The sequence below is a fragment of the Melanerpes formicivorus genome, unplaced genomic scaffold (genome assembly GCF_026170545.1).
Source record: "Melanerpes formicivorus ecotype bairdi unplaced genomic scaffold, bMelFor1.0.p_v2 SCAF_36, whole genome shotgun sequence".
Classification (NCBI taxonomy): domain Eukaryota; kingdom Metazoa; phylum Chordata; class Aves; order Piciformes; family Picidae; genus Melanerpes; species Melanerpes formicivorus.
Genome location: NW_027142388.1, coordinates 946095 through 1067990, shown reverse-complemented (window position 1 = coordinate 1067990; position 121896 = coordinate 946095). Strand labels below are relative to the sequence as shown.

At 50.7% G+C, this 121896-nt stretch overlaps 6 protein-coding genes across 12 annotated transcripts in view; 3 read left to right on the top strand and 3 right to left on the bottom strand.

The window, feature by feature from the left end:
* The first annotated feature begins 5304 nt into the window (after positions 1-5304).
* PIK3IP1 (phosphoinositide-3-kinase interacting protein 1) lies at positions 5305-12049 on the top strand. Of its 4 annotated transcripts, none has more exons than XM_068157185.1 (6): positions 5305-5537; positions 5689-5805; positions 5954-6073; positions 8060-8245; positions 8369-8447; positions 10476-12049. In XM_068157185.1, the coding sequence occupies exons 1-6, from the start codon at positions 5450-5452 to the stop codon at positions 10681-10683; spliced, it is 798 nt and encodes a 265-aa protein (XP_068013286.1). In that variant the 5' UTR covers positions 5305-5449; the 3' UTR covers positions 10684-12049. The 4 variants fall into 4 exon arrangements, with proteins under 4 accessions (XP_068013286.1, XP_068013287.1, XP_068013284.1 ...); XM_068157186.1 differs by having other exon boundaries at positions 5306-5537; positions 5957-6073; XM_068157183.1 differs by having other exon boundaries at positions 5308-5537; positions 8057-8245.
* Positions 12050-12790: 741 nt separating this feature from the next.
* LIMK2 (LIM domain kinase 2) lies at positions 12791-47813 on the bottom strand. 2 transcript variants are annotated; one of them, XM_068157181.1, is made up of 16 exons: positions 47665-47813; positions 45080-45179; positions 33304-33439; positions 31984-32093; positions 31599-31787; positions 31093-31198; positions 29619-29815; positions 28735-28921; positions 25715-25801; positions 23936-24067; positions 23628-23684; positions 23384-23449; positions 22267-22441; positions 20908-20963; positions 18945-19102; positions 12791-14756 (listed from the first exon to the last, which is right to left on the bottom strand). In XM_068157181.1, exons 1-16 carry the CDS (start codon positions 47678-47680, stop codon positions 14600-14602), a joined length of 1929 nt encoding a protein of 642 aa, XP_068013282.1. In that variant the 5' UTR covers positions 47681-47813; the 3' UTR covers positions 12791-14599. The 2 variants fall into 2 exon arrangements, with proteins under 2 accessions (XP_068013282.1, XP_068013283.1); XM_068157182.1 differs by lacking the exons at positions 45080-45179; positions 47665-47813 and adding an exon at positions 38328-38696.
* Positions 47814-48251: 438 nt separating this feature from the next.
* On the bottom strand, positions 48252-63183 carry RNF185 (ring finger protein 185). 3 transcript variants are annotated; one of them, XM_068157179.1, is made up of 8 exons: positions 63098-63183; positions 61074-61187; positions 57475-57700; positions 55486-55504; positions 54779-54891; positions 54192-54246; positions 52150-52267; positions 48252-50719 (listed from the first exon to the last, which is right to left on the bottom strand). In XM_068157179.1, exons 3-8 carry the CDS (start codon positions 57648-57650, stop codon positions 50622-50624), a joined length of 579 nt encoding a protein of 192 aa, XP_068013280.1. In that variant the 5' UTR covers positions 57651-57700; positions 61074-61187; positions 63098-63183; the 3' UTR covers positions 48252-50621. The 3 variants fall into 3 exon arrangements, with proteins under 3 accessions (XP_068013280.1, XP_068013281.1, XP_068013279.1); XM_068157180.1 differs by lacking the exon at positions 63098-63183 and adding an exon at positions 62662-62752; XM_068157178.1 differs by lacking the exon at positions 61074-61187.
* Positions 63184-69962: 6779 nt separating this feature from the next.
* On the top strand, positions 69963-73889 carry CUNH12orf43 (chromosome unknown C12orf43 homolog). The gene is made up of 6 exons (XM_068157177.1): positions 69963-70102; positions 70541-70586; positions 71406-71504; positions 71953-72023; positions 72337-72424; positions 72786-73889. The coding sequence occupies exons 1-6, from the start codon at positions 69970-69972 to the stop codon at positions 73135-73137; spliced, it is 789 nt and encodes a 262-aa protein (XP_068013278.1). The 5' UTR covers positions 69963-69969; the 3' UTR covers positions 73138-73889.
* Positions 73890-74986: 1097 nt separating this feature from the next.
* HNF1A (HNF1 homeobox A) lies at positions 74987-91210 on the bottom strand. The gene is made up of 10 exons (XM_068157174.1): positions 90276-91210; positions 83455-83654; positions 82537-82723; positions 81838-82076; positions 80987-81144; positions 78771-78972; positions 77304-77495; positions 76927-77048; positions 76504-76645; positions 74987-75913 (listed from the first exon to the last, which is right to left on the bottom strand). Exons 1-10 carry the CDS (start codon positions 90608-90610, stop codon positions 75786-75788), a joined length of 1905 nt encoding a protein of 634 aa, XP_068013275.1. The 5' UTR covers positions 90611-91210; the 3' UTR covers positions 74987-75785.
* A 7250-nt stretch (positions 91211-98460) lies between these two features.
* SPPL3 (signal peptide peptidase like 3) overlaps positions 98461-121896 on the top strand; it is a 63996-nt gene continuing 40560 nt past the window's right edge. The window contains exon 1 of the mRNA XM_068157176.1: positions 98461-98820. Coding sequence (XP_068013277.1) covers positions 98798-98820 — 23 coding nt within the window. The 5' untranslated portion in view covers positions 98461-98797. The remainder of the gene's footprint in view (positions 98821-121896) is intronic.

The following is a 121896-nucleotide window of genomic DNA, read 5'->3' as shown; positions in this document are numbered from 1 at the left end:
GTTCATGACCTTAATGCCTTCTGTCGGCATGGGATATGGGCTGCTCGCTGCTGCTGAATGGTTGTGCTGTTTGAATGTGGTGCATTTTCCACGGGAACTGGAAACTTTGCATATTTAAGTGCAACTCTGTAACCTCATGCTTTTCACACTGGAATCTAACTCTTGCTTTGATAACATTCCATGACTATTGAAGTTGGAACAGCAGAGTTTTGGGCTATCACTGCTGTATGACTGTGAAATCAGCTTCCACGGTGAGTGACAGATGTTCAGTAATCCAGTCCAATTCACTGGAAGTGCATGTGAACAGGCAGCAGAACAGAAATTTTTATTCCCTTTGACCCAAACCTCGAGATGTTTTGGTGCTGCCTTTTTCATGTTTCTGCTGTGCAGATACATTAATTCTTTTTAGGCTGGCACTTTCAAGAAGGAACGTTGGTTTCTCTGGCTGCTCAGCTTCGCTACTTACAGCTGTACACAACAGTGAATTAAACCCAAGAAAACTGCACAAGTATTTTTATACCTTCAACCAACCAACACAACACATCCTCCTGCTTTTCTTCCTGCATTAATGCTTACTTGTACTTTGCATCTAAGTCAGCACTACCCACATACAACTAGAGAACATCTGAAGACCTTTCATGCATATCCTTTTCCATGGTTCCTTCCTCTTCAACACCATTTCATAAGGTATGCACTGCACTGGACAGATTAAATAATCCTTTCTGCCTTTGTGACATGAGGAGTATTGCCCTGGGAAACTGAGGCAGAAGCTTGCCTAAGCTCGATCAACAAGCCAGTAAGACTTTAGAGTAAGTTTTTGACTCCAAGACCTACACGTTCGGCGAGTACATCACAGTATCTTTCCAAATAGCTTCCCTTCCTCCAGCCTTACAAATGCATGCTCTGTTTTTTGTCATTAGCAGCCTGCCTCTGATAGCAAAAAAAAACCACACCACCACCACCAAATGCCAGCCATTCCAAACTAACGGTGCAGCTGAGGGCTGAAACACCTTTGGACAGCTGTACCTTATTGCTAGGGGTATCGCCACAGTTCAGTGGTACCTTGCTAGGAGACAGGATCATTGGTTGGCAGGTAAAGCAGGAAGAGATCAGATACCAGTTTCAGAGTTCTCCAGCAGCAAACAGAGCTAAGGGCCATGAGCCAGGCTGAGTCCTTTACAACAGCCCCATGGGCCAGTGTGAGCCAGGCAGTTGGGCCCATGGAAAACACCGAGGGAACTGTGAAAAGGTTTGTGACAAAATGGACAGTGTTGCTGTTAGAGGGGACTCCGTGTGTGAAATTGCTTGTCAGTGACAGCCGAGAGTATTTAGTGCTAATCTCTTAATGCTAGAGAAGCCTAGCTGCAGTACTTCTCCCCCAGTAAACAATAGGACCCAGATTGGCCTCCTGAGGCCTCTATCCTTTTATTACAGCCCACACAGAAAGCTCATCTGAGAAGGCTCTTTGAGTTAGTCGAGCAAACTCTCTGAACCAGTCTGAACCAGTTCAAATATCACATATGGTTGTTTTGCTTCTGCAGACTTCCTTGTTAGTCCTTGGAGGCTGTGGCTGGCATTTACTTAGCAATAGTTCACGCTGTCAGATGGGAGGGGGAGGGGAAGCCTCTCCTTGAAGATGTCAGCAGGGGGATGCAACAGCGCAAGCAGATATTTGTCGCTCCACACTGCCTCCTTTGTAGTGACTGTCTCTGTCTCGGGTTTTGGTTATACTTGGCTCAGTTTCATCAGCTCAACATCTGATCCCTTTGAAGCAGCCCTGATGATTTACACTTCTATTAATATTGTTTCTAGGTTAGGAATAAAACTTGCTCCATCCTTGCTTACAGGTGAGACCCAGGGTTATTTTTGTGGTCCTGACAGAGGCAACAAAGGAGTGAAAAACCCTGCTTTTGTTGGAGTCGCGAGTACCTCGTCCTGCTCAGTAACATCTGATGCTTCCAGCTTAAGCTTTAAGCACAAATTGCTCCAATGCTCTTGTGCATGGTGAGTGAGGCCTCAGGGTGCACTAGCTTCATTTGCAGGCATCACAGTTTATGAAGGAAGAAAATAGATGATTTAGAAAAACTAGTGTTGAGGGGAAAAGATGGGAGAATTATTTTGGTTTGCCTAGAAAGAAGAAAGAGGAAGTTCTGGGAACATGACATGTGCCCTGTTACAAGGAGGGCAATGATCAGCTTTTTCCATTTCAAGCAATCCATGTTCATTTGGCTAGGAAAGAATGCTTAGATTGGAACATTGATTTTGCTTGCTCCACCCAGTATCTTACTTAGTCAGATGAATTGATAAAGCATGTCAGTTCTTTCATGGGAGGCCGGGTGAACATTTGCCTTGGAAGAGCCACAGAAGGAGGGTGGGTTCAGTGGCTCCTTGCAGGGTCCTTACAGATCTGCACATCTGTGGTTGCCTCCCTTTCCACAGCATGCTGTCCAGTAGGTTAGCTCCCTTTTATTTCTTCAAGAAAACTCTCCATACACTCTGATTTTTTTTCCACAGGTACAAAAGTAGAACAAGCAAGCAAGAAAGAGCAGTTGACAGACAGGAGAGAGAGAAAGCAGATGTGCATTATGGAGCCTGCATAAAGTAAACAGCGGGAAGGTACCAGCTAACAGCTGAAACTGGGTCACAGAGCTTAGGGAGGATGCTTAATGTCCCTCATCCCAAAACCCAGTGTTTTATTGTCCTGTGAAGGTTTTGTGGCTCTGTCTGGTACGCATGTACAGTGCACACACACTTAGACTTGTCTGTTATGTGAGGATGGAGTTGCAGAGCTACTGGCTTACCGATAGCTTGGATAGTTACTTTAAAAACAAGTCCTAGGAAGTAATGTCAGCTTGAAGCTCTAGAGGTGTAGCAAGAGAGCAAACCTATTCCCAAAGCACAGAAAGAGCAATTGAGTCTGCCTTTGACAGCTGCCACCTGGCATCCTGTTAAACTTTGTGAAACTGCCAGGCATAAATCCTTCCTCATCCTGGAGAAGGCTGCAGATAAAAGAGAAAAAAGATGCTTAAAAGTCAGTCGTAGAAAAGACTTTGATCTTTACCATTAATGTGAACGGTTTTGCTTTTCTCCCATTGTCCTTCTGTGGACTAGAAACTCAAATTGTTTGCTGGAGCTTGGCTGGGTGTAATGAGAACTGCAAATTTATCTTGTTACATAACAGGAGAGAGAGCTGGGAAGGTCCGAGATTTGTTTCCAGAGATTACCGCCCAGCCTGCAGTTCTTGGATCAGCATGTACAGGAGGAGCTGCCTTCTGTGCAAGATGGCATGGAAGCATTAGTTAGTCTCATGACTAAAATGAGCAAAAAGAAAGCAGTTGTACGGGTTGGCAGTCCTCTGCAAACTGTTTTGGGCAGGCTGTGCCTCTGGCTGCGTGCGTGTCCCTGCGGCTTCTGTCCCATACAATCTCTTAGGAAAAGCTACTACAGAGAAGGCCTGATCCAATAGCCCTTATTAACAGCTCTTGCTTACTGCAGTTAGCCTTGCCCTCAGAGGGAGTGACTGGAGAGCACGGGGAGTGCAGCAGCCGAGCGTCTGTGCAGACAATGAGCACAATGCCACAAAGCAGACATCTTAGCTGGTGATGTCCGTCAGCACTGGCACACAGCTGGGGGTTCTTGTACAGCCTGGCTGCAGTTTTGTGATCTGACATTATTAATCTGCTTTTGCAGCAGTGTCAGATCATAGCTAAAGCATGAATCACACACAAGTGCTGAGGCTAATGCTTTCATGTGCACTGGTAGTGCTGCTTAATTAGCCTGTTTTCCTCATTACCCCTCTCTCATGCTGGTACATCTGTGTTTTTTGTGGCTCTATTGTGGACCAGATGCAGGAGGAGACCTTGCTGCAAAGGGTTGAAGTGTACATGACCTGGTTAAAAAAAGGGCAAAAGCTGGGCTGGATCAGCATCTTAAGCTGGCTTGTCACACAAGTGCCTGTAGCAGCCTGACAGAGCACTGCCAGGATGGAAGCATCTGGGAGTGTGGAAGGGAAGGATCTCTGCTCCAACCAGCACTGCCCCAAGAGGCGTTTCATCAAATGCTGGATACAGCATGCAGCTTCCGGGCATAGAAATGCTCCTTATGTGTTCAATGGCTTCCATGTGGTTTCAAAGCACTTTAAAAGAAGGGAACTGCCCTGTCCTCTTCTGGGAAGGAAGGTTTGATTGTACTTCAGGTAACAGAAATGAAGGGAAAGCATGACAAAGTGAGGCAGGCACATTGGCCAAGGTCAGAAGGAGCTCTGTGGGGAAGCCAGAAATAGCACCTTGTGCTGCAGGCCTGTACCTTGGCTACAAACCCATTCTTTGGCCCAGGCCACTGCCAAACAGGGACAAGAACTCAGCTGCTTGTTTCACTGGTGTAAAACACAAACGTTGCTGGAGACTCCAGATGCTGGTGTGCAGCCACTGGCCATGCAGTGTCTGGATAGTGCTGTCTGCTCAGAAACGGAAGTGGTTGTTGCAGCCCTTTTGAGATGTCTGCAGAGAGGCTTTACCACTGTGACTGGACACCTGCAGGATAATGACTCCAAAGCATTTTCAGGCTGTTTACCTTGTTTCTCTGTAAGCAGGCACAGCTCTTAAGTGTTTATGGAGTCAAAGGAAAGCAATTAGCAAGAATGCAGGCTGGATGAGGCTCTGGCCAGCCTGATCTAGTGTGGGGTGTCCCTGCCCGTGGCAGGGGGGTTGGAACTAGATGATCCTTGTGGTCCCTTCCAACCCTGAATGAAACTATGAAACTATGAAACTATAAACGTTTGACATGGAGATGCACAACTTCCACGGCAGTAGATACCACTCGCCCATAGCCTCTCCCTAGAGCTGAGGGAACCCAAAGAGAGATCGGGGCAGGAGAATTCAGTCTCCCGTGGTAGTTCTCTAGGGGAAACGGCAATTTTAGATCCCTGAAGCCAAATGCTTTCTCTGCCAGTCAGAGGTTCAAACCTAGTTCCGTGTCGGGATTCTCCTCTTCTAGCCCAAGACTTTCCTGCGGCTGTAGGGGAGAGGTCTGGGACGCGGAGCTGTGCTTCGGGGACGTTTCCCTGTGTTTTTCTCGAGCCAAACGGCCCCCAAGCCGTACTTGCGGTACCGAGCACCTATCGCTGCGCTCGGTCCTGGGGCTCCGGAGTAGGAGACGCAGAGGAACAAGGGTAGATTCTGGCTGCCCCCAGCCCTGCCCCACTGCGGCCCCCGCTTCCCCTCCCGGGGCTCCCCGACGGGCCCGGGAGGCGCCCGGGGGCGGGCAGCGGCAGCGTTAGGACCCGGCGGCGGCGGCGCGGGAGGGGGAAGAGCGCAGCCCGGCGGTTGTTTACCGGGGAGGGAAGAGCCGGGGCAGGTCTCGCCACGGCGCCGAGCTGAGCTGCGCCGAGCTGAGCTGAGCTGCGCCGCGCGGCCGGGCTGGCGGCGGCTTCTCGCCCTCCGCTCCGAGGATGCTGCGCGGGGCCCCGCGGCGGGCGGCGGCGCTGGGCGCCGTGCTGCTGGGCTCGCTGCTGCTGGCGGCCGCCCGGGGCGCCGAGGGTGAGTGTGCCGCCCGGGGGGACCCGGCGCGCCTTTGTTGTGAGGGACAAAGGCCAAGCTGGAGGGGGCCATACGGGACCCCCTAGGGAGGGCGGGGGACGAGCTGGGGATGCCCGGCCCTCCCGCATGGCTCGGCCTCGTCTCTCCGCAGAGTGCCTCCGCGGCAACGGCTCGTCTTACCGCGGTGGCCGGCAAGTGGCCGCCGGCGGCGCCCCGTGCCTCAACTGGCTGGCGGTGCGGAGCGGCCCCGGTGCCCTGCTCCCGGCAGGTGGGTCCGGGGACCGGGGCGGGAGAGAGTGGCCAGGGGAGCCGGTGGCGGGGTGATACGGGGGGAACGGGGCGCTGAGGGCGCCGGGGCCACGCCAGTGCCCGCGCTGATGGCCCGCTGCCCGCGCTGATGGCCCGCTGCCCGCCAGCAGTTGCGGAGGACCACAACAGCTGCAGGAACCCGGACGGCGATGCCGCGCCCTGGTGCTACGTCCAAGGAGCCGCCGGGGTTCCCGAGCGGAGACCCTGCGACATCGCCCAGTGTCCAGGTAGGACCCCGAAGCCTTCCCCCCCACCCGCCCCCTTCTCCAGCCAACCGCGGGTCATTGCCCTCCGCAGCCTGCCTCCTGCCGCGGAGGCTTTGTCACCAGGGCGGGGGCCCCCTGCGCACAAACAACTGCGGGCTGTGGCAGCATCACTGCCCTCCCCCGGGAACGGCGCGTACCCGGGGCTCCCCTCCAGCCCTCGCCTGCGTGTGCACATCTGCCTCCCAGCTGTGCCGTGCTCCGCCCCTAGAGTTTTCCATTAGTGCCAGCAAAGGCTTGTGCAGAGCCCCATCGTGTCCCCCCATTTCACTAGTCACTGTAGGGCTCATTAGCTGTGTTGCAAAAGGCTGAGGTTTGGACGTCCAGCAACAGCAGAGATGTTGGTAAACCATTACAGGGGGTATGTTACTGCAGTCTAAACAAATGTCCTGCTGCCAAACAAGTGCTAGGGTGAATTTCGGTACGGGTGGGGGGAAAGAACTTGGACAAACCAAGAACCAAAGGGAGTATCCTAAGAAATGGAAAATCTCCAACGCTGGGTTCTTCCTGGATAGGGTGGGAAACAGCTTGCCGAGAGATCTGTAACTGAAGCCTGTTTCAGGGAGAGGAGATGCCAGTATTGACTGAAGCCAAAGTAACCACTTGGGGGTTTTGAACTGTTTACTTATTTCTGAGCCTCTCAAGATCTATGCACTCTGCCGTCCCTTGGGATTGCTATCCTTGCATGTAAACACTTTCCTCTATGCATGCACCCTCCCCTTTTCTTCACTTCGTTTATTTTCTGCCTGCTTTTCCCTAAAGATGAAGCAAAACAAATGCTTTGCTGCCAAGACCCTTACTCAAACAGGCATCAGCTTTGTCATCAGGAGAGCTCCCTGTCCTTTCAGCCAGTACACTATTTGCATGTTTAAGTTGTTTGCTGTTCTGGTTTTATGTTTTAAAGCGAGCACCTTGTTGTTGTGTGTGTGGTACAGCTTCTCTGGCTGACCCTATGTAAAGCCTCTGTGCAGCACAGGGACCCTGATTTCCTGTGTCAGACTACCCTCCTGTGCTTCCATTTCACATCTCACAGAGGACTCAAAATGGCTACAGATAGGAAATCCCCATGGGGTTATTGCCAGCTGTGGGATGAGATCCAAGTGGATAGAGTGTTGAGGTGTGGATGCATAGTGTGCACAGCATTTCCACAAAGCAGGGCTGTTTTGTTTAGGACAGGAAATAGATACCAGCATTCCACTGTCACATCTTTTACTATGCCATGAAAAGAGCTGCCTTGAAAAATCTTTCAATGCTGTTGATAGAAAATCCACAGCACTGGGGAGGAGTCCAGGCCATGAGCATGCACCTTGGGTTGGGCCCTGGCTGATGAGGATCTTGCTGTTCTTACACTAGTCAGTGGCTGTGCTGCTTTCAGTGTTGCTCTGACTTTAGCAAGTCCATCATGCTGAAAGAGTTTGTTACATGGCTGCTGAGAGGGGCTGGGTGAGAAGAATGTCCCCAGGTTGTTTTCACACCAGCTGGACTCTCCTTCCATCAGACTTTCCTGTGTCATGAAGATGATAGAAAGAGATAAATAGGCTCCTGGGAGATTTGGGGTGGGGATTCTCTTCATCTTGTGCATGTCTGTTGAGCACAGTTGAAGCTGCAGCCTGTAGATCGATCTGTGCACTAAGGAAAGTCATTGTGCATTCTCTGGACTCAGGCCCTGAAGCTGGCTTTCCTTCTGCTGCCTGACTTTGTCTCATCTGTGGTGGTGCCTTGCACTCTTTGTTAAATATGCTTAAGAAGGGAAACTGTGGGGAGGAGAATATTTCTGCTCTGCCTTGGTAGGAGTTCTGGTGACAGCTGAAGGAAACACGTGTTCCTCAGTGTACTTGGGAGGTGGTTCAGTGATGCCAGTCTAACTCTGTCCCACTGGCAAGGCACATCTTGTTCCAGAGTACTCATCAGTGCTTGGTGTTTTGCATGTCTCCTTTTCCCCCTCAGAAGATGCTACAGCTGCCACAGCCCCTGTCCCTACAGCAGGAGTTGGTACTTCTCAGGAGGACAGCCAGGTGTTTGAACCAGACGATACCTTGCCCTCTCAGAGCGAGGCAGCCGCGGTGCAGCCTGTCATTGGCATCAGTCAGAGAGTGCAGATGAACTCCAAAGAGAAGAAGGACCTGGGCACACTAGGTACAAACCCAGGGTCGTGTGATGGATCTCTAATTCAGACAGGGTGGATTTGTTTTGAAGCTCTCAAAGTAATAGTGTAACTCTGTCTGCTGCCTCTCATTTTGGGCTTCCCTTTCTTCACAGGCTATGTGCTGGGGCTGATCATGATGGTGATCATCATTGCCATTGGAACTGGCATTGTCCTGGGATACATCTATAAGAGGTCAGTGGCTATTCTCCTTTGTCCAACAGCTGCTGCAGAGTTAATCCCATCAGTGTGCTGCTCTGTGCCATCTAAAGTTTCAAACTGCCCTCTTTATTTTTGGTTCATGTGTGTACATATGCAGCTTGATATGGGATTCTCAGGGGCTTCCAGGGGAGGTGAATTTTTGTAAGAGCTGGAAAGGTGCTCTCACAGGAGGTCTCTCATGTGATCAGAAAAAGACCAATCCTAGCAGGCCACCCATTCCCCTGGGTTCTCTAGTCCAGCTAGTTTTAGAAGAAAACAGTTGGCAAACTCTTTGCTACTCGTGTGTTGTATCTCAGGAGGCTGAGTATCAAACAGCGGTTTCCTTTTGGTCACAGTTCGTTTCACCAGAGCTCTCATGTGCTGCCTGGATTCACACTGAAGTTATGCTTTGTCCAGCCACTTCACTCTGGTGGCCAGAATGCTTCTGTAGCTCAGCAGTGTTTGAGCTCTGTGGTAAGAGCAGGAAGCTTAGTTCCAAGAGACAGGGCAGGATTAACAAACAGCAGTGAGTGATTCTGCTGCAAGCAAAGGCCCAGCCTCTCTCCTCTGGGAGGGCTTGTTCTGTATTTTGGCTGTTTGACAGCAGTCTGACACATCCAAGCAGAAGGAGCCCTTTCCCAAGCTGGGACATGTCCTTATGTAAGTGTTGATAATAAATGCCGACGGAAGGGACCACAGAGGGAGGAGTGTTACATAAGGGGCAAAACACAGAGCGCTGCTTGTCGAGGAACCAGGCTTGAGGTGCCACTTCAGAGAGCACTGCCTCTTGTGCTGGCAGGAGCAGCAGCCACTGCTGCACGCCTGTAGGCAGCTTTGGAAAGCAGCCCAAATGCTTATGTGCTGACAGGAAACCCCAGCAGCTCTGCCTGGCTGGCATCTCAGGCCCCAGGGGGAGTCGGGGCTGCCTGTCCCACCTTGCTTCTCTTCTCCTGGGGAAGAAGCAACAGGCCAATGTAGAACTTTGTCCAAATGCTGCTTTGCTTCTTCAGTGCCAGAGAGCTCAGAGCAGGGTTCCAGGCTTACTGCTTGTTCTTGCCTCTCAAAACTGCATGTGCAAGCTGGCAGGTGTGGGTAGGTGTGGTGAGAAGCCTTTTGTGGGTTTAGTGCCTTTGGTATGGCTGGCTCTTCTGCAGCAAACATGCTATTGATGTGTTAAAGCAAGGCAGCTCTTTCTCAGTGCAGACTACAGTGGTGTTGCCTCCCTTAGCAACAGGCTGAAGGCTGAGATGGGTTTGAGGAGCTGGTTGTGGTACTGAGCTGTTAGCTGCAGAGGGCAGGGCCAGCTCTGAAGTTAAGCTTTAATACTTTCAGGAACAGCCTAACTTGCTGCACAGGTTGGTTTGCTGCAGCAGAAGGCAGAATCTGACACCACCTTCAGCATTTGTTTCTCTCAGCCAAAGCAGGTTAGAGGAGCTCTTCCCCACAGCACTGGGCTCTGCTCTGCCTCTCTGCTTCCTTGGGTCTGCCCCAGGCGGTGCTGTGGGACTGTGAGGGCATCAGGATGTGTTTGTCATCGACATGGTGTGAAGGAGAACCCTGGCTTTACAGCCCTCATTCAGCAGTAGCAAGGGCAGTGAGCATCAGCCTAAAACTGCCATTCCTGAGGGAGAGACAGGCCTCACTGGGCTGCTTGTTTGTTCCACATCATAGAATCACAGAATGGGCAGGGTTGGAAGGAACCTCCAAAGGTCATCTAGTCCAACCCCCCTGCAGTGAGCAGGGGGCATCCTCAACTGTATCAGGTTGCCCAGAGCTTCATTGACCCTCACCTTGAATATCTCCAGGGAAGGGGCCTCACCTACCTCCCTGGGCAACCTGTTCCAGTGTTTCACTGCCCCACTGCTCAGGTAGGGAACGTTCCTGGCTCTTTGTAGGTAGCTGAAACATACTTCCTAAAGAGCAGAGTCCTTTCTCTTCTGCTGCATTACCTCTGCTGAGACTCTGCCTGCAAGCAGTGGCGCTCAGCCATGCACACAGGTCCTGGTTCTGTTTCTGCCCTAGGGGGAAGGACCTGAAGGAGAAGCAGGAGCAGAAGGCGTACGAGCGCGAGATGCAGCGCATCACACTGCCCCTCTCTGCCTTCAGCAACCCTGCCTGCGAGCTGGTGGATGAGAGCACCATCGTGGTGCACACCAACCAGACGCCTGTGGAGGACATGCAGGATGGTGGTGGCCCTCTGATGGGGCAGGCAGGTACTCCTGGGGCCTGAGCAGCTCAGGCGGGAGTGACAGAGGCGGAGCAAAGCCTGCAGCCTCCTGCTGCTGGCGCGGGGTTTGCCGTGTTCATTTCTGTTTCGTTTTCTTTTTGATGAGAGCCAGGTGAAGGTGATGCAGGGGGACAGGACAAGGGCTGTTCATCACCATCTCTTCGAAGGGCACCATTCAGTGCATGAGCAGCTGGGGACTGGTGTGGTGGACCCTGCTGCTTCCTCCCACCTATCTCCGTGGTGTGCCAGGGAGCTGGGGGGGATGATGGGCCAGGCTCACCCCTGGCCACAGATCCCATAGCCTGGGGTGTGGTCTTGGCTTCCTCTTTTTCTGTTCCTATTTAATGGTGTGCACTGTTACTTAAGTTTCAGCCTGGAACCCCAATAGGGAGCAGGACTGCAGGGACTGATGGGAGCTTCATATCAGACTTAGCTAGGTAATTACACTCTGATTATAGTTCCTGCCTTTTTGCTTTAGTGGCTGAGAGCTGGAGACACTGTCCAGAGCCCTACTGCTGCATCAGGTTGGGTTTTTTTCCCAAGGAAGGGTTTGAAAGGTGGCTTTGGTCAGGAGCAGTATCAAAGTAGCCCCAGTGTCAAACTTGGAAAAGCTCTTCTCAAGCTCCTGACAAATCCAGGTCTTCCAGGGCTGAGGCCACATCTCCATGCCCCTCTGGTGCTGCTTGCACAGCCACAGTTGTAGGTGCCCAGGTGGTCTCTGCCTCCTGCTCACCAACACAGAGAGGAGACCGAAGGTCAGCAGTAGAGAGTTGTGAAGAAAACAAACTGCCCTCCAGTTCCCTGCAGCAGGTTGAGCACTGTGGACAGGGGACATCCTCTTCTGAATCCCCTGGACTTTCTACAGAGCCAGCTGTGGAGGTCACCCTGAGCATAAGGCAGCAGCTCTGAAGGGCAGGACAGGGCTGCCCCTGTCTGGGGCACGGCTCATGGCCCAGTCTCCTTCACATACGCTCAGCTAGTGCAGCAAGACTTCTTGCTTAGAGCCTGGCCCTGGCAGAGAGCTTTTGTAACAACTTCTATCAGCATTGCAGGGGGTTTAGAAGGGATGGTTGCTGCAGAGGCTCCCAAACAGCACCAAGGCAAGGCCAGTTCAGGGAAACATCCTTCCCCACCTGAGGGGATTCAAGCCATTCAAGTCAGTTTTCCAGCCATCTGCGTCATAGCTGTGGGCCTGACAGGGAGCAGCACTTGGCAGCAGGGGTTTTAGTGTTAATGTTTGATTCAGAAAAGGGAAATGTTTTATTTTTAAATGCCTTTGAATACCATTTCTTTGTAAAATGTTTTAAATACCTCATTCTGAGAAGGGGCAGATTGTGCTACCTTGTATTAAAGCTTAAGAGAAAAAGGACTGTGGTTCATCTGTACTTTCCTCCTGCCAGAGCAGCATCCATTTGCTTGTTGCAGATTTTGAACTGAGAAGGGAAGATGGCACCTCAGCTTGCCCAAAGGTAAATCCCTGTAAGGCAGTGTCTCCATGCACCAGCACTGACCAGGAGCACAGAGCTGTCTCCTTTGCTGTCACTAGCTTGAGTGGGCCTGGGCCTGTTCCTGGAAAGCAGCTGTGGGTGTGAGCTGTGCTGACTAAGCAGGCTGGTCTCTGGGAGTTCTCAGTTACAGCCCCTTCCTGCAGGTCACTCCTGCTTTGGTGCAGCACTCCAGCCCTCAGGGCCTGGCCTGACAGGGCAGAGCAGCATACAGGAGGCACTGAAGCAGCAGTTTTGTTCAGCTCTTGCCTTAAATACCCCTTCAACTACTTCAAAATAAGAGTTTTCCAACAAGAGGCTGTGCTTTTATTTGGGGGTTGGGAAAGAAAGATGGAGAGAGGCTTCAAGTTCTGCTGACTCTTGTCCACCCTTAAACCCACCAACCAACACATGGCAGCCTCATGCATTTCCAGCACTCCAGGTACCCGGACTGTCAAAGACTGGCACTGCCTCTGTAGCTCTGTAAAGGTGGCAGATCCCTTTGGCTGCCTCCAGAGAGTTCCAGATGCTACCGGGTCTGTGGTTTTGCTGCTGCCATTTGGTGACAGCAACAGATACCCAAGAACCTCCCAGCTTCCTGCTTCATTAACAGAGACAACCAGCTCTTGTTTTCATGGCATACACTTACTGCTCTTTAATTTAGTTAGAACATGGAGCTGTGCAAATCACAGTTCATAAACCCCACCCACATATCACCCAGGACTCTCCCCTTCAGGGGTCCCCTCATAAACCAGCCTAGGAAAGGGAAAGAAAAGGCAAGTCCTATGAATCCTGAATCCACTGGACCCAGTGTTGAGGCTCCTCCCCTGACTCACAGCACAGGGACACCCTAGTGTTTCTACAGCACCACTACACAGACTGAAAACATCCTCCCCCTACACACCCCTGGTGTCAGCTGCTGGCTGGCCCTCTTCTCTTACAGAACCATTTAAACTCAGGTAGGGGAAGGAAATCAAAGTAAGAGCAAAGACTAACCCTCATTCCCCAGCAGTCAGTGCCATGGGGAGCACACCAAAATCCAGTTAAACCAAGATGTTTGTGACTGAAGAGCAGGGCTGGAGCCAGCTTTTGTTTCGGTCTGCCAGCCACCTGAGCCACTGCAGTAGTAGCTTTCCTCCTTCTCCCACTGAGGGAGGAAGAAGGGAAGTGCTGGAAGAAATAAAGGCCCCCCCCACCTCCCGTGCCTCCAAGCTCTGCTTTTTCTCCCCAAAAGCAGGGAACAACCCTGAGGAAGGTTTCAGCTTGGAGAATCAGCTCAGGTGCTGCATCAGCAGCTGCAAGAAGGACCTTCAAAGGAAGCAACTTGCAGAGTCTGCAGGAAGGGATGAGGTAATGGCAGCTGAATGATTAGTTCTCTAGCTGCCACTCCTGGGAGGCTGGGACCTTCTCCAGCACTTTTCTGATCATGCCAAGTCCATCCTTTAAGTAGTAGCCTTGGGCATGTCCCCTTGTGCCATTGTCCACACAAAATCTGAGCCACTTCAGGCCCCCAGCATTGAGGAGCACTTTCTGCCACTTTGCCACTCATGTCCACAGGCTGAGAGCTCGAGCAGCACTCCTGGGCTGTCCCCAGCCAGTGCCTAGTGCAGTTCTACACATTCAGGTTCAGATAATTCCAGCTAGGTTAAGGTTCTTGGGCAGGCAAATTCACTGTGCAGGCTCAGGGGCTGGGGGTGCTCGAGGGGCTCATTTGATGCCTGCCTTGTTCACCAGCAGGTGGGACAAGCAGAGCTCTGTCTTAGTGTTTCTAGGCAGGCTTTTGGAGGTATTCAGACAGGAGGAAAAAAATCCACAGAACCAAACCAAACCAACAATTCCTACACGCCTCCCCACAGACAAGGTATGCCAGGAGAGCTGCTCGGCTCCTGGGGCTTTTCACTCCCTCCCCTGATGCACACTGGAGGCCAAAATCTCGGTGGGTTGTTGTGTTAAACGTGCACAGACACACACTGTCCTCTTGGGGCTTGTTGCTGGATGCCCAGTGGCCCCATTCACAGCAGGCAGTGGGAGAAGCAGTTCCAGAAGTGCTGGTCCTTGCCCAGGAGTCTTCTCTAGCAGTTCCCGCCCTGGCAAACAGGCCAGCGTGGCTTCACAGCTTGCAGCCAAGTTCTAAGGCACCACAGTAAAGAAGCCTGAAAAGGCCAGGTAAAACATTTCTCAAGCCAGAAAAATAGTGTTGAGCAGCTTTCCTAGGTGCAGCTGGCAAGAAGCAGCCCTTTTTGCTTCTGAAACATGCCAGAAATCCACAGTGAACCAGGATGTCCAAGAGGAGGGGTGCTGGGTGGGGAGAGAGAGGCAATGCAGCGGCACATAGCCTGGTGCCCCATTAATGCCCTGAAGTGGCTGAAGTGCATCTCCCTCCCCATCACTCATCTCAGCTCCAGTGGAGTGGTGCTGGCAGCAGGGTGAGCTGCCTAGGTCGTGCTCTCAGGCAGCTTGTCACGGGTCAGGCCGTACTGCACACTCACGTTGTGGTCCAGCTCCTCCAGCTCCGAGGGCAGGGGAATGGCAAGCTCTCCCAGGTACAGGGAGAGTGCTTCAAAGGAATCTTCCAGCTTGGAAAAGGGAGGCCTAGAAGCAACAGTGAGAGAACATGAGTGGGAAGGGGAAGCAGAAGAGCATCCTATTCTATTCTATCTGGAAAGCTGTGCCTCCAGATCTCTGTCCCTTGCACAGAGGTGTGAGCAGGGACGTGATCCCTCCCCATTCAGCCTCTAAGGCTGCAAAGTTCCCACCTGTCCAGGCTGCTCATTTTTACAGCTGGTGACCAGGGAGGTCTGGTTCTGTTGGAATCCACTTGGCATCAGCACTGTACTGAAGTTTCCCAAATTAAGTACTCACCTTCTGCAGCTGCTGCCAAGGCTTCCCCCTGCTTTCTGCACCTGAGCAGCTCTGAACAATCCTTCACCCCATCAGCCTCAGAAACTGTTTCAGAAACCTCCACCATTTGCAGTGGTGTCTCTCCCAGGCTGGTGAGCCCGAGTCTCTCCTGATGTGGAAGCCTCTGAGTATTCCCACAGAAGGCTGGCATACAGCCCTCTCTCACCTTCTGTGCAGAGCAATCCTTCCACTAAGAGGACACAGACATACCCTCCAGGCTTACACAGGAGGCAGTCTGCTGGCCCCGAATGGGGGCTCACAAAGGCCAGAGGTACCACCAAGGCTGGCCTGCCTCAGGCCAGCCATAAAAGCTGACCCTGAAAAGAAAAATGAAGGGGTCATTGTTGCAGGTGACTCCCTGCTGAGGGGAGCAGAGGCCCCAGTATGCAGACCAGACTCACTCCATAGAGAGCTCTGCTGTGTCCCCGGTGCCCGGGTAAAGGATGTCGGAGGTAAACTTCCCACCCTTGTGAGTCCTTCAGAGTATTACCCACTGCTGGTTTTTCAGCTGGGTAGTGATGATGCAGCAGTGAGAGGCTCAAAATCAATTAAAAGGGACTTCAGGACCTTGGGGCAACTGCTAAAAGGATCAGGAGCTCAAGTTGTGTTCTACTCCATCCCTCTGACATTGATGATGGACAGGGCAACATTTAGGAAGAGCCAAGAGGTCAATTCATGGCCCCAGGACTGGTGTCATCAACAGGGGTTTGGATTTTAGGATCACAGCTCAGTTTACAAAGCACCAGAGCTGCAAGCAACCAATGGGATGCACCTGTCCCAGAGGGGCAAAAGGATTCTAGGGCAGAAGCTGGCAGGGCTCATTGATAGGGCTTTAAACTAGATTTGAAGGGGGAAGGGGTTGCTCATTTCATGCTTGCCTGTGACAAACATTGGGGCAGCTCTCCAGAGGCAGAGGAATGGATGCTAGCAAAGGCTCTCAACTTGTTGCCCTGAGGCAAGCCAAGGACAAAGCACTGGGACACCCCAAGGCAATCAAGGGGGATTCACCTAAGAGGGTGGCATGGCCAGCACGGCTGAAGTGCCTCTACACAAATGCATGCAGCTTGGGCAACAAAGAGGATGAATTAAGGCCACTGCACTGCTAGGATGCTATGACATAGTGGCTACCACTGGAACTTGGTGGGATGATTTTCCATGACTGGAGTGTAGGGATATATGGGTATAAGCTCTTTAGGAAGGACAGGCAGGGGAGGAGGGCAGGAGGTGTTGCTCTCTATATCAGTGACTAGCTGGAATCAGTGGAGCTCCACCTGGGCAAGGATGATGAGCTGGTTGAGACCACATAGGTGAAGATTAAAGGGAAGCCAGGGGAAGGTGATGTTACTGGAGGGGTCTGCTACAGTCCCCCTGACCAGCAAAACCATGCAGATGAGGCACTGCACAGGCAAATAGAGGTGGCTTCATCTTCACAGGCCCTGGTCCCCATGGGGGATTTCAACCACCCTGACATCTGCTGGAGGGACAACACAGCTAGGTACCAGCAATCCAGGATGTTCCTGGACTGCATAGAAGACAACTTCCTCCCCCAAATGGTAGAGGAACCAATGAGAAAAGGTGCTATGCTGGACCTTGTTCTCCCCAATAGGGAAGGGCTGGTCACCAATGTGAGAGTCAGGGATAACCTTGGCTGCAGTGACCACGAAGCAATAGAATTTAAGATCCTCAGGGCAACTGGGAGGATGTATCTCAAGCTTTCAACTCTGGATTTTAGGCATGCAGACTTTGATCACTTCAGGGATCTGCTGGCCAAAGTGTCATGGGACAAAGCCCTAGAAGGAAGAGGGGCCCAGGACAGCTGGTCAGTATTCAAGGAGACCTCCTCTGTGTCCAGGAGCAAAGTATACCCACAAGGAGGAAAGCAAGAAAGCATGCTAGGAGACCTGCCTGGATGAGCAAGGAGCTCCTGGACATGCTGGCACACAAAAAGAAACTCTACAAGGAGTGGAAGAAAGGACAGCTGGAATGGGGAGCATGCAAGGAAGCTGCCTGAGCAGCAAGATACCTGGTTGGAAAAGCTAAAGCTCAGTTAGAATTAAATCTAGCCAGGGAGATCAAGGGGAACAGTAAAAATAATTCTACAGGTATATTAATGGTAAAAAGAAGACTAGGGAAGGTGTGGGCCCCCTCAGAAAGGAAACAGGTGAGGTGGTGACAAGTGACATGGAAAAGGCTGAGGTTCTCAATGACTTCAGTCTTCACTGGCAAGGGCTCCAGCCACACTCCCAGAATAATGGAAGATAATGGCAGGGACTGGAAGAAGGAACTGCCCACAGTGAGTGAAGATCAGGTTTGAGACCATCTGAAGAACCTGAAAGTGTTCAAGCCCATGGGACCTGATGGGACACACCCATGGGTGCTGAGGGAACTGGCAGACAAGGTTGCTAGGCTGCTCTCCATCATATTCCAAAAGTCATGGCAGTCTGGGGAGGTCCCCACTGACTGGGAAAGGGGAAACATAGCTCCCATTTTCAGGAAGGGAAAGAGGGATGACCCAGGGAACTATAGGCCAGACAGTCTCACCTCTGTGCCTGGTAAGATCATGGAGCAGATCCTCCTGGAGGTACTGCTGAGGCAGAAGAATAACAAAGAGGTGATTGGGCACAATCAGCACAGCTTCACCAAGGGCAAATCCTGCCTGACAAACCTGGTGGCCTTCTATGACAAGGTTACAACATTAATAGGTGAAGGCTGAGCAACTGACATCATTTACCTGGACCTGAGCAAAGCCTTTGACACTGTCCTGCACCACATCCTGATCTCCAGGCTGGAGCAGTATGGGTTTGATAGATGGACCATTCAGTGGATACAGAACTGGCTTGATGGCTGCACCCAAAGGGTGGCTGTCAATGGCTCCATGTCCCAGTGGAGGCCAGGGACAAGTGGAGTCCTTCAGGGATCAGTCCTGGGACCAGGCTTGTTTAACATCTTTGTTGGAGACATGGACAGTGGCATTGATTGCACCCTCAGCAAGTTTGCTGATGACACCAAGCTGTGTGGTGCAGCAGGCATGCTGGAGGGAAGGGAGGCCATCCAGAGGGACCTGGACAGGCTGCAGAGCTGGATCCATTACAGGTTCAACAAGATCAAGTGCAAGGTCCTGCTTCTGGATCAGGGCAATCCCAGGCACTGATACAGGCTGAGCAGAGACAGTCTTGAGAGCAGCCCTAAAGAAAAGGAACTGGGGGTGCTGGTGGATGAGAAGCTCAACATGAGCCAGCAGTGTGCACTTGCAGCCCAGAAAGCCAACCACGTCCTGGGCTGCATCAAGAGAAGTATAGCCAGCAGGTCGAGGGAGGTGATTCTCCCCCTCTGCTCCACTCTGGTGAGACCCCACCTGGAGTATTGTGTCCAGTTCTGGAGCCCCAATTACAGGAAGGATCTGGAGGTGCTGGCATGTGTCCAGAGAAGAGCCACGAGGATGAGCAGAGGGCTGGAGCACCTCTCCGATGAAGACAGACTGAGGGAGTTGGGGCTATTCAGTCTGGAGAAGAGAAGGCTCTGAGGAGACCTAACTGTGGCCTTCCAGTATCTGAAGGGGGCCTACAGGAAAGCTGGGGAGAGACTTTTGAGGGTGTCAGGGAGTGATAGGACTGGGGGGAATGGAGCAAAACTAGAAATGGGTAGATTCAGATTGGATGTTAGGAAGAAGTTCTTCCCCATGAGGGTGGTGAGACACTGGCACAGGTTGCCCAGGGAGGTGGTGGAAGCCTCATCCCTAGAGGTGTTTACAGCCAGGCTGGATGTGGCTCTGGGCAACCTGATCTAGTGTGAGGTGTCCCTGCCCATGGCAGGGGGGTTGGAACTGGCTGATCCTTGAGGTCCCTTCCAACCCTGACAATTCTATGATTCTAAACCCACCTGCTCTCTGGTTCCAGTCTGCAGCAAATAGCAGCCAGAGGGAAAAAGGCTGGAGGGCAGTCAGCAGGAACAAACTTCTCCCAGAAGAGTTTGACGTTAAGGCCAAAATCCAGCGTGCGCGGCAGGCAGTCAGGGTCGGCGTAGACCTGGCCGATTATCTGAGGAGAGATGAGAACAGCAACACTTCCACAGTGCTAACAAACAAGGAACAAGCTTCCACCAGCCAGGTGGAAGTGCTTCAAAGTGCTAGGGCGAAAGGGAAGGGGCAGAAACACTGCTCCTGCCTTCCAACAGCACCAGCTGCACAAGGTAATGAGCAAGGCCCTGAATTCACCCTTCATGTGAAACCTTCTCAACACCTGGCCATGTGGCCACTGCTGCTGAGGAGGGCCCAGACACCCTCTCTTTATCCTCAGGGTCTTTGCTAGAAGATACAGGATGATGTGCACTTCTCAGAGAGCTCAACAGTGTCTCACTGCTGGGTTGACTCCTGTGCTGCATGCTGCTGCAGGTGGTGCAGCCCCTTCTGAAGGCAGGTAATCGACACAATATGCATCACCATCCCACCTCTCCTCTCTCACTCAGCCTTACCATACCCCCAGCAAAGCTCCTGTCTAGAGCCTGGCCTAAACCATGCTGTGAGGTAAACAGCTCAACCGAGGCTGAGTTGCTGTGTTACTGTACCCAGCTGGAGGGCTGGGGCAAAGGGAAGGACAACCCCAAGCAATGCACAGGAGGCTGCAGGCCAGGGCAGAGGAAAGGGCTGGGTGGAGCAGACGGAAGCCCTGCCCCAGCACTCAAGTCCCAGTGTTCTCCCACCTGCCCAGGGGCACTCCCCACCTCCAACACTGGGGGACTCAAAGGAAGCCACGGCAGAGAGCTGCGAGGGAATCTGGCTTCAGAGAAGGGCCACGTCAATCCAGAGTCACACGGGGAAGAGGCCTGGGTTTAAAGCCTCCTCGGGTATCACCAGAAGGGTGTTATTTATAACCAGCCAGGCTCTGCTGTGCCAGTAGCTCAGCAGGACAACCACATCCTGTAACTAGACAGCAGAAGGCCCGCTGTGTGTTTTGGCAGGGTGATCTCCTTATCTCTTCTGAGGCTGCAGCTTCTTTTTTTAGCATCTTTATTTTGGAGACAAGGAAAACGTTCTCATGCTACCCACCCCTTTGTCTTCTTGCTAGATGAAGCAATTGTTTGAGCCCCATATAGGGATTCTTCAAGTTCCTAAATCTATTGCTCACAACCACAAGATTCTCTGAGAGGAGGGCCCAGTGTAAGCAGAGCTCCAGATGAGGCCACAAAGATTTCTGCACAGACATTTTCTTTGTCCCCTTGATCCAAACACCAAAGATGAAACTGTGCTGGTGACCTTGTAACTGCTTTGTTACCCACTCACCTAAAACCCTGCCTTCCACCTGCATTTCCACTCTTACACACCTTGCAGCTTTTGAGTGGTGCTCTCTGCAGACAAAAAGAGCTGATGGAACAATAAGGCTGCACCTTGTTTACAAGATAAGCCAACAGCCTTCGGGCTGCAAGCTTCATTAATTCACCTGCAAAGGGGGTTCATTTTCTGAGTCTTTGCTGTGAAGCACCACCCCTGGGGAGGGCCTGGATGTGCTGAGGTGATGCAGCTGATCGAATGAGGCAGTGGCAAAAGGTGTTACAGGTATAGGGAAGAGGTCTACTTTCAAATGGATAGCAGGGCTCAGACAGAACTGGAGGGACTTCTTCTATAGCTTCCCTCGGTCCAGGAGAAACCTCTGCACTACTTCCAGTCCAGGAAGCAGCTCTCTCAAGGCAGTTACCTTCCTTGAGGGAACAGAGGTGGGGGAAGGTTGTGCTGCCAGCCCCGTTCCCTGTGCTGTCAGGTCACAGACTGCATGCTCAGAAGTGGCTGGTGCCTGTGTGTGCAAGGAGGTGGCAGTGGGGAAGAAGCCCATTAACATCCTGCTCTTACCTCACAGAGCACAATCCCAAATGAAAAGATGTCCACTGTCTCATCATAGCTCTGTCCTGCAGAAAACAGAGGACATTCAGCTCTGTGACAGGCAGTTCCCCATCCAGCTCTTGCAGGAACTGCCAGTCCAAAGCTTAACCAGGCCCATTCCCTGAAGGGCTCTAAAACAGGAGAGAAAGCAAGCTTAAACCTGAGCAGGCTCAGGTGCCCCAAGATGTGCAGCACCAACTGCACCTTCCTGTCCACCTCCATCACCCTTATAGCCCTGCTGCTGTTGTCTCCTGGGGATGGCACAGAGAAGCTTTGTGTACCAGGATGCTAAAAGAACAGCTGTGGAAAGCTCTGCCCTTTCCCAGGGACTGCATCTCAGCAGGGCAGAGACAGTGTTCAGCCTCCCCAGCAGCCAGCAAGTGCCCAGGCCCTGCTGCAGCCACTGCAGAGGTAATAAATTACAGCCAGCAGCAGCAGCCCTTTGGGAAGCAGGCTGGCTGCAGCGTCATTCCCTGCACACAAGCACCCCCTGCCAAGCCAGTGTCTGGTGTCCAGCCTGGCTTTCAGAGGTGATGTCACACTCTGCTGCCCTCCTGACCAATGCCAGCACTGACACAGGCTCTGAGGAGCCTCGGACTCCAGCAGGGGCTGCAGGTCTTGGGAGGAGGAAAACTGAACGGCACAGAAGGAAGCAACATGAGGAGCTGGGGGAAGAGAAGCCCAGTCCTCCCTTCCCTGGTGGAGCATGTTGGCCAGCACTGGCATGACAGCCAAGCAAACTGCCCCACCTGGGCAGACAGACCTGCTCAGTAGCAGGGAATTGTTCCTTGTGCTTCACTTCTGCAGGGGCATTTTCCCCCTATGGATCAGGATTTGTCCTTAATGCAGCTGAGGGCTGCATGCCAAGAACCAGATTTCCCTGCACTTGGACAACCCCCACTCCAGTCCTGAGGCTTCAGCAAACCTGGCAGCAGATGGCTCCTCCCTGGGCCTACACAACAGCACACACAGGCTTCACCCTGGAGTCTAACAACTCCTTGTCTCAAGGGACAGCTCCAAAGCATGAGGCTGTAGCTGATCTCAGGTCTTATTTCAGGCCTTTTTTGTCTTTGCTGTTATCTGGATCACAGCAAGTTCAGGTCTGCTACCCTCCTGAGGAATCCTGCTCTGAAGCCAGAAATGTTACCTGGGCTGGGACAGAGGCTTCTCAGGTCAGGTCCTGTGAGAGCAGTGCAGCTAAGGCCCCTGTGTGTATAAATAAGCTTGGCTCCTAGCACGTCTAACCCACAGGCTCTAACAGGTTTGACTGCTGCTCAGTAACCCCAGCATCCCTGGCATGGGGCACCCTGCCCCCACCCTGCCCCTCACCGTTGAGCATCTCGGGGGCCATCCAGTAGGGGTTGCCCACCACGGTGTAGCGCTTCCTCCGGTCGCTCTTGCGCAGGCTCCGCTTCTTGGCAGAGGGCTTCTCCAGGCTGGGCTTCTTCCTCTCCTCCACGATCAGCCGAGACAGCCCAAAGTCAGCCACCACCACCGTCCTGTCCTGCACCAGGGGTTCAGGGCAAGCCACTGACTCCTCTCAGCTCCCACCAGAGCGAGAGGCTGCAGTTCCTGTTCACTGCCCATCACACAGGGGTAGGAGTGCCAAGCTTTCCTGCAGCCAGGTGAGTGTGGCAAGCTGTCTAGGCATAGACACCCACGCTGCGATCCCAACTCATCATTGCCTCTCTTTGTTGTCTTGTTTCCTATGTGGTTGCTAACACTAATCCCACCAACCTGGCTACACTTGCCAGTGCAAAATCAGACCTTCTCCTTCAACCTGTTCCACCTGGCCAGGCATTCAATCAGACTTTCATCTAAAGATTCATGCTAATCATGGAATTGTCAGGGTTGGAAGGGACCTCAAGGATCATCTAGTTCCAGCCCCACTGCCATGGGCAGGAACACCTCACACTAGGTCAGGTTGCTCAGAGCCACATTCAGCCTGGCTGTAAAAACTTCCAGGAATGAGGCTTCCACCATCTCCTTGGGCAACCTGTTCCAGGTTCCTAATCCTGGGTTCCAGCCAAGCAGACAAGGGCAAGGCCTGAGGGAATGAAGCTACACAAAAATCTTGCATAAAGGGAGCATGCTACAGGTGTGCACACCCCCCACCTGTCTGAATCCTTAGTGCCAATAAAAAGTCATCAAAGGGTTAAAAGAACAGAAGCAGCAGTAAAGAACATTTCACAGCTGAGACAAGGCCCAGAGCTGCACCACCTCCTGTAACGTGACTGCTCACAGGAGGTGCTGCCACAGGAAGCATAAGAGAGCAGAAGGAAGGAACAGTGAAAGCTACATCAGTCTGGAAAATCCTGTGTGCAGGTGAAGCTCTCTTGTTTAAGGCACTAAAAGGCTCTCTGAAATCAGTTCCACCTTGACAAAAGAGGGAGTATCAGGGGAAGGAGGGGAGCAGCATACTGTGAGGAACAGGGCTGTGGCTCACCAGCTTGATTAGGCAGTTGTGGGAATTCAGGTCTCTGTGAATGATGCACATGGAGTGCAGGTAAGCCTGGCAGAGAGGGAGAAGACTTGGTGTTAGGAGTTCCCAGTGAGTCAGTCCCTGCATGCTTGCAGAGCTCAACACCAGACACTAGCAGTCAGGCAGCCCCCACAGGCCCTCAGACACCACCTCAGCTAACCCTGGGCCCATAGGTTTGCTCTGTAACAAAGGGAGAGCCAGAACTCACCATTCCCGAGGCAATTCCTTTGGCAAAGCTGACCTTCTGCTGCCAGGGAAACGGGTCCTGAAAGACAAGTCCTCAGTGGTCAGGGACCGTCTCAGCAGCCAGCTACAGGGCCTCTCACAGCAGTCAGAGTACAATGGGACAGCCCCAGGAAACAGGGGCTTAGCTGCCTCAGGCCAGCTACACCCAAGAAGCAGCTCTTCCACAGCTCCACAGGAGAAGACTTAACAGCCTACTCCACAAGGGCTGGTGCAACCAACACCATACTGTCAGTCTCGCTGAGCAGAGGTCTGCCAGGCTGCCATACTCACCGCACTGCGGAGGAAGTCCTTCAGGGTGCCCCCCTCGATGTACTCGGTGAGCAGGTTCAGCTTCTTGTCTTTGTACAGCACCCCGATGAACTTCAGCACGTTAGGGTGATCCAGGCTGCGCATCACCTTCACCTGGCAAGCAGAGAGCCCGCCCCAAAGCTGAGCCTGCAACAAGGCCTGACAGATCTGCTCTGCGGTGACAAGCACTGCAGTGCTGCAGGTCCCCTCCAGGGATCACAGTGCACACCAAACCCCCAGCCTCAAGGCAGTCAGTTAACTGTTGCATCTTTGTTTTCACGCTGTGCAATTAACTGTGGCATTGAGTGCACCCTCAGCAAGTTTGCTGATGACACCAAGCTGTGTGGTGCAGCAGACAGGCTGGAGGGAAGGGAGGCCATCCAGAGGGACCTTGACAGGCTGGAGAGGTGGGCACAAGCCAACCTCATGAAGTTCAATAAGAGCAAGTGCAGGGTCCTGCATCTGGGTCGAGGCAATCCCAGGCACAAATACAGGCTGGGCAGTGACTGGCTGGAGGGTAGCCCTGAGGAGAGAGACTTGGGGGTGCTGGTGGACAAAAAGCTCAACATGAGCTCTCAGTGTGCACTTGCAGCCCGCAAAGCCAATCAGATCCTGGGCTGCAGCAGGAGAAGTGTGGCCAGCAGGTCGAGGGAGGTGATCCTCCCCCTCTACTCAGCCCTGGTGAGACCCCACCTGGAGTACTGTGTCCAGTTCTGGAGCCCCTATTACAAGAGGGATGTGGAGGTGTTGGAACGTGTCCAGAGAAGGGCCACGAGGATGATCAGGGGGCTGGAGCACCTCTCCTATGAGGACAGACTGAGGGAGTTGGGGCTGTTCAGTCTGGAGAAGAGAAGGCTCCGAGGAGACCTAATTGTCGCCTTCCAGTATCTGAAGGGGGCCTACAGGAAGGCTGGGGAAGGACTTCTCAGGATATCAGGTAGTGATAGGACTAGGGGGAATGGAATGAAGCTGGAGGTGGGGAGATTCAGGCTAGATGTGAGGAGGAGGTTCTTCACCATGAGAGTGGTGAAACCCTGGAATGGGTTGTCCAGGGAGGTGGTCGAGGCCCCGTCCCTGGGGGTGTTTAAGAGCAGGCTGGATGAGGCTCTGTCCAGCCTGATCTAGTGTGGGGTGTCCCTGCCCATGGCAGGGGGGTTGGAACTAGATGATCCTTGTGGTCCCTTCCAACCCTGAATGAAACTATGAAACTATGAAACTAATCCAGTCTAGGTCTCTAAGGAGAGCACCCTTGAGTTTGGCTGGCTTAGGAGACAGGAGCTGGCTGTGCAGCTCTCTGGCCTGTGCTGCATGTGGCAGGGCTGGAACAGCAGCCTGAGGTGTTCAGAGAGCTGCCTTTAAGCTGAATCTGACTTTAAAAATCACAGTAGGCAGCCAGCAAGAAAACTGTTTAGCAGGAGTATTAAATACCTGACAGAACCCAGCCCTCATCATTCGTTTTTATGCACAAGGCTCAGGGGATGAATCCTTCATGCACTGCACAGCTCAGTTTGCCTCCGACTCAGCCTGCTTCTTATCACTGAAAAATTAATGAACTGGGAGCTGAAGCTCCAACTATTGCTCAGTGTGAGTGAGTCACACTTCACTGCAGCAAACACTCAGCTCATGTCAGCTTTTCCCTGTGTGATGTCTCCCTCTTCAGTGCCTTGATTCTTGCCAGGTTGCTGGCATGATCACTGGAGAAGATGGAAGAGAGTTCCAGCACGCTCTTGGCTCAGACACTCTTTGAAATCTTGCTCCTACCTCTGTCAAGAAAGTCTTCTGTGTCTCCTCATCACAGCGAATCAGTTCCTTCATCACCATCACCTTTCCTGTTGCTTTGTGAGTCACCTGGTGGAAATAGAAACCACAACTACAGGCAAGGTTCAAGGACACATAGCTCCACTGCTTTTGCAGCTCCTCTGAAGGAGAGGGTAACATTCCCTTCCATCCAGAGAGGAAAGTTCAGAGCCCAGGCATTTGCAGAAAACTGCATAAAATGCACTGAAACAAACTACCTAAGACTCACACCAGATCAACAAGAACCAGAGCTGAAGTCTCCATCTCAGTCTAGGGCTGAGCATGCACACAGGCTGTCAGAGCCTCTGGAGGCACCAGTTCCATTCCTGTGCATGCCTCAAGTTCCCTTGCAGGAAGCTCCTGCCCAGCAGGAATGCAGTCAGAAACTAAAGCAAACAAGGCCAAACTCCATTACTGCATGCTTTGGTTTCTTGGAGGCTCCGAACTCTGGTGATTTCTGATGAGCTTATCAAACTGACACGCAAGTGGAAGGGAGATGTCAAGGCAGGAAGCAGTTCTGTTCCAACTGCTCCCCTGCTCGTTGTGAGCAGTGTGTTGTGACCTGCAAGGAATGTCCCAGGATGGTGGCAAACAGAGAGAAATCCACCATAAACATCAGGAGTGCCACAAACATCATGGAAGCATTTCCAGTTCCTCAAGAGCTGCTTGCCTGTATCCAACTAGTTCCTGGTGTTTTGCTGTATTCTAGGGGCATCTTTTAACACATCCAAGTGCTGGGTTCTGCACATTGGCCACAACAACCCCAGGCAGTGCTACAGGCTGGGGTCAGAGTGGCTGGAGAGCAGCCAGGCAGAAAGGGACCTGGGGGTGCTGGTTGATGGTAGGATGAACATGAGCCTGCAGTGTGCCCAGGTGGCCAGGAGGGCCCATAGCATCCTGGCCTGCATTAGGAACAGTGTGGCCAGCAGGAGCAGGGAGGTCATTCTGCCCCTGTACACTGCACTGGTTAGGCCACACCTCGAGTCCTGTGTCCAGTTCTGGGCTCCTCAGTTTCGGAAGGAGGTTGACTTGCTGGAACGAGTCCAGAGAAGGGCAACAAAGTTGGTGAGGGGTTTGGAACACAGCCCTGTGAGGAGAGGCTGAGGGAGCTGGGGCTGCTTAGCCTGGAGAGGAGGAGACTCAGGGGTGACCTTATTGCTCTCTACAACTACCTGAAGGGGGGTTGTAAACAGGCAGAGGTTGGTCTCTTCTCTCAGGCACCCAGTACCAGAACAAGAGGACACAGTCTCAGGCTGCGCCAGGGGAGGTTCAGGTTGGATGTTAGGAAGAAGTTCTGTACAGAGAGAGTGATTGCCCATTGGAATGGGCTGCCCGGGGAGGTGGTGGAGTTGCCATCACTGGAGGTGTTCAGGAGGAGACTTGACAGGGTGCTTGGTGCCATGGGTTAGTTGATTAGGTGGTGTTGGATGATAGGTTGGACACGATGATCTTGAAGGTCTCTTCCAACCTGGTTTATTCTATTCTATTCTTTTAACCAGCCCTGCCTGGCTTGCATGGGGTGCTTGAGCAGAAGAGGTCCACATTCTGACAAGCAGGTTTTCCTGGAAATCCTCTCTCCTTCAGCTGCTTAACTTGCACTGCTTGGTTTCCCCAGGCTCTCCAGGTAACTAAGCAATCACCATCTCTCTAGAAACAGATGCAGTACTTGTTGCATCCAGAACAGTCAATGCCAAGCTGAAGAAAGGTGTCAGTGTTAGCCTTCTTAACCTTTAAAATCCACAGCCTTTGAGAAAACCTCCAGAACACAAGAGCTGGTTACTGCACTTAGGAAGCTCCTAAGCTCTTGCAAACACTGTGCCACGCCAGGACTCTTTGCAACCATGGAACACAGCAAGGCTGCTAGAGGTGGAATGCAGATGCATGGGACAACACAGCAGAAACAAGAGTACAACATCCTTCTGCTCCTGTCTGGAATCAAGCACCCAGGTATGAGTAGTGAGCCAGGAACACTACACATCTCAGCCAGGGACACCAAAGCCAGGGACATCTGATACCCAAAGATAAAGGGAAGTGAAGAGACAAAGACAAAGCTAAGTGGAATTCTGAAGCTGACATACCAGCAGAACTGAAACAAGTGTCATCATGAAACTCCAAGGGGGCAATCTGAGCTCCCAGAGCATGCACCAGAACAGGAGAACTAATGGGTAACTCGAGCAGAAACAAAATGCCTTTGTGCCAGTAACTGTGGGGACGCAGATGACGAAAGCATGCGACAGAGGAAAGGTTCTGCTTACCTGGACCTGTTATTTCTCTATGAGCAGAGGAGAAGAGAAATATGCCCATTAGTGTGGATCAAAAACATTGGCTTTGTAGCACTGGCTCACCACCTCCCATGGAAGCACCAGACAAATATGGTGGCTGGACACCTGAGTCTATATAGGTGCAAGGAGAGAAGTCCCACAGCGTGTGAACAGCAACCTGAGTGCTGAGGAGCTCTCAGCACCTGAGCAAGGTAGAGGAACTTGCCCCTGATGCTGTCAGGGATGCTGAGACAGGAGCTGCTGAAGCTCCCCAGTCACAACCAAGCTTAAATACAAGAGCACTGCTATTAAATGGAGACTTCAGCTGTGAGAGTCATGCAAGACCTGACTGCTACCACCACAAAGACAAGCCACTGAGGCTCTGCAAGGGGGTCCTGGGGAGCTGACTGCACCTTTCCAGAGGAAAGATGCTCGTAGGAGGAAGTGGAGCTTGTTCCACATTCTCCTCAGCCACCCAGGTGGCTGCCGTGACACAGGCACTCTAGAGCTCGAAATCTAACTTGAGAGCTATCTATGGCCAGTGCTGACATTCAAAAGGGACAAAGTCCCGGCACCTAGAGACACTGATGGTCAGGGAATGAAACAGAGAAATGGATTCATTCAGCTAATCAGGAGAGTTCCAAGAGCAGGGCAGAGGATCCCAAGGTAGGCAGACATTGCTGCAGTCAAAGTAAATGATGCATGCCTGGGGCCCTCCCTCACCTTGATTGCTTGTCCAAAAAATCCCTTTCCTAGGACTTCGCCATGGGTGAGGTCACAGGGCCGGAAGATTTGCTGGGAGCAGCTGGAAGAGGAGCGCAGGGACTCGGAGCGGCTGATGTCCCGGCTCAGGAGCAGCGGCTCCTTGGGGGAGCTGGGGCCTGGGGACTTGGAGATGCTGTTGCTGCGTCTGGGAAACAAAAGGGGACAGGGAGATCAAGGAAGCTTCTAGGAAACTTTTGGTCCAACATATCCTATCCTTAGCTCCTGAGAGACCAGTTTCTAGCCATTCTTCAGTCCTCTTCACACCTCACAAGCCAGGCACTTCCCAGCACTGCAGCAGCTCTGTACAAACCTACAGCAGCTTCCAAGTCAGAGCTGCCTAAGTACAACACGTCTCCTGCATGCTCAGACAGAGGTGGGGCTCTATGAACAGGAGGAGGAAGCTGAAGATGCAGCATCTGCTATCTCTAACCAAGGATGTAAACACTGACAAATGACTAAGTGAGCAGCTGAGTGGCCCAGCTGAGGAAGACAAGGTTTGTCCCCAGTGCCAGGCGTCAGGCATGTTTCCTTTAGGGACACCTTCTTCCCCAGACAGTTAAGGCTGGGGGAAATCTGACCTTTACATTTCTAACTGTAATACTTTGTAGCTTTTCTGTGTTAAAAGCAGAGCCCCTTATTTTTATTAAGGATTGTTTCTCATCCTGAGAGGCAACAGAGAGACCATGTGTCAGCAGCAGGGCCTAAAGCTCTCCAGGGCTTCCCTAACAGTTTCTATCCCCCCAGGGACCATCCATCTCTGCAGCCCTAGGCACAAAGCAGCCCAGCCAGGCAGCACAGGCCAAAGCCAAGCTGGGCCAGAGGCAGTGCTGCCCAGACTGTACCTGAGGGAGCGCCGTCGTAGCGTTCCCTCCAGGTTCTCCTTGATGTCCAGTGGAGAGAGGGAGCGTGGGGAAAGGGGTGGCTTGATGTGGGTGGGCAGGCGGGAGTCCAGCCGGAGCCTGTCCAGGCGCTGTGAGACAGGGTCGTGCTCGATCAGCAGCTGCAGCGTCTGGCTGGTCTTGCGAATCAGCTCCTCCACCTGCAGCCAGAGCACAGGACAGCAGATAGCAGCCAGGAGCCACAGGGTGACAGGAGACAGGAGAACGCCCCCGGGCGTCGGAGCAGAGTTCAGCCAGACCGCAGCTGCCTCGGCTGGGCACACCTCAGCTGGGCACACCTCAGCTGGGCACACCTCAGCTGGCTACCAGGCAAACCCAGCCAGGGACAGAGGTTCCTTATGCTAGCCAAGTCCTCTGCTGCCTGCTCACCTAAAAGTGACCTATACAAAAGTGATGTGGACAGGCTGGAGAGGGTCCAGAGGAAGGCCACGAAGATGATCCAAGGAGTGGGAAACCTGCCACAGGAGGAGAGGCTGAGAGAACTGTCTTTGTTCAGCCTGGAGTAAAGGGGGCTAAGGGAGACTTCATCACCATGTTCAGTATTTAAAGGTGGCTATAAAGAAATGGAGACTCCCTTTTTACAAGGAGTCACATGGAGAGGTGTAATGGGAACAAGATATTCCTGGGGAGAATCCCATTGGACACCAGAGGACAATTATTCACAATGAGAACAATCAGCCACTGGAATAATCTCCCCAGGGCAGTGGTGGAGTCCTCAACACTGGACAGTCCTAAGGTTCAGTTGACAGGGGCTGGTTCATCTTATCTAGACTGTGCTTTTGCCAAGGAAGGTTGGATGGAGGAGCCCTCCCAACCTGGTGTTCTCTAATTCTGTGAAATGCATTTCCTTTTTTCCTGAGAAGCATCCAAAAACTACACAAGATTCCACCCTAAACTGCTGCAAAAGAGCCTTGCAAAAGCTGCATATTCCTGCTGGGCTCCTGTGTTCTCAGCACCAACAGCAAAGAGAAGCCTTGCACAGTGCAGGGAGTGGTGATCTCACCGCCCTCTTGCAGCATCACCCACACACAGCTATCTGTGTGAGACATTTACTCTTAAATACAGACATCAAATGCTTTTTTTACTTGCAATGGGAAGCTCATCCCCTAGGATCAGCTGAGCTTCTCCTAGCAGTTGCCTCTATGAGGTTCAGAACAGTGGACTTCCCAGCAATACATGGTAAGTCTTCACAGCCTCTCTGTCCTCTGAGATGTCACAACATCAGAACTGTCTCTCACATTTCCATCTGTTCCATTTACCACTCCAAAGGCTGCAAGGTGTAGCACAGCACACCCTCATGTTCACTCCTACTGCCAGCACAAGTGCTACAGGTGTGCACAGGCTGAGAGCACAGTGCTGAGGAGCAGACAGTGAAGGAGGCAGGTAAGGAGGAGGCTGCAGGGAGAGCTTGACCCACCTCCTCCACCTGCAGCGTGCGGATGGGAGCTCCGTTGATCTCCAGGATGCGGTCGGCAGGGTGGATGGCGTTCCGGACGTCGGGGCTGATGTGCATCCTGTTAACTCTAAACAGGGGAATGACAGGCTGGCTCAGGAGTCAGGCTAGCCAAAGCAATCCAAAACATTTGCTAGCTGATGCTTCCCTTCGTGTTGGGATTCTGAAACAGAGCAATGCTGCTCTGCCAGCGCTGGGAGCGACCATCAGACCAAGTGCTTAGGGCTGAGCTCCTCATCTGCCTCACAACAAGAGTGGTGTGCTCCTTACAAATGAGCCCATATGTTTTCTGTTCAGTGAAGGAGACAGCACTGAGCAATGAAGCTGTCAGTCCAGGTTGTCACAAGAGACCCTGTCCCTGTTGTACTGAGAGATCCCCTCAGCAGCCAGAGCAGCTGGCAGGACAGCAGCATCTCTGCCAGCTCCCTCTGTACAGACACGTACCTCGCACACAACCTGGGCATACTCACTCTTTCACCTGGACACCGGTGGCATAGCTGGAGCAGCCACCTTCAACAGACACAGAGAACCCCCTCTTGCCATCAGTAGCTGCTGGCATGGAGATGAGGGTCAGGGTGTAAGGAAGCTGCTCACGCAGGGACTCCGTGGAGTGCTTCTCTATCATGGGCGTCAGCACAATCTGGTTGTGGCATTTGCCACTGGAAGAAGAGAAGAAGTCACTATGGCAGTGTCCTGGCCCACACAGCTGCAGCTCCTGCACTGGCCAGAAGCTACAGTTTGCAGTGCTCACACCGTCCCTCCCTCCCTCCCTTCCGAGGCAGCCTCCTGGTCTTCCTTGGTGCAGCATTTGGCTGAAGGTGGCTGCCACAGAAGCAGGGAGCAGCTGAGGCTTACCAGTAGAGACTGGAGTGCTGCACCAGTGCATAAGTGTCCCCATCCTCGATGATCACCTTGCAGCTCATGCAAGCAAAGCATTCGGGGTGGTACTTGTACTCGCCAGCCACCTGCAGGCAGAGGAGCTCACTCAGGGGGACCACAGCCACCAGCAGGGGCAGCTGCTCCTCTTTTCATCCTGACTTCAGGAGCAAGCCGCAGACTTCTCCTGGAGCTCTGTTAGCCCCTTCCACCTTTTCTGCACCCCATCCCTGGCCCCTTGCTTACAGAAGTGCTCTGAAACAAACCTGTCAACATGCAAAGCAAAGCTGGTGTCCCAGGAACCTCTGCTGCACTTGGCAGCTGCTCAGCTCTCAGCAATAGTGGACAGTCTGGTGCAGACTAGTAAACAAGATATTAAACCTCCCTGTTCAGTTGCTCTTGGCAAGATAACCAATGCTACGCCTCAGTTAATGAGGCTGAAAAGGCTCTTTTTTTTTTTTGGCAGCCAGGCAATGCACAGATTCAGATGCTTTACCAGCCAGCTGACAGAAAAAAAGAGCAAGCCAAGGCTGAGACAACAAACCACGCTTTAAAAATACTTCTATTGGCAGATCTGTTTTCCTCAGGAGGACTTCCCCTATCGAGAGGCTTCTGCAAAGGCTTCTGCAGGCAGCCACAAACTCTCTGCACTTCTCCCACTGCTTCCCTGGGAGGCAGCAGTCGCCTTGCTGGGCACCACCCTGCTCTGCTCTAGGCCCTGCAAGGAGAGTGAGTATCTTTCACTCCTGACAGCTGTGAAGGGCAAGTATTTGCCAGGCTGGGGCAAGGAAGGGAACGTTGAGGTGAGCCCCATAGTTTCCTGGCAGAGTTCAATGCTTCAAAGCAACGAATGCTAACGCTACTTCAAGACACTACCAACCACTATGGACATCTGGCCATGGTCCAGGTGAGAGACCTGGCTGGCAACCTTCCTTAAAGCCAGAACCTACTGCTTTGTCCTGAGCTGAGAAGTTTGACTCTGCACTGCAGTGGAAAACTACCCCATGGAGACACAGAGGTAATGTGCTACAGCGATTGAACAGATGTCCCCTTAATCACCTTTCCACTTCTGCCTGTGCATTTCAGCACCATATTTTCTTTGTGAATGTGCTCCAGATCCTAACAGCTCCCTCTTTCAGGAGCTCCCCCAACCCAATTAATCCAGAAGGTGCACACCCAAGCCCCATTTCTGACTTCTAATTTGAGTAGCAAGGAGAATATTAGCCAGGGAAGCTGAATGTATCTGAACAGCTACTCCCAATGTCCTGCCCCCAGGCAGGAGTCCTGCAGAGTCCTTACCATCACAGGCCCAGTCATCAGCAGAGAGCAGCCGTGGCAAGATTCCCCAAACTTGCCCCAGTAGTCTTTGTGACAGTACAGCTTCCCATCTTTCTCGTAGTACCAGTTAGTGAGGGGATCCTGGCATTCAGAGCACCTTGAAGGAAACAAAGGAACAAAGTTCCAGTTGGCAACACACCATGATCAATGAACTGGGTCCTCTCCTGCATGGAGAAAACAAACATTCAGCAGCAGCTCACCACCAACTCTGCTGGTTACCAATGTCCCAAACTCCTCCATTTCCCAATGCTTTTTCAGCTGAAAATTAGCACCAGAGCCAAGGTTTGTAAGGAGAGGTGGTACCAACCAAGACAAAGGAAGAGACAAGCTTCCAAAGTTTAAAACAAACCCCAGCTCTTCATTAAAACCCATCAACAGGGTTTTTACATTCTGCCTCACAGCCTTGTCTCCTCCACTTTCTCCTGCCTCCTGGGAAGGAAGCTTCCAGCTGCAGCACTGCCTGGCCCCCAGGCAGCTCTGCCACAGCTCTGCTCTGTGCATGTACAGCATCACTGTATCTGTGGCAGAGCACCTGGCTCCTCAGCCAGGTTAGGCAGGGGGCAGAGGGGCAGGATCCACTTCCCTGTGCATCACAAAGCCAGCTGTGCACCAGCCAGCGTGGGTAGCCTTCCTGCTTTAAGTGCAGCTCTCCCAAAGGTCAGCTGCAGCACTCTCCATCAAGGGAGAGTTTCCAAAGCAGTTAATCCTTTGAGCTCCAAATACTTACTGCATCTGCCAATTAACTGTGATGAAAGTCCTCCACCTCTCCCCACCAGCTGCTCTCCCTTTCCTTCTGCAGATGACAGTGCATGACAAAAGAACACCCCACAAAAAAAGCAACCAAAAGAACCCCAGAAGCAAAACTATTTCTCCAGTTTCACAGTCATCCTTCAGCAATCAGTGTCATAGTATCATAGTATCAGTCAGGGTTGGAAGGGACCACAAGGATCATCTAGTTCCAACCCCCCCTGCCACGGGCAGGGACACCCCACACTAGATCAGCCTGGCCAGAGCCTCATCCAGCCTGGGCTTAAACACCTCCAGGGACAGGGCCTCAACCACCTCCCTGGACAACCCATTCCAGGGCTTCACCACTCTCATGGTGAAGAACCTCCTATAGTAGTGTCAGCTCCCATTGAAACAGCAAACCATTACTGAGCCTCTATCTGCACCTCCCCAGCAATCAAAAAACCCCAAACCCAGTAACTGCCCCCCCCAACCCCAAGGAGAAAGCTGCAGCAATTCTCTACCAGATGTCACAAGCAAAACCCAGATCTTCAGACTTCCTTAACACAACCTAACCCTGCCTCAGCAGGGTGCACAGGGCAAGGGAGCTTAACTGATGCAGTGTGGAGGTGTGACTTCATGGGGAGATAAGACACAGACAGCAGTTGCATCACTAAAGATGATTCCATTTGCCCTGGGCAGCAGGTTCTCAGACTTTAAAATCAGTCTGGTGCTGGCCATTTCTGAGCACAGAATCCAAGGCAGGTCAATCACCAATGCCTGGGGCAAAGAAACACCTCAGGGATCAATGAAGTGTTCCCAGAGGTGAAGGGCTGCTTCTTTCTGTCTCAGTTGCTGCATTGCAGGGAAACCCATTGCACTGGGGTGGGGGTTTCAGTGGGGGTGTGCCCCCCTACAGCAGCCCCCTCTACAGCACCAAATGCACTGAGCTCAGCTAGTGGAAGTGCACTTTTGACATGCTCCCAGGCCTAGAATGAGAGCTGCTGTTGACTTCACCTTTCACAAGCTTCCTGAAAGCTGCTTTGTGCCAAAGACACTCTTTGTAAACCCCACCAGCTTGTAAGGAGGATGGTGATAGGTGGAACTGTTCATGCTCCAGCACGGAGAGCTCTTTGTCTCAAGAGACTGCAAGGCAACAAGGTAAAACTGCTTGTAAGCAGCCTTTGGGTTTAGGGGAAGATACACCTCACCAGGTACTTAGAGCCATACCCTACCCTCAGGACAGTTGCTCCTTCTAATGTATTTGGCCTTTACAAGGTTTGTTCTCCCAGCTGAGGAGCTCCAAATCCTGCCCCCTCCCCACTGACAGGAGAGAACTCCAGCAAGAGGCCTTGCTAATTTTGTCTGAGGCAGAGGGGCAGTAGCTTAACGTTGCTGTTGGTGGTACCTGCAGCACTCGGGTACTGTCATGGTTACACCCTGCTCATGGTATGCAGGAGTCCTAGAGGGCATTGCACTGCCTCTTCCCTGTAACCACTAGCCTTTGGCTTTCATCTGCAGTAAATACCCCATGCTGAATGATCAAGTAGGTGAGTGGGAGGGAGAAAAGAGCAAGCGGAGACTAACAGCAGAGATTTCTATCACCTTGTGGCAGGAACATCTGGCTCTGCATGGGCAAATTGGATCCCTTAGACTTATCCAACTTCTGCATGCATGCCTGTACCAGTGGGTGCCCCAGGAGTGATTACATCTTCAAACAGGGAGCTGTGACCAGACCTGTACTTGGGATGCAGACAGCAGTACTGGAGACTGCTCCAACAGGACTTCATGACCCAGCTTTCTGTCTACGTTTTCTCCTAGCAGGTGAGTTGTTTATTTTTGAGGCCAACACCATCCTTTCCTCACTCCTCTTAGACTTCACCTTCCACCAATCTTATTTTTTTTTCCTCCCTAAGAAAAATCTAAACTTGCTGCAAGAGCAGCACAAGGGCAAAGCTGTTCAGCTAGGCTGCAGAGGACGAGGTGCACTTGGCTGCCTTTCCCCTACTTCTGCATGACTAGGTTCCAACCTTAGAGCACTTTTGATCAGTTTGCTTCCATCCACAAGCAAGTGTTGGTATCTACTTTGCAACACACCCCTGGCAAAATGAAGGTGGGGGGGTGGAGCCAGCAAGCAGTCAGTTCTTTGCTATGCAATTAAACAAATCTGGGCAGGACAAGTTTGCAACTCAAGGCTGGGAACCCCACCCAGGGCAATGAGGCAACAGGAACAAAGCAAGCAGTCCCAGAGAGACTAGATGTTGGTAATGGGCTAACTGGCCTCTTCCTTAATCACTGCCAGCAAGAGGCCATGGCCCATGCTGCCAACCACCCACTCTGCAATGTGGCAAAGGCCTGGTGTCTGCCAGGTGTGGGGAGCTGGCTGGCAGCACGCAGGGAGACTTTCAGGCCTGCCCCTCACCCAAATGTAAAGGCAGCACAGGACTGTTCCTTGTCACCCTCACTGAAGAGCTATGCCAGAGCTTTTTCACAGAAGACACCAGAGGTACCTCTCCTTCCTCTTCCTCCTCACTGGAGCACGTGGCACTGCAGGGCCCACACCAGCTGAGACAGGCAGGCAGCTACTTCTACAGCTATTAAGCAGGCTAATCTCAGCCAGCCACTGCAACCAAAACAAAGGGAGATTTCTTTCTCCCCGGCTTTTACAGATTAGAAACCGCTCACATTCTCCTCCCTTCTTTGCTGTTCTTGTTACAGAGTTACAAAGCATGGCAAGCAAGACTGCTAACAGCCACACTTGACCTGTTTCCTCTCGCTGCCCAGGCACCGTTCTGAGAGCTACAGAGCTCTGCTCTAATGACACAGTCCCATCCATTCGGACTCTTCTCAGCCTTGGCTATAAAGAAAAAAAACAATGATCTGCCTGCCATAGCCAGCCCCCAGGAACCCCAGGCAGCCTCTGGGTGCAGCGTTCAGCCCTGACACTCTGTGCAGAAGAGTTCACAAGTGGCTGCTGGATAGCTGCTCGGTATGGTGGGGGGTGGTGGAAGGATCAGGTCACAACAGGTAACCAGCCTGGTTTTCAGTGAGATGGGAGAGTCAATTGATGTGTCATCTCTTTTACATCTAAATGAAACCCAATCCCCTCACGGAAGCAAAGCCTTCCCTGGCACTGAGGGGACAGATCCCTTTGAGAAGGGCTCGTTAACCAAGTGCACCCCTCGCAGACACTGTCAGGCTGGATCAGTTAACGCTGGGCAAGAGCCGTGCTTCCAGCTCCGCAGGCAGAGTGGGGGAGGCACACAGAATGTCACACAGAGCTGCAGCACACAACACAGCCCCAGCCCGTAGCTAACCCAGAGGCTTCTCACCTCAGCTTGGCAGAAGTGTGCACACTGGCTGCAAAGCAGACACTGCACAAGGAAGAACAGATGCCAGAAAATGAAATACTAGAAAATAGTGTGAAAGCTCTGCTTCCACAGAGCCATTTCACAGGCTGAGGAGAAGGCTTAGCATGGTGTCCTACTCTTGCTGCAAATAACGAGTGGCTGCTCCCTTCCCTTCTGAAAGCAGAGGCTGCCTAAAGGAGTTTAGCAATTGCACAGCAGTATTCACTGCTGTTCCAGACTGCTTCAGCCAAATCAGCGCCAAAGTGTTTTCAGGACCAGGATCAATAACGAGCAAATCCGAGAGGAGGGGACTGGAGGGAGACAATGAAACTGCAAGCTGTGCCTTTCCCCACCAACCACCTCATCAGCACATCAGCGGCAGCCACCCTCCTGGCATGCCCGGCCTCACTAGCAGCCTTCACTACGGAGATGGAACGTAGTCAAAGCCTTATTCTGCAGCTATCATCTTCCTCAAGCCTCGTTTGTTCAACTGGGCCAAGAATGGCTGGCAATGTAGCCCAAAATATCACGGCAGAAGAATCCTTTGCACCTAAAAGAAGCCCTGCACAGGACCCGATTCCTGGTCTCAGATGAGATCATGCACTGCAGATAGCATCACCTTCTCGAACCGCAGCAGCACCTCACCTCTCCCTGCACCGTGCCCAACACAACAGCCTTGGCAGAGCAGGGGCACAGCTCTCCTGTGCCGCACAGACACTGCCCCGTGGCACAGGTGCCCTTCCCTGGCAGCAGAGAGCTGCAGAGCCTGGCGGCAGGAATCCCCCCAGGGGCTCCTCCTGCCCGAGCCGGCTGTTCCCAGACACCAGCACTGTGCCTCCCCCCAGCAGCGGCGGGGAGCGCCCCGGGGGAGGACACTGAGGCCCACGGCTACCTCTGCACAGGACTCACCGAAAGGGCTCCTTGGGAGCGAAGTAAGCTGGGGCCGACAGGTAACTTCCCATCCTGGGCACTGGATGAACCGGCTCAGCCACGAACCCGTCCAACTGCCTCTGCACGGCTCGGCTCTGCCCGCATGGCAGCGGCCCCTGCTCATTTGATCCTGCGCTGATTCAGACGCTTCACCTCTCTTTGAAGCTGCCCAGGGAACGCCAGATCTCTCGGCTGCTCATTCCCTTTCAGACTGCTGGCTCCCATGGTTATAACCATCTCCTCCCGGACTCAGCAGCAGCAGCCTCGGGAAGGGCAGGACGGCTGTTAACCGAGCTCGCTGGACATGCTTCTACAAGAGATCCTGCGAGCTCTGCTGCCTGCTAACTATTGTCAACTTTTCCCTTCTCTGGTTCCACCCAAGGGTGGGAGGGGAGGAGGAGCCATTGCTGGAGGCCAGCGTGTAGCTCCAGAGGCTGAATAAGCTCTGCCTCTGCACAAGGTGTGTGTGGGGGCTCTGACTCAAAGAGGGCCTGAGCCAGTGCTGAAAAGTAGCAGCTTTTGCTAGAGAGGGTGGCGTGTAAACGTGCAAGCCCCCCCTGCAGCAGTGGCAGTTTGACAAGACAGCTCAGCACATCTCCAAACACCAAGTTAATGTTCACTACCTACCTTCCTAAACCCCTCACAGCACCTACAGTCTGCTCACCCTCTTGCAAGAGGCCACTCAGCATGCTTCAGCCAAGGAAAAAGAACCTTCTTCCCATGACTGTTGTAACAGAGATCACTGCAATCATTTAACCTGATCTTCAGCTCCTGAATGGAAGCTGAGAGGGATAAATCTGCAGATAAGAACTCTGGCTGCTTGCATCCCATGTAGTTATAGCATTTTGCTTGCTCTGAAGCCAAGTGTGATCTCTAGTGGCCTAATCAGCTAACACTGTTTGCAAGACACTCAGAGATTCAACAAACACATGCTGCTGCATGGAAGCTCTCCCATCTCTGTTCAGCTAGCAAAGCCTGGCATGCCTGAACACAGCCTGAAATCATGCTATGCTACACTCTGTTCCAGAGGCTTTTACTGGAGATGCTGCTCTCAGCTGGCATATTGTTCCCAGCATGGGGCTGGGATAAGGCAGTCTTGGCTGTTCACTGCTGACCTAAGCTGAAAGCCAGGCAGCTTTTGGGGTTGGGTGTTTTCTGGGTTATGCCTGCTTGTTTGGTTTACTTTCAATAAGCAGCAACCTTTCTTTTTCTTCCTCCCGTCTCTTCAGAGCAGTTTCTAAGCCTGGCTGTGCAGTGAAGCCTGGTGCTGCAGAGCCCGATGTGGCTGTCGGTGCCAGCACGGGTCTAATTCCTCCTGACATTTCACACAGCTCCACTGGAAGCAGCAACACGGTGAGTCTGTGTCTAGGAATGCACTCTGGGCTCTCACATTCCCTATACGTTGCGTGCTGAACGGGGGCCAGCGCTCCCCGGCCGCGGCTTTCCCGGCTCTCGGCACCACCCCGCGGCACAGACAGCTCCGGGGCAGTCCCCTCCTGCCCACCCTCACCGAAGACAAAAGCTCTGCTGCCGTGGGCTCAGCTCCCTCCAAGGGGGATTCCACGTGACCCCATAAATCCCAGCTCCTCAGCCAAGACCTTTGAAGGTTTGATTCACAGCTGTGATAAGCAGCCAGCTAGTCTGTGAATGAAGCCAGCAGATAAAGCCCAACTTCAAAGTCATAAAAACCACCCAGACAGCCAAGCGACTGGGAAGGGATTTTGCCTGAGACTTCCTTAAAGCCAACGGACACATAGTCAAACGCTTATTTAAACAGGAAACATCCTATCAAAACGATTTTGCTCTTGCAGCAAGCCCCAGCAGCAGCAGCAGCAGCCACTAAGTTACTTTTCCCTACCCTCTTGTTACTTCTTGCCGTTTTGATTGTCTCTATGAGCCACTGGAGAGGACAACTGCTCTGATAAAAGGCCTCTGGAAAAGGTGTTAATGTCTTCATACCTTGTCGATCTGAATTCCTGCCAGAATGACTGTGCTTCAGAAATGCTGATCAACAGGTGCGTGTGGGGGGACCTCCTCTGAGTAATTTCATCGATACCATCTCCTAGGGGCAGGCTGCACTCACCAACTGAAATAAGGTATCGGCATCTTCCTTCTTGCAAATGCTGACGGCTTTTCCACTACTAACAGGCAGCCACCACAGGGGGTTGCCTTCCTTGCTCTGGTTTAGACCTGTACGGTAAGTTGTGCCAGAAAGAACTATGCAAAATACAACTAACAAGGAAAAAGGACTCAATGAAAACCCTCAGCACTGACTTAAGATGAAATGTACTGCAAAGGGGGCTGCAGCCACGCCTGTTTGATCCCCACAGAAATGCACCACATAGCTACTGGGATGTTCCAGTGAACAACACCTCAGAGGAGCTAGAGGCAGGCTGCACACAGGGCTCATGCAGTCCAACAGCACATCTAAGAAGTGCTCTCAGCACACCTGCCACCCATCCTGGCACAGTGGGACATGTGGGACTGGTAGAACTGGGGCAGAGTCTGCAGCAAGTCTGCTCCTGCACAGGTGAAGGTTGGAGGCATACCCTCAGTATCACCCCAATGCCTTCTTGTATTCCCAAGGCACTTACACATGACACCTGCTTTGCTGCTGCTGAAAGACATCAGCCCGTGCAACTAAGCCCCCAGTGATATGCAGGTGCCTTGGGATGAAAGCTCCTGCTCTTAAGCAAACTAAGCCAAAGAGAAGCCAGACTCATCTCCATGACTGCAACTTACTTCCAAGCAGCAGCAGAACTTCAGACCAGCACAGTGCTGCCTTCTTGGTAGCCAGCATCACTAAGCACAACATGAGGATGGAGACAGAATGTCTATCTCCATCCTATTTGCCTGCTGGCTGCAGGCATCCTGAATAGGTGTAGGCTGAGAAGCAAGCCGAAGAGATTCATTCAGGCTACTGAAACCTGACAGATTAGATACGGTTCTGGAAGCAAGAGATTTTTGATCCATAAGTGCAGCACGGCTGGCAAGAACACGGCCACTCACACCTCTGCACCTTCACTCACCTGCTGCCTCACTCCTGTAGCAAGCTTAGCACATCCCAGGCCGTGGGAGTGCCTCTAATTGCCTCCAGGGAGTAATGCTCTGATAGCCAGGCCCTAAAGGGCAATCTGCACAAGTCAACTAGAAAATGTTTGGACTGGAATGCCCAGCTCCTCCTTAAATATAAAGGTCCTCACTGATGCCCTGCAGCTGGTAGATTCCCCTGAGGAATGTGGCATTCCTCAGGGGAATTTCCACCTGCAGAGTGCCTCATTGTTCCTTTGGACAGTCACAGTGATCTTCGCACAAAGAAGCACTTAGCAACTATTTCCCCTTAAATGTGCGAGTGACCTGGTGAGATTCAGTGCCGAGGGAGACCCCACCAAGAAGACATTCCCAGGAGTCTGCCGAACCAGTGGAGATGAGCTCTCACCTCTGAGGCCCTGTCACTAGCTTCTGCCATAATTCAGTGCCTTTTGTTACTACTGATCTTTCCCCTGCTTCGAGGTTTTGAATTCAGCTGCTGTGCACATAAACCTGTGCTCACAGCTAAAGGAAGATTCAAACCATCAAATATCCCCACATTTCAAACTCACCTGAGCACACACCTTTGCTTACAGGCAGGATACAGAGAGACTGTTTACAAAGGCCTGCAGTGACAGAACCAGGGGCAATGGCTTCAAACTAGAGAAGGGCAGATTCAGATGGGATATCTGGAAGCAGTTCTTCACTGTGAGGGTAGTGGAGCACCGAACAGGTTGCCCAGGGAGGTGGTTGAGGCTTCTTCCCTGGAGATATGCAAGGCAAGGCTCGATGGGCAGCCTGATCTAGTTGGGGATATCCCTGCTGACTGCAGGGGGGTTGAACTGGATGACCTTTGGAGGTCCCTTCCGGCCTGGACCATTCTATGACTCTGTTGGTGTTGCTTAGGTACTTAAATTTGGTTGATTTTATAGACCACAGTAATGCACATCCTCTGTTATTGCATGGTTAGGAAGGAACTGAACATCAGCTGTCTTCCTTCCTATAAAGTACTTAAGCACCCCAGCACAGCAGGAATTCCCTTCACCATTCCCAGTCATTCCCTTCACATGGATCCAAAAGCATTTTCCACCCAGGTGTATTCAACAGGCTTGACCTGAGACCATGGTTTCCAAGTAACCAAAACTAGATTCTAACAAATACCATGCCTTTAAGATTAAACCATGCAGCTACAGCCGAGTTTTGTCAGCTCAAGTAGGCAATATCCCTACAGAAAGAGGGAGTAGCCTTTACCTCTGGGGGAAAAAAAATCACAACAAAATACAAAACACCAACAAAGGACATCAAAACACCAGGTATCAATGCTTTATTCCAAGGGCTCCTTCAAGGTAGGTATCTTCTGTTTCATAGTATAAAAGGAAAGCTGGACTCAAAGCAGTAAGAACAGCATGCTTTGGGCCCAAAAAGCAGTTTTCCAACAACCCCTCCAGGAAACAGTGATCTAGAGCCAGCAAGAAGACACCTTGCCACTTCTTTCTTTCCCTTTCTGGGTGTGATGTTTGAAGTTCTGTGCATCTGTAAGCCCCACATCCAGTGGAGCTGTGCAGCAGTGAAAGGACCTTTGCAAGGGTCTGCAATCTGAACAGAATGCAGAGGCACCAGAGGTCATTCAGAGTTAATTCACAGCAGGCACTGTGCAAGAAACTTCCTCAGATAGATCCAGCCCATCAGATCCCAGCCTAAGGACCAGGGGCCAGTTTTCAATACCCAAGATAGATGACCAGGAATTTGGTTGCCCCTCTGGTCACACCAGAGAAAACAGAGGTTTCAGAGACAAAGCTCCTGTACATACAGCTTGAGGAAGGAGGGAAGTGACAAAAACCTGAACCCCTCAGAGACATGCATGTACGTCAGCCACTGCCAGTGCCAAGCATGATCAGCAGCCCAGCCTGACCAAGAATAAACAGAGCTAACAAGCCTGGAGTGGTGCCAAGCAGCATTAGAGAAATGATGTGCCAGGCCAGGGAGTCTGCTAATCCACAGGAAGACTGAAAAACACAAGAGCTGCCGGAACTCACAGCTATCCACTGCCAAAGGCTCCTACCCTCACAGCCTGTTTCAAGTTTGGCTTTGGGATATCAAGCACAAGACTGCTGCTCACCGTGGCTTGGGACAGCAGAAGAAAAGGGGGAGCAGAGTGCAAGCTGAAAACGTGTTTCCATGTACAGGCCTACCCTGGAACTAGGAAGAAGGGAAGGGCAGCTTCCTTTACTGCAGGTTCCAATTGTCTGTTCAGCGTGGCAGCTTAGCTGGGTGCTAGAGCTTGCCAAAAGCACAGGGCAGGAGAGAAGCACATCAGCAAATGCTGAGAGTTATTGCACAGCTCAGGAGAAAAGCTGGCACCTGCACTTGCACAGCACAAAGAAACCCAGAACACCGGTGAGCTGCTATGTTACAGTGCAAGCTACAATATGAGACTCTGCACCATCACAAGGGCAGCTCTCATCCACCTCAACAGCACAAGAAACATCAAGGCATTTGCAAATCAAGACCCACAACAAAAATACCTTCAAAGGCAAGAAAGAAAGACTTAGTAGGCCAGATAGGCTTGCAATTGGCTACTGATGGAATCTAGGGAAGCTCAACAAGAGGATACCAGCCCTTTGAGAGGAGAAAACGACGGTGAAGAGAAGCTGACTCAATGTAGCTAAACATGAATACTCAAAGCAACAGAAACCCAAAGCTGTAACTGTGATTATGGACAAGTCCTTCTCAGCTGCAGCATATTTCAACAGCTAGTACTGCCTTGGCAGCATGCTGTGTTTGGGGCTTTTTTTGATCCACCATTAACCATAATCCTCACTTCAACAAAGCTGAGGTATTTGTTGGGTTTGTTATGGTGGTTTGCTTTTTTTCCCAGTCAGGACAGTAGATGCCTATCTCTGCATTGCAAACACTCCTCCAAAGCCACACTTTGGCTTCCTTTATTTGCTTCAACACCATCCAAGTATTACCCTCTCCAGATTCAAGCCAACACTGAAGCCAACAGAAGCTGCAGGTACTTGAACCCCCTCAAAAATACAGGGTCCCTTGAGAAATGTGATTCTGGAGCATGAAAACAGGGCTGATTATTCATGAAACACCAACAAGAGGCATTACTCCCTCTGCCAGGACAAGGAGCATGTCAGAGATCCGTTTTTGTCCTTGCTGCCAGCAACATGAACCAACAGATTTCCTAGGTTTGTATGTCTTAACAGCCTGCAAGGAAGAGGAAGTAAAAGGCAGCTCTTCCTCTGCCATGTCAGCACTGTTCCCCACCACCCTGTTGTCCCCCTTGTATCTACCACACGTGGAAAACGTGAAAGGCTCAGCAAATCACCTGGGCGCTGCTCTGGAATGCAGCTGAAGACAAACATGCAACCCCTGGCTTCTGCCAGCAGCACTCAGTCCCAGCTTTCACTTGCCCTTTATCTGTATTCCTGGACACGCCTGCATCAGCACGGCCACACTTGGCCAGGCAGTGCCAGCCTGCTGGGGGGACTCAAAGTCAGCTCCAGAGTGCTGCTGTAAGCACTGAAGCAGGGCCGCAAACAAGGGCACGCAGTTGCTCTGCAAGAGGCCCCGACGCAGGCCAGGCACAGAGATGGCAGCAAGAACTCTCTGTTAATAGCTGTGCTTATTCACCAGGTTCTGAGGCAGCTGAACAGCACCAGGAGAGTTTAGGGGACTAAAATGTTACCTACCGGAAGCAGGAAACGTGCCAAGCTTCATTGACAGTCTTGTAGAGGCGCTGGCCAGCAGCAATGCTGTCCCCACATCCTAGGCATCTCCAGACTTCTTCACCTGCATGCAGGAAAGAAGTGACATAAAGCAAGTATTTTACATCAGAGCCAACAAGTATTGCTGCATCCCTTAAATCAGGGAGCTAGCAGGAAAGGCTGCACACAGAGTTAAGCCAGGTCCGTAGTGCCACAGAGTAGAGTTCCCAACTCAAATTCCAACATCTTCTAGCTATCTTTTTCCTCCAGACATAACATCACCCTCTGCCCCTCTGCATGCTGCAGAAGAAAGCAACTGTGACTTTTCAGAGAGGGCAGCCCAGCTACAGCTTTGCTGGTCTTCACAGCAGAGATTTCAGGAAGGCAGAGATCTAGGGCAACAATTCCCACAGAGAACTATGCTCAGCCAGGCAGCCACGCTGCTGTTTCCCCTGCACCACTGACTCAGCACATAACGTTTGCACTCACTTGTATAATTAACTGGATTTCCCAGAACTGAAAGAAAAGAAAGGCAAACTTCATTCAGCAGAGAACACTTGACTACCAGGAAGGAATTACACACTTCAATGAATATTCCTGTAGAGACTGTTCAGCCAACACTGGACTACCCTCAGCCTTAGCAAGGGGGGTATTTCCTACTGGCCCAGTGCCCTTTCAGAGAACACTGGCAATGGCTTCTGCTAGAGCTGCCACACAGCCCCAAGGACAGACAGTTATTTAGGAGTATGTGAGCCAGGTGAAACAGGATGAAAACTGATGCACAAAGAGTGTTTGGTACACAGAGAAATGCTACCCAAACCCCCAAGAACTGTGTGGGCACATCAAAGGAAGAGTCAAGGAGCAAGGTGAGCACAGCACTGCGCAAGGGGCAGATGTCAAACCGGTTTCTTCCTTCTACCAAACGTGTACTTGCCACAAGGTTGCATAAGGAAAGAAGTGCCCTTGGAGATGAAAACCGCTAAGCATGGACTTCCATTTTCCAGTGAATGCTAAAACTTGTTAATTGCTCAGCCAAGCTGATACCAAGGTCAAGTTCCTTGAAGTTCCACAAAAGAGATGCCAACAGCATTCTGTGCACTTTTAGTCCTCTGTGTACGTTAATGTCAACATTTATAAGCAACCAAAGTGCAGATCTCCTTTGACCATCTTACACAAACACCTATTTCAGAGGAAAAAACATGTTGCTCAGCTGCAAACAAGAACTGCCCTCACAGCAGGTAAGCAGCATCCCCAAGAGTCTCCATACAGACTCCAGGGCTACATCAGATTCATTCAAATGTGACCTCTGGTGTGAGTTGCTGCTTCCATTCCCACCTGCATCAGCACTACACCTGGGAGTGCATCTGCACCCTCTTGCTCTCTGGAACACTGAGAACTGCACGACAACATTCGGATCAACAGACAACAGAGCAAAGGTTAGGAGAAACTTGACAAAAGCTGACACTACAGACACTCTTCTCCAAAGCCAATTGCTTTACAGCACTGCAAGCAGGCTTGGGATTGAAAGACAGAGCCACATGTGCCCGAGCCTCAACGCCCAGGCAGCCAGCACTCTCCTCTCAACAGCACCAGCCCCCAGACAGTGGGTGAACTCCTGGAACCACTGCCGTGCTACCAACACCCTGCCAAACAGCCATCCTGCAGCTCTTCCCGGTTAGTGACCCCGCACAGGACACAAATGTGAATACAGCCAGCAGAGCCTCTTTAAGGGAATTCAAAGTCTAATCAACTGAGCACAGCAGACCAAGCGCACGGATGTGCCTTCACAGGGCTGACACGGCGCCATTAGCTTCTGAACTCCAGGTAGCTGTCACCTTACTCCTGCTGCTTAACTACATCCAGCAAGGCCGACTGCTCGCAAACGGAGCAGTGCAGGACTCGACCGAAATTGCTTCAGTGTCCAGGAAAGGGGACGGAAATGCGAGGGGTGGGTAAAGGGCAGGAAATAGTGTGAAGGAAGAGCAAACGGACACAATCAATGCAGCAGGTCTGTTAAGTCCCCCGGGACACCAGAACTGTTCTAGAGGCGGACAGCGAGGAAAGGCAGCGGCTCCTCCAGCTGCGGCAGCCCCCGCGGCCGGGCGAGCGACAGAGCTTCGGTGGGACCGGCAGGACCTGGCGCAGGGCAGGACAGAGACAGGACGGGAGCGATCAGCCAGCCCAGCAGGCAGTAGCGCTAACGGATCCGGCAGCTGGCGCCCTGAGGGCGGGAAGCTGACCCCACCCCCGCACCTTTCCGCGAAGTTCGCCGCACCGGAGCCCGGGCAGGCTCCCCGCGAACCGCGCGTGTGGCCGCAAAGCGGCGGAGGCCGGCCGACCCGCCGGCCGGCTGCCAGGCACGGGACACGGGCTGATGTTCAGCCAAGGTGCAGGTTCCGAGACCCGCGGGCAAGGCCTCTCGAGCCCCAGATCTGCCGCCCCACAGAGGGAAGGGCTCCCGTATAACAGCCGCCCGGCCGGAGGAGAGCTAGCGGCCTCGCGTACGCGCTCCCGCCCCGCTGTCACCGAGGGCGGCCCCAGCCGCCGGCTCCGCGGCCCGGCAGCCTCACCTGGCAGCTTCTCCATCCCGCGCCGGCCTCGCCACCGCCCCAGGGCTCACTCGCGCCTGACGTCAGCGCTAAGGAGCGCGCGGCAGGGTCACCCCGCACCTGGAGCGGGACTGCGTACCGCCTCTCTTCCTTTCGCCGCTATCGCGGCACCGCGCCCCACCCCGAGGGCCGCTCCGCGCCCCGCCCCCTTCCTCGCCGCAGGCCAATCGGCACCCCGCCCCCCTCACTGCCACCAGCCAGTTCCCGTGCTGTTCGGCGAGGGCCATCCCGCCCCTTCCGCGGCAAGCACCAATGGCAGCGCGACCGCGCCCCTGGTTCCTCCCCGCACGTGCCGTGGCTGGGCTAGGCCTGCGCTGGCGCGGCCCGGCCGCTCCCGTACCGCTAGGGCGGAGAGGGAGAGGGAGAAGGAGAAGGGGAAGGGGAAGGGCAAGGGCCGCCTCTCCCCTTTCCTGAGCCACGGGCCGGCAGCAGGCTCCGCCGCTCCTCGTCCTCGAGGTAAGGCTGGGGCAGGTGCCTCGCCCTAGTCCATCCGCCAAGCAGAAAGTAACGGCGGCGCACTCCGGTCAATGTAAAACCATTTTTTAATTCTAAATCACTTTCACAACAGTGAAAATTAGTGAACAGTAATGGTAATGCACTAGAGGAGCCAGGACGGGCTGTGTGCAGTCCAGGTACAAGGAGAGGAAGTGTTACGATACAAAACATCGAGAAGAAGGTAGGGACAGAAGCGTTAACACTTTCAGACTATTTCATTCTTGGATTGCCAGAAAGTCAGAGCCCTCGGTCGTGTTTCTGCAGCCACCTCCACCTAAATCCAGTAGATGGAAAAAAAGCCCAAGCCGTTAACATTCAGGATTGTAAAATATGCTAGTTAGGTCACTTTAAATACTTCTTGAAACTTTTCTGCCACTTTTCTGTCCTCTTTATCGGAAAAAAAAGAAAAGTTCAAAGGGAGAGCCTGCTCCTCCCCGGACCAGCCCTGCTCTTAGCAGCGAGCTTTTCAAACACGTCCCTTTTTTTCAGTGCCACACCAGCTTCGCCCCTCCAGCAGCAGGTGGTGCTGCCTGCCTGCCTGCTCACGCAGGGAAGCCGAAGCCGCGCACGCTGCTATAGCTCACACAATAACTGGCACAAGCAGCCTTTCCCCTGGAAAGGGTCCCGGTTACCAAGTCACGCACTTGAGATGAACCACAAACAGAAAAAGTGAAGCTTCTTAAATGTGCCACGCAACCGAAGCTGAAGCACCGCGTTTGTCATTTACAGCTGAGCAATGTATTCTGCCAGACTATCCTTGGGTCTGGCATAAATTTGACCATATGTGGCAAAACACTGCAGAAGCTTTCCAACGTTTTACTTGCCAGAGGTATTTTGGAGGTAGGCAAGTTAAACTTCAGTCATCCTCTGTCTTGATACTAAAAGTGAACAGTTTATAATTACATAAATAAGCTTCTACAACAAGTACTTAAGGTGTCCCACCCGGGACCCTTATCCACACACTAGCAAACCCCTAGCTAGTGAAACAAAGCTTCTATGACTTGTCAGCTATCTGTCTACTGCCAGGGAAGTCACAACATCAATCTTGCAGGAAATCATTATGACTGTCAGCAATCAGAATAAAAATAACCTAAAAACTGTTAAGAAAAAAGAAATGGAATTGCCTAGTCAGAGAAACACACTAACTGCTCCTCGTGGCAGGGAATCTCTCCTGTCTGCTGCTCTGAAGGAATCTATACAAAGACTCTTTAAAGATGTATCCCCAACAGGATTCCAAACCTCAGATATTCTCCCCTCAGTACAGAAATGGCTGTGATCTCCTCCAGCACTTTGTTATCTTTGGTAGCCACTGCAGAGACTCTTGCACTGCAGCCATTCTGCTGTACACACCTGTAGCGTGCAGCTCCTCCAAATGTTCCCTACCGTGGCACGTGCTAGCAGAGGCAGGATCTCAGTTTTCCTCCTGTATAACTTTACAGCATGACAGGTTTAATGTCAACACTCAGGTAAAGATGCCTGTTGTTTCTCTCCCCAAACAAGCTGATCTCAGATCTGTAATAGGATTTTATTTGGAGTACATCACCGTGTGTAGAGTTTCAGAGCCTTGGGCAGAATAAATGTAGCTACAGTGACAAGGTGGTGAGGGGATTTTCCAGGAGTGCAGCCCTGGGCTGCTGCATGGAACCAAGGAAGAAAACACTGTTTGTTCAGGGAGGGCTGGGCCGGGTGAGGCCAGCAGCTGCGTGCTGCTCTTCAGCAGCCCTGCCAGGCTCCACAGCAAGAGAGGCTCCCACGGTCTGGCTCCGCAAACTCAGGCTTTACAAAATTGCAGCATAGATTTGTATCCCTTCTTCTGAGAGCCACCGGAATCGCTTCAGGAGGGGCTTTCCACCATGCCAGGCAACAGCCACAAGGAAAGAAACCGGTCTACAAACCTGGCTCCATTTGCACCACCTGCTGTGCCCAGTGTCTCAGCAGTGCTGCAGAGCATCTCCTGAAGGAGGTTGGGTGTTGACGTGAAGACTCTGAACAACATCCGCAGCTCTGGCAGATCCATCGCGGCTGCCAAGCCTGAGACAGTGATCCCACACTCCAGGGGTTGCCTTACCTGCCCAGCTCACCTTGGGGCAACTGTCTTTCACATAAATCTGGTGTCACTGATTGGCACAAGGTTTCACAGCAGCACTCCCTTCAGGAGTGGGGCTCAAAGCTCAGCCCACCGTTTGTGGCGGGAGCCTGTTGCACAAGACAGCTGAGCTGCAATACGCTTTTCAACCAACGTTTAATTTCCAACTCTGGTGCAAAACGCGAGGCTCCTCGTGGCGTTGTGGTACCACCAATTCCTGAAGCCCACAGTTAGCTACGGAACCAGACACCAAGAAGTTTAAAATGGGATGGAGATGCAGTTTGTAACTGTTTCGGTGGCCTCGGTGGCCATGAATATACAGAATAATGGGGAAGATTTATGCAATCAACAGCCAGAACATTATCACCAGAGCCACAAACAGGAAGAGGCGGGAGAGGAACTGCTCGTCCACATATTGAGGAGTCCCTGGAACAGCTGGAAAACAAAGTACAAAAACCAGTTCAGCTCCTTCTCCAGAACTGTGTATAGTCTGAACAACATGCATCGACAAACAGAAAGATATGGAAGGAATCGACTCAGTGAGAAACTACTCCCATCTGCTACCCTCAGACTGGCTAGCTATGCTGGAAAATCAGAAGGAAGACAGGCATTAACTCCCCAAAGCAGGACTCTGCTAAACCTGTTCATGACTCATAGCAGCAGGCAGCTCCAAGTGCTAGAGCACAGAGGAGCTCCAGGGACAGTGCTGAACCACCTTCACTGCTTGGTTCACTGCTGACCGCTCAGCCAAGTTCTCTGCTTCCATCCTGAGGAACTTGCACCACCTCTGCCTGCATGCTCCTCCCCATCAAGGTGAAACACCTCTGAGTAAGGAAATGGAAAAACAGCCAAGACCAAGAGAACCAGGAAAAGCACAGGAGCTCTAAAGCTCCAACTGAGCCTTTCTGGAACTGCTCTACTGAACCACGGATGGAGAGCAGACAAATGAGTTGGTCCAATTATGGCTGTTCCCACACCACCTATTTACATACTCCTCAGCTCAGTCACACCTCCACACACATCCTTAGTGGACACTGAAGCATAGTTACTAGGCAAGTTAATTTGACCCAAGGATAGCAGAGTTCTTGGCAACACCAGTGTGCCATGAAGAAGGTGCTTCTGTTTCTCACAATCCCTACACCACAGGACATGTTGGAGAACATCTGTCAGGCACAACCTGTCACAGAGGAAGTTCAGAAACTTCTGGGCAGTAGGTTTTCATCAGTGCAGGCAGATGGGGTGAGGTTTTCTGGGGGGATTACTTCATTTTTGGAGAGCAAGGTCAGTACTTGGAGTAACCCAAATATTTTTTCTTAATTAAAACCAAGTTAAATCATTTCACCAAGAAGCTACTGCCTGTAGAACAGCTTGTCTCCTACCCTTCTGAAAAAGGAGCACTCTCTGCTGTCATTGTCTTGTGGTACACAGCACCACATTCAATCTTTCCTTCTCATCTTTCAGGCAATGGCCTTTTCCTGTTGTTTCCAAGATAAGGGTCTCCACACACCCCTACTGATTCCTCTTTATAAACTTTAGCCCTATTTGCCTTAGTTTTCAAAGGGAACCTGCTGGAGCGCCAGAGACATTTGAATTGAAAGGGAGAAGTCTCCTGGGCCACTGTCCCTCTCCAGCTCTGCTGTCCTCTCAGGAGGGCCTTCAGGAAATCACATGGAAGTGACAAACTCGCTTCTCATACAGGCACATGTACAAAACATGTATGCCAAGCAGTGTGCCATTCTTCTGGGTGTTGTCCCTCATTTGCTGTGCATAGCACTGCTGTACTTCTCTGCTCAGAGAGTTTTGTCATGTAGCAGGGTGAAAGGAGCTCGTGCCAGGCCCTCAGGAGGGGATGGGATGCGTGGTACCTGGAGGAGGCCGCCCGTCGTTTATGTTGAATGCCGTCGCGAATATACCGAAGGGGAAGGCCCCGATCCCAAACGACATCTGGAACCCACCATCGCCAAACCCAAAGCCCTGGAAGCCCTGCAGAGAACAAAGCCACAGAGGAGGAACAAGATACCAACCATGTAAAGCCTGTGTCAGCTACTTGCTAGAATTGCAGGCATGCCCTCTCACTGGCGTCCCTAGAGCTGAACAGGTATCACGCTGCCTGGCAGCTCTCGGTGTGCCACGCTGCTCTTAAACACCTCTTTGTTCTTCTGGTTTGGAAGTATTTTACACAGTGACAATCTTACCAGAGCCACCCAAAACTCTTGAGAAAAATGCAGAGCAGGAACCATAGCTCTTGCTTGAAGGCAGTCAGCAAAAGCACTTTGGTAATGTTTCTCCATTTCAAATGGCACAGACTGCTAATACCCCCAGGCTGACAGCAGCAGCTCTATCTAGTGTCTTAACAATGCACTAACAGCTATTAGCTGTACAAGAAAGGCATTGTAAAAAGAATCCACCTGCACTGATTTTCATGATACATCAGTTAAACATTCAGTAAAGTGACACACTGCCAGTGGGATGCAGAGAGCATTATAGGAAAGAACAGTACCAAAAACAAAATGAATTTACCAGGGGGACTCTGGTTAAGGTGTCAGATAAAGTCATCTAGGGCAGGAATGCAAGGCATAAGGAAAGGAGGAAAGAAGGAAGAGTTACAATGCAACAACATTAACCCCTTACAGGTTCCAGACTAAAACACCACGTCAAGTCAAAAGACCAGGCTTCTCAAGCAAGCTGACTGCTACCATGTCAAGGCAAGGCACCAGCTGAGACCCAGCCACACACCAGTCTAAGCACTGCATCATGTCTGAGCCCAGCTGAGGGCTGGCAGCTGCCCTGTTGTGTAATCCTGCAAACTGGCCTCTTGTCTTGAAACCAATTCTGAGCAACTCTGATCTATCATTTCCCAACAGTGGGAGGACAGGGATTGTTTTGCTCATATAGTAAATGGCAGACTTTTTTTGGTTAATCCTTGATTTGAGGAGTTAGTCTTTTGATTATGAGTCTTCACAAGCTATTAAGTCTTGGGGACAGCAAAGCCCTCTGCATGGCAGGCCCTGCACCCCTATCAGAAAACAGGGCAGCATCACTACTGCTGTGTCTTCATATCAGATTCTTCTGACTTAGAGCAGCACCAGCTAAAAGGTTCAAAGAAGGTATAGCAGCTTATTAAATAAGGCAAATCCCTAATGAGAGAGAACTGAGCTTCCAGTACAGAAAGGTTCCTTAATCACAGCCAGCAGAGTTGTTTGCTTGAAGCATGAGGTACAGCAATGCTCTCCAAGGAGCCCAGGCTGAGTTACAGGGCAATATGCAGTTGTTTCATCAGGCCATGCTCACTGCCACAGTGCTAAAGAATGTCATGGTGTGGCCTACCAGCTACTCCCACAGCTGTTCAACCTGTGCCAGCTGACATTTACAGTCACTCAGTGTATTCTCCTCAGCAGAACCACAGGGCCCTTCACATTAACACACATCCACTAGGTATCTCCCTTCTTTAGCTGCTAAGCCATGGTCCAGGCATGTCCCATAGAAATGCCAGAAGCAGGAGTCAGTGCCAAGAAGCAGGTTCACACATAGATTAACTATCTCCACAACAGGTATAGTTTGACAGAAATGTCCTTCCACAAAGAATCCTCAAAGCAAAGTGTTCACTGTACTTATACCTGGGGAATGATCGAGCAGGAAGAGCATCATTTCCAGTGATGCCACACAGGGCTGCTTACAGACAGCACAACTCAAATCATCCCACTCTTTGGGATGCTGAAGAGTACTGTAGGGATGGAGTTTTCTTCCACACCACAGCTATCAATTATTCACAAAAGCCTACTGAGGACCAGCAAGAAATGTAAGCTGAAGGATCCTCACCCAAGCCCTCATGCATGCATCAAGTCCTCCAGGGTGAACAAAAGCCACCACCAATAAAGACAACTTGTCTGCTTGAGCATGCACTTACCCCTCTGTTCTCTGGCTCAGGTCTCTGTCCCTGAGGTCGTGGAGGAGTTTTCTCTCTGCAGGAAGTTGTGAAATTAGGTCAAGTACAATGATATGCATGACAAGGGTATCTGCAACAGCCTAGCTAATGAGACAGAACAAATACAGAGCAGTTCTCACAGGGCCATGCTGCAGCAGAGCTGGAGGTTTGAGCAAGTAGCCCACCTGGCTTCGGAAACTTCAGCATTGCTGAAGGAAATTACTGCATTCTGCAATAACAAAATCCCACTGCAATGCTAGCAACTGAAGACATCAACAGCTTATATAAGCTTCTCCAGCCAGGTAACACTCATTACCACCTGCCACTTGTAAGTGGTAGTTAACATCCACAGCAAATTAAAATAAATTGCCAGCTGAACAAGAAGTAAGAAGTGCAAACCCAGGCCCTGAAAAAGCCAGAAATACTGGGCAGAAATGTCAGCTCTGTCTGTCTTCTGACAAAGTATTTCCAAGTGTGAATGTAGCACTCTGACAGATTCATCTTAAGACCTTACACTTAAGTTTCATCTTTAGTATTCCCACAGTAACAGCTGTATTTAGGTTTCTTACCTGGGGTCCTGCTGCCCAGTGCTGCCCCTTCCATACAGAGGAATAACTTTATCTCGGCTGATTCCTGCTTTGCACACAGGGCACACCTGTCTGTTTGGCCTGGTCTCTAGCCACTAAAAGAAAGGAAATTATAAGGAAACTGTAAAAGCCCACGAAAACAACACCATGCAAACCTCATTTGCAGGCAGAGAGAGTTAAAGATTTCTTAGACAGCCATGGAGCAAAACATTTTCATCACTGCTAAGTCTGCTCGGAAGCAGAGCTGGCACTGTGGCTGTTCTGGTACACCCCACTGGCTGACCTCCACACAACTGCACTGCAGTAACACAGGAAGAAATAACCAGTACCTACAATCCTGCCCAGGCCTCCTCTTGATCTGTCTCTTCAATGATGGTACCACAGTGTAGAACACTAGCTATGCAAAGAGGAGCACACTCAGCACTCCAACCTGCACACCAAACCACTGGGAACTGCCTACAGTCATCCTGCTGACAAAACTGGGAACCCTCAAAAGTGGGAGGCAAGTGGAACAGAATCTCAGTTTCCTTTTGGTGATTGCAAGGTGTTGCACATGGGGTTGCATGAGCAGGCTGCCACTGCCCTGGAGAGAAAGCAGCATTGAAAAGAGGGGGATACTCCAGAGAACCAAGGGCTTTATTGAGTAACATGAGCTGATGAAAGACAAAGTAAAACAAAACCTGCCTTACCTGGTGTAAACAAGGCCAGCTGTGAGTATTCCCAGGACAATTTGTTCACAGAGCAGAAAAAGAAGAGAAAAGAGAATTAGTCACTGACAACTGATTCTGACAAATGCATAAAGTGTAGCACAGAGAACGCAGCTTGGAGACAACAGAATCCTGGAATCCAGCTGGGCCAGTTCCATAACCACCCATTAAAACCACTTTGAAAGCACAGCCCCAACCCAACCTGCACTGGTCTTGTCAGGTTGTGCAAGCTAAGTGTAATGTGGTGGGTTGAGATTTCACCCCCCTCAACATTAACTTTGCCAGACCAACTCAGCTGGAAGCAAATGGAAGTTGTATTTAACAAGCAAAACTACAATCTACAATGGAATGCAATGAATGCATACAAAATACACAGTAGTATTAACAAACAACACAACACCCCCCTGGTCAGAGACTATGGAAATTGTCCCTCTGCCCCCCCCCCATCCAAAAGGCAGAAAGGAGCAGAGAGAAAGTAGCTGTTAGACTTAACCAAAATAATGCAGCCAAGGTCAGCAGAAGCAGATTAATCTCTCCTGAGCGAAGCAAGCAGCGAAGAGAAGCCCCCAGAGGAAGAAAGATTGTTTTGGTACAGCCAGATATTTTCTCCAATGAAACTGTTTAGAATTATCTTTAGTTTTCCTTTTTGCACCCAATAGTGATTGATTTATATTTTTCTACTTTTCTGCTCAAAATCTGTAACAAAACTTTAAAGGCATAGCCTAAAACTACCACACTATGTTACTAAGGTGATTCTCTGCCTATCACCTTTGACTCCTGGCTCCTCATCCACACCAAAGGGCCATAGAGAGGTTTCATTCACCTCAGTGTTTACTATACAGACCTTTCTCTTATGATACCATGAAAAGATATTCCTGAGCTAAGATACAAATGAGGATGATGTCAGTAATGCCCATTCAGGACCTTAAAAGTAGTCATATGAGGAACATTCAGCTAAAACATCATCCCCATGAACAGAAACACAGTAACTCAAGCTGGACTGTACCTCAGGTGACCTCTAGCCCAATTTGAGGCTCAGAGCAGTCAGCTACTTAGATCAGACCCAGCTGCTCAGGACAGAGAAATTCCCATTACACAGAACTACTCTTAAGTTGATATAGCAACTTCCAAAAGGCCAAAGACAAAGCAAGCTATGAGATAAAACTGCTAAGCAGCCATCTGCTTTCACAGTGGTTTTGATGACACAATTCAGACAAGATGCATGCTGGTTTTTTTTTTTAAGGTTCCATTCTTCCAAATCCTTTTGTGCCATAATTTAATCTAATTTTATTTTGCCATGCCATCAGCGATCTTCCATCTCATCCCAAAAGAAACCCCTGCATTTTCACATGTTACATACACATACACAAGAAAGAAATGCTCTTTCAGGCCTCTGTAAAAGAAACAAAAGCCCCCCAAACATTTGGCCATGACAATCTTTAACAGCTTCTTAACATTCAAGAAAGAGCAACTAAGAAATGCTGCATTCCCAAGTCAGATCACACAACTGCCAAGTTAGGACTACACCTGCAACACCACAGGAAAAGAGAAACAGCCCAGGTGTGACATCATCTTAGCTAACTGTTTTCATGGTTTCAAAGGGAAAAGGAGCAAGCTTTAGAAAGTGTGAAAACTACAGTCTGGCCTCCAGAACCTAGTTCCCAGGTGCAGGTTTAGGCATGGACAGGTTAGAGAGGAATTTAGATCTGAACAAGGTATCTATGCTAGACCAAGCAGCACATAACCAAGCAGTGCTAGCAGGCACTGGCCTATGTGGAGCTGCTTGCTTGTCTGCTTTTACAGAAGCCCACCACCTGGAACACAAGCAATGCAAAATGGCTGAGGAGCAAACCCAAGTTGCTCCTGAACCAAACCCATGGCCCTGACTCCTTTTATACAAGACATTTTATTTACCACCTAGTACTACAGAAGCCAAAGGGTGTTATGGTTTATGGGGGGCTGAGTTCTCACCAGAAGAGATGTCCACACAAGCTGATAACTGCATCCTTGGCAGTGTCTAAACAGATGTTACATTCAAAAGTGTTGTCCTGATTAGCACTTTCCCCAGCACCGTTACTGCTGCCACTGGTCCCTCCAGTACTGGAGCTCTTTGTGGACGCAGATGTCGTGGGTCCTTTGCTTGCCATCCTCAAGAACCACTCAGGCACAAGGTCAAGAATATTTTCCCACTGGAATCCTGGCAGTGAGAAAGGGGGGAAAAAAAAGCAAAGATATTTCAGACAACTTCTTGGCGTTCTAACACTCCATTCTGGTCCTGCTCCACACTGGTAGTGGTTTATCTAAGAAGCACTTAAATCCTGTTGTTGATGGGTTTAGTTTAACACAGCCAAGAGAGAGCTTTTTTTAGAAACTAAGCTACTTTAGAGTCCTGCAGCATGCCCTGGCTGTGATATGTGACCTATATTTTCATGTTCCTGATAAGCAGCTGAGATTCACAGCCAAAACACACCCACAGCATCTTCCCCTGAATGAGCTCACCTGTCACACACGCGCCTCCAAAAATTCCATGTGCAGTCTGAAGCAGGATTTACTCATGAAGCAAATCACAGTTTGGACAGACTGGCTTAATGTATGTTCTTAAGTGCAGCGTTGGGGAGTTTGGGATATTAATGACAGGAATGGCAAGCCAAGGTAGCTCAGTACTCAGCCTGTCACTGCAGCAGTAGGTTGCTGCTGTCACAGCAGTGTTGACAGGGCCATCAAGCACTCTGAGGGCTTCCAAACTATCAAACATTTCTAATCTAGCAGTAATGCAGAAGTACTAAAAATTTCACTTTAAAGTGCTTTAATTCTACTGACATGCTTTCACCCCTCATTGAGGTAATAAATTATGTTCTTTAATAACTCTCATGTCAGTAGCAACAACCTCTACAGTCTAATTCCTCGATATGCAAATTCCACAGGAGCCAAACCTTTGGGACTCAGCACAAGGAATTTCCATCTCCAGAAACACTTTGACCAGTACCAGAGTCTCAATTCCAAGAACTAAGACTTTCATCAATTACAGAAATTAACTGACCAACCCAAAAATCTTTAAACTATTGCACTGTGCTTTTCATGAAATTCTGCCCTCCTATTGCTGCTGCAGGGATAGGAAGCCTAAGACAAGGTGGTGAGAGAGAATCAGGTCATTATCTGAACTCTTCTCAAGTGTACAAACAGTTAAGCATTTTAAAAGGGCAGCCTGACTTTATCAGAAGCTAATTTCTTAGCAAACTTACCACACAAGCATTAAAGGCTTTCCTTAGTGCTCCCTCCTCTTTGTGGCAGCGCTGAAGCCCAGGCACAGAGCAGCAAAATAACCCCCCAGTATCTCTAGCTGTCATTGACAACAGCTTGTTTTCATGCAATGCAAGCCCACTGAAGACACCTCCTGAAAACACTGCTGGGAAGACACCCAGTTGCAGCCAGGCAAATGTTCTTTTGCCGAGCATTTTCGCTCAGTTACATCATTTTGCACAGTGCCCCAGGAGGGCAGCTTTGTATTCACAGATGCTTCACCATACATTGCTCTCAGCACTGCTGACTCCCAGCATTTCACACCATGACTTCATTTACACTCAGTAGCACCACACTTCATCATATAAAATTAAAATTCCTGTTAGTCCAAGGCAGGTGGAAATGCTGCCAGCCCACAAACTACACACAGCAGAGGCTTGGCTTTCCACACATCCTCACTAACCATCTTCAGCTCAGTACTTTAATGTTTGAAAACTTACCAGTTTGGACCTAGAGAGATTTGCTGGGAATTAACATCAAGTACACCTCCTTAAAACCAAGGAGTACAGCAGGTTGTGAAAAACACCAGCAAGCAGAGGAAATGCCTGCCTCACGTCTTGGCAGGTAACACAGGGGAAACAGCTAGCAGACACCAATAAATTCATTTTTGTGTCCCTACAACCAATATGGGCAAATAAGGTCCTTTACCCAAACTACATTCCAGACATGTAACACCACAAATCTGGAGACTCAAAGAGGTCAAATCTATTCTTTCACAAACACCTACTTTAAAACCCCTTAGCTTTCAGTAACTGTGAAAAAATAAAGAGATCCTTGAGTAATGAAGAAGGATGATAGAGATGTCCCCAGGGGTATCAGTAATGGAATGGAATCAAGATGACTGGAGCAGAACCAAGATCAAAATGATGTAACCCAAGAGGCACTGGATCTGCTCTCCTAGAAGGTGATCATTCCTCAATCTGTACTGGGATCCTCTCCTTATTACTTTTCCAGAGGCTGATTGAGCCTGATGACCCATCAGATACAACCAACTTACAATATCCACAGTACGTCTCAAACCACAGCAATGAAAACACTCTCACTTTGAAAAGCCTTCTCAAACATTGGCTCTTGCCCATGGAGCAGTGTTTAACACAGCCAGGGCTGTGAGAGGTGCTGCTGGGGTGTGTGCATCTGCCAGCCAGGCTGCACACATTGAAGCCAGCGTGAAACTGCACCTAGTGACTAACCTGCATTTGATACCAGAGCAGGTGTCACTGGTGAGCCTCCTCTGTGAATCCCAACAGAAAAGTGCAAATGCAAATTCAGCTTCTTCTGAGTGGAGAACAAGATCAGAATTGTTGAAATGTCCCCTGAACCACTTAGGCTGAGACAAAACTTTTAAGGGGAAGAAAAACAAACAAACAAACCACCACCAAACCACAGGGAAACCACAAACTACAAAACCCAACAACCATCAGACCAAGCCAGCCCATTTTCACTCCAAGGTCAGAGGGGAGACAGAGTACACTGGGATGTAACATGAGATTTTGAGATTATGTGAACAGAACTGAGAGATGCCAGTCCAGGTTTGCTTTATAAATGCCTGTCCCTGTCTCCAAACCAATCCTAGACACATGAGGAGCAGCAAACAAAACAAGTGAAAGGATATTAAAAAACCCAGTTGTGATCTAACTGCAAGCATTCAGAGATATGTTTTTCTTTCTGGATTCTTTGCTCTCCAGATATTGACAGCAAAACAGTATTTTTGTTGCTTAAAAGCCATCTGTCTTCTTTAATGATGAGCCCTGTGTTATCCCCACAGGTTGTATGGAGAATGACTGAATCACTGACATTTAATACATCCAAGAGTGGCAACAGATGAATGGTTAAGACACAAAGAGCCCATATTTTCAAGGAGTCTTCCCAAATAAAAAAGTCTGAAGGAGCATGAAAAAGACAGGGAAGTGAAGATGCATGTTGAGGGATCCAGCACAAGTGCCACTGAGCTGCAGGAAGAGTCAGCATGGCTGGAAAGAGCAGGTGTAAGCAGAGCTCTGAGGAGCAGATGGCACACTGGGACCCCAAAGCTGCACGACAACTGCAAGCTCAGGAGGTCCACGAAGGAAACTGGTAAGGTCTGTGTACTGTGCATAAATGCTGTGTACAAATCTCACCACCAGGAATTAAGACAGAAATTTCACTCATGTACTCAAAACCTACATTTACAAATGCACAGCAGGCAAACACAAGCCCAGGGGTGACGGTCAGAGCTCACACCTCGGAGCTCAGCATGTGAAAAGCGACTGTGTTTGCCAAAGCACACTAACCTGGCTCTAAAAATACAAGAGAAACACTTCAGGGCAGCCTGGGAGACTTCCCACCACAAGTTAAAGAATACAAAAAAATCCATTGGAAGCACAGCAGGTGAACAATAATTCAACCTGAGAAAGACAAAGAGGGAACACAGATTAGAGGCTAGTATCACCTGTAGGAAACGCTTGTGGAAGACACATTCATAGCACTACAACATGAGGCTGCTTGAAGCGCTGACTTCTGAATTTTCTTTCAAGGGCAGTGAGAAAAACGTTTTGATAAGGATATTGGACTCTGGCTAGTTTACTAATAACCCCCCCCACGTTTATTCCTCTTTGCACTAATACACAACAGAGCATTGGTGGATGTAAAATTCCACTAGGCAGACACTTTTTCATCTATCCTTCCTCAGGGATCTTATTTTACCCAGGCAGCAATCCAAATCTAGTTTGTTTCTGAAAGAAGTTCTGATTTAGTTTCTGAAGCTCTTGCTGTTGAAACCAAAAGGAAAACTTGCCAGGCTCTGTCATCACTACAGTCACAGGGTTGTTTTCAGGGACACCTGATGAATTTTATAAACATTAGAAATTCTATTTAAACATAAAAATATCACTCAGGCTTTATATAAATACCCACTCACAAGTTTGAGGATGATCTCTTTTTTAACCTGATATAGTTGCCTGGACTTCAGCACAACTGCCAGGGAAGCCTAGCTGGCAATTGCTGACAGCCTAGAAGAAAGAACATTTGCTTCTCGACAGCCACTTACTGGGTGTTCTTAGGCACAGGGCTGAAGTCTGACTGTTAATCATTAAATACACTTTTATCTCTCCCTACCCTTTCACTCTGTCCCCCCAGCATGTTACATTTTAACACCTCAGAAACATCTTCCCAGTCCACCTTTTAGTTTCCTGTACCCTGCACGGCAGCAGGGAGCCGCTTTGCAGCGTTCCCACCAAGGGGTCCCCAGACAGGAGCCCACAGGAGCACCTGGCCGTGCAGTCAGCTGCTTGCCTCGCAGACCTGCCTGCCCTTGCTTGGCCTCATTTCCTTAATTGGGATTCTGCAACCTACGTGCTGCTTACAGTCGCTGCTTCCAGGAGGAGAGCCCGGCTGAAAGGCTGTGCTGGCAGCTCTAGGGATTCAATCCACCTCACACATTCAAGATGTTGGTATAAACGATCAAAAAAAACCCCATGCAATCAAAGCAGTTGTTGTTTTGGGTGGGTTTTAACCATTCCATAAAAGTGTAACACAGATGCCAAGAAAACCTTGCACAAAACTTCAGAGAAAGATTTTATCCTCTTACCTCATAAATTCCAAAGGACAGAAAAAAAAAAAAAAAGAAAGAAAGAAAGGAAGAAAATGGATCTGGGCAGTTGGGTAACACTGCCTGAGCGTTTTCCTGGTTCAGAGTGTTATGTAAAATATTAAATGCCCTTGAATTGGGCTAACCAGGTTAGCAGCAAAATGCCAACACAGCATACAGCGAATAACGAACGTGGTTACGGTGGGCGCTAGGCAGCAACAGGGGATTCCCCACAGAAAACAACGAAGGAAGAATAATGGCATGTAGCAGAAGCTCAGGCTTCGCCACCATACCTAGAGCCCGGCATTAACCTAATGCCACACAGGCGCTTCTCCTCGCAGAGCTGTCGGCTGAAGGCAGCCGGCCGCTACCAAGGGGGATTCCGGAGCAGAACCCAGGCGGGCAGCGCCGGGCCCTGCGCGCCGCGGCGGCGGCGAACCCCGGCCGGAGCTCTGTCAGCGAGGGCGGCACACCCCGGGCCTGCCAGGGCGCCGGCACCGGGGCTGCGGGACCAGGCCGGGCGCAGGGCTGGCCGAGGCCGGGGCTCCGCGGCGCCCCCGCCCCCTCTGCGATCCCCTCCCGCCTGGCTCGGTTCAGACGGGCGGCAGCGGCTCCGGCCTGCCAGCCGCCCTCGGGCGCGGCCTCGGCCCGCGCCCCCCGCGCTCACAGCCGCCGTCCGGCCCCGGCTCCCCCAGCCCTCCGTCGCTAGTCTGGACCCGCTCGGCTCACCCGCGGGTCTCGCCGCTCCCCCGCGGCAGCCCCGAGCCGCGGAGCCGCCGCACAGCCAGCGGGCGCCGTCACCTGACCGCCCGGAAGCCCGGCCCTGGCGGAAGGGACCTGCCTCCTGCCTGCCGCCCGCCGCCGCGCCGGGCCGCGGGGCCGCGTTCCGCCTGCCTGGGGCCGCGTTCCGCCTGCCTGGGGCCGCGTTCCGCCTGCCTGGGGCCGCGTTCCGCCTGCCTGGGGCCGCGTTCCGCCTGCCTGGCGCCGCCGCCGCGGGGCTCCCGCTGCTGCCCCCCAGCCCTCGCTCCACACCCTCCGGCCTGCTGTTACCACAGCCGGGGGACCCGTTCGCTGCGAACCGCTGGGGCTGGCCGTGCCTTCGCTCACCACCGAAACCGCGGCTCGGGTCCTGCGTGGAATTCTTAGCTCCGTTTCCATTGCAGACTTGCTGCCTGCTCACCGTGAGGTGCTGTGAGGGCCGCGTCCAAACGTCTGCCGCTGGAAAGCGCAAAAACTTCCTATTGCCAGCGGCAGCAAATGTTGGGCCTAGGCAGGGAAGGCAAAGAGGTGACAGCGGTGAGGGGGAAAGCATCGCTCGAGTGTGTGTAGAGAGACCAGGATCTGAGCAGGAGCACCTCTGGGATGGGCACAGGGAGCTTTGTGAAGGTATTTACACGGCTGTAAGAAACCACAGAGACAGAGGGGCAAAAGGCAGGGAGGGGAGTTGACTTGGTCAACTGGGTCAGAGCTCAGGAAGGTGACTGAAAAGGTACCTCTGAAGAAGGGTTTTGCCCCAACTCTGAGAGCACCCCACTAGTCCTGAGGACACAGAGGCAGAAAAGAGCACAAAATTGCTTGTTGATTTATACTGTGGAGGATGGGTGAATCCTAAGGTCCCTAAGCCTTATGAGGGAATAGTTCTGTTAAGAAACAGAGGAGGTTAATGCCAAGGGACCCTAGCAGAAAGAAACCAAGGAGGTCTGGGTAGAATAAACCTTTATTTAGAATAGAATAAACCAAACCAGGTTGGAAGAGACCTTCAAGATCATCGTGTCCAACCCATCAACCAATCCAACCCACCCAAACAGCTAACCCATGGCACCAAGCACCCCAGCAAGTCTCCTCCTGAACACCTCCAATGACGGCGACTCCACCACCTCCCTGGGCAGCCCATTCCAATGGGCAATCACTCTTTCTGTATGGAACTTCTTCCTAATATCCAACCTGAACCTCCCCTGGCACAGCCTGAGACTGTGTCCTCTTGTTCTGGTACTGGCTGCCTGGGAGAAGAGACCAACCTCTGCCTGTCTACAACCTCCCTTCAGGTAGTTGTAGAGAGTGATAAGGTCACCCCTGAGTCTCCTCCAGGCTGAGCAACCCCAGCTCCCTCAGTCTTTCCTCATAGGGCTTGTGGTACTGACAAACGGCCTGAGGCTGCATGGCTCTACTGTAGAGGTTAGAACAGGCAAGTCACAAAGTGCTCAGTCTCTGCCTGGAGAGGTTGTGGCATCCCCGTCTCTGGAGACTTTCCAACCCCAGCTGGATGTGTTCTTGTGTGACCTGCCCTGGGTGATCCTGCTTTGGTAGGAGTTGGACTCGATCTTTGGAGGTCCCTTCCTACCATTCCGTGATAAAAAGCTGTACTGAGCCTTCCTACTGCTTTCAATAGCATGCGGGCTTGGCAAAACCCACATCAAAGTAGTCATCATCCAGCAGCCTTGCTGGAATTGCCACATGCACCGATGTGTCACACTGGAAAACTCGAGGCGCCGAGGAAGATGGTATCTGAAAATGCTAGTGGCTGTGTCACTAGGACACACATTGTGAAGCTGTCCTACCCCACACTGCAGTGTACCTGCTTCCACAAAGCAGGCTACCTAAAATGCAAAAGATGCAAAAGCAGCAGGTTTTGGCACAGCTTCAGATTCAGGCAGAAATTTGTCATGCAGTATCGGATTAATGAGAGGTTAACAAGCCCCAGAGGTACAAATGGTATCCTCCAGGTGCTGATTAAAACAAGGATAAGCCTGTGAAATTTGGACTGGCTTAGGTTACTCACCATCTATGTCTACAGGCAAAAGAATTTCAATATAAAAAGTAGAAAAGGGTTGATCTCTGGTAGCAGAATCATGAGAGTAAGTAATGCTCAGAACAGTCTCTTTGTTCCAGTATCACCTAACTAAAGCGACTTGAACAGTAGTACAGCATAGCCAGGGAAGAATTTTTTTGCTGCCCAGTGATAATTGTAACATTTCCATTCTTAGAATGGAATTTCATTCCTATGCATTTCTAGAACAATTTATTTACTGTTCTGCACATAGACAGTGTTTTCTTTTTAAAATGGAAAAGATCCAGAGGAAGGCAATGACTAAGATTGGATGAATGGAAAGGGTGAGATACAAGATAAGGATGAAAATGCTAATCTTGTTTACAACTAAGGTTAACAGGATGGGAAGAGAGTTTAAAACAGTAGGTCAGCTGGAGAATATATATAAGGCTCTGAGGAGACATTATTGTGGCCTTCCAGTATCTGAAGGGGGCTATAAGAAAGCTGGGGAGGGACTTTCTAGGGTGTCAGGTAATGATAGATAATGAATGGAGCAAAATGAGAAGTGATATAGGCTGAGCAGAGACTGGCTTGAGAGCAGCCCTGAAGAAAAGGAACTGGGGGTGCTGGTGGATGAGAAGCTCAACATGAGCCAGCAGTGTGCACTTGCATCCCAGAAAGCCAACCACATCCTGGGATGCATCAAGAGAAGCATAGCCAGCAGGTCGAGGGAGGTGATTCTCCCCCTCTACTCCACTCTGGTGAGACCCCACCTGGAGTACTGCCTCCAGTTCTGGAGCCCCTATTACAGGAAGGATCTGGAGGTGCTGGAGGGTGTCCAGAGAAGGGCCACGAGGATGAGCAGAGGGCTGGAGCACCTCTCCTATGAAGGCAGACTGAGGGAGTTGGGGCTGTTCAGTCTGGAGAAGAGAAGGCTCCAAGGAGACCTAATTGTGGCCTTCCAGTATCTGAAGGGGGCCTACAAGAAAGCTGGGGAGAGACTTTTGAGGGTGTCAGGGAGTGATAGGACTAGGGGGAATGGAGCAAAACTAGAAATGGGTAGATTCAGATTGGATGTTAGGAAGAAGTTCTTCCCCATGAGGGTGTTGAGACATTGGAACAGGTTGCCCAGGGAGGTGGTAGAAGCCTCATCCCTGGAGGTTTTTAAGGCCAGGCTGGATGTGGCTCTGGGCAACCTGATCTAGTGTGAGGTGTCCCTGCCCATGGCAGGGGGGTTGGAACTGGCTGATCCTTGAGGACCCTTCCCAAACCTGACAGTTCTATGATTCTATGATTCAGAATTACTACCCTTGGCAAATAATAATGACACTGAATGGCAACAGCATGTGATGCCAGGGAATGCTTTTGTTGCTGAAGCTAAGAAATCAGCTTTCAAAAGGCCATATATCTTAAGCATAGCGGAAGCAGAAATGCCTTTTCTATCCTTGGGTATTCTAATACTGCTGTGCAAGTCATTCTTTGGTGGAGCTGGCAACTGGGTAGAGAGAAGTCTTGTGCTCTGGTTTCCAGTTCATTCTCATAGTATGTATAAAAGCAAACTATTGTGATTGAGCCACTTTTTTGTGATCTAAGTCACATAATGTTGGTGTTTATGGCACACACAAACTCCCTCCTAAAATTCTTGATTATGGAAGACATACACCTATGAGGAATCCAAACTCTTGAACTTAATAGTATTTTTTCTCACCAGTTCTCCCCAGTTTACTTGTATTTTCAACTCACTGGCTGAAGACCCAATCACTGTGTGATTCCATTTCAGAATACTCTTTCTTCCTTGAAATTTCCATGCCTGATTTCCTGTCTGTGGCCTTTTGGCTTTGTTCAGTGAGAGCCCTTTCCAAGAGCTTCTGCTCGTTTCACTTTTGTTTTCAGTACCACACCAGCAAGGTGGGAGACCATATTTCTGGGGTGTGACAGGAGTTCCTCAGAGATCTTATCTCTAGAAACTGCTATATTTCAAGGAGCAGGCCCAGGAGCACACTGAACTTTGCCTGACCTGCTTGAGTGAAGCAGGCTTTGAAGCATCTGGCACTTGACATCTGTGAAGGCAAATAACTGAGCTGAAACACGGCTGCAGTCTGTCACCAGAATCCCCATGCCTCTAACAGTCAGGCCAGAACAGTGTCATTAAGCCACGGTGAAAGATCCAATGAGGCAAGGTGAGCAAGAGCACTAAGCAAAACATCTCCCATGGGGGGAGCTGAGGTAAAATTTCATGTCTTTCTGGAAGTCCATTTGTTATGCTTGGAACTTGTCATTCCATATTCATGGACAGAACAGTTGCATGGGCCAAGGACATGTGTTTTCTTTCCCTTGCCAGAAGCAGGGGAATTAGATGCTTAGGCCAAGATACGTTAGAATAGAATACAATAGAATAGGAATAGAATAGAATAGGAATAGACCAGGTTGGAAGAAACCTTCAAGATCATCGTGTCCAACCCATCAACCAATCCAACCCAACTAACCCATGGCACCAAGCACCCCATCAAGTCTCCTCCTGAACACCTCCAGTGATGGTGACTCCACCACCTCCCCAGGCAGCCCATTCCAATGGGCAATCACTCTCTCTGTATAGAACTTCTTCCTAACATCCAACCTGAACCTCCCCTGGCGCAGCCTGAGACTGTGTCCTCTTGTTCTGGTGCTGACTGCCTAGGAGAAGAGACCAACATCCACTTGTCTACAACCTCCCTTCAGGTAGTTGTAGAGAGCAATAAGGTCACTCCTGAGTCTCCTCCTCTCCAGGCTAAGCAACCCCAGCTCCCTCAGTCTCTCCTCATAGGGCTTGTGTTCCAAACCCCTCACCAACTTTGTTGCCCTTCTCTGGACACGCTCCAGCAAGTCAACCTCCTTCCTAAACTGAGTGGCCCAGAACTGGACACAGGACTCGAGGTGTGGCCTAACCAGTGCAGTGTACAGGGGCAGAATGACCTCCCTGCTCCTGCTGGCCACACTGTTCTTGATGCAGGCCAGGATGCCATTGGCCCTCTTGGCTGCCTGGGCACACTGCAGGCTCATGTTCAGCCTAATGTCAACCAGTACCCCCAGGTCCCTCTCTGCCTGGCTGCTCTCCAGCCACTCTGACCCCAGCCTGTAGCACTGCATGGGGTTGCTAATTAATCTTCTGTCTCCTCTCTTTTCTCACATTCTTTTGGAAATAACTTTCTGGAGCAGATGGATCCCATTCTGTCTCATGTTTTCATGGTAGATTTCTGTGCTGTCTCCAACATCAGAATGCCCTATCTATATATGCCCTATATATTTTAACACATCCAAGTGCCAGGTTCTGCACATTGGCCACAGCAACCCCAGGCAGTGCTACAGGCTGGGGTCAGAGTGGCTGGAGAGCAGCCAGGCAGAGAGGGACCTGGGGGTGCTGGTTGATGGCAGGCTGAACATGAGCCTGCAGTGTACCCAGGCAGCCAAGAGGGCCAATAGCATCCAGGCCGGCATCAAGAACAGTGTGGCCAGCAGGAGCAGGGAGGTCATTCTGCCCCTGTACACTGCACTGGTTAGGCCACACCTTGAGTCCTGTGTCCAGTTCTGGGCCCCTCAGTTTAGGAAGGAGGTTGACTTGCTGGAACGAGTCCAGAGAAGGGCAACAAAGTTGGTGAGGGGTTTGGAACACAGCCCTGTGAGGAGAGACTGAGGGAGCTGGGGTTGCTTAGCCTGGAGAGGAGACTCAGGGGTGACCTTATCACTCTCTCCAACTACCTGAAGGGAGGTTGTAGACAGGCGGATGATGGTCTCTTCTCCCAGGCAGCCAGTACCAGAACAAGAGGACACAGTCTCAGGCTGCGCCAGGGGAGGTTCAGGTTGGATGTTAGGAAGAAGTTCTATACAGAAAGAGTGATTGCCCATTGGAATGGGCTGCCTGGGGAGGTGGTGGAGTCACCATCATTGGAGGTGTTCAGGAGGAGACTTGATGGGGTGCTTGGTTGCACGGTTTAGTTGTTTAGGTGTGTTGGATTGGTTGATGGGTTGGATGCGATGATCTTGAAGGTCTCTTCCAACCTGGTTTGGTTTATTCTAAATAAAGGTTTATTCTAAATAAAGGTTTATCTCCACAGCAGCAGTGCAGTCAGTACTTCTGCTGCAGGGACATTACCATCTCAGAGACATCACCAGATGTGGGAAAGCAGTGGGGATTTTATTCCAGGTGCTCACAGTTCCTCCAGCTTTATCCTTTAATGACAAGCATTTTCCTTCTCTACGAACACTGCAGAGGAGGTTATTCAGCAACAGACAAACACAAAACCAAGCCATGTTTGTTTTCAGTAATTTCCCATCCGTGGGCACCGCTCTTCCCAGCAGCACAAACCATGAGAATGAGTGGTGGGAAACAGCAGTTGGGCCACACAGGTCCCCTGGTTGCCCTTCGGGGGTTTCTCAGCAGGGCTGGCACTGGCGCTGTCTGCCCTGCTCCACTCTGGTACAGATGCCCAGTGCAAGCTTTCCCTTTGCGTGGTATCTCATAGGTCTGCATACGACGCCCAGCTCCTCGCAGCTGCTTCCATTCGTGTCCTAAGGCTTCCTCGGCTTTGGGGAAGGCCTGACCTGCAGCCCGCAGCGCACCGTTGCTGCTCTGCTTTTCCCGAGGGCGCAGCCTTCACCTGGCCCCTTTCGCGGGGAAGCGAAGCAGCCGCGCCTGGAAAGCCCCGGAGATGCCCGTGGTAGCCGTGAGCGGCTGCCGCCTTTCCCGTGTGAGGCCACAACGTCCCGCACGGCCGGGCCGCGCCGCAGCGCTCAGCGCCGGACTGCCGCTCCCGGCGCGCCCCGCGCCTGCCCTGCTCTGCCCTGCCCTGCCCTCAAGATGGCGGCGCCCAGAGGCAGCTCCGGCTCGGACACCGACTCGGACAGCAGCGGCGAGGAGGCAGCACGGCTCCGGGAGGCCGCCTGGGACTGCGCTGCGCAGGCAGCGGCGGTGCGGACGGAGCGGCGGTGCGGTGAGGCTCGGCTCGGCGGCCGGCTAAGCTCTGCGGCGTGCCCTACCCTTCCCTGCGCGCTGAGCTCGGCTCCTCCGCAGCTTCTCCTGCCCCGCCACCGGCCCAGGGCAGCGGTGGTCGGGCGGGCCCAGCTCTCGGTCGCGGGGCTGTTTCGGGAGTCCGGGTAGGCTCTGGGAGAGGAGCTCGGCCTGGCCCTGCCGGCGGCCGGTTGCGCCGCGGCGGTGCGCGACCTCTTGCTGGGCCAGAGCCCCTTCCCGGGCAGCGCGTCTGCTGGGGCCTGGGCGGTGGGAAGCTGTCCCTCAACTCTTTTCCTCGTCAGGCTGGCGCGGATTGCCTTCCAGGCCCGATCCGTTACGCTGCTGAAGCACACGTGCCCGAAGTGGGGCTAAGGAGGGCCTTTTGCTCTTTCAAACTTGTCTTTGCTTCTTCCTTTGTCAGGTGGCTCAACAAAGGACCGGTTACAGTCTGCTCAGCCTAGCCTAAGGTATTTTTACTTCTGGTTTCAGATACAGGTTCCACCGAAGGGAGAAAATGATGTCTGTTGTGTTTGTGCTCCTTACAGTTAATGCCTGCAGTTAATACTACTAGGAGGGCCTGTTGGGTTTTAGGAATTAGCCCAACCCTAATCTGAAGTGATGCTGAAATCTGGAAAAGGAAATGTGTTAAAGTACATTTCTCATCCCTTGAGCAGTAGGGGGAGATAGAAGTTGAAAACCTATCACTGCAGTCAGTTCCAGCGTTAGTTCAGCTGTCAGGAATCTCCCAACTCTGCAGGTGTCCTTATGGAGGGATTAGTACAGTTACACGTTAAAAAATGTACTTTTCCTCAAAAAATGTTGCAGTTGCAAAGGCAAGCACTCCTGGAAAGCAGCAGCTGAGTTAGGAGCCTTGCAGTGGAGGTGATGCTGTCCTAAGTTTGCAGCTTTTCTCTAGGCTCAGCTTTGAAAGCTGTCAGCCAGGCAAATGCATCCAAGTCACTCTCCTGAAACAGATTTTGCATGAATTGTGGCAGCATACACAAGGACTGTGTCTAAGAGATGGAGCGTCCGGGCACCATGCAGCTATTTCAGTGAGAAAAAGCATTCAGTTACTGTGATGGAAAGGGCTCAATAACATTTACCTGGCTCTTGGGAATGGAACTGTTGCTACTGAGCTATTTTTTTCCCTCTTAGCAGTCTTCCATATCAAGTGTGAGCTAATTACTAGAGGCTAGGAGATTTTACAATCCCTTGTTTCCTGTTGGGGTAAGAGCACCAGATGGTATCAGCCTTGAAAGAGATAATCATATTCTTACTTTAAACAGGCATGAGGTGAATGGTCATGGTGATGATGGAAATGAGCTACAGACAACACCAGAGTTCAGAGCACATGTTGCAAAGAAACTGGGAGCAATGCTGGACAGGTATTGGCACACAATCCTAAAGGAGTTTGTTGTGGGGGTCAGCTACACCCATGCTTTTGTGTGCTGAATGTGGGAAATTCAAGGTCATTTAAAGGCTGTCATGAGAATCTTTCATTTATGCCTATGACCTAAACCAGTGTCTGGTTCAGGCAGTATGCTTCTGGGCTGCCACTGTCTGCCTTTTTTGTGTAAATGTGGCCCTGGGGAGATGGAATTCCTGGTGTTCAGAGCTGGCTTCAAAAATGTTGCCTTTAAGTCATTCCTGTGGCATGTGTTGCTAAGGACACAAGGCATGGTCTGCTTTGGAAATCAGGGAGGTGAGGCAGCCTCACTAAGAAAAAGTACCAAGCCATGTGGCATCTCCCTCCAGTCTTGTTTCCTGGGAACACCCAGCCTGGGTTCAGTTTGCACCACCCTCTCTAAGCTCTGCCTGGGCTTTTCTGTTTAGCTTCATCACCGTCATGAAGGACTCGTCAGAACCTTCCCAAACTGTGCAGCAGTCTGACTCTGCAGATGATGGTGAGTGCCAGCCACAGCCACTCTGGCTGCTTGGTGAGGTTATTCAGTGGTGAGGAGTGGGATGGATCCTGGCTGGTGCCAGCTGCACGCCCGGGTAAGCATTTGCAGCGGAAGAATTTCTCTTGGTAACCCTGAAGGCTGTTCCTGGGAAGCTTTGATCTTTGTGCCCTAAGTCCTCCCAGACAATCCCAAATAATTACTGCCAGGCACTGTGGCAAGGCATTGACAGCAGTGAGGCTTCCCAGGGAAGGGCTGTTGGTTGCTTTCACTTCTGGGTTACTTTGTGGCTAAAATCCTCCTTTGCCTGTTTCAGGCTTTCGCCTCTTCTCCTCTTCTGTCCCCGGAGACTGTGGGGCGTCGCCACCTCGCCCCGCAGCAAGGAGACAGCCCTCCAGCTCCAGGTGAGTAGGCTCAGTTGCTCTGTTCCCCAGGCACTCCTGCACCCCACACTGCAGAGGCAGCTAGGACTCTGGCAAGGGAGGCAGACGAGAAGTGTGTGTTTGTGACTCCTACACTGACTGGGGCAGATTTTGTGTTTGTTTCTGTCAGTCCTGGGGAACTAGAAATATTGGTATGAGTTCTTTCCTCCTAGTGTGTGTGAAGAACACTTTGGCCTTCAGCCTGGGTAAATGCTAAGTGCAAGCTAACTCTGCAGGCCCAGGGCCTCTGGAGTGTTTCTCAGGTGTTCTCTCAGGTTATTCTGCTGTCTGTGCTGAATCCAGGGCAAACGTGTAACAGTGCTTTCTTTTGTTACCTTTCCAGTGACACAGACAGTGACCAAGAGTGGCAAAGGTACCAAGAGGCTGCTGTATCAGCCACAGACATTCTGAAGCAAAGTGCTTTTCCTGCACTGTCCCAGAATTCCAGACAGGATCACAGTCAGTGTGATGTGGAGCACAGCCAGAAAATAAAGAAGAAAAAGAAGATCAAAGGAGAAAACAATGTTCAGGGGAAAATAATAGACCCAGCAGAGGGGGATCAGATTGGCAGAGGTTTGCCACAGCTAGTGTCTGGAAATGGACAGCCTGAGAGAGAGGACAGCAGATATGCAGAGAGCTCAGTACTGGCAGGAGGTGTGAAGAAGAAAAAGAAGAAGAAGAAGAAAAAAGAATGAAGATTTCTCTTTGCAAAGTGCAGGCAATGGTGAGGGGTGAAGGAGACTGAAACACCCCCTAACAACCAGAGCTGCTGCAGATCAGGGAAAATTAACTGGCAAAGCTGCTGTTCTGAAAGCTCAGTGGCCTGAAAGTCTGATGAAGTGACCTCATGTGTTGTTGGCATCCCTGGGGGAAGCAGCATTGTTCTCCTAGCGCAGCAGCTCTCTGCACTGCTGCTTGTGTAGGCCCAGTGTAAGAGGACTGAACCCTGAGCGCACAGCCTTGCGTGGCAGAGGGATGTAATCAGAGCTACATCTCTCCCAGCCTGTTCCTTCACACCATGAAACCAAACCTTGTATCCTGGAGAAAATACATGATGATTGGAATTTGGTTTACATGGCAACAGGTGATCAACTCCTTTCTCTCTTTATCTTTTAGATGTCTACTAAGAATATCTCCAGCCTGTGGGAGACTCATTTATCAAAGGCATCCTGCCAGACAGCAGGGCCGCCTTGGGTTTTTTCCCTAGGATCATCATAACAATCTGTTGTTGAAACCCCCCTGTTACTAATCTCTCTGTAATCTGCACCTCTCCAGGGCCTCTGCATATAAGCAGAGAGTGCAGTGAGCTTATTTCAGCACTGTTAGAAGTATCAGTGCTGTTCACGTTGTGTCTGTTGAAGTTTCTTTTCATATTTAGGTTTTTCATGGCATTTGTTGTTATTAAATTCTGCTACACTACCAGCCTAACCTGGTAGGTTTTGTACCACATTGGCTTTCTTGCTGTATTCAGATGCTCCCCTGGCAGAAAGAGGGCTGAAGATGGCTCTTCAGTTGCTTGGTGATCAGTGCTGGATTGCTACAGGAAGGATTTAAGCCTGACTTAGAAGTTACTGTGTTTCAGTCGTGATTTCAGCTAACTGTGACTTTGTCCCTGTGAACTGCAGGGGTTTGGGAGGGTTCAGTGTGGCTCTTACCCTTTCATATTTCAGTTCCAGTATTTCAGGAAAGTGCCTGTTACTGGGTGTTGGAAGCACAAAGACTGGAACTGGAAACCATAACTTGCTGGTAAGCATCTAGGTCTGAGCCAGACACTGTCGCTGGGTGAAGGCTCAGCTGTCTGTGTCCTGGGTTATCACAGCCTGGTCTCACAGCCCCTGCCCCCAGAGAAGGTCTGATACGGACTGTCCTGGGTTAACCCAGCCTGCTCTCACACACCTCTGTGTGTATTTGCAACTGGGAGATAGGAACCAATGCTAGGAGAACATTTCCCAGAGAATATAGGTATTTGAGTTAGGCTCTGATGTTTGATGGTATCTATAGGAAGCTCTTGTCACTAAAAACTGTAATGGACATCTGCAGTTCTGAAATGTCCAGATATGGTAACTAAAGAGTTCCCTCTTGAGCTCCCCTGTGTCTCAACCTTGCAAGAGTCTTGAACTTGTTCTAATCTCAAGGTTTTTCAGCCATTTCACAGCTGAAAGAAGAGTCACAAAGCCTGAACTGGGGCTTTGTTCGTGTCAGTTACAATCAATCATGTAAATGTTGAGAGTAAATAGAGAAGAGAGGAATAATTAGGAGCTATGAAAGTAGATCCTTAGGACTAAGCCCCTTCACTTTGTGCAAGCTAGACTTTTAAGTCCAGGGGAATTCTTTGCATGTCAAGAGCTGCAGTATCTAGCCTGCAAGGGAGCTAGGAGTGAACCCTGTTCTGTTAGGTGAATGCAAAGGGACACCCTTGCCCAGAGCAGCTGCAGTCTGGGGGGCATGGAAACCTCTCAGCTGCTCTGCAGAGTCAGGGAGTGGTGAGTGCCATCCCCTGACTCCTGGAATCCCCATGGTTCATGGTAGAAAACTGGAGTCTCCTTGCTGCTGTTGAACTTTAATTTGTTTTCTGCATTTAAAACAAAGCAGAGCTATATCAAAAATAACCAAGCCATTTCCACTGGGACAGCATGATTTTAGAGCAGGTCATTTGGGACTGGGACTGTTTGGGATTTCTGTATTTAAAAGATTTGTAGCTTGTAGTCAGTGATCCCACACTGGCAGGTTTGTGCCAAGCTGTTCCTGAATCTCTTTCTGGATTTCATTGCAAAATCAGGAACCAAATTCTCTCCTCTTCCCCTTGCCTCCAAGGAGTTCTCAGTGGAGCTTCATTACAGCAAAGGAGGTGAGTACTGAAGAGGTGGTGTCCCTTCTTTGGCAGCTCAGCCTTGCTCTGTGCTGCATGGCTTGGTCTGCTGTTGGCAGGCTTGTACAGGCCCAGCTTGATGAGGAGCTAAGCAAAGTCCAAGTCCCAGCCACACCCTGGCTTTTTTTACCACATTGCATTCAGGTCCCTGTCTTGGTGGGACTCCTTGGCCAGCCACAGAAGGACATCTGGTCGTTCTGGGCTGGCTTGTGAGGTTTGCTTGGGTTTTTTAGGGGGCAGTGGATTTTAGCAGTGCCAGCATCATCTTTCCTTGGCTTCTGTCTTGAGCCAGGGACATCTTCTCTCATGGAGGAAGCTGAGGAAGGGATTTATACAAGGCAGTAGGGGCTGGAGGTCAGCTGGGCACAGCAGCCTCTCCCTCCTGTGAGGCAGTGGTGACAGTGATGGCAAACACAGCTGGAGCTGCACCTGACAGGTTGGTCGTGGCAGTCGCCCTTGAGCCAGCTGTCTTGGTTACTGAGTGGAGGATGCCATCTGGGTGGAGATGAAGGTCTCGATGACATTGTGAGTGGATGGCAGCAGCTGGCTGTGGCTGTTGGTGGAGTCAGAGTTTTGGTACAGCACCAGGCTGCTGGAGGACACTGTCAAAGGCACAGGCAGAAGTTAAGTACACATTGTCATTCACTGCAGTCCCCTTATGTGTGCACATTTCCAGCACGACTGAGCTCTCCTAGCACAGGGGCACAGCATCTTTTCCTCTCTTGTGTGCCATTATATACCTTGCTAAGGTCCACAGCCAATCTTGAAAACCTTGAGGGTGACAACCTTCAGAGCTCAGTTTTGAGGATTCCAGACAGTTGTTAATGTCCTAGCTCATCCTTAAAACCAGTAAAATCCAACTGGACTCTTTTAATGAGGGGCTTGTGGGCTTTTGAGACCTAAAAAGTGCCCACAGGGCTGGACACTCCTGCACACTGACTTTTGTCAGTATCTTTAAGGTTATTTTCCTCTCTAGATTCTGAAGAAGGGTCCCCTTTCCACTGCCTGGCTTCACACAGACTGTGCTCTGAATCTTCTCCCTGTACCAGCTGTTCCACACCCCTGAGACACTGGTGGAGCCCTCTCAGAGAGCCGGGAGCCCCAGTGACCATTTTCTACCTGGATCTTACAGATCTGGCAAGGGAAACTTAGGTAATAAGCGGTTTAAGATCATAGTGGCTGCTGCTCTTACCTGCAGGGCTGGAGGTGAGGCGAGGGCCTGGCTGAAGGTGCTGGATGGTTGTGTCCTGGCTCTGTAGGTGTATCGTGGGTGCCTGTGACACTGGCGTGTGCATCCCAGACTCTGTGTGGGTCTCCGAGTCAGGTGTGAATGCCTATGGAAAAGAAAGTCAACAGTGCCTGGTTTCTACATCCCTCCTAACAGGCACAAGAGAGGAGTGAGCAGGTGCAGTTTCCAAGGAGATGAAACCTCCCTGATGATGCAGTGCAGAGCTTTCAGTATTGCAGCTGGTACCAGCAAGGTGAGGAGATAAGAAAGGTCATCCTGCTGGGATGCCATCGACCTCACCCCCCGAAGCTCTGACAAGCAAGGAGCTGCCTGCAGACTGGTGCAGCTGAAGGTGGGGGAACAAAGGCTTGTGCTGAAGGCTGTTACCTGTTTAGTTGGTGTCAGGTTGGTCAGGGTGCTGAGGTTGGCTGTGTCTGTGATCACCATGGTCTGTGGCAGGAGGCCTGTGTGTGTGTACTGGGCCACCTCAGACTTGGGGCCATAGAGAGCTGTGCAGAGAGAAAACAAGATCAGGTGGGTGCTGGAGCTCTGCAGAGACTGCTCTGCCTGACTGGTTCTCATGCCTGGGCACCTGCTGTCTGCCTCCAGAACTTGGGGGTGGAGGCATGGGGAGATGAAAGCAACAGGAAAGGAATTTCATAATTGGAGCAGCAATGACAGAAGAAAGGCAGAGTGCTGCTAGGCCAGGCAGCCAGCAGGGGCTTTTGTGCTGCTCACCTGAGCAAGTGGGGCCGTGCTCTTACCGTGGGGGTTCTGTATCTGGGCCATGGTAGCCATGAAGGGGCTCTGGTTGATGTGGCTCTGGACTTGCTGCATGAGGGGCTGCTGGTAGGATGGGTGCAGTTGCTGGGAGAACTGGACAGGCTGCAGGGTAGTGAGGCTGCTCCCCATGCTGTTTATTACAGGGACGCTCTGCGGCTGGGTTGAGGCCAGGCCTGAAAAACAGGGGCTGATGACAGCAATGTCACACACTATAGGAGGAGTGTGGCTGCTCTGCAACAGAGGTGTCTGAAACAGGCATTGTGGCAGGCCTGTCACTGCAGGGTAAACATGGATCCTGCTTTTCAGGTGTTCTGTGTGTTATCTGTGATTTAGAATAGATGTCATGCACGTGAAAACAACGAGGGAGTGTGCAAAATGCATAAGGCAGCCAGGTACCAGAGAGCCACCTCTGATTTCCAGTGGTCTTCTGTGTGTCTCTATATACCAGTATAGCTCACTTCCCAGTTTAGTGATAGCTTAGGGTTGCACTGGGGAGGCCATGCTCAGAGGGGAACTCAAAGCATCCTCTCAGTGTCCAGTTCATTTTGTTCTTTTTTTTTACCCACCCCTTGGCAGCAGAGTGAGTCATGCTGCAGCTGTCCAGCCACATGGAGAGGAATCTAAGCTCATTTTGCTTGGGCTGACAACGATGGAATTTGGACCAGTCAGAAAGAGGTAGAAAGTTTCACACATTGCTCCCCATTTCCTACAACTGTCCAGAGCCTGTTCCTGTAAAGCAGCACTGAAAGATTTCCACCACGTGGAGTCTCTGTATTTGATGTTGTCTGGACAGCATTAGAATCCATATCATAATCCTAGGTACAAAGGAGGAAGTGGAAGCTAGCTCACAGCTGTCACCAGGGAGCAAAGCAAGGTCTCTTTCTTCCTGGGAAGGAAGCATGAGAGGAGAGTGTAGGCTTTATTTTTCCTTATCTAATGAGATGCACTTTGGCAGTAGATTAGCCCTTGGAATGAAAGCTCATGCAAGTCCAGAAAAGCTGTCCAAGGGAAACAGATAAACCCCAGGAACTACTGCAGTGCCTTCCAAAGGATCTGTGCTGCTCTTGGCAGCAAGGAGAACAGGATGTTTTGTCTTTCAAGCACTATGAACATGCTTCAGTTTTCATGGCTTTAAGGAAGCACTACATTTATGTTTGGGAAGATGCAGAACAGCAAAGAGAGACCAAAACATGAGCCCAGGAATACATTGCACAAGTGCCTTGCTTTTAGGATGTGGGGGTGTGTGTAACTTAATTCTATAGTGAATAAGGAATATCTGTCTCTAATTCCCTTGGTGCTTGGAGGAGTGCTGCTGAAGATCCTTGGTGTTTGTGACAGTCTCCCGAGGGGTGCATCACTGCCAGCTTAGTGTCTTTGTCTCTGGAAATGAGGCAGGGAGCTCCTTATCTGAATCCACATAAGCTGAGTCAGTGCAGGAGGCTACTCACCTATCACCAGGGTGGAGGCTCCTGTGTTGGTGAATGCTGGTGCTAGGGAGGAAGTCTCGCCCGCTCCAATTGCCATTACCCCTGGCAGTGATGCCATGATAAGGTTTTGAGTTTGCTGGCTCAGTGTGTGTGGATTTTGCTCTATGCTGTGCAGGGCAGTCAAGGTGCTGACAGGAGGGAGAGTTCCTCCAGGAGCTGAGACCTGTGTGAAAGGAGGATGGTGAAAATGCCATCTGCAGCAGACTGAACATGGCAAGTCTCAAAGCTGTGACAAACGTCCTCTGCCTTCTTCCTGCCTGCTCTGATCCCTTGTGAGCTGGAAAGACCCCCACATTTGCTGGCCTGCAGTTTCCCTCTGCTCATCAGTTACCTGGCAGAGGTCAGCTGGTGAATGCTAAGAGTCTTTGCTGATTTAATTCTCCTGAGCATCCTAAGGGTTTTACAGACAGGAGTGAGATCAGTCCCCCTACGGTCTCTACAGGGAAAGTTCATCATCTGCTTTACAGCTGGGGAGGAGGAGGATGCTCTGAGAAGTGAAGAGCCTCAGGTAATTTGACACAGCAGTTTTAGCTGCAGACTTCAGCACAGAATCCAGGAGCTGCACTTCTCCACCTTTTCCTCTGACAAATGCCTGCAAATTCCCTTGCTCTTAGCACTGCCTTTAAATGGCCAGTGAGCTTTTGGACTGGGATGTTGAAAAGGATTGCTGGAAAATTCCCTTAGACCTTTTCTCTCACACTATGTGTTTTTCAGGCCACCATGCTTGGCAGTTGTTCCCTGATGTTTCAGAGGAATGGTACCTGGCAGAACAGGACTGTTCTGTGCTTCTGTGCCTTGGCTGATTCAGCCTGTCCCTGAGAAATTTAATAACTCAACTGTTTCCTTAACCTCCAGAATGAACCAGGGAACTTGTGCCTGTGCTCTGATGGGATTTTGAGTCTGCAAAGCCCTGGAAAGACCTGCAGTGGAACAGCAAAATGCATTCTAATGGTTCAGAGGCTCACAGGATGTTAGGGATCCCTGAAGATCATAGAGTCCAACCCCCCTGCCAGAGCAGGACCATAGAATCCAGCACAGGTCCCACAGGAATGAATCCAGGTGGGGCTGGAAAGTCTCCAGAGAAGGAGACTCCACAGCCTCTCTGGGCAGCCTGCTCCAGGGATCTGTGACCCTCACAGTGAAGAAGTTCCTCCTCCTGTTGAGGTGGAACCTCCTGTGCTGGAGTTTCTATCCATTGCCCCTTGTCCTGTCACAGGGTGCAACTGAGCAGAGCCTGGCCCCTCCCTCTTGACCCTCAGCCCTCAGATATTGATAGACATTGATTAAATCCCTTCTCAGTCTTCTCATCTCTTCTCTGGTTGGGCTGAGAAAGTTCATTGCTTTGTATTAGACCCTTTTCTCCTCCCCCTCAGATGAAAGGCTCTAAGGAATCTTTAGTAAGCACTGACAGGTTAAGCAGTGGGACCAATCACCTTGGTATCAATTTTAGGAGACAGCCACAGAAGATTTTCAGCACCTCATGAAAGACTTTTCCTCTTCAGGAAGAGAGCAGCAAGCCAATAAAGTGAGTGACTGACTATTCAAATCATACTTCTGCATAGTGAGCTTTGCCTCTGGCCAGCGAGCACCAATGCAAACTTCTGGCAGCTGTTTCCCTGTAAGCAAGGGACCATGTGCAAGCTGAGCCCTGCTGGTTGTGGGAGAAGGTGTAGCCAAATCTCCAAAGGAGATGTGCTTTGAGAAGGCAGATTGCTGCAGTCTGGGTACCTGGTGCATGTCTCAGGGGTGCTTGCTACGTGCAGGCTGCTGGGCTCAGCCTTCAGAGCTGTAAGTGTGGGTCACTGCTCTGCTGATCCCACTGGGGGCTGATCAACTATCTTGAGATGTGCAGAGTTCAAATGAGAGGTGGAGAGAATGGTTTCCAGGGAAGAAGGAAATCATCCCTTGAGCTCAGCTGTTTCCACAACAGGCTGCTGTGATCATGAGAAATGGCTCCACTTGCCTTTATGCTCACCCTGCCCCCCAGCAGCAGTTTGGAGGGTGCCTGTGTCCCAGGACTGCTCGTGTTACATGCTCAGTGCAAAGTGGCTGTGCAATATCTCTGTGAGAAGGTGGCTTTAAGAGTTTTCTAGGAAAATCTAATTCTGAATAGTCCATGTTGTCACCATGGGCAGAGGATCTGACACACTCCACTCACCAGAACTGAAAGTACTTACCAGCTTAGTGTCTGTGCTCAGTAGGTTCTGGCTGGGCTCCAGTCCAGGGGGAGAAACCTGATGCAGGATGGTTTGGGTGGTCACCATGGAGCTGTTTCCATGGTGGCTGCTGCTGGGGGACTCTGCCTCACTGGCTGGCTGCTGGTTGTACCTCACTCCTGCATCACAACAGGAAGGAAACTGGTTGTCAAAACCAAGAAACTGAGAAGCTTTGGCAAGTGCTAAGTTCAGTTCCCTGTGCAGGTGCTTGCCTTTGGGTATTTGAGGCAGAGACAAGGGAGCCAGAACAGGCATTCTCAGCCCTCTGCAACTTGGTGCAGCTGCTCCCTCAGGTACTAAGGCATGGCTGTGCGTGCTGCAGAGAGCAAACTGGACTCACGAGGAGCCACCCTTCGGGATGTGGGTTTTGAGTGGAGAGAATCCCAGCAAGATCCTTCCAGGGTGAGAGCCATTATCAGCTCTTTTTGGGTGGAGAATGAGCTTTCCTGATGCCTGGAGACTGGCCCACAGGGTCAGCTGGTGCTGATGTAGATTGCAAAGGGTAGGAGGTGCCATGAATGGACATGCAATGGCAGCTGGGGGATGACCCCTTGAGAAGGGATTCCTGCCTGCCAACTTGGAGCGAGTGCAGGATGTCAAAGAGTGAGGGAGGAGATGTAGCTGAAGGTTATTCTGAGCTTTGTCCCCCTGCAGTTCTGGCTGCTTTCCTCAGTTGGGGGCAGCCTCTCGCTGTGGCCTGTGCTCTGCCCTCCCACCAAGTCTGCTTTTTCTACCTGTGGGTTCCCCTTCCTAAAGGGGTGGGCTTGGGGTCACCCGCAGCTTTGCCGGTGCTCCCTGAGGTTGCCTCTTACCGTGAACTTTGCTGGGTGAGAGCGCAGGCGGCGGCTGGAGGGAGGAGGAGCTGTGCGGGGTCAGCGCGGGAGCTGGGGCGGGTTGCGGGGCGCTGAAGGTATCCATGGCCAGCTTGTGCCGGAACGCCTCCTCCTTCCGACGGTTCGCAAACCAGTTGTAAACCCGCACCTCCGTCACCAGGTTGGAGCCCAGGCCCTGCGCCTGCGATGGGGAAACGCCTCTCTGGATGCACTCCGCTCTGCCGGGGGAAGCAGAAGAGCCTTGCAGAGCTGGGCTTGGGGCACAGCGAGTGCGCGGCCCCGGCGGGGCTCTGCTCTGGCACGCTGCGGCAGGACCTGCCGGGTGCAGAAGGCAGGAGACATGGCTGGGCCTCTGTGGGCAGCGAGTGCTTCTCTGTGGCGTGTCACTCAAACGTGGGTAGTCTTAGTGGTGACCTCTGCTGCTGTACTGCTGGCTGGCCTCAGTGCTAGCGAACACCGGAGAGCACGGAGGCCTTGCCGTGCCCCCGCCGCCCGCCGTGCCCCCGCCGCCCGCCGTGCCCCCGCCGCCCGCCGTGCCCCCGCCGCCCGCCGTGCCCCCCGCCGCCCGCCGTGCCCCCGCCGCCCGCCGTGCCCCCGCCGCCCGCCGTGCCCCCGCCGCCCGCCGTGCCCCCGCCGCCCGCCGTGCCCCCGCCGCCCCAAGCCACACACCAGTTTTACCTGTTGCACTCTTCCACCAGTGCCTCTCTCTCTTCTTTGCTGGGGTTTTTCTGTCTCTCGTAGGCTTGGAACAGGATCTGTTGTGAGGCAGGACCCCACTTAAAACGATTTCTTCTTCCTTTCTTGGTGGGCAGGTCGTCTCCCATGGGCTCCTCTGCCAGGATACCCTGGCCAGCATGTGTGAATTCTGTAGGCACAAAGGGGCAAGGGAGTTTGCTTTCTGGAAGCAGGCCCAGTGCAGCTTACCCTTGGAGAACATCTTGTGCAAGACAAGAGGGCTGAATCTAAATGGAGTGGGAAGAAAGCTCCCTAATCTGATGGACCTGTGCTTTCTCCTGCATGCATTGCATCTCTGCTCCTCCCTTGCAGTAGTGAAAGCAAGGGCAGCTAAGTTTAAAGTAGGCAGGGCTGGAATCCTGCTTTCCAAAACCCAACTGTCCCCTTTTACTTGCACCAACCAGTACAAAATGAAGTGAGGCCTGTTCCAGTCAAGTTCCTGGATGCAGGACTGCAAGCTGCAGGGGTGATTCCCATTGCCTGTGACAAAGGGGCTTAGAGGGCCAGAGGTGAGAGTCCACAGTGGATTTCTGCACAGTGCTTTCATGGAAGCCTGCTGCTTTCTGTAGCTTGAGCAACTGTTCAGCTGAAACTGCTGAGTCTGGGGATAGGTGCAGAGCTAATTGCACACAGAGAGCATTAGTTGCTTCCCTTTAGCCAGAGTGCGGGGTGGGTGACTGCAGGTGCTTCACAAGGAAGTGTTTGTCCATGTGCTCTTTGGTTCACCTCACCACTGAATGCTGGCCTAGACTTCCCTGCCACAAGTGGCTTTTCCTTCCAGTTTTTCTTGGCTGGGATTAGCAGGGGAGAGCAGAGGGCTTCATGTAAATGAGATGGGAGAGCAGTCGCTGCCATACTTACGCTGGGCCACCTCTCGCTGCTTGCGGACATACCAGGTGTAGAGGGCTGCCCTTTTCTGGGTCTTCATGGGAGTGCCCTTGTTGAGGTGTTGTGAGAGGTGAGATTGGTTCAGACCAGTAGTGTCCACCACCTCACGCTGAGGGATGTTGTGCTGCTGGAGGTAGGATTTCACCATCTTTGCTACTCGCCAGGGGTCCTCTCTGGAAGGAGCAGAAAACACTTCTCAGCATAGAGCGACCTAAGACCTGCACACAGCAGAGCTGGGTTCCAAGGAAGTGCATCAATACCTTCTGAGGTGCACCCTGCAACCACCACTGCATGTGGTGGGGCTGGGCTGTTAACTGGTTGCATCAGGGAAGGCTGTTTCCCAGTGTGGTACCTTGTTCAGTTCTGACTCTGCACTCAGGGGAAAACAACAGCTGCAGTGCTGGCTTCCTTGGGACTGTTCTCTGTAGGCACCTGGATCTGCCCTTACAAGGGGACTGGTTCTGAAGGGAACTTCCCAGTGCATGGACATAGTCTCTGCTGTCTGTACTCATTTGATTACAAGGCTCTGGGCTGTTCTGTCTACACAGCAATCATCTGTAAATGGACAAGTGCTGACCAGGGGTGTGAGCAAGGATGAAGCTTTCTGCTGGGAAGGAACATGAGTGGGAAGCATACGTGGCTGCTGGTGAGAAGCGGCATGAGGAGGGAAGTGACACTGCATTTCAGTGTTCAGGTGGATGGTTTATGACTACAGATCTCCTTCTCACAGTTGACATCTCTTTTTCCATTCCCTGCTTAGCTTTTCTTCTCTCTTTCTCCCTCCCTTTCTTTAAGGCAGAGGTGCTTGGTATTCCAAGGGGTACTTCTAAGACAGATTCATTGTGGTATTAGGCTGAACCTAGCTCATGCCCTGATTCCAGCCCAGGCTGGGTTGCCTTGCAGCGATTCAAGAACTGAAAACAGGCTTTCATCACTCTGTTGCATGGGAGCTATGTGTGCACAGGTACACACCAAGCTATCCAGGTTGATATTCTTGCACCTCTGCCATGCAAGCCACTCGAGCTTCTAAATGCAATACAGACCAACTGGCAAACCACTCATTCCTCTGGGGCAGCAGCTGAGGGAACAGACCTGTTTGAGACCCACACAGTATTTGAGAAGCTAATCTGATTTCATAAGAGATGTGAATCTCTGACATTTAGGGTCTCCAGCTAGAATATTGATGAGGGCTCCTAAGGAAAATAGAACACATGACTGTGGCTTCTTTGAGTGTATTGATTTCATCAGAGCTTAGCATGACAGTGGAAACAGAAAGGTGTGAGACCAGGCAGTCTACATCCCAACAGTGCAGGAGCCTCTCTGCAGAAAAAGCTTTGGTTCAGTTTCACCAGAGAGCATCCTTCTGTATTCTCTGTGTGAAATGCCTGCTGGAAGTGGCTGCATGCTGCAGGTGTGGCATCACCACCAGCATCCACGGAGCAACCCAGGGGAAAAGGGATCTAGGATTGCTTGGAAACTGTCATAAGAGCACACAGGGCTGAGCAACAGGCAACAGCTCATTGCTTTGTTGACTCAGGAGGTTGCCAGAGGCTGCACAGTGATAAGGAGGACGAAGTCCACACCTGTTCTCTCAGAACAAACACCCTTATCTCTGCTCCCCTGCATCCCCTCTCCCAGTGGTTGGGTAGTCCAAGGAGCAAGCTCTGCTGCAGTTAAAGTGTGACAGGGACACTGTCTGTTACAGCTTGCTGAAGAACCTGCTCTCTTAAAATAGGAACATTTGCTTATCTTTCTGATGGGACACTTGCTAGACAGGCTGCTGTTTTCTAGCTTCTTTCCGTAGCCATCTTGGTCTTTCAGAAGCTTCAAACCAGGCTGAACTTACAAAAGCTTTTCTTCCCTTGGTGTGGTGTTTTTTTTTCCCCTTCTACTGCTGTCAGAACCAGGGCCCAGGCTCAAACCTTTGTACTCTTGATAGTCTGTCCAGCACCTGCACCTTGAGTTCATTACACAAGAAGAAAAGACTCAGACTTGGAAAGTCTGGTCTCTTAGATTCAAGCTGTGGCTCAGATGGAAAGAGGAAGGACTGTGATATCTCTGATGGAAACCTCTGTTATGTCTCCATTTCCTCCCTGCACCACAGTCAGTCCCTTTGGTCTCCCCTATGGAGACCCTCACTTCTTTACGGCAGGAATAAAGCAGGAAGTATCCGTGAGTCTCTTCTCACAGTGACTAAAACCCTGTGTTTTTTCTTTCCTTTGAGACAAAGCAGGGAGCTTTTCGAGGCACAGCAGTGCAGAGGACTCCTGACACAGTGTGACTTCACAGGGCAGCTGCATGAGCTCCTAGCTAGTCTGGCAGTTGGCAGAGGCCAAGCTGTAACACCAGGGCAGCAACTCCTCCTGGCCTCAGGCTGCCCCACAGCACAGATAGCAGCTGGCCAGCTGAACCCTCATATGAACCACTGCCTAGGTGCAGGTTCCACCTGCAGAGCCTTCACCCTTGACTAGGACAACAGAAATTGCAGCCTTCACTCTGCCACTGGTAATAAGACTGTCATTGACTAACAGAGGGTAGGATTTCACCCTGAACAAGTTCTCCTGGTTGTAGCTACACTAAAATCTCAGTGCTTCAGTGAGTAGGAACTGTGGAAATGCCTCTGCCTTGCCCAGGCTCTCCTTCTCTACCTCCTACCTGGTTTTCTGCTTTTTATCATCCTTGTCTCCCCAGATGCAAGCTGTGTCCCTCTCCTGTCCTCCAAGGACTAATCTCTTTCTCCAACTTCTCGCACAGTTTTAGTTCCTTCTTCCTAAGTCTTGCTCTCTGCTGCTTCTTGCCCCCTCTCCCTGGCTCATCTCAGCCACAGGGGCCTGGGTCCCCTTTCCATGCCAGCTTCCCATTTTCTTAGTTCTGAGGTCACTTTTTAAGGGCGTTTTCACCTCCCTTTTGTTACCTGAACAATAAGTAACCCAGGTAGTTAGTTATAAACTCAAAGGGAACAAGAGGCTGGTTGATAATTTATAGCAACATCTCAAATTTAAATGGAAAGTAAATATCAAGTTGTTAGCATTAAAGAAAACCCATTCCAGAGAGCTGGAGATGCAACATTCAGGGGACCTTCTCCCTCCTTCACTCTTCCTGACTATTCTTTTGTTCCTTTCTCTCACCTCTTCTTCCTCATTCTCTCTGTCTCTCCTTTTCTTCTTTCTCAGGCAAAAGAAGCTTTCATTCCCTTGAGGTGGGTTCTGAATTGCTGCTTTGGACCAGACCTTGCTTAAACAGAGGTTCAGAGCTGTGAAGTACTCAGGACCATCCTCTGGCCCTTTCCTCTGGAGCCTGCTAGACAACCCTGACCGGTGTCAGTGCACAGCCTGGAGCTGGGCTAAGCAGAGAGCAGGGAAGGTAAGACCACAGGGCTCCTTTCTGCTGAACTTGGCCTGCTTTATATGTGAAATGAAAGGGGTGTGGCAGCTTCATCTCCAGATTCCCCATCCAGAGCCATTCTTGCATGGGGAAAAGACTGGACCTGTGTCGTTACAGCTTTGTTTGTTCCTCATGGAAAACATGCTTTTATCCCTGCCTCCAGGGAAAATCTGCAGCTTATCTCCATTTCTGTCTTTCCTAATGGAACTTCACCCCTTGTCCAGCAGGTGAAATGTCCTTGTACCCCTCTCCATTTGCTGTACCTGTGCTGCTGTGATCTGCCCCTTCACCCAGGAAAGCCTCTCTGCCTTCTGCTCTGGGGAAGTGACTGCACACAGCTCAGTTCTATATTCCTTGTCATGACAGAGTCTGCTTTCTGCAGAAGTGATCTGGAAAGAGTGTTATTAAACCTGTAGATGCATGGAAGATCAGTGGACAGCTGAGGGGACAGAGTGGAACTGTGCTGGTTCTTTACCAGAGGATCCTTTGCCTGAACTGCCTTTAGCATCTTTTTTTGTGCTGTGGGCACAAAATCTAATCAATGCCCACAGGTGCCCCTGGTTGTGTGGGTGTATCTCCTCCACACCCTTATTTCACTCAGCTTTGACTGGTGCTTTCCAAACTGTAGCTTTGCCTTTAGTGGTGCTGTCAGGACATACTTGGTCTCTTGGTGCTGTCATTTCTATCCTTTCCAGCTCCTGGAAAGCCCAGCAAGGGACAGCTTTCTGAGTCTGCTTCACTAGCAGTGGCTGCAGTTACCACACAGCCTTTCTTGTCTCACTAAAGCTGCCCATGAGTCAATCTCTTTTAAAATGTGGTCTGCAGTCTCAGACCAGGAGTTGCTGAGGGCCAAAGAGGTTCCTGCCTGATGGCATGAGTGCCTCCATTGGGTTCTGAGTCTGAAATCCTCCTGCAGGTGCCCAGGTGGATTTGCAAGCATTGAGGTCCTGCTGGGAATCCCTGGGCATGGAGGTTCTTGCCTGCCTTCCTTTTACTAATTGCTAGGAGTAGTTTCTCAGCCTGCTCTGCCCTGTCTGACAGTATTTAATACTAGTTTAAGGATTTAAGGCATCTATTAATGGAAAGGCAAGTTCTCAAAATGAAAACCCTTCAGATGACAACTGCTTACTTATTACCAAGCCTTGCCACTGGTTCAGAGTTTGGAACAGACTCTCAGACATACAGGCTTTTTTTCCCCAGTCTTTGACCAGAAATTTGAACCATGTCAACACAGACTTCCTACTGTTTCCATTTCACCTTGACTGGTTTTGATCTGTTCTTCCCTAAGCATATTCCTGGTTGGCTTGTGAAACTAAGGCTCCTGGCTCCCTCATCCTGTCCTCAGCGGCAGAAGTGAACTGCTCTGTCCTGTGGTACAGGGGACTGGTGTTTCAGAGTAAAGCTTTGCAATTAAGACTCAGTATGAGGCTTAGGAAATCCTTGTTCTTGCCTAGTCCCCTCTGTGCTATCTTAGGGCTTTGGGGAGGTCATAGAATGTCCCTGTACCTCAGTGCCATTTGGAAATGGGAATGCTGCTTGGATGGATGACTGGAGAGATGGAAGGCATTGATATCACAGGTTTGCAAAGGAGGTGAGACTTGTGCTGAGGCTCGCAGTGAGCACAGGGAAGGGTGGAAGCAAGCTCCTAGAAAGGCAGGGAGGGTCAGAAGGAAGAATTCATGCCGAAGCGAGGGTGGCAGGAAAGAATTCCCTGTATCCATGTGTCCTTAGATCACAGCAGGTGGCATTCATTAGAGAATGGGATAGAGCCAGGTGCTCTTCTTCAGCTTCCATGGCTTCCCTTGTGGAGAGATACCTGATCAGAAGTTAATGATCAAAAAGCATATCAGGGTCTTTTGATCTATAAATTTATAAGACAAAAGAGAAATAATAAAGCCATTGGATAATTAGTAACTAGCCAGGGCCCGCCCGGTGCCACTGGGCTCAAACTACCCCAAGACCTGTACGCAGACTCAGGAAGATGAGAAGGAGACAAGGATGAGGGGGAGAAAAAGAGTGGAAGACAGGAAGAATTAGCCAGGACAACAACAAAATGGGAGTAATAGCAGAGACAGAAGTGAAGAGAGAAGGGAAACGAGCTAAAGGGAGCAGAGGAGACTGAAAGTTGTGACAGAGCTGGAAGGGGGAGACAGACTGGGCCAGACTGCATTGCTGGGGATGTTTCCCCACCCAGGTAAGAGCTGATCCTGTGGATTTCCCTCTGTTGGGTACTGCAGAGTCATCAACTCCCATTCTGCACGGGAGCTTTCTTCTAAGTAGTCGGAGTGAATGCTAACTCTTGTCCTGCTGCTTCTCAAGCCATAGCCTTCGGTGGGGGTATTTGATGTTTGCTTGTTGTTACTCTTGATGTTCATTTCCTTGGCACACAAAGGCAGCGATCAGCTGGCCTGAGGAGTTCTCTAGATGTGTTTTAGTTCTAGTGAAGATTATAAACACAGGATGTTTCTGCATCTTTTTGTCTTTGATCACCTTGTCATTGCAAAATACCACCAGAACAGATAGATGAGGTTCTCTTGCAATAGACAGGTTGGATGGGGATGGTCCTCATCTGGACAGACCTCTTAGGTCTCTTGTGGGAATTGTGTCCCAGCAAGAATCCCAAATGGAAATCCTGGTGAATGCTTCTCAAGCCTATTGTGAGGCTTACTGGTTCAGGGAACGTTTCCTGTCTTTTGATCTCCAAAATGCTTGCATACAAAGGCAAATTGGTGTGACAGTAAAACCTGTAAACAATTATAGGTGCTGCATGTGGGCTTCCTACTGGTGTCAAGCAGTGGGTGGGAGAAGCAGAGTGTTTTAACCTCCATGTGTATTTGGTGTGTGCTCTTTCTACAAGAAAAATATCTTTTGCAGTCAGGAGACTTTTGCACTCGTGAGAATGACAAAAACAAGCCCTCTTGGTTTGTCTTTGGCCAATAATCTTTAGCAAACCCCAGTGAAATTAGCAGTATTACTCTCCTTAAATACAGTGGGGAAGCATTGCAGCTTCACTTCACCATAGATCCTCACTGGATAAGAGTGACCAGATTTTTTTTTTCCTTTATTTATGGTCTTTTTTTCTTTCCTGATGACTGAAATTGTGAATCACATGGAAACTTCCAAGCCTAAACCCTGACATTCAGAGAGAAGCCGTGGCCATATGAGCACGTCATGTAGGTGATGAGGCTCCATGGCTCCCTTCATGCATTTTAAGTGAGATGAAAGGAAAGTCTGAGCCTTCATCAAGAAATTGGGGATGTTTTGGGGCTGCTAGTCATGGCATGGATGGAGACTGTGAGCAGCTAGATCAGCTGTGAATGCCAGGGATGCTAATCAGAAGGAGAAAGGAAAAGAGAATTAGAGGGAGAGCACAGGAAAGCAGCAAAGAGGAGCAGCAAATCCGTCCTTACTGTAATAGTCTCTCCACCACAGCCTTCTGGTGAGCAGCCTCCTCAGGGCTCAAGTTTTCCAGCTCCTTCATGATTGGAGGGGTAAATTCCTCCCCGTCGTCGGAGGTTTCATCGTCGGAGAGCCGGGAGTCGGCGGCTCCGTTGGGCAGGGTGTGGATGTCAGGACAGGGCTCCCCTTTCTCGCCCTGCAGGGCACTGATGGCGCGCTGGCTCTCGCTCTGCAGCGCGTAGGGTTCCGCCTCGCTCAGCGCCTTGATCAGGGTCTCCTTGGTTAGCCCTGACTCCAGCAGCGCTCCCAGCAGCTCCACTTGAAGATGACTCAGCTTCGAGACCATGGTCTTCAGGCTGGTGTCTCTTGGCTTTGGATTTCAGGTGGCTCTGCCTCCAGCTTTCCCTACACCATGTTCCCGAGGTAACGGCGCCCGACTGTCAGCGGAGCGGGCACCGCGCAGCCTCCCGCCTTCACACCCCCCAAAAAAGCAAAATACAAAATTGAGCCACTTCAGACCCCCCACGACTGTCCTGAGCCAGTGCTGATAAAGGGACCCTTGGCTATCTGTTTACATTGGAGCAATGTAAATTCTCCAAGGTTCATATTTATCTGTGTGCTTAGTAAGTTACTGAACTTTGGACTTCAGCACTGCAGCAGCAGTTCACAAAGTACAGAGGGAGAGAAGGCAGGGGGAGGGGGAAAGGGAGGGAAGCAGAGGAGAGAAGGAGAGTAGAATGAAGGGGTAGAAGGTCTGCAGCATGTAAAAGTAAGCTGTGGACAGAAAACCAGGAAAAGGAGGACAGAGATGTGGCTGATTGCTGGCCCTGCTAGCTCTAGAGCAAGGAGCAGGTATGGTACCCAAAGGAAGAGCTGTGCCAGGCCACAAGTGGCTCCAGAGTGGCTGCTGCCCGTGGGAGATTGCAGAGCTCCAGCAGTGGTGAGGCTCAGCTGGGCTCAGCCCTTGCCATAGACTCAGGGCTGAGAGAAAGCCACCCTGGCAGCTCCGCTAGCCCTCAGCTGGGCAGTACAGGCTTATGCCAAAGTAGCAGAGAGTCACAGGATGTTCTGGAGCTCCAGCTGACTTCTGTGGCACAGCATCAAGTGTTCCACAATGGTTTTCACTTTGGCTGTGGCTTGCTGGGTACCTTGACATGCAAATGCTAGCACCTCCACTATAGCTTGCTGCTGTCATTGTGTAACTGATGATCAGGAGCATTGTATCCACATAGCCTGGGGGGGATTACAGGATTTGCCCCTCTCAGTTTGTGGTTCAAGCACATGATAAAGAACAGCCCAGGGGATTGGTTCACACTGAAGTCCCTGCCCTGGCATCAGTTGCCCTGCTTCTTCTGGAGAGTGCTCTGGGCAGACTTGTGGTTACCATTTACCACCTACCTCCAGTCCCTCTTGATACCAGCCCTGCTCTGAGGTTCTGCTCTCTCCTGCTGGGTGACTTCCTCAGACCTGCTCAGTAGCTCAGCTGGAGTCATGTAGTGTAGTTCTCAGGGAGTCCTTATTACTAAATTGTCTTTTCTGGTCTTGATATGAATGCATCTATCTACTTTGAGTGACTAAATGGGGGAGTACCTTGATGCACACATGCGGAGCATCTCATGCAGATGATCCCTTCTGTGTGATCAACAGGTGCAGGATGTAAGCCTGCTGTCTCCAAGGAGGTTCCCTAGGAGCAGCTGTTGGTCTCTTCATTCACTCCCATTAAGCCTAAGCTAAGAGGAGCCTGAGTAATGTCCCAAGACAATGCTGCAGTGACCTTGGCCCCTGCTTTCCCTGTATGGGCACCATTAGCCATGCTCTCCAGGCTCGTGCCACAACCTGCTAAGTCAGCAACTGAAGGGCCGAGCTCCTCTGCAGCTTGGACCCCCTCCTCCCTGCACCAGGGCTGCTGCTTTCAGCCAGGGTAGCTGTTAACTGTTAGCTTTGGCTTCTGCTAGCCTCTGCACTCCCAGTACCAGGTCCCCTCACTGCAGTGAGTGAGCAAAGCTCAGACTGGCTTTGTGTGGTTAAACAGAAGTAACAATTTACATTTAACTTAGGACATCCTCATGTGAACATTAATGTAAAAAAGATGTCTTTAGTTTCTGATTTCACCCCCACACAGGGTATGTAAAGACTGGTGAGCTTTTTTGGCATTCTTCTACCAATGTTTGATACAATTTCTGTGCATTTTATTGTTTTAATGCAGTTTTCCTTATTCCTCACCCCCCCCCCAGGAAGGGATGCCAACAGTACTGGCTGGTAACTGCCAACTGAGATGGCAGCATCCACTCAGGACTCTGTAGTTTCTGCAGGACATCTCTTTCTAATTCAAAGGCTTTGCAGGTTGTGGGCCTCCTGCAAAACTTCTGTCATTCTTTGGCGTTGTGATTTCTGTTACCTGAAGTAAGATGGGAAAGTGACCACTGTTGTTGTTTGTGTCCAGTCTGGTCTGCAAGTATACAGCACCTGCTGAAGGCTGGAGCAGGGGTGAGGACCCCAACCACTAAGTTTAGACAAAGAACAGCAGTATTTGTCAAGGGGAACTCTAAGGAGAAGGAAACATAGAAACAAACTTTATTGTGGGGTTTCAGGGGTTTCTTCTGCACCCAGGCGTCCTCTTGCTCCTGCCTGCCTTAAAGACCCTCAGCTACAGGGGCTTTTGAAACAACCTGTCTTGAGACCTGTGAGCTCTGAAGTCCAGGAGCCCAGACATGAACATCTGATGGTGTGTTAGGACCTCTCTGAATGCTACAACTGGATGCCAATTATGGAAACCTTGCAAATGATGAGAAAGAGGTAAATATTCTCTGTGACTCTGTCCTGAGGGGCTAAGGGGAAATGAAGAATTGTCTGTTGGTCAGAATTGTCCATTTCAAGCTGCAGGAGGCTGGACAAGTAAGCAAAGGGGAGGTCAGTTTCTACACTTTCTACAGCTTTCCCTGTAACCTGCCAGACTGTGCTAGTGAATGGCTCAGCACCCATGGAGTGCTTCAGGTTCCTCAGTGCAGGAAAAACCATCAAGCTCATTGGTGTCTCCTAAATGCTGGAAATTGAACTCCTGGGAAGCAGGAAGGAGCCTCCTGCTGCACATTAGACACCACTCCTCCTTATACCCTGGCACCCAGCACTGCAGACTTTTGGAGTCTCAGTTAACCTGAATCTGAAGTGTACCAAACATTAAGGACTGGCCTGGGTGCAGAGCTAGCAGGCACGGTATGCTAACAGGTTTAAATCACTGTCTGTCTCTCTCACCACAGTTCCCTTCCTGGCTGGGAAACAAGCTTGTGTCCTTCTAACCCATCATTTCCTCCTGCACTTAACTGCTCCTACCATCAGGGTAGGGATGAAAGCCGAGAGCAGGAGCAGCTCTGGTGTAAATGAAGGAGCTAACCACTAGGTGGTAGTGAAGAGAACAGTGTCCCAGCGCACAGCTCCGCTCTTTCTACCGAGGAGAATTCCACAGGGATCTCCTAAACAATAACCTAGCCTGGCTCTGAGTCAAAACTCGATGTTTTTTGTCTTCCCTTTGTGTACCTGTTGATGCTGTTTGTTCTTCCCAAACCAGACAGCGCTGTCATGTCCTTAGCTGAAAGGTGAAGTGCCTACATGGAGCTGCCCTGGTTCTCTGTGCACCTCCATCACAGCAGAATCAAGATGTGGTTGGCTGAATGTCATCTCGTGCCATTTAAGCACTTTGGAGGTGAGAACTCTCTCTAGCAAGCACTTTCAAGTTGATTTTTCTCCACCTTGTTTGCTTCTGGGAGCTCCCCTGGTTTTGAAATAGCTTGACAGGTCTAAGTCATGTATCAGTCTGCAGCAAAGGCTCCAGACAGGGCAGGCAGTTTGGAAGGACTGTGTAACGCTAGTGTGGACTGCCACTGGAATTCAGAGTAAAGCTTTCTTGTATGTCCAGAGAAAGACAAAAGAGATGCTGAGAGAATTACCTGGGGAATACCAGGAATGCTCCAGCTTGCCATAAAAGCAGGCACTGGCTCTGTAAGGAAGAACAAACTTCTCCTGTGAATTCATCCCACTGCTGAGACAGAGCAATCCCACAGAAGCATTTGGCAGTCTAGTTACAAAGCTGAGATGCTGAAAGAGATTACAGTTTAATTGCTCATCAACTATAAATCATTTGTGCCAAATTAATGTGCTGGCAGTTTTGCAAGACTGAGGACTGGAAGCAATTTCAGTAAGGACATGGAGCAGGGATATTGTTTCATAGATACCAGTATCAATTTTACACCCTGTTCTCAGGGAGAATTAAGCAGAGCCCTTCAGTACCAAACCAAGGCTGAAGCACTGACTTATCCTGACTCCAGAGGATGGAGAGGGGTTTTTGGCTCTTGCTTTCACTTTGCCATAACCACTGACAAGGGTTAACAGGCAGCCCAGAGACAGTGGGGTTGCACCACAGCAGTGGGGATTCCAACTGATCTGCTTTCTAATGATCACTGTAGATACACAAGGAACATCTCCACTGTGCAAGCTCTGCCCAGAGCCTGAGCCTGTTTGTAACAGGGGGGTGTTGGAACAGCAGGATTCCCACCCAAACTTCTCACCTAGGCTGTGTACACCACAGCTCCACAAGCTGAGTGACTCATTCCTCTCTCCTTGCATCACAAGCCCTTCCTGAGATGGGCACAAGTTCTGTGTTGGAGGACAAAGAGCTGTAGGGGCAAGGAGAGGAGAAAGCCTTTCAAGGCAGCCTCAGCCTGAGCTGGATGAGAAATGTGGGAATTACCACTTAAGCCCAGCAGCAGAACAAGCTGCCATGGCTGACCCCAGCAGGGATCCCAGCAAGCTAGTCATGGTGCTTAGAGTATTTCTACCTAGGAGCTGATAAGTCTGATTCTAAATCAGATCTTAGTAAGAGGGTAGAGTGCTGATTGTGTCAACAGCTCTAAGGTCATTCCTGCCCCCAAGGCCAAAAAAGGGCTGTGAAAGGCACAGAGGATTTGGATGCTGAGGTGTGATAGAACCCTGTATCACCTGTTTTTGATGCACAGGGGCATACAGGGGGAGAGCCCTTCAAAGTCCAGCACCACCCCACTAAAATCTGTTTAACTGGAGCACAGAACCCCAGGAGTTCCCCTGGATTCCAGCACCAAGCCAGGCTGTGCTGCACATGCAGCTGCCTTCTACACTGCCCCAGAACTTCAGATGGCTGCACTGTGCTGCAGCTTCCTCTCTGTTGAAGGAACTGATTTGGCAGAGGTGGAATGAGCCACCCAAGATTACACAGGCAACCACTAACAGACCTGAGAAGAACTCACACCTCACCACACTTGCATTTAAGAGAATAACTGAGATGGACAAGATAGAAACTGTTTATTCAATCCACTAATAAAGTAGGGTGGGCTCCAAAAGCCCTTTTAGAGGCATCTGGCACCTCTGTAGATGCAATGGGAAGGTCCCTGTGTCCCAATAACTTTTGGAGAATTAGCAGAATGATAGGAAGGCAAAGAACTCTTTTCCAGACCTTTGGGGGGTTTGTTTGTTTTAATAAATATCTATTTTTACCAGCCCTGAGCATTGTTCTTCTGTTTAATGCAGTTACATCACTTCCAACTGTGGGTTCAAACTGGCTCTCACACCAAAGGAACAATGAAGGAGGCTGCACAGCTGGGCTGCAACAATTGCTGTGAACCCCCAAAGCACACACTGCTGCCAGTGAGGAAAGAGCAGGGCAGGGCTACTCAAGGGAGCAGACCCAAGGCAGGGCACTGGTTCTGCAATTGGGGCAAACACAACCAAGGATCTACCAGCAAAGAAACCAGTGAGGAGTGTCACTGTGCCAGTGTCACTAGGCCAGTTCCTCTGCCTGGGGCTTGCTGTTTCAATAGAGGGCTGGTGAGAATGTGAAGAATAGGAGTTTGGTTTGGTCAGAGTATCTTGGCTGTTCCCTTTTCCCTTATAGAGTAGTTGGAGCATGTGACCCTGTTCTTTCACTGGCTTTTAGAAGACCCCAAAGATGCAGCACTGTCCAGAAACACACTGTGCATGCCAGCTGAGCCCTCCAGCTTCTGACACACCTCACCTGAGCTCTGCATTTGCCACCTACCTCTGCTACAGAAGCAAGCCCACCACAGCAGGGCAGTCATAGAATCTTTAAGGCTGGAGAAGACCTTTCAGATCATCAATTCCAACCATAACCCAACTACCATGACCACTAAACTATATCCTGAAGCACCACATCTACAGCTTCTTGAATGCCTCCAGGGATGGCTACTCTACCACCTCCCTGGGCAGCCTGTGCCAACCCCTCACCACTCAGTAAATAATTTTTTCCTAATGTCCAACCTAACCCTCCCCTGGCACAACTCAAACCTATTTCCTCTCATCCTATCGCTGGTTGCTTGGAGGAAGTGACCAACACCAGCCTCACTCTAACCTCCTTTCAGGGAGCTGTAGAGAGCAAGAAGATCTCCCCTCAGCCTCCTCCAGATTAACCACCCCATCTCCCTCAGCTGCTGCTCTTATGGTGCCCTCCAAACCTCTCCCCAGCCTCACTGCTCTGCTCTGGCACCCTCCACCACCTCAGTGTCTTTCCTATCCTGTGGTGCCCAGAACTGAACCCAGTGCTCAAGCTGTGGCCTCACCAGGGCTGAGTACAGGGGCACCATTGCTGCCCTACTCCTGTGGCCACACTGGTTTTAGTGCAGGCCCAGGATGCTGGTGGCTTTGGCCACTCAGGCACACTGCTGGCTCATGTTCAGTCATCCATCAGCACCCCCAGACCCTTTTCCACCAGGCTGCTTTCCAGCCACTCTGCCCCAAGCCTGCAGAGTTGCCTGGGGCTGCTGTGACTGAAGTGCAGGACCCAGCACTCGGCCTTGTTAAACCTCACTGCACTGACCTCAGCCCATGGTGTTAACCTGTCCAGGACTCTCTGCAGAGCCCTCCTACCCTAGAACAGATCCACAGTGACACTCAGCTTGGTGTTGTCTGATAGTGCCCTCGATCCTCTCATCCAAATAGTTAATCAAGATATGAAACAGGCCTGGCTCCAATACCAAGCCCCGGGCACACCGCCTGTGACCGGCCCCCAGCTGGCTCGAAGCCTGATGACCACAACTCTCCGGGGTCATCCAGCCTGTTCTGGATCTAGCCATGAGTCCACCTGGCTGTGCCATGGGCCACAAGGAGTTCCCCAGATGTCTCTTTCAGCCCTTTTTGTAGATGGGTGTCAGGCTGGAAAGCCTCCAGCCGCCTGCATCTCCCCTGTTAGGCAGAGGTGGGAGCGGTTTCACTGATCCCCTCCTTACCTCACCAAAAAGAGAGAATTCTGACATTTCCTGGGCACTAAGCCCACGCTGACCTCTGACCACCACCTCACCCACCAGTCCTTCCCCGTTTGCAAACAGTAGGTCCAGCGAGGCACCTCTCCTGTGTCAGGCAGTTCTCTTCCACACCGGGAACCTCTTAGATTGCTTCCTCTCTGCCGAGTTGTGTTTCTAGCGGCTGTCCGGTAAATAAATTAAAGACCCCAGGAGGACAAGGGCTGGCGATTTGGAGACTCGGGGTCAGGCACTGTGCGAGACGGCAGAGGCCGGCAGCGCTGCGGGAGGAGCAGGAAAAGCAGCCGGGCTTCCCCAGCAGCCCCGCTCGCTCTCCCCGGCACCCCACCAGCCCCTGCTCGGCCTCTCCAGGCCGGCCGTGTCCGCAGCACCGGACGCTTCACTCCTGCGGGTTACTTAATACCCAAGTGCCTCCGACCAGGCGGGCAGCGGCGGGTCAAGCCCCGGCCGTGCCTGCCCCGCTGCCCCATTCGGCGCTTCCCCGGATCGGGCGGGCCGTGGGAAAGTGGGCGACAGTCCGGGACTCGCCGAGTCCCCCTGCAGCTCAGCGAAGTCTGCAGGCCCAAAGCCCACGCACATAAAGGGCTCTGGCGCTCCCTCCTGCAGGCGCAACGCTGCGAGGGGCGGCAGGGGTGCCGCCCGCGGCGCTAGGGCTGAACCGCGGCGCCAGGCGCGGCCGGGCTCCACAACCCACACCCTCCGCCGCCGCCTTCCCCGGCCACAGCGCCTGCGCGCCGGCGGCGGCGGCACGTGAGGGTGTTGTGGGCACGTGACCCCGGGGCCGCCCGGCCCCGCCCCCGCCCCGGTCCCGCCCCCTCCGTGCGCGAGCGCGGGGACGCGGCGCGGCCTGCCCTGGCCGCCCGGTGCCCGCCGCCTGCCCGCCCTCGCCCCGCCCCTCGCCGCTGCCGCCTCGCCGGCCATGAGGCCTAGCTGCCGCCGGCGCCCCAGCGCGGCCTTGCGTTGCGATTGCTGAGCCTCCGCCCTTCCCGCCACCACCATCGCCCTCTTCGCCATCCCCTCCCCGCCCGGGCGGGGACCCCCCCTTCGTTCCCCTCCCTCCCCTCCCTCCTCACAGCCGTCGCCATGTTGGGCCGGGAGCCGCAGCGGGGCCGCCACTGAGCCCCGGAGCCTGCGAGGCGGAGGAGGAGGTGGCGGAGGAGGAGGAGGTGGAGGAGGAGCCCGGGGCCTGGCCGCCCCGCACAGCCCAGCCGGCCGGCCGCCCAGCCGCAGCCATGGCGGAACAGACCTACTCCTGGTGAGCCGTGGGGCCGAGGCCGGGCGCCGGCGCTGCGGGCCGCGGGGGTTGGCGGCGAAGGGGGTGGGGAGCGGCCCCAGTGAGGGCCGAGCCGAGTCGGCCGCAGGGGGTGTTCCGAGCCGGCCTCCTTCCGGCCGGCCCGAGGACGAGGGCTCCCCGCCGCGGGGATGGGGTCCTGAGCGGGGACGGGGGCGCAGGTGCGGGCGGTGTGCGGGGAGACGGTGCCGCGCCTCTTGTCGCGGGACTGCCGGTGGCGGGCTGCGGTGGGGGCTGGGGCATAAAGGGAGCTGCCGGCCGAGGGGCTGGGGCCTGAGGTTTAAGCGCCGCTGAGTAGGAGGGATTAGGGGGGAGGAGGGACGTCGTGCGAGCCGGGGCATCGGGCAGCTGGGCTGTGAGGATCCCCCTCCTGCTGACATCTGAGGAGTGGCAGAGGATCGCGGTGCGCATTAGTGTGGCTGTCATCCTTCCCTGTCCCGAAGGGCTCCCTAGGTGAGCTGGATCTCCGCATGGCTCGGGCAGGTACGCCGGAGTCGGGCCGGTTCCTGCTCTCACGTTTGTGGGCTGCAGGTAATCTCTGCCTAAGACGGGGATTTCTGCCGGTACAGGCTGGTGGGCAGTGGCATGTGTGTGTGTTTTCACCTGGTGACAATAGACTTGTTCTGCGTACAGGAAATAGAATGAGGAGGAAGAGACCAGTTCCTGTGGGAAGACATGGAGTGTAGCAAATGAGAGGGCATTTTTTTCTGTGTCCTGACACTGTGTCTGGCCTAGCGGGCAGTGGATCAAAGAGACAGGGGTTGCTTTCTCCATATAATTCTGGAGCTTTTCTATTGTCACGTTTCACAACCAAAACGCCTCACATAATTTACCTGTGCACCAGCTCCGTTGACCTGACCACGGCAGTGGTTTCATTGTGATACTCTGCCTCCATTTGAAACCCTTTCCAGCGCTTTAGAACAGAGTTGTTTCTTGGATGTTTCGAAAGAAGTTACAATGTCCTCCTTTTTTTGTAAAGGGGTTAAGTCTCAGCTTTTGACCTTGGTGCATTTGCTGAATGTGGAGAAGGGATTGAATATGCAAGGAGCATTCCAACTCTGAATGGCTCTGGAGCTCTTTCCCATTACTTTTTCAGAACTTGAAGCCCAGGAGACTTCTGCTCTGCCACATGTTGGGACGCTGGCAGTCCCTTCACCAATCTCAGTCACTCCTTTGTCAAGACCCAGTGTGCATGTCAGCCCTTTTGGCTTTCTCACCTTCTTATTTTGTTCCATGAGCTCAGCGTGGGCAGCAGTCTGCTCTGCTTTAAAACAACAGCGAGAAAAGAGAACTTCGTTGACTTGAAGGGTTAACTCCATGTTATTGTTACAATGAGTGAATGTTGGGACAGGTTGAGGCAGCTTAATGTATGTCTGTGAGATGTGTCTGGTGAAATACTGTCTTGGTGTGTTTGACTGCAGAAAGAAGTGAGGAGTCTGTAAACTGCTCTGAGATGTGTCAGCTTGCTTTGCAAAAGTCAATAAAATGCCAATTTACATAATTTTGGTCTTTAACTCCAGTGACTCCAACAGAGAGCTACCAGGATGATTGAGGGACTGGAGCATGTGCTCTATGAGGAGAGGCTGAGAGCCCTGGGGCTTTTTAGTCTGGAGAAGACTGAAGGAGATTTAATAAATGTTTGTAAATATCTGAGGGCTGGGGGTCAAGAGGGAGAGGACAGAGTCTGCTCATTTGCACAAGGGGCAATGGTTATAAACTCCAGCACAGGAGGTTCCCCCTCAGCATGAGGGAGAACTTCACTGTGAGGGTTACAGAGCACTGGAACAGGCTGCCCAGAGAGGTTGTGGAGTCTCCTTCTCTGGGGACTTTCCATCCCCATCTGGATTCATTCCTGTATGGTGGAATATCCTGTGGTGGATTCTGTGGCCCTGCTCTGGCAGGGGGGGGTTGGACTCGGAACTCCCCTCCTCTTTTGTGGATGAGAGCCTTTTCCATAGCAGTATATTCCGCAGTCTGAAGGGAAGGTTTGGAGCACAGGCTGGGAGATGGATTGATTCTCTTTAAGGCCCTGTGTGTTAGGGAAGTAAACTTGGGATTTAAGTTGCTCTTGATGAGTGCTTGCTAGCCTGTATCATGTGGTGATTCTTCCTTGTGATGTTGGGTTTATCCCAGGACAAGGGTCCGAGGCTGATGTCACAGAAGGCTGTAGGTGGTGTCTCTGTTCACTAAGGTGTCCTGAGGCATCTCTCACCTTGCGTGATCGGCACTGTCTGGAGCTGTGCAAAGAGCAAAGATCCTGACCTGGGAGAAGGAGTCCTGCTCTGTAATTTGTGCCCTCCTCTCAGGATCCGTGTTGGGTTACTTGCACTTCTAGCAACAATCTTGCATTTGATTATTTTTAATTATGGTAATGCAGCCCAGCATGAAGTTGGCTGGTGCTTTAGTGCTTTTTAGGACAAACACAGCTTGTCAGCTGAGGGAGGGCTCTTGTGAGCAGAAGGCTGTGCAGAGTTGCTTCCAGGGATCCTGGAAGCTGGCAGATCGCACCCTGGCCTTTGCTGGACTCCCATCCTTTTCCTGTGTTGCAAAAGCTGCTTTCACAGGAGTGCTTTCCCTGTTGCTTGCTGTGGGGTCTAGCTGCTGTGCAGATCCCTTCTGTCACATCTGAAAATGCAGAACTGAGAGTTAAGAGAAGTCCTTTCAGACCCCTGTCTTTGTGTGGCCGGGAGCTGGCTGCTGGCTGCAGTAGTGCTGCCTCCTGTCCGGCAGCATACGGCTCCATTCTGCTGCTTCTTGTGCACAGCTAGCAGCACACATCCTACAGTTCCTGGAGCTTCACAAGATAAGATCAAGGTTTGAAAAAGTCTACTAGCAAACTGTGACTACTGGACATGAGTATTGGCAAACAGACAAAAGAGAGCTCTCAGTGTGCACTTGCAGCCTGCAAAGCCAATCAGATCCTGGGCTGCATCAGGAGAAGTGTGGCCAGCAGGTCGAGGGAGGTGATCCTCCCCCTCTACTCAGCCCTGGTGAGACCCCATCTGGAGTACTGTGTCCAGTTCTGGAGCCCCTATTACAAGAGGGATGTGGAGGTGCTGGAAGGTGTCCAGAGAAGGGCCACAAGGATGATCAGAGGGCTGGAGCACCTCTCCTATGAGGACAGACCGAAGGAGTTGGGGCTGTTCAGTCTGCAGAAGAGAAGGCTCCGAGATATCTGAAGGGGGCCTACAGGAAGGCTGGGGAAGGACTTCTCAGGATCTGAGGTAGTGATAGGACTAGGGGGAATGGAATGAAGCTGGAGGTGGGGAGATTCAGGCGAGATGTGAGGAGGAGGTTCTTCACCATGAGAGTGGTGAAACCCTGGAATGGGTTGTCCAGGGAGGTGGTTGAGGCCCCATCCCTGGAGGTGTTTAAGCCCAGGCTGGATGAGGCTCTGTCCAGCCTGATGTAGTGTGGGGTGTCCCTGCCCATGGCAGGGGGGTTGGAACTAGATGATCCTTGTGGTCCCTTCCAACCTTGAATGATACTATGAGATTGCTGGACATCTCTGTTGAGGGGTGAGTTTGATGAGCTCAGAACTGATTCTCTTTCTGCTGTGTTTACTGCTTTGTAACATAAACCTGACATTTTAAAGTAGGTTGATCCTTTTTGCAACCAAATGAAATTGGTTGCAGTTACTTTGGTTGCAATTACTTGCCTCTGTTAAGATGTTGTAATAAGGAGGTACGAGAAGGTGGTACTTGCACTTCTTCCCCATCCCTTTCATAACTTTAGGTGCATGAGTTGTCTTTTGTCACTGTTCTTGTGAGTTATTTCTTGCAGCAGCTCTTGGTTGATTTATTTTTTCTTTAGTAATGCTCACACCTCTACCCATCTGTACTTGGATTTAGCTCTTTTAAATGTCTTCAGTACCCTTGCTGACCCAGTATTTCAGACATGGGAGTGTTATCCCTGAAAGGAGGCTCTGCTGAGAGTTTTGATGGTGAAATTGCATCCTGGAAGAGCTGATTGCAGGGTGAAATGTTGGAGAAGTACCAGGTGGAAATGCTCTGTCAGAGGATATTCACTTTTTATTCAGACACCCCCTTTTGAAAATGCTTGTTGGTGGTGAGTGTAGAAACTCTCTTTGCCAGGTACCTGCAATAGCAGAGGGAAGTTGTGGGAGCTCAGCGTGCTGCTGCTGTTACTCAACTCCACAAGCCTCAGTGGAGCACAACTGCTGCCTTGCAAGCTTGCTTCTCGTGTTCTAGATTAAAAGAGAGCTGAAATTAATTTCCTGTGAGTGGGAATGGATTGGGAGACCAAGGAGATGGTGGAATACCCCTTTTCCCTGTGCTTCCTGTCTGTATTCCAGCAAGGAAACAGGACTGGGTCGTGACAAAAGTTCCTGCTACAACAGAGGAGGGAATAAGTACAGGAAGAGCTTTTGTCCCTCACCAGTGTGTACATGTGTGGGTAGAAGCTTAGTAAAAGCCAAGGATTTCATCTTCAGGCCAGCAAGCTGTTGGAAGTATTGCACCAGATGAGTGTGGAAGCAGCAGGCCCTTCATGGAATCCTTCATTTCCAGCACCTCGTGTGCGGTGTTTTCGCTGGGCCCTGTCTGGAGGGCACAGCAGCCTGCCTGTCTTGTTTATCTTCGGTTAGTAGGTGGTTAGTGTTTTTCAAGGCCTGATGTAACACCCCCTCCCTTTTTACTGTTGCCCAGCCTCCCAATAGAGATTGCTTTGTTCTTTTTTTTTTTTCCCTTTGAATGCACAAAAGATTTTCACAGCTTCCCTCATATGTGAAGAGAGAAAGAGATTTCTGCTTCAAATCCACGCTTGATGTCTCCTTTCCCAGAGCACTGTGTAAGAGTAATGTGGACTGCAGTTTGTGTGTGTCCTGTCAGGGTGATGGTGAGGGGGCAGACTGGGAGGGCAAGGTGAGAACCAAAAAAAAGGAGATGTTGTATTGAGCCACTGATCTTCAAACCAACAGAACTCCCTCTGCCATGTTTTAATCAGGGGAATGATTGTTGTGTTAGCCCTCAACTCTTCGGAAAGGGAAATGGTGATTATATTTAGAAGCTTCTCTACGTAATGCCAGGGGCGTGGAAATGTCTGCTGATGTGCCCCAGTGATCAATAAAACACCAGGGCTTTGGAGTATTCTGCAGTGCCATCTTTGCTTCTGGGAGAGTTCAGGATGCCTGCTCTTTAAGGTCCAGGTTCAGAGGGCTGAGCATTCGCTTTCATTGCATTTAAGCATTTCACATGCTGCTGCCATGAATTCACATAGTCTCTTCCAGAGGACTGAGGCAGTGCTTCACAGTCTCAACTGGCTGGATTAGATGTGTATGCATGGGGGGAGGGAGTAAGAGGAGCTACAGCTTGTTGACAGAACTCATCAAGCACTAGTAAAATCCTTCTTGCATTCCAAATGTTTTCCTTCCCTTGCTCAGTTTAGGTTGAGACCTACCCTGACTAATTAAGGTGTTTGGGGGTTTACAAAACAAGCCACTCACCTGAAATGTTCAAGTATTGCACGTTGCAGAGGCCTGATTGCAGAGCACACAGATGACATTCTGTTGTGCACACTGTCTAAAATCTGCTGAGGGAGCAGGGGGCTGGCCTCTAACCTCACCTCTTTCAGCCTCCCTTCTTTCAGCCACATTCCATTTGGACCATTGTTAGAAGCCTTCTGAGGACAGAGGTGTCCTTGTAGGAGTGTCTGTGAGTGTCTGGCGTCAGGGAAGTGACTTGAACCTTAGTAAATAAGAGAATCTCAGATTGCACTGTGTATGTTTGTCTTTCAGTGCCAGTCTCCCTTCACTTCTTACCCTCCCTCTAGCTTTTGCTATCTCAGGCTGTCTGTCCTGTAGGCAGGGACTGTCTGCAGCACTGCACTGGGAGACAAATAAGGTAAAGAGCATGGGAACAGAGGAAGTTTGCAGTCACCTGGGTGTGCACATACCTCATGACTGATGAAGAGGCGAAGTGCAGTGCCCACCTCAACACAAAGGCTGTTTGCTAACACAGTAAGGATTCTCTAAGCAAAATGGTGAAGGGAAGAGCTTCCATCAGTGCTTGCTCAGTGCTGTCCTGCAGTACCTGTTTGAATGAAGCTTTCGGTCAGTTCTGCCTTCGGCTTTTTCAGGATGTCGTGGCAGCAGAGGTTAATGGTTCCTTGCTTCCTACCCAGTGATTAGAGAACTTGCCCAGGATGTAGAGCAGTTCCACCCCCAGGGTCTCTGACCTTGCATCTCACCTTCCAAGGGAAGTGCTCTCATCACCAAAGTGTGTGCTGTTGAGGAGCTGAGCTTTGTGTGTCCATTTCTGTCTGTTTCAGCTCCTACACAGCGCTGTCGATATTTGGAGGGCAGGAAGCAGGCATTGCCTCTCTGCCCCAAGGATCAAAATGCTAATTTGAGATTGGCAGGACTGAGCTCCACTTCCTGCCTTGATAAAGCTGCAGGTTGGGAGATGAAGAGGCTGCAGTCCATGGGGCAGTGCAGCCTGCTCTCCTACAGGTGAAACTTGGAGCGAACACAAGAAGGAGGTGACCTGAATAGAATTTGCTCTGCCATGGGTAAGTGAGCTGTTAGTGTGCACATCTGCCAGCATCACTGCCTTTTCTCGTGGGCCCTTCCAGCCAGATGGATTCTGTGGGTCTGTGATTCTGGTCTTGTTCTCACATCTCAGCTCTTTCTGTTCATTCTGTGGTAATGTGGTGTATCAGCCTCTCTGGCATATGTGCCACCATCTTCATTGCCCTTTGACATTTTATACTGACTTTGGGCATTGTAAGGTACTGTAAAAGTAAACAACTGATAGAAACTGTTTAGTCAGACAGTCTATTGTAATTCTGATGATATCTAGGTAAGGTTTCCAGGAAGAAGCCAGGCTGAAAATGATAGCAAAAAAATCATTGTGCACATTTTTGGTGCTCTATTGCTTTAGTGTAACTGGTTAAGATGAAAATTGGAAATGATTCCCCCAGCTCTGTGGGGTGAAACACAAGCTAGTGTGCTAGCTGGCCTGGATCCAGGCACTCAAACTGATTTTGAAAGGTGATGATTTAATAAGATTAATGGAGCATATGTGTCATTGCAGCACTTCCTGGTCTCTGTTCTCCCTCTTAAATTCTTCCAAGGATGCTAACGTTGATGATCTTTTCTCCTACATCTTTTACAAGTGGTGTCTGAGCTTGGAATACTCTGACCTGCCAGACCAGCTCCTGCTCTCATATGCCATCCCTACAGAAACTCAGGAAGTGTCTGTCCTCCAGGACCACTGTCAGGTTCTCCTGGCTGCTTGTCTAGCTGTTGTGCTGTCATCTTCGTGATTAGGTCCTGTTGAGTGTTTCTTTTCTGGATGAGCTCTAAGCCTCAGGCCCCAGATGTCCTTGGATAGCCTCTGTGTCTGTGTGTCACATTAAGTGGCATGGTACAGACAGAAGTGTTAGAAGGTCAGAATGTTCTGCTGATTTCTTGGAAAGGTGCTCTGTAACCAATAACTAATCAATTAAACCAGGGCATTTTTACTGTCCTACAACAGCAAGAAGTGAAAATAATGACTAGACTGGATGAGACTGTCCTGGCCTTGTGTGTGGACAGGTTTCAAGGATGGAGGGGCTTTTTATTAGGGTGTTCTGAAAATCATCGTGGCTGGTGTCCTGAAGTGGAGGAGAACACACAAAGAAATGACTCTTATGTTGCACAGTCTTGTGCTCAAGCTGCCTTGCTTCTTGCTGGGGTTGTCTGCAGAGAAGATGGAGAGATGTGATCACATCTTACTGTTTGTGTGGTAGCATTTTCCCTAACCAGTGGAATCCAAAAGGAAAATGATGGTGTTTGACTCTCACTTCTTATCTCTTTCCTTCTGAACCAGGATTTCCTTCTGTCTGTCAGGTTTGGATGTTCTCCCTTTACTTCCTGGAGCTAATTCCCAGGCTTTTGACTCCAAGGCTTTCCCACGCAGCACAGGCGTGCAGCTGAGCACTGTCAAAGGATTCTCCTCGAGTTTTACACCGTGGCCATGTTTCTGCAGGCGTCTCCACAGCACAGCTCGTGTGGGGGAAGCATGAAGAGACCCAGGGGGTTCCACCCTCTGTTCACACACATAGAGAGGCTGTAACTTCAGACAGGAGCTGGCAAAGTTACCTGCAGGAATAGGCTTCAGCCTCCATTATGCTTAAGTCCAGCTGCTAAGCGATGAGAGAAGCGCCGTGTGGTGTGAACTGCTGGCTGGGAAAGCTGAGCACCCTCAGTTCTTTGCTGTTATCCCTTAGTTCTGCATAGTCAGTGCTTTTCTGCTTACCACTTTCTGTCATAAAAACCCCAAATTTACTTCTTCATTCCTATGGACTCTGCTGTTGCTGCATAGAGGTATCTTTAAAAAGTCTTTTTGTTCATCTGCTAGCAGCCAGAAGTTAACTTGTAGTAAACTTGCAGTGAGATCTAATTTTAAACAGTTTGGCAGAAGATTACAGAGATCAGTAGAGATGTCAAGAGTTGACAGTGTCCCACAGAATAGCAGAAGTCTGGGAACTCTTTGCTTACACCATTCCCTTATGTCAGTAGTACCACAAATAGCAACTTCATGCCGGAGCAGCAAAGGCGCTGCACAGTGGTCTGAGCTTGTAGACGTGGTGCGTTTGTCTCTGCAGCAGTAGTGCACAGGCACTGTTGTAGGAGGGGCTTCCACCCAGGTGAAGCCAGTAGCAAGCATAGAACCTCAGGGTTTGTCTTGATTTCAGTAGTTGCTTGGATTAATAAATTCTGTTTACTCCACTGGAGCTGCTGTAGCTTGAGTAAGATCTGGCACTACAAAATGTTTGAGCTCTGCAGTGCTGTGATTAGCAGGGCAGAGGTGAACACAGCAGCTGGGACATGGCTCTGGTGTCTGTGGCACTCAGCAGCCTGCCATCCCTTCTGTTGGACAGCTAGACCCAATTTAAAACCTGTTTTACAGCTCTTTGGAAGCTGCTGCAGTTCAGCAGAGAGTTTGGTAGCGAGGACAGCTGTTGGTACAGGGACACTGGGCATCTGAGGCCAAAGCCCCGTGCTCTGTTGTTACACAAAGAACTGTTATTATTGGTATGATTTTTCCCCTCTCAAGGCTACAGTTGTGGTTTATCCCCCCACCATCTGTGTCAGACCCATTTGGCAAGATAAAATAGGTGTAGCATGACTTTGACCTATTTAGTCAGTGGGAAGTCCGTTCTCCAGGTGACTGTTAGCTAAAGGTGAGGTTGGTGACATAGCAGGAGGCAGAGCAAACAGAGCTGGCCTGTGTGGGTTTCTGTAGCCTGCATTGCAGGCTGGGGAGATGTGTCTGTGTCTGGCTCTCTGGCTTTGGTGGCCCAAGGTTGTTTTGGTCCTTTTTCACAGTTCAGGTTGAAGGCTGTTTGCTGGAGGAAAGATGATCTGCTCAGTGAACTGCTTCCCTGAGGTGGCTGACCCCATACCTTCACCTGAGTAGCTGCTTTGAGAAGCTACTGCAAAGGGCTGAAAGCTCTTGTGGGGAGTATTGTGGTCTCTGCAGGGTTTTGAAGATGAAGAGCAGCCTCTAATTAAGCTTCCTGTTGAAAATAGCACAGAGAGTGCCTTTTTTCTTTTTTTTCCCCTCAGAAAAAAGGGAAACTTTAAAGCTGAACAGTGAAGAGCTGAACCTTTTATTTTTTCCATTTTCTGCTAACTTGACTGCTTCTAAAGCAGATGCAGCTGTAAGCAGTTACAGATGGTACAGAACAGAGAGAACCATACTCCAATGCCTTACAAGCACCCCAGTGTTAGTTTTCCAAGCCAGTTATCTTTCTCTGTGGTTTTCTTTTTAATCTCTTTGCAGATGGAATGTTTAAAAAACAAAATAAAAAGGAAAGAAAAAGAGCTACCTTAAAGCTCATTCAAAGGAGGAAAAAAAGTCTGCTGGAAAACACAAACACTGCTCAGCAGGGTGCTTCACTGGAGGAAGGTCCATACGATTCCCAGAGCACCCTCTCTAGAGAAGCTTCCTGCTCCTTGTTGTCCTCACAAACAAAAGTTTGTGGATGCTTAGGCTAGAAATGGTTGAGAACAGCCTGGGTCTGCTCTGCTGCTGTCTGTGCTTTGCACCTGCAACTCAAAGTGCTCCCTGAAGCCTGGCGTTGGAGTGTGTTAATGCACAGGCCCTGCCTGCCCTGTCACAGGCCAGCTCCTCTCAGCTCTGTGCTGCGTTTAGCTGCGAATCGGACACCTTTCCTACTCTCAGGACAGGCTTTGAAAGTTTGCTTCTCTCTTCGTTGGAGGCAGCAAAACCAGGGTGCCTGTTTTGATGGGCTGTACTCTGTATTTCTGTGGCAGCTGAATCTCCTCTCTTCACTCTGTGCAGCCCTGACCAGCAGTGTTTGCTTCAGGATCCCAGCAGCCGTCCTCTGACAGCATTGATTGGTCTTGATCCAGCCGTGGCGTGCTGAGGGCTGCTGCAGGCTGCCTGGCCAGGCCCACTCCGTGCACCTTCAGCACGGGCACTGCAGGCTTTGCTGCTGATGGGGTGAACCCATTCTTGGGTGGAATTCTTATGGAAATACTGAGATGATGCTGTGCTGTGTGGGCAGGTGAGTTGAGCAGCAGCACCCCGAGCCGCTCAGCCTGTGTGGCCACGTCGCATCGATCGGCTCGGCGTGGGACAGGCCTGGCTCTTAAATGCTTTGATTAAACGATTAGTCCTCAGTTTTGCTTTTCCATCTGACTTCTGAATACGTTGCTAAAAAGGCTTTGGATTTCCAAACACATAATCAATGCAGTGCTGGCCTAAGTGTCAAAGGTATGCGGTGTGGTTGTGTTTTGATTTCTAAGTCAACAGTAGAGTCAATACAGATGAGATAACATCCTCTCTTCTGGCTGTAGTGATAAAAACAAACAGGCTTTTTTTCCCAGTAGAGAGACTCTGGCATTGTGATAGCTTTTAAAAAAAAAAAAGTACAATCAGGCATTCTGTGCATGTGTAACTTAAGTGTGGAGTTGCTGTGGAAGTTAAGGTTTGCAGTAAGAAAACACACTCTTTGGTGCCGGGGTGGAGAGATGCATTTTGTCTAGAAAGCAATGCAGAGCAGTGTCCTCCACGCCTGAGAGCACTTCAGAGCCTCTTTGGACATCAGTTCTTAGGAGAGTGTTCTTCCATCAGCTTGGCCAGCTGCATTTTCAATCTCTTGTGAACTGCAAAGTGATGACATCCAGTTGTTAAAGACTGAGACCTGAGCTCTGTGCTCTGATCTTTTCCTGAGACCTGTGCTAGAATTTGGTTCAAGTCATTCTTCCCAGCAGCGCCTGCACACGCACATGTGAAGGTCTGCTGGAGCAGCCCTTGTGCCATCGGTCATGCAGGGGATTTCTCTTCAGCAAGCTCACTCAGAAAAGTGGCCTTGGCTGGCTGACAGTGCCTAGGGTGAGGCTGGGTCGCACTGGAGAGGACAGGCTGTGTTGTCTTGGGTTAAAGACTCTCTCGTCTGGAGCCTTGCTCAGCTAACCCTGCTGCAGCTCTGGAGAGCACTGCTGTAGTTTCCTTTCCTAGTGGTAAAATGGGGACCTTTGGTATCCTTGATACTATGAATAGCCTGGAATTTACTGTTTGTGTTTTGACAATTGGGATTTAGTTATTTTTTTGTAATGGAATTTTTTCTGTGCTTTTGGGACACTTGCTGTTGAATGTCCTTATCCTGGCACTTCATAGGAAATGGACAGGCTTTGGATGAGCAGAACGCCAGAGCTCTGTGGCACTTTATTAGTAGGATCCTCTGGAAAGGCTGCAGTGCCACAGTCTGTTTGTTGAAGTGAGATAACAGAATCTCCTGACCCCTCTGGACACTGAATAATGCCCCAAATCATCTGGAAAGATCCAACTCATCCTCCAGCTCTGTGGCTTATTAATCCTTCTGCTGGCAATTTGTGCGAGAGAGAGGAGCAAAGGCAATCATTTGGAAGTGGTTGCAGGAATGATAGGAATTCATGATTCTCAGAGAGCTTGGTGCCTTTTTAGGGGACCCATGTCCCACACTTTTCCCCTGCAAGCTACTCAGCACTGTGAAATCAAGCTTTTGGGGTTTCTGAAGGTTGCAAACACCTGAGGACTGCAAACCACCCAGCGACTGGAAATTTACAGTGCTCTTGCTTTGCAAACAAAGGTTGCTTTGAGCAGCTGGTGTTTGATAACTAAAGGTGTCTTGGCTATATAAAGTGTTGAGCTATTTTGTCAGGGGAGGTTGTAGCCAGGAGGTTTTGTCAAGGGAGGTTGTAGGCAGGTGGGGGTTGGTCTCTTCTCCCAGGCAACCAGCACCAGAACAAGCGGACACGGTCTCAAGCTGCACCAGGGGAGGTTTAGGCTGGATGTTAGGGAGAAGTTCTTCACAGAAAGAGTGATTTGCCTTTGAATGAGCTGCCCAAGGAGGTGGTGGAGTCACCATCGCTAGAGGTGTTTAGGAAGAGACTGGCTGGGGTGCTTGGTGCCATGGTTTAGTTGATTAGATGGTGTTGGGTGAGAGGTTGGACTCGATTATCTCAAAGGTCTTTCCCAACATGGTCTGTGCTATTCTATATCAATGTTAAATTGCTGTTTTCTTGTTAGTGGGGGAGCTCCTCACTTCAATTTTTTAGCATACTTGTAACTAAGTTTGTTGTGCAGGTTGTGGTTGGTTGGGTTTTTAAATAAGATCCTGTATTGCTGAACTGCAGTGCACCCCAGCACCCCCATCTCTGATGCAAGGCAAGTGGGGAGCATAAGACCAAGTCATGATCAAAATCCTGCACAAGTCAGTAATCCCATTTTCAGTTTTCATCACAAAAGTAATTTTTTTCAACTCTTGTTATGATACAAGTGTGCCAGATGTGTACCAGCACTTGCTTTTGACCTTGCAGTCAGGGAGGTGGCTGACCTGTGCTGAGTTCCTCTGTTCCCCCAAGGAAAGAGCAGGTGAGTGTGAAGGTGTGCTGGGCCAGGCTCAGCACATGTTCTCTTTCTGCTGCCATGCCATTAGCTGTGTGGCTCCCCATTTCTCTTACATTGTTGCTCTGTTTGTGATCAGCCTCAAAACCTCCTTGCTACCTTGCCAGGCTGTGTCTTTCCCATTGGGAAGTTAGAAATGCTCTCTTAAGTAGCAAAGGCGGAAAGAGCAGCTCAGGAGCCCTTTCTGTGATTGTGCTGGCCAGGGCTGTCAGCTGTGGTGCTGAGAGCAGCTCAGGAGCCCTTTCTGTGACTGCTGGTCAGGGCTGTCAGCTGTGGTGCTTGGACAGGAGCACACTGCATTGGGTTAGGAACTGGCTGGAGGCTGAGCCCAAAGAGTGGTGGTGAATGGTGCCACAGCCAGCTGGTGGCCAGGCACTAGTGGTGTGCCCCAGGGATCAGTGCTGGGCCCCATGCTCTTTAACATCTTGATTGATGATCTGGATGAGGGCATTGAGTCCATCATCAGCAAATTTGCTGATGACAGCAAGCTGGGGGCAGGAGTTGATATGCTGGAGGGTAGAGAGGCTCTGCAGAGGGACCCTGGCAGGCTGGACAGGGCATGAGATTGAACACATCCAAGTGCCAGGTTCTACACATTGGCCACAACAACCCCAGGCAAAGCTACAGGCTGGGGTCAGAGTGGCTGAGAGCAGCCAGGGAGAGAGGGACCTGGGGGTACTGGTCAATGGTAGGCTGAACATGAGCCTGCAGTGTGCCCAGGCAGCGAAGAGGGCCAATAGCATCCTGGCCTGCATCAAGAACAGTGTGGCCAGCAGGAGCAGGGAGGTCATTCTGCCCCTGTACACTGCACTGGTTAGGCCACACCTCGAGTCCTGTGTCCAGTTCTGGGCTCCTCAGTTTCGGAAGGAGGTTGACTTGCTGGAACGAGTCCAGAGAAGGGCAACAAAGTTGGTGAGGGGCTTGGAACACAGCCCTATGAGGAGAGGCTGAGGGAGCTGGGGCTGCTTAGCCTGGAGAGGAGGAGACTCAGGGGTGACCTTATTGCTCTCTACAACTACCTGCAGGGAGGTTGTAGACAGGCTGATGATGGTCTCTTCTCCCAGGCAGCCAGTACCAGAACAAGAGGACACAGTCTCAGGCTGTGCCAGGGGAGGTTTAGGTTGGATGTTAGGAAAAAGTTCTATACAGAGAGAGTGATTGCCCATTGGAATGGGCTGCCTGGGGAGGTGGTGGAGTCACCATCATTGGAGGTGTTCCAGAGGAGACTTGATGGGGTGCTTGGTGCCATGGGTTAGTTGTTTAGGTGGGTTGGACTGGTTGATGGGTTGGACACGATGATCTTGAAGGTCTCTTCCAACCTGGTCTATTCTATATCTATTCCATGACTTGGACAGAGCTTGAAGTCTGTGATCTCAGCAGAGTTCAGTGGCAAGGTAATGGACTCCCTGCGTTACTTATAAATAAGCCACTGTGTTCTGTCCCAACTACAAATTTCACACTAAGACATATTCCTTCTTTTGAGCCTAGTTGGGAGGCAGTGTGTGCTCCTGTGGGTCTGTTCAGTGTGAGGTGCAGCCATTTGCCTGGCATCTGTCTAGAGAGCAGCTTTGCTCTGCAGGCACACAGTGAAAGTGTTCCTGTGGCATCACCGTGGGACTCCTTCCTGTGAAGTGCTCGTCTCTCAGAAGACACAAGCAGTGTCACAGGGCAGTGGCATTAGCAAAAGAAATCCCAGCTTTGACTGTTACAGGACTCTCCTGAAGAAGAAATTCCATGTAACAAGTCACTGAACTTGTTTGTGTGGACAGTTGGCTCTGGGCAATTCCATGATGCCTTTGCTGCCTCACTTGTTTATTCTGACACTTCAGACTGTGTGGGTTTTTGCTACTCAGAAAGAGAAATATTTCTGCTGTTCTAGAACATCCTCTGCTTTAAGATGCCAGAAGCTTGAGCTGTCTTTTGTAGTGTCACTTGGCTGCTCTGAAGTGTTCTGGAGAAAGAATGAGTGGCTCTGGAAGCACTACATTTCAGCCTGTTCTAAAGGAAATAACCTGGTTACAGGGTTTAGGAAGAGCTTTGGGACATGCACTTGGACTGATTTTGGTTGCTTGTCTGTTTCAGGAATTCATGGTTGTATAACTTCTTGAAAGGAAGCAATTTCTATCGATGGGCTTTTGCTGTGGCATCAGGGATCTGAGGCAGGTCCTGCAGGCACTGCTCTGCTGCAGCTTGCTTGTGACGGCTTTCAGAACGTTGTCAGGTAGCTGTCAGGGATGTGCTAGGGCACTGCCAGGCTCAGCTGCTCAGATTGCTCATAGCTCACTGTGAGGAGCACCACAGCATTCATGCAACTGTGCTGTGTTTGGTAAAGCATTTTCCTTGTGTGCCATAGTGGGGGCTTGGACGTGGCAGAGATGGTTGTGTGGGGTTTTGCTTGTTTGGTTGGTTGGTTTTGTCTTAGGTCGTTCATCTCTGGCCATTGCCTTCCCTTTGAACTTCCAGGGAAATGATTCTGTGCTTTGGTTATTTCCCTGTTACCATGGCAAATAATCCATGCTGCTAATTAAGACACTGTTAGAATTGCACAGAATGATGGGCAGGGAAGGACTGTGTCCTACTTATAAAATGTGAGCATATGCCATAAATTTTTACAACAGCCATTGCTAAAGTAGCTCACAGTTAAATAACTTCCTGGTTCCTGGCATCTGTCTGCTGGAGGTAGAAGGAAAGAGCTTTTGAAGAGCCCTCCTTTTGTCAGGTCCATTTGGAGAGGTGTGCTCAGTAGAAACACTGTGCCCTGAACTAGAGTTTTGCTGCTGGAGGGAAACAGAGACCCCTTACTGTGCAAACGTCTTCAACTCTGTGCTGGTTTGATTCTTACACTGCTTAACCCTGTGCTTTGCCTCCTCAGAAGGGTTGGAGCAGCTCATGCCTTGTCAGCCTCTGCTGCTTTCCACTGGTACACGGAGAAGCCTCAAGGGAAAGCCTCTGTGTGTGTGCTTCTGTGCTTCCTTCCAGTCATAGCGACATGAGACTGCAGCTGTGGCTGTGCCTGCACTTGAGGAAGCTGCTCTGGGCATTTCAGTCCATGCCTGGAGCAGTGCTCCAGCCTTCACTGCTGGCTTTGGCAAAAAGCTGGTCTGGACAATCTGGGATCTCTGATCTAAGTCTCCAGTAGTCATTTGGATTTTCACTGTTGGAATTTAATACAGATAAATTCCAAAGCTCCTTCCTGCTTCTCATCCAGAGGTGTTTGATCTCTTCATGACCAGCAGCTGGGCAGAAGTGGCAGTCAGATGGTTGTGTAGTTGCTCAATACAGACCCAGGTCACACTTTCCAGAGTGCTTGGAGGGTTTGCTGGCTTGGGATGCATTTGAGCAGAGCTGATTTTTATTTGCTTTCCTTAATGCTCTAGCACAGAGAGCATGAGCTTGTTCCAGCTAGATGTTACTGATCACCTTCAGCTGCCAAAGCCACCTTTTGAGTGTTCAGGAGCAGCAGCAGGTTTCTTTTGCTGCATTCTGTGTCTCTGTGTCTGCAAACTTCTGGAATCAATGTCTGTGAATGAAATGGATGTGATTTACTCCTCTGTCTCTGATGGTAGTGTTTGATTTGCAGCATGGCTGATGAAAGTTAATCACTTACACATTGATTAAGGTAATTTACTCTTTCTGTATTTCAAGCCCACAAGATGCAGTTGCTCATGCATGAAATCTCAACTTCAGAAGTTCCCTGCAGGACCAGGAGTGATGAGATGGTGTTTCAGAAACAGCTCGGAATTTCTGGTAGCTACAGCCTGGCTGTGCTTTACTTCTTACACAGAAGTAGTTTTCCAGTGACACTTTTAAATAGAATAGAATTAACCAGGTTGGAAGAGACAAAAGTCCATCATCGAGTCCAACCTCTCACCCAACACCATCTAATCAACTAAACCATGGCACCAAACACCCCATCCAGTCTCCTCCTAAACACCTCCAGTGATGGTGACTCCACCACCTCCCTGGGCAGCGCATTCCAATGGCCAATCTCTCTTTCTATGAAGAACTTCTTCCTAACATCCAGCCTAAACCTCCCCTGGCACAGCTTGAGGCTGTGTCCTCTTGTTCTGGTGCTGGTTGCCTGGGAGAAGGGACCCTGGGTTTGCTTTGTTCCTCCCTCTGTACATCCAAATCTGAATAATACTGTGGAAGTGGAATAGCATTTTCACATTGGTATGGCCTCAGCACATCAAAGTGACCAACTGAATCTGAGTTGTGTCTGAATTAGGGGGTGACTTCTGTATGATGCTAGACCTGGCAGCCAGAATTGCCAGGGTGTTGGGGGCAGCTCTGTCACCTTGCTTTCACTTCTGTTGGAGCTAAGTTTGTCTTCTGCTGGTTCTGATGGGAGTGCTCTGGGACTACAAGAGTGCTCCAAGGGTGAAGCTGGGTATTCTTAGGGAGGTTAAACATCTGGATGTTCACTGCAAAACCTCTTCCAGGACAGCATCTTCTTCCTGGGCAAGAAACTTCTTCCTGGGCAGAGCTCTAAATGCAGCCAAACAGTAGGTAATCTCTGTCTGCCCCTTTTCACACTGGTCTGTTGCTTAAAGTAACTGAGGATTACAGAAGGATATTGGGAGGATTTACCTCTGTAGTATTTCTGTAGGTGGCTTTGAGACATGAGAATCCAGGGATGAAATCAGGCAGGGGTGTCAAATCAGCAAGGAAGGAATGGTGAGAGGGGACACAAGAAGAACATTTGTGGTGTTTCTGAGGCTCCAGGTGTTTTCATTCTGACTGAAAAGAAGATTATTGATAGGTTGGTTACTAGAAATCCTTTCTCTGTCAGTGTTCAGCAGCTTTCTGGATTCAGAAAATGCAGGAATGTAACAGGTGCAAGATGGGATCTGGGGAAGAAAACGTAGGTTGTATGTGTGGGTGTAAGGCATTCCCAGGTACAGTGTGTGAAAATGAAGTGAATTAAATGTGTTGAACTGAAATGACTTTGTAGAGAGCTAGGCTTGGGTGTTAGATGAACTGTCTTGCACCCTTGATCATGCAGAATACTGCTTTGAAAATGTGTCTTGGCTGCCCAGCTTGCTGTTGGCATGGCAAAAGCCTACTGCAAAATCTTCACACCTGGAATACTGTGTCCAGTTTCGGGCTCCCCAGTTCAAGAGAGACAGAGACCTGCTGGAGAGAGTCCAGCAGAGAGCCGTGAGGATGATTAGGGGACTTGAGCACCTCGCCTATGAAGAGAGACTGAGAGCCCTGGGGCAGTTAAGTCTTGAGAAGACTGAGAGGGGATCTGATCAATGTCTATCAGTATTTGAGGGGTTAGTGTCAAGTGGAGGGGGCCAGGTTCTTTTCAGGGGTGCACAATAATAAGACAAGGAACAACAAGTACAAACTGGAACACAAAAGATTTCACCCCAACATGAGGAGAGACTTCTTTCCAGTGCGAGTGACAGAGCCCTGGAGCAGGCTGCCCAGAGAGGCTGTGAAGTCTCCTTCTCTGGAGACTTTCAAAACCCACTTGGATGCTTATCTGTGTGACCTGCCCTGGGTGATCCTGCTCTGGCAGGGGGCTGGACTGGGTGATTTCTGGAGGTCCCTTCCAACCTCTAACCTACTGTGACCCTGTGAAATGTGCTAATGGTGCGTTCTGAAATCCCAAGTTGCAGCAGTACTGGTGGCTGCTTAGGCAACTGGGACATGCCCTTTCCATTCATGAAGATACTCTGAGTGTCTTTAGCTCTATGCTTTTTATTGTTTTCCTAATGCAGGAGAGCTTCAGCTTGTCACATTTCAGCTGCTTCCTGATTTCCTAATGTTGATGTGATGGCAAATGTATTTGTGGTGAGAGGCAGTCGTTTTAAGTAACTGCTGTGTGGGTGTTTTATGTACCCCTGGAGGGTTTCAAACCCTCTCATGTTTACGTACTGCAAAGCTCCTGTCTCTGCAGTTGTACTTCAGCTGGTCCCACAGACTGCTCCTCTCCACAAACGCTGTTTGGTTTGTGCTTGCAGTGGTCGTGGCAGCGGGAGGCTGCTGCCGAGCTCCCGAGAGGTTTGGTCTGAAACGCTCAGGTCTGCTCCCCCTGGTCCGTGTGATTCACTGCACAGATGACATGAACGTGGGTGCTGAAGGGTGGGCATTCAGATTTCCAGCACCCAGCATTTCCTGGACAGCAGAATTCTCTGCTCTAGCACCAGCAGCCTATCTCCAGAACCACAGTGAGTTTGACTTAGAGCAGCTCCTCGGTGCCAGGCTGTTACAGTTTGAAGAAGGAACTTTAGCCTAGATCCTGACTGCAGAGACTGAAAGTGAAATAAATTACCATTGGATACAAAAGGAAAAATAATAAGCTCTATATAATTCATTGGCTTGCTAAGGGGAGATACAGAGGAGGAGCATGGACAGTTCTTTTTCTCTCCTTTTCTTCTGTTGCTTCTGCTTGCAACTACTCTCTCCTCATGGCCTTGCCAGGAGTATCTCTTTTGACTACAGTGTGCGGTAACAGGAAGGAGGGGAGGGAGGGAGTGAGGGAGGAGGTGAACAGGTCCCTGGATGCGTCCAGGGGGTCTGAGGAGTTTCTGTGTTGTTTATAGATTGTAACTATCTGTTGTACATATATTGTACATTTTGCACATACTCCTTGCATCTCTTATTTCTAGAGTTTAGTTTGCTTGTAAATAGAGCTTCATTTGCTTCCAAAATGTTCTGAGCTAGTCTGGTGCTTTTACTTTTGGGGGGGTGTTACTCTTTCAAACTAGTTTAGGGATAATTTCACCCCACCACCCAGGTGGCTGTGAAGTCACCCTGAGCCTGCTGGCGCATGGACATCCCTGTTGAGCTCAGCAGTTCTCTGTTTGTCCTCAAGTATTGAGCTATTAATTCCCTAATCTTTAGGGAAGTTATTTTGAATTAATAGAAGAATTAGAGACCATTTCAGCATCAGGATTCCTGCAGGCTGATGGCACTTTTCAAAGCAATTCTGTTGAAGATGGGGAAAGCAGAAGTTAAGCTGCCTTGTGTTTGTGAGTTCTCCTTTCTGTCTGGGTGCTCAAGGGTCAGGATTTTTAGTGACAGCTGAGAAATCTGATGTGGCTGTGCCTGGTAGTGCCTGGGCGAGACTGCTGTCTGGGTTAGACTTCTGTTGCTGGAGATTTAATCTGACTCTGCTGCAACATTTAATGAATAGCTAAGTGGAGACATTTTTGTATAGGTGGATCAGTGCTCTGATGTGTTCCAGTTTGTCCAGTCTGCAACACCCATTAAATGAGTACAGCTTGAACTGCTGACACACAGTGAGTGCAGCACCAAGAGGGAGCTGTGGACAGAAGCTATCATCTGGGGCCCTCCTGCTGCAGTGCCAGTTGTGTGTTTAAGAGGAGCACTGCAGGTCAATGGGTGCCCTGTGAATAGGGGAGAACTCACTTGCCGTGGAATGTTACTTGGGTACCTTCAACTAGAATTTTGCTTTTTAAAAGGCAAACTTTTTGTCCATTTGGAAAGAATCTTTTTGGATTTCTCATGGCTTTGAGCCTCCCAGCTCCTGAGCTTGCAGAAATGATCCAGACCTGTTTCTATGTTGTCTGCCCTTGGATTTCTGTACCTTGCATTCTGCTTGGAGCAGGAGAATGGGGCAGAGCGAAATGAGAATAGCTCTGATAAAGCCAGTCATGTTTTCAAGGGGCTGTAATTTCTTACTGGTCAAACATAAGTTTCACTTGGTCCTGCACATGGAGCCTCATGCACTGCAGTCTGTGTGGGAGGCTTCTGTGGTGCAATCTTGGAGAGGTGAGGGTTGCTGTGAGGGAATTTTGCTGTTAGGCAAGGCAGTGCTCAGATCCTCAGCGTGTGAGATGCCGCTAATAATGTGTCTGAACTTTATTGCTCCCTTAAAGCTCTGCTGCTTACCATGAGTGAGTACAAACAGCAGCAGGACACCATCTCCCTCTCATTTCTCAGGGCTGGAAATACTGAATACTGTCTTTGGAACAGGCCTGGCTGGGTTTTGTGGTGTTGGGGTTTTGGTTCCTCCTCCCAAAAGCACAATGCAGGAACACAGAGGAACTGCCATCTCTGGTGGTGTTGCTGATGTTTGTGTGACTGGAGATGGTAAAATGAGAATGGGGATGGGAAACAGTTAAGCTGGAGCAGTTTGCTCTTTAGTGTTGGGAAAGAATGGGAGTTCTCCTGTTGCTAGTAACACAGTTTTAGGTAATTTCAATTTCCTAGTTACCCCACTTGATGTTTCCTCCTGCCTGTGTGCCAGCTTCTCCCACGTGGTGGGTTTAGGCTGTGCCTTCAAAGTTCAGTTACAGATTTCGAGCAGAAAAGTACTGGGTGTGAAAAGGAAACCAAAAGATTATTCTAAACAAATCAATTGGGTAAATATCTAGAATAAGAGGAGCTGTAGCATAACAATTTCCTCCCTTTTCTCTTCTGATCTCTGGCTGGTTTTGCTTTGCTCGTTAGAGGTAACGTGCTTCTGGCTGGCCTTGCCTAAGTCTAACTTCTCTGCTCCTTTCTCTTGTCCCTTTTGTACAGGGGGGTAAGGGAGAGAGAAGCTAGTAACTTCCCCTGGTCCTTGGCCAGGGGGGTCCTTGTGCTGTTTATGAATTGTAAGTATCTGTAAATATTGCAACTCCTGTCTTATTTTGTACCTATTCATTGCATTCCTTGTAGAGTGTAGGTTTTGCTTGTAAATACAGCTTCATTGGCTTCTGACTGAGTTGGTCTGGCAAAGTTAATGTTGGGAGGGAAACTTCAACCCACCACATCCCATTACTGTGTGTTTTTCCTAGCCTAAATAAACTCAGTTCTTATCTCTACTAGTCATCTTAGAAACTCTTTGCACTCCTACCAGTGACAAGCTGATCATTCTGCTCCAGTAGAGCTAAAGTCACATAGCCTACCTGCCTTCCCCCTTAACAGGATGAGATTCCAAAGAAGACAAAGGAAGAGGAGGGAACACCTCAGGAAAACTGCAGAAGTGTCTGTCCTAAACACTAGAAGTAGGCTCAGTAGTACTGGAGAATCATAATGCACATGATGTAAAACCTGCATTGCCTTCTGCAGTAAATCCTCTGCAGCTTTAGCAAGCTAATTGCACTGGAGTCTGTTTACATGGATCCAGTGCCATAGGAACAATGTCAGGTGAAGTTCTGTTTCCTAGCTTCCTGCTGCCCTGAGTCACCCAGCCCTTGGCACAGGTACCTTGGAAACATGCTGCACTGATTGTCTGTGGCTCTTTCCAGGGTGTCATTTGGTGCTCATGCTCAGAAATCTTCTCCCTGTAATCGATACCCGTGGCTCTGTCCAGGTCACTTTCTGTTTTCTTCTACCAAGTCAAATACCCAAAGGGACTGTGGAGTGTTCTGTGCTTGTGGGGCTGTGACCTCTAACAGGAGTGAATAGGGAATCGATGGCTTGCACCAGGACAGGGGCAAACTCCTAGTTTTAAGCTTAATTTCTCCCCTTCTGATAGAGAGAAACCATTACACCTCAGTGGTAAGTGAGCTACTGATGGAGATGTTGTGTGCTCAAATACAGCTTTGTGCCTTCCCTCTGGGTGGGATCCATTCAGCAGGCAAAGCTGCCGTTTGACACACTGGTGCTGGAGATCCTAACTGTGCCTGAATTGGTTTGCCCCTTTAAAGGAGTTTATCAGGCTGCCTTGCATGTACTTTTCAGACTACAAAATGTGTTGCTGTGTGGGGTGGGGTTCTTTGGTACTTCTTTAAAGAATGACCCTTCTGGGTTTGTGAACAGTGCCTTGTCCTTCTGCAAGTGCAGTGCTGGAGCAGTGCAGTGCTGACATCACAGGAGTGTAGAAAAGCTGCTGTGAGACTGGGCTGTAAGCTTTTGATTCTACCTGCATGTGAGCTTTGGGGCTTTGCTGGTGCTTTTCTGTTTTCAACTCCTTGCTTTTCCCTTCTGTTGGAAAACAGAAGAGGTGTTACTCCAAGTCACTGCTTTTGCTTCAGTGAAGAAATTAAACACACCTTGAATTTTCTGGACTCAGTTGCTGGCTGACCCACTTGAAGCTGATTTCCCCCCCACTGGCACATTTTCTTGGTATTATCAGGCACTTTTTGCCTCTGTCAGTGTGCCTTCTGAACAGGTTTGTATGTTTGGAGAATGAATTGCTTCATCTTAGGGGTCTGAC

Excerpts from the sequence above, each read along its gene's own strand:
- PIK3IP1 (XM_068157183.1), top strand. The coding sequence starts at position 5,450 with ATGCTGCGCGGGGCCCCGCGGCGGGCGGCGGCGCTGGGCGCCGTGCTG. Across the intron at positions 5,538-5,688 it reads GGCCGCCCGGGGCGCCGAGG|AGTGCCTCCGCGGCAACGGC; the intron begins GTGAGTGTGCCG and ends GTCTCTCCGCAG. Across the intron at positions 8,448-10,475 it reads CTGGGATACATCTATAAGAG|GGGGAAGGACCTGAAGGAGA; the intron begins GTCAGTGGCTAT and ends TTTCTGCCCTAG.
- HNF1A (XM_068157174.1), bottom strand. The coding sequence starts at position 90,610 with ATGGTCTCGAAGCTGAGTCATCTTCAAGTGGAGCTGCTGGGAGCGCTG. Across the intron at positions 83,655-90,275 it reads GTGGTGGAGAGACTATTACA|AGAGGACCCCTGGCGAGTAG; the intron begins GTAAGGACGGAT and ends TGCTCCTTCCAG. Across the intron at positions 82,724-83,454 it reads GCAGCGAGAGGTGGCCCAGC|AATTCACACATGCTGGCCAG; the intron begins GTAAGTATGGCA and ends TTGTGCCTACAG.
- CUNH12orf43 (XM_068157177.1), top strand. The coding sequence starts at position 69,970 with ATGGCGGCGCCCAGAGGCAGCTCCGGCTCGGACACCGACTCGGACAGC. Across the intron at positions 72,024-72,336 it reads GTCTGACTCTGCAGATGATG|GCTTTCGCCTCTTCTCCTCT; the intron begins GTGAGTGCCAGC and ends TGCCTGTTTCAG. Across the intron at positions 72,425-72,785 it reads AGACAGCCCTCCAGCTCCAG|TGACACAGACAGTGACCAAG; the intron begins GTGAGTAGGCTC and ends TTACCTTTCCAG.
- LIMK2 (XM_068157181.1), bottom strand. Across the intron at positions 28,922-29,618 it reads CTACGACGGCGCTCCCTCAG|ACGCAGCAACAGCATCTCCA; the intron begins GTACAGTCTGGG and ends TTTGTTTCCCAG. Across the intron at positions 19,103-20,907 it reads TTGGGATTGTGCTCTGTGAG|ATAATCGGCCAGGTCTACGC; the intron begins GTAAGAGCAGGA and ends ATCTCTCCTCAG.
- RNF185 (XM_068157179.1), bottom strand. The coding sequence starts at position 57,650 with ATGGCAAGCAAAGGACCCACGACATCTGCGTCCACAAAGAGCTCCAGT. Across the intron at positions 52,268-54,191 it reads CTGAGCCAGAGAACAGAGGG|GGCTTCCAGGGCTTTGGGTT; the intron begins GTAAGTGCATGC and ends TGTTCTCTGCAG. Across the intron at positions 50,720-52,149 it reads CGACGGGCGGCCTCCTCCAG|CTGTTCCAGGGACTCCTCAA; the intron begins GTACCACGCATC and ends TTTGTTTTCCAG.